The 144,179-nt window shown below is 41.5% G+C and overlaps 1 protein-coding gene and 1 pseudogene across 7 annotated transcripts; one reads left to right on the forward strand and one right to left on the reverse strand.

The window, feature by feature from the left end:
• Window positions 1-11,571: 11,571 nt before the first annotated feature.
• Window positions 11,572-118,577, reverse strand: ADRA1A (adrenoceptor alpha 1A). 7 transcript variants are annotated; one of them, XM_045852910.1, is made up of 3 exons: window positions 115,345-117,717; window positions 17,788-18,194; window positions 11,572-13,155 (listed from the first exon to the last, which is right to left on the reverse strand). In XM_045852910.1, the coding sequence occupies exons 1-3, from the start codon at window positions 116,225-116,227 to the stop codon at window positions 13,147-13,149; spliced, it is 1,299 nt and encodes a 432-aa protein (XP_045708866.1). In that variant the 5' UTR covers window positions 116,228-117,717; the 3' UTR covers window positions 11,572-13,146. The 7 variants fall into 7 exon arrangements, 5 of the variants coding, with proteins under 5 accessions (XP_045708866.1, XP_045708865.1, XP_045708868.1 ...); XM_045852909.1 differs by lacking the exon at window positions 11,572-13,155 and adding an exon at window positions 118,135-118,577 and having other exon boundaries at window positions 14,295-18,194; window positions 115,345-116,873; XR_006787448.1 differs by lacking the exons at window positions 11,572-13,155; window positions 17,788-18,194 and adding exons at window positions 76,367-76,444; window positions 110,104-110,242.
• On the forward strand, window positions 78,664-78,804 carry LOC123828627 (annotated as a pseudogene).
• Window positions 118,578-144,179: the final 25,602 nt, after the last annotated feature.

Here is a 144,179-nt window from a genome sequence, read left to right on the forward strand (position 1 = left end):
AGGGATTTTTCTGCCTTTGCAGGAACCAATGAGTGGTGACACTGACAAAGCTCTATTTCTGTCTCTTCCAGAGGCTATAATGTGAGGCAAAAAGTAAGTAAGATAAAGAGAGAATAAAAATAAAAAGAGAAGTCGTCAGATAAACCAGTGATGTAAGTCTAAAAAGCAGTCATGCCATGTCCATGCTCCATGAAAGCAAAGTCTGAACAATGGCTGACTTCTGTGTGTCTTAGGCTGCCCTCCCAGCCTCCGCTCACCCCACCCCCACCCTCTGTGGGGATCCCAGCAGTGAGGCTGCAGTCTTGCTCACTGAGCCTGGATTCTGACCAGCAGAACACCCACAGGACCTGACACCATCAGGCAAAAACCAAAGCAGTGCAGGTGCGATGGTATGGTTTGACTTAGAGGCTGAGGGCTTTGGGTGAAAAGTAAGGGCCCCTCCTCACCAGGAAGGTAATGTCTGTTTATCTCTGCAGATATCCAAAGCAACAGTCACAGCAAAACCAGCAAGGTCAATCAGAAAATTAACCTCCTGTCATTGCTGAATGCTAGCTAAACGGCAAGCATTTTCCTAAACGTCTTACAAGTGTTTTTTTATTTTATATCCCAACAACCCTCTCAGCGATGTATAGTAATTGTCCTCTTGTTGAGAAGAAGAACTGAGATTTAGAGATGTTGGATCTCTAGGTGGTGAATGTTTGAGGAAATTTGGAACCCATGACAATTTGACTATGGTAGTCTTATCCCCAGCAATGACACCACACTGCCAAGAAGCCCCACTGAGAGGTGGGGCCCAAGTGCTGCTGCTGGGGCTTCCAGGCTTGGAGACCTGGTCAGACAAGACTCTTCACAGAATGCTCCTTGCACTGGGTTGCCCATGACCTTCTCTGACCTCTAGCCCCTAACCTATTACTTTGACTTTGGGTCACTTAATACAGCCAACCTTGCACACAGTCCACATTTTTGTGTGTCTGAGTTCCACTATCGCCTCTCCCTGCCTCTAAACCTGGCAATGCACTTATATTTGGGTTCTTACCTGAGCACCGAGTGGTGCCAACCTGAATGTCTTGTGTACCGTCTACCCTATATAGCTGGCTGAAGACACCAACTGTCCTCTCTGAGCTGCCCACCCCACTCTCAACAGACCTGTGAACAACACATTGTGATTGAAGAACTGGGCACTGTGTGTTTAAAGAAATATTTCAAATATTTTATTAGAGGACATACATCAATGTTGCAGACTGCAAATATTATTGCATCCATGTTTAGAAGGACAATACAGATGTTTAGAATTTGAACAGTCACTTTATTAAACAAATAGAACAAATTCCTTTTTAATAGGGGGCTGCATGATCCATCAAGTATATTTTCCAATAATTCGTTTGACTTCTTAGTAATATATACATTTGTTTTCTTTAAAAAAACACAACCATAGTGATTGATGTTTCACCAAATCAAGCTATGAACACATGGGCCTGTAAAAATGGCATGTAGAAAATTCAGAAACACTTAAACAGCACAATTCAAGGACATGGAGTCCACACAAAGGAAATTGAAAGTTTTAGAAGCCATTGGCGTCAGGCAGCCTGAGTGTCAGTACAAAATGCTGCAGCAAATTCAAGTATAACAATTCGCATGCCTGAACATATTTACCTGACTTGGGAAAATATTCTTCTAGTAGCTCAGAGCACATACCAACTCGCAGCTCGATGCAGATGGGCTTGGTTTGTTTGCAGCACGGGGAAAAGGCAGTATGACCAACTCAACTGACCAAATACCAAAACCCGGTGGTTCACAAACACAATGTAGTTAGGATGGGTTCCTTGCCGGGATCTTATTGCCAGCAGTCCTCAGGGCTGCAGGAAAGTTGCAGCAGCTGAACTCGGCCGGCCAGCCTGCCTGCACTTGTCTGGCAGGGCGGAGATGCCCGCTTCACACTATGAACAGACCTAAGTCTAAGTGCGGAGCAGCAGGAAGGCCACCACGAGCCGGGAAGTGTCACAGGGTTCACGTTTAAGGGGCGTCAGCTTTGTTACTGGAATACAGTTTTAATTGCACAGACTAAGCGAACCTCCAAATTTGTTTTTATTAACCCCAGCAAGTCACGTCTTCCTCACCACCAGCTGCCTGTAATAAAAGAGCAGCGCGAGCCCTTCACCACTGCTTTGGCTTCGCCTCCCTGCCCCTGTGGCTTTCGGGTGGCAATACCCTCCCACCCCATGCCTTGGAAACGCCCCGACCCTCCTGCCCCTCGCCTGGAGAGTGCCCCGACCCTACCCGACTCGACGAAGCCACCCCACAGCCATGGCTGTGCAAAGCCAGTGCCTCGGGGTACTGTTGGGATCCAATTATTTTCTGGATTTTTGGGGGGCGGGGAAACTCTCTTAAAACTTGCTGCACCACATTTTTTTGCTGAAAACAATTTCTCAATTTTTGGAAAGTTTAAATGGCATAGGTAGTATTTGTTGGTTAAGACTTCCAAAACATGTGGTATCCTGACAGGGGAGCCACTTGATGTTTGGGCAAATGCTTTTTGCACAATGAGAAACGAAAAGACCTCTATCTGGTTAGCCAGCCCGTGGGAAGGCTGTGCTGAGCCTTGAGAATAGTGACTCAGATGACTGAGAAACCAAGACCTTTCAGCTCCAGCCAGACAAAGCTTCAAACATGAAACTTTGTTAGGAAAGCCCCTGGACTCATGAGGTACTGGCTCTTCCTTGTTTCTTTGTTGGCTTGAAAAAAATGTGAGGAGAAAAGCAGGCATGATTGGCCTGCAGGGGATGTGAGGGACAGGTTTTGCAGAGCCAACCACCCGGCACCATAGGCGAAGCTGACTTCCACAAGCCCTCCCAGACACCCCCAGCACCCACCTGAGGGCATGGACCGGGGCCTCTGCATAGGTTCCCTTCTTGCCTGATTGGAACAACTCCTTGTGTCCCACTCCACTCTGTCCTCCAGGACCCAAGAGAGGTCACCATTTTTGAGAAGCCCACCTCTGAGGCTGGGCTGGTACCCTCTACCAAACTGCCAGGGGTTGCATGAATGCCCAGTCACAGCGTTTACCACTCTCTGCTGTGATGACTGGTTTGCCTGTGCTCTTCAGGCCACAGGGACCTTGAGTCACGTGTCCACCCTTGGACCAGGCCTGCACCCCTCCTGACAACTCAGAGGGGTCACTGAGTGAAAGAGCTGGTGTGTGCAGTTGCAGTGGCCCTTGGAGGAAGAGGAGCTTATTTTGCAGCAGCACTTTTCCTACTCCTGTGGATGTGCTACATACAATTTGAGGGACACAAAAGTTACTTTCATGTTTAATGCAACAGGGGGAGCTGTGCTAAGCAGACTCTTAAAAAATTGAGCTATTTGTCTCCCAAGCCTGTTTTTCTTTCTCTTTATATTCATAGTCACACCTTAAGTCACTGTTGTCCCAGCATTGCCAATAAGTTCGTGTCTTAAATGCTTGATAAAGAGGTGCATCCACGTGCACATTTGGCTCTCAGCAGCGGGCAGCAAGATGGGGGCTGGGCTGGACATCCCCCTGCCACGGGGAGTAAGGACAGCACCCATGGACAGAAACATGGGCTTCATATAATGGGTGTCTGTCCCTTAAAAATTAAGGCAGATTGACCTTTAAAGAACTGCATGAATAGTTTTAATATACAAAGCATTATGCATCAACATGACCCAAATGTTACCCTTCTGTAGAGTAAGAATTCTTACTCCAAACACCATGTATCCATTTTCACAAATTCAGACACTGGTAGAGCTGATTCTTTGTAAATCAAGGCCCACATACTTCCCTGTCCACCAGCCCAGCCACATTCTGCTCCCCTGCAGGCAAGGCCCTGTCTCCCTTGCCCCCACACTGAGAGAAAAAGACAATTCTTCCCTTTAGCAGGGGGTCCACCCCAGCCAGGTCACCCTTGCCTCAACTCAGCTGTTGCTTCTCAAAACTGGGAAGACCAAAACAGACACAGACTAGGAACCTCACCCCTGAAAGTAACTTTCCCCCTCCATTTAAAACAAGTTTGATATTCTGAGTCAGGAGAGCACACAGGAGAAGGTGGCTATCAAACACAGCCTTTGAGTGGCTGCTGCCCGAGGCAGACTGGGTCATGTGTGTGGAGCCTGCGGTATGGACTTGGCTGTCAACCATCTGCCCAGAAGGGCCCAGGAGAGCCTTTAAGGGAGCCACAGAGATGATGCCGGGGCTCTCATGGACAGCACTTGTGATTAGAGCCAAGACTGGGAGCTGGTGCTCCCATGAAGAAGGTTTCAGTTCCAGCTAAAATTTAAACTGCCTGTGGGTCATGCCTAGGAATTTACTCTCTTGTCTTGTAAACACTTCTGACCCCAGGCCAAGCATTGCCCAGCCCCATTTCCTGAGATGACTTTAAACCCAAGCTTTGCTTCAAATGCTCTAGTGTCTCCCAGTGGTCATAAGTACTTCTCTTTCTTATAACATTGGTTCTACCAGCACCCACACACCTTTTATGTAATGACAGCATTCTGTACAGTGTCTTCCATAGAACAGCTATGATAACAAAATATTTCCTATGCCAAGCGAACAGTCAAGCAAGAGAGATTACAAGCACCGGCACTGGGCACCCTTGATCTGGGCTGTCCAAGAGCTCAGTGGAAAGCTTCAAAGTAATACGCTGAGTCTGATTTTAAAAATTAAAACAAATGTTCTGGCAGAGATGTTTCCAACCCAAAGAAAATAACAGTTGGGGGCACTGGGTGAAATAAATGAAACTTGAAATTTGGTTCCCAGCACCCTAAACTGAGGAATTACAGCATCCATGCAGCGGTACAACATCTGCTTAGTACTTCCTTTCTAATGAAAGGGTCATTTGTGCCTTGAACTGGTGATGACCAACTTCTGGAAACTTAATCTAAATAGAGAAAGAGCAAAGGAAACAGACTTATCCTGTTGTTCCTGCATGCGGAGGTTTGTGCTTTAAGATACCTCAAAGGTAACCTGATTTCTAATAATGTTTGATTTAGATTTACACAGCATTTGGGAGGGGAAATGCAGATGGACAGAGTGCTAGTATTTGCCGGGGTTTACTATGACTGCATATGGTTAACTCCATTACACTTGCCTACCACATTTCACAGATGAGAAAAGTGAGACCAAGAGAGGTCAAGGTCCGGATCCCTTACTTAGGCACAGAGATGGGGCCTGAAATTAGGCCCAGGTCTTGTGGCTTCTAGGCCACTGCTCCTCCTACAACACCACTTACAAGATCTCAGAAGTTCTCCTCCTTTGATTGGCTTCGGTGGAGCTGGCTAATGTCAGGCCAAGGATTCTGCAGGCCAGGTGAACAGTACAGGTGAACTCCAGGAAGAAGTACCCCAAAGGCTCAATTTTCCCCAGTCTTTCTCTTTTCCCTGAACTCCTTACAGACATTCCTGGGGTTTTTTGCACACTCATATCATTGGGTTCTCTGTGAAAATATTTCCTTCATGATGCTACTGTAAAATTTTACATTTTACTCTATCAAAATATGCAAAGGGCTTGGCACACAGTAGATGCTTCAAAATGTCTCCCCCCCCGCACCAAAGCTATATCTCATAGATCTAGAACAAATATTCCAAAAATTTATATGGAACCCCAAAAGACCCTGAGTCTTGCTTCAGAATCTTAAGAAAGATGAACGAAGTTGAAGGAACCACAATACCTATACTCTACTGCATCAAACTATACTACAAGGCCATTGTAATCAAAACAGCCTAGTACTGGTACAAACACTGACACATAGATCGATGGAACATTACAGGGAGCCCAGAAGTAAACCCACATCTTTATGGTCATCGATTAATATTTGATAAAGGAGGCAAGAACTTATAATGGGGTAAAGACAGTGTCTTCAATAAATGGTGTTGGGAACATTGGACAGATATATGCAAAAATACATAAAACTAGACCACCAATTTACACCATCCACAAGAATAAACTCAAAATGGATTAAAGACTTAAATGAAGCCACAAAACCATAAAAATCCTAGAAGAAAACATAAGTAAAATTTTAGACATTTCTTGTAGCAATATTTTTGCTGATGTATGTCCAGGGCAAGGTAAACAAAGGGAAAAGTAAACAAATTGAAGTATATCAAATTAAAAAACTTCTGCACACATAAAGAAACCATCATCGAAATGAAAAGGGAATCCACTGAATGCGAGAAAATATTACCCAATGACACATCTGATAAGCGGATAATTTCCAGAATATATAAAGAACTTACATAATTTGACACCAAGAAGGCAAACAACCCATTATTATAAAAATTGGCAAAGAAACTGAATAGATACTTCTCTGAATAGGTCATACAGACGGCCAAGGGCAAATGAAAAGATGTTCAATATCACTACTTATCAGAAGTGCATAGCAAAACCACAATGAGATATCACTTCACACCTGTCAGAAAGGCTATCATCAATAAATCAACAAACAATAAGTGCTGTTGAGAACATGGATAAATGGGAACTCTCATGCACTCTTGGTGGGTATGCAGGCTGGGGCAGCCATTGTGGATAACAGTATAGAGGTTTCTCAAAAAATTAAAAATGAATCTGCCTTATGACCCAGCAATCCCCCTTCTGGGAATATATCCAAAGAAACCCAAAACACTAATTTGAAAGCATATGCACCCAATGCCCACTGCAGCAATATTTACAATCTCCAAGATCTGGAAACAGTCCCAGTACCCATCCATAGATGAGAGGATAAAAAAAGCTGTGGTATGTTTACACAACAGAATACTTCTTGGCTGAATTTAAAAAAAAAGGAAATTTTACCTTTTGCAACAGCATGGATAGATCTGGAGAGTATTATACTAAGGGAAATAAGCCAGTCAGAGAAAGACAAATACAATACCATGTGGTCTCACTTATATGTGGAATCTAATGAACAAAATAAACTGGTGAACAAAATAGAAACGGGGACATGGATACATGGATTGGACTGACAGATATCAGAGGGGCAGGGGGTTGGAGGGCTGGATGAAAGGAGGTGAAGGGATTATAAAAATGTATGTATCACACATAGACACAGACTTCAGTGTGGTGATAGAGGGAAGGGGGGTAGTAGATGGAGGTGGGAAACGTGGGGAAAATGGGGATGGAAAGAGACTTTGCTGGGGTGATGGGTGCACAATGCAGTGTGCAAGCAATGATTTGTTGAGTTGTACTCTTGAAACCTGTATGGTTTTATGAACCAATGTCACCTCAATAAATTCAATTCAAAAGGTCATGTGTACTATTTGGACTTGATCTCTGCACACTTTGTCAGAGGGCATTCATTTTGTTGTCTGCTATTTTGGATAAGCAGGCGCTGCAATACTGAAGAGCAGACTGTGGAGCCTTGTCACACCCCAGAGACAGAAACGAGGTGTTCCCTCCCTCTACATCTGATGAAGAAGCTCATGCTTGGAGTCAGGCTTTAACAGCTGACACAACACTTCTGTGTCAGACTATCGCACCGTGTGTTAAAGTCCCTGTATCAGAGTCCTGTATGATGTTGGAAAGAGGGAGGCAGGGGTCTGGCGAGCTATGGGAGACAAAAGCAAGTGTGGGACCCTGCTTTTTTATTCAGTTGCTCCCTGATGAATGTTTACCATCCTTAAGAAAGTATGTAGAAAACTAGCAATTACTTGTTATTTAAATATTTGTCATACTTGCTTGTTTTGCTCTTTAAAGTACTTCATTGGCTTACTTTTTAACAGCCTTTCTACTTGTCAGAGTAAATTTGGGCATTTTTATTTTTGACTAAAGCTGCCTGTTTGCCTCCCCATTCATCAAGTCTCTGCCTTTCCTTGCCCTTCACAATGACAGCCACTCTGCTGTGACACAGTGCCTGGGTGGGGGACACACTGTGGACTGAGAAGTATTTGTCCTGACGCTCAGTTTTTGATTAATGGTCCAAGGGCCTTCCAACCCTGAGACTTTAATTAGCCACACTACAGGGCTGAAATCTTTTCATCATGAAAGGGAAGGCTGGGTTTAGCAAAAGGAATGGGGACTAGAGTGGGGAAGAAAGACACGGTTTTGTTTTTGTTTTTCCAGTAGATAAATCAATAAACTGTTGATCCACTCATTCAAACCTGTTTTTAGATGGCTTTGGCCTCAATACACTTAATACTTTTGGAGGCTCTGTCTTGTCACATGGTTTCTCCTCTTTCAGTTTCTCCATTGGACTGAAGCTGGTGTATCACACTATTCTAGACAATGCACCCATCGCTGAGACTGGGGACCCATGGTGAGCACAGCTCCCCACAAGCCCCTCAGCCACTCATCTCCCAGGACCAGGTTCTGACACTGGTTCTGAATCCCATCCTGTTGTTTCAACTTGCTTTCATGGTCTGAGATCCACCCCATTTGGTGATGGCATTCTGTGTTCCTGGGTGTAGGTGTGTCCTAGGCAGTGCTACGCCAATCTGGCTCCAGGTGGCATCAACCTGGGGTTCCCGACAGCTGTGCTCTGCACTCCTATAAGACTCTCACTGTGACTTTCTAGAAGTCCAGTGCTGTCAGCTAGTACCTGAGCCTTCCTGGTATGTTATCTCGTATTTCCAAGTCCCTATGGACCTGCCCTCACAAGTCCCTCCCTGTCACTAACACTCAGATCTGTCCCTCTTTGTCCTCTCTCCCTTTGCCTGCTCAATAGGGTCCTGGTCCTCAGATATGGCCACCCAGGGGCTGAGAACTGAAACAACCATATGGAATGATATGACAGTTTCCACCCTCCCAAGTTTTCATCCAGTTGAGAAGATGGAACCTATACAGGTACAGTGTAAAATATGTTTTAAAACAAGAAAATATAGATTTTAAAAAGCCACAGGAAGATCACAATAAAATGCATCACTAGTTGCCAGGTACATTTTACAGGCCATTGCTGTAGGAACTTGGAGAGGAAGCAAGTTCAGGAAAGGCTGCATTTGAACATTTGATCTGGGAACAGAATTATGGATACATTTTTATGCACTGAAAAGAGAGAATGGAGATAAAAACATTATGGGTTGAATTGTGTCCCCCCAAATTTCATGTCTAACCCTAATACTTAGTACCTCAGAATGTAACTGTATTCGGAGACAGAACCTTTAAAGAGGTGATTCAGGTTAAAATGAGCTTGTCAGGAAGGGCTCTGATCCAAATCTTTTTGGTGTCCTTGTAAGAAGAGGCAATCAGGACACACCAGGGCAGGCCAGGTGAGGGTGCAGGGAGAAGGTGGCCGTCTGCAGGCTTAGGAGAGAGGCCTTGGGAGGAACAGCCCTGAGATACCTGGACCCCAGACTTCCAGCTTCCAGACCCGTGAGAAGAAACATCTGTTGTCAAAGCTGCCACCATGGCACTTCGCCAAGACAGCCAAGCACATGAATATGGACAATTATAAGTCATGAGCTATGTCAGCAAAAGCAGAAGCATGTCTGGGAGCAGAATTCCCTTTGCTCAGAGTAGAAAGGCTCCTGCTAAGAGGAGAGAATAGAGGGAGTCTGTGAGCAAGTTCCAGGCACAAAAAGGGTGGCAGGACCGGGATGGGGATAGAGCAGAAGTGTCAGGGAAGGAGAAACCTTTCACCCAGTTCTGTGAACACACATCAGCACAGCCAAATGCTAACCCGAAACCAAGTTTACTTTATGAGACTAATCAGGGCTTTGAAGGACTAAGGGAAAGTGAAAGGGGGAAAAAACCACAAAGGCAACAGACAAAGGATGAAGAAGAGAAAGAGAAGGCGACCTTGTGGGGCTGGGTAAGTTGTTAGAGGGTTTTAAGTTGTCAGGGAGTGAGAAGTGGCAGCTGGGAGGAAGACCTGTACCTCTGGGGGAGGGGACAGATACCTCTCCTGACCACCAGATCTTCCTGATAGGTGGCTGCTCATGTGTTTGTACCTTTCATTTGGAATTAACAGTGTAAGAGCAGAAAGACAGCCACGTGGGCAGAAGGTGAAAGTCCTTGGGGAAGACCTTGATTGAACCTTTGCCCGGCAGGCCTGCCCGCTGCCCTGGGTCCCTGGGGGCTGCGGTGGGGAGGGTAGGGAGAACAACTTGCAGTATCAGCCCTGATGCCTGATGTGAAGAGGGGCTAAAGGGGCTGAGGCAATCCCACCTTGTCCCCTATGGTGATGCATGCAATACTTTATTCCACAAGAACTGGCACCCACAGGAGTAAGGGCACCCATGGCAATGCTGGTCACTGCTTGTAAGTTTGGCAAGAAGGGGAGGGTGGAGTTATGGAGAGAGATGAGATAAGGAAAGAAGAAAGGAAAGGAACAAGACAGACTGGGGGCAGGAGAAGGAAAGAGGAGCTGCCACACTGGGAGGGAGGTGGCCCAAGCCCTCCTTTCTGTGCCCAGCAAGACAGCAGTGCTATTATTGGCTTCCATCCTTCCAGGTCCTTCCATGCCAGTTCTGCACCCATTGCTGCTCCAGGCCCCATTCCAAGCCCCCCTGACAGACAGCTTCATCCTTTAATGCTGCAGACACCCTGCCCCAGGCCCAGGGAAGCGGGCACCTCACTTCCTCCCCATCACTGCCCATCAGAACTGGAGAGAGGGCAGGGAAGCAAGTCCTTCTAATGAAGTGCCAGCTCAGCCAACTGTGCCTTCATGCTGCCCTGGCACAGGGCTAAATCTGTTTTCCCATACCCCATTTCGAGTCAAGTTAAGCAATTTTTTTCAGACTTAAAAAGGAAAAATAGGAAAAGAAGAAGGAAAGGAGGAGGAGAAGAAACCTGCTAGAAACTAGCATTTGTCTTTGGGAGGACTCCCTGACCCCTCCTCCTGCCCCCCGCCCCTCCTTCTGTGTCCCATTTCATGGTGAGCTCCAGGGCACAGCCTCCAGACCCTGGTGCAGAGTGCTGTGGTCAGGAGGCCCTCCTGAGAAGCTACATGTGTCCCGAGGGCCTCTGGGGGCCACTCCAGCAGGGCCCCAGAGGGACTTCACATGGGCCCTGGCCAAATGGACCTACTCATTGTTACTCTCGGAGTTGGCCAGGTTGTGCTGGGGGATTTTGCTGATGAGGTGAAGAGTTGAGACACCTCCATGGACTCCATGGGCTTCTGTTACCAAACACAACAGTGGGTGGGTGGTGGGTTGTTTCACTCTCACCCTGAGGCCTGTGTAGAAAGTCACAATGATAAACTAAGTATATCTTTTTCGGGGACAGGTCATATGGAGCAGATCCCACTCTTGATTATGAACTTGTCACTTTATACCCAGCAACTCACACAGGATGGGAACATTAAGGTAGTCAGGTGGAGATATGTCAGTGGTACACTAGAAAAAGATGCTTGTATGTTGACCAAAATACACTGCTTAGCATTATTTTCACAACAGTGTAAGCTAGCAGTGGTATGGATCAGGGGTAGCAAACTGTGGACCATGGGCTAAATCTGGCCCATGCCTAAGAGCTACGACTGGTTTCTACATTTTTAGAAGATTGTTCTTCCCCTCAACCCCAATTAAACAAAGAGTGAGTGACAGAGACCATACGGCCCCACAATTCCCAAATGTCTAGCTATTTACAGAAAAAAAAAGTATTCCAGCCTCTGGTATACATCAAATAGAGCTTTATTCTTTTGTTCAGCTAGGAACATCCTTCCCCTCCCCCATTTCTAACAATATCTCTTGGAATAATGAATGCATTCTTGACTTGCAACAAATGAGCTTGCAACACACCCAGCTCATTAGCTAGGGACTGTCTGCCTCTCGGTGCCCAGTGCATCGGGCGCAGGAGAGGAAGTGAGCAGTTGCTAACGGTGAACAACAGGGTGTATGAGATGACTCTCAGGCTCCCCAGCAAAGGGGGTTCTGAAATCTCCTTATACCTCTGCATTCCTGAGGTCCTTAAGGTATCAGTAACTGGTGGCTTTGCCTTATGTGTCACCCTGTTGACGAGTCCCTGTCCTGCTTATTCCCTTAGCTCTGCTGCTGGCTATCTAGGGAGAGAGAGCAGAGTTACAGCAGCTTGTTGTTTAGTCAACGAGAGCAGCATAGACAAATATGCACTCAGCGCCTAGAACAATCTTGTACTGCCCAGCCGCTGAGCTGTACCTGGGGGGAAACGCAGATCAGGGATGAATCAGTGACATGAAAGCCAGGGTCTCAGGAAACACAGTGGACCTTGGGGATATTGAAGGCTCTTGGAAAAAGGAGTCAGAAGCTGGATTTGGGGCGATTCAAAGAAATCCTTAAACCTCTCCCTAGCTCCCTCCCCTTGTTTCTTTATATGCTAAGTACAAATATCTATATTATGAACTAATGCTCAGGAATGACTTGAGATAGGCAGAAGTGTTTTAAAAGGTATGAAGTATTGTATCAATGGGAGGAATTACCAAACTCATGCAGTGATTTTCTGTCTTCACTTTTTTAATATTGCATCTGAATGCACCTACTATTATTCAGGCTTTTTTATGTAGACCAGTGTCTATTTTTCCCTCCAGGTGCAGTATTAATTTTTTCTTAAATTTTTTTACTTAATTAAGTCTGTATTTTTCATAGTTTACCAATAATCATTTCCAGCTGATAATGTGGCAAAGTTGACTATGACTTGGAGGGAAAGTAATATAATAACTCCCCAGCCTCATGAAAAGGAAAGATAATTACTTTGTTTTTGGACATGAATAGGCATTGCTTTAGGGCAGCTCCTTGCTTATCAGCTGCAGCAGTGGATTCCTGAACTATCCATCCTGCTTTGAGCAATGTCCAGGGTCAGTCTTCTTTCTCCCTTTCAACAGCCCCCTCCTCAACTCCCGTAACCTTCCTTTCAGGCAGGACACTCAGTAATCTGTGCTGCAGAGCGAAGAAGAAATGCCATTCTCCTGCACAGAGCAGAGAGGTCCATCCTCTGCCCTGGTGACACGAGGGCCTGGGGAGCAGGACTGCGGATATGCTGATGGAGTGCCAGCCAGGGGCTGGGTGCCCTCTGCTGAAATCCTGACTTGCTTTGGCCAACCCAGCCCCCAGCAGTCATCTCCTGGCAGGGACCTTGCCAGAGGGGGGCCATGGCTGCTGTTGCTTTTTGAAGATGGTGGACCCCACAGCAACCTGAGCTTGGCCCTACTTCACAGCACACTCTGCTGACAAGGAGCAGATGCCGACAGTGTTCCAAGTGGGCTTGACCAGAGCTGTGTGCAGGTGGTTTCATGGTTAAAAGTCCTGGTAGTGCAAAAAGAAATCAGAGTAACAAGTGAGCACACCTCTATGGATGTCACCATAGTTACCACCTCTGCTGTCTTTTTCATCACCCTGTTTTTGCTTGTAGAGTTTGCCTTCCATGCACCCGCAATCCCTCATCTCTTTGCTGATGGGCAGAGCTCTTTCCTGAATTGAGTCAACAAACCCTTGTAGGTAGAGGCAGCATCTTTTTTGGCAAGAAGACCTGAGCAGAACCAGGCCCCAAAACAAATGACACTGCGTGTCAAGCTGTGATTAAATAGCTGTGATTCAAGGCTGATCGCCTTCCCAAGAAAATAGTTCCTAAAATGTCCCCCCAGCCCACATCCACGAAACCTACTGGGCCAGGAGGCCTGTGTGATGGCTCACTGTGGAGGGATGGGGGCCGACCCTCAGGACCTAAGCATTCCTTTGTGCAAAGAAAGCCAGGACCAAGGAGATGCCATCCAATAAACTACCACAGCTGCCAACCAATTCTCCACCTGCAAAGATTGTCTAGGTCTCTGGCTACCTGGAGCCCAGCACTCTGAAACCGTGTTTCCAAGATGACAGAAATGACAGTCACATGTTTGACACACTCTGAGCTCTGTGTGCTCCTGGTGATGCCTATGATTTCTTTTCTCTTTCTCCAACTCAAAAAAAAAAGGCTGGAATACAGCTGATAAGAATGATGTATTTGTTTTTATTTACTTTAAAAAGGGACAGACATACTTCCTGGAAGTATGCTATGAATGGTGGGTGGCAGTCGGTAACATCAGCCACTGGACAGTATGGTGTATTTTGTACCTGAAAGTGTGTCTTGCTGTTCTAGGCCTAAGCAGCCTCTTACGAATTCTCTCATCTGTACAGCTCCTCCCTCTTTGATATAATTTATCCTTCTTGCAAGGCCTGAATACCATTCTGGGCCATGCTCCCTGGAAGAGGGGTGCAATCTGAGAGTTAGAATTATAGACACCAGCCCTGGCTGGTGTGGCTCAGTGAATTAAGTGCTGGCCTGTGAACCAAAGGGTCATCAGTTAGATTCCCAGTCAGGGCACATGCCTGGGTTGTGGGCCAGGTCCCCAGTAGGGAGTGCATAAGCAGCAACCACACATTGATGCTTTTCTCCCTCTCTTTTTCCCTCCCTTCCCCTCTGTGTAAAAATAAATAAGATCTTTAAAAAAGAATTATAGATACCAAACCCTTTCATTTACAATGACCTGCTGTTGGGTTTGGCTGGAATGAAGATTTTGCAGCATATTTACTGAGGTTAATTGGCAGGCAAATCCCAAGGAAAGAAAACAGTAACAAGTTTGGGTATGGTCTAGTGTCCTTAGTATACTCAGTCCCAACTGGGGGACTTTTATCCCCACTATTTATGAGTCAGGGGCATTGTGAAAAAACAAACAAACAAAAAAAAAACAAGATATGCAGACATTAGTGTTAGGGAGGGCCAAGACTGAATAACGGTTCCTTCTTGGCCCTGGACCAGTCCTCAATCACTCTTAACTCTCAGGTCTCAGTCTCCAAACTATGAATAGTGGAGTTGCTATGAGGTTTAGAGACAATGGGTGCAAAATACCCTAGTAAGGCCTGGCCCACAGTAGCGCCTAACAAAAAAGCCTTAAGAAAATATTTATTTTCCCAAATATCACTGTCTACCATGGATGGACCAGTTCAGGTAGGTGGTGAGAGTTAGAAGCCTTAATATTTTGGAGAGTGTTGGCATACACTGAATGAATATAGGTAGGGGCAGTCTTGGATGCAACATGACAGAGGGAAAAGGAAGAAACCTTGACAAGTATAATGCTTTCCTGAAATCCTTGCAAAAGTTTGGGGACATTTTTTGAATAAAGAGATTCAAGTTCTCTCTTAATGCATGCAGTTTGAATTGCAAGAAAATCTCAGATTTTGCCTCTCCTATCATGTCAAGCTGACTTTTTGTGATTTTGAGACAATCCTGCAGCAACTGCTTTTATGACACATTAGAGAAGACATTCTGACTACTGTTGCCCTGGGTAAATTCTTCAAACTCCAAATAGAAGCAGTAAACATGTGAGTATAAATATGACAATCATCTGTTTAACTGTGACAATTTTAGATGATTTTTGGCATGCTCAAAGGTACAGAGATTTTTGTGGATGAGTAAAAAATAACTTGTATATTGTTATCCCATTCTGGCTAAGTCTTGGGTGACATTATTAATTTCTTGTAAAATTGGCAAATTTATACATAATACCATGTTATGGGAAAGGAAAGCAATGTTAAAGTTTGCCTCCCTGGAGGGAGAGGGTTTGGAGAAGAGCATAGCAGACAATTATTTATGGATAATTTTACATGAGTACAATTGTCATGGCTTTTATCTGATGACAGAAACATCCTGGGGTTGCTTATTTTGATGAGCAGTGGCACTAATACTAGCTTTCTGGTGACCTTAAACTTTCTAATATCTAATATTTAAATTTGTCTGTAAAGGTGTTTAAAGATCAGGTGTATTTTGCTGAAGAACTATTAACATTCTCTCATAGGGAAGCTCTTCTCGTAAGGGGGGTGTCTTGGCAAAAGGGGTTTTTTAAATTCAGACTCTGAGGGAAGTTCTCAGTGATGAGACTTCTCTTTCCCAGGAAGGCAGAGAGCAGTGAGGCTTGCGCACTCACCTCTTCCCCAGTGCCTACAGCCCTGACAGGACACCCGCCTCTGGTGGAGCTGTTATGGGACATGCAGACAGACCAGAAGAGTCTAAAAATCCAGCCGACATCTAACACCAGAGCCTAAGCATGAACATAAGTCAGGATGTCTGTCTGGTCAATGGGAAGACACTCTCCAGCAAGAGCTGAGAAAGTGACAATATTTTATATCCAAACACAACCAAAAACCAAACTCCAATCCACATGCAACCATACCCTCCATGGCAGTGTGTAAAGGTATGAGCCTTTCAGAAAGATTTAAGGAAATTATTATTTTTCTGCCAGGGAAGAAGAAAAAGATGATATGGGCCATATTTGTGCCATTAAGGTTAAATAATGGCTACAGCCTATTTCAAAATTCTTAGTGGAAATCACCTAAATGTGTGCAAAGAGACCACTGAAATGATCAGTAGTCTCAGGCCAGTGATTCCACTCAATTCTTTGAAAACCACAAATCTCACTTTAATTTCTTATTGTGGAATGTGAAAATTTTTTTAACATTTACATATAGTTACCATCTTCATCTTTAGTAAATATACCCAGTTATTAAGGTTTACCAAAATTTGGTATACATAAAACCAAAACCAGCATGCTCCCCAAGTACCTGTAGGAAGTGGAAATAGATGAAGTAATTGGGCTACTGGATCTTTCACCAGAATACATGGGCATCTGTCAAAAGTTCTTTGCAAACTCCAGCTTTTGATGGGTTTTTAGTCAGCATTCTCCCAAGCTAAGCAGGTGTACCTCTCGAATGACAGGAGCACGTACTTGGATCATAAGGCTCAGTCCTGCATGCTGCAGGTGCACTGGGGCCTCGACCCTCATTCCCTATGCAATAGTGAAGCAGCTGAAAAAAGGAAGTCAAGGGGTGCCTTTCAAAATATTATCAGCTGTGGATTTTCATAATGGAAAATTCTGAAAAAGTTAAGTGACTTGCACAGAAGGTTTTCTCTAGGCCATGTCAAAAAGGTTGTGGAGTAATTTTGCAGCCTCTAGTTTAATGTGGAATTAGCACTCGCCCTACCCTAACCTCTGGATCTTTGTGTTACACAAGAAGCCTTCCTACATTTGAGCCTGGAACTACTTAATGGAATTGTGTCCATGGTAGTTAGGCTGAAACAATGACCCTCATCTGTACTGCTTTCCATTAGGAAGAGCCACCCTTCCACTGACAGGTTCTTTCAGCTGATCTAGACCCAAGTCCCCTTTAGTTCAGAGACAATGAGTACCCCATCCCCATCCTTAAGGAATCAGAATCAGTATCCAGTCAAACTGCCCCAAAAGGTAAATCTCATGGTCAAGTTTCACCAAGTTGAGACACTGGATGTATCAGAAATGGTGAAGTTTAAAACTTGCTCTAAAAATAATGTGCCCGGGTATCAGCCATCATGGTAAGGTTCTTCCTCCCCAGGCCTGAAAATAAAATCCCCTCACTCTATCAAGAAATAGCTCCAAACTTAGAGTGTGCACTGAAAATATTCCTGATGAAATCATAACCCTATATTTATAGTCTTTTGGATTATGCCTGAACTTCTCTTTCCCATGGTGTTTTCCAATGAAGGGGCTGGCTGGGGAGAGCGGGCTCAGAGGATATGAGAGGGTATTAGCTTCAGGGAAGTGCTGCTTGTCCTCCTTTTGAATGGGATGGTTGTGCCACATCTTCCCTCCTCCCTGGGCCCTACCCACTGCCCAAGAGTTGGGTTTCCTCCCCCACCCCATTCTCAGATGGTCCAATTGGAGGGCCCTGTCTTGTCATCCAGGAAGAGTGAACTGGCCTTTCCCATAGAAAGGGGCAGGGTGCCTAAGATCATCCTGCCTTCCTTCTGACCTTTCCTGTCCTCTAAACTTTCTCCCCATTCTCACTGAGGGAGATGGTGTGGATCTTAATGGTTGGCACTTGGTGGTTCTCTCCCTGGTGTGGGGGTGAGGGCCCCACACAGCAGCAGACCTGCACAAAGCCTTTACTTCGCCCCTGGGCTATGCAGGCCCTCTGGTCCTTGGGCACTGTGATCCTGGTGGATCCTCGGGGCAGTGAAGAGAAAAACTTCCACTCAGAGACCCCATCTGTCTTCGAGATCTTGTAGAAGGTGTCTCCTGAGCCCACGGGGATGCGCACCAGGTCCTTGTGCTGCCCCTCCAGGGCGTGGCTGGGTGGGTGCAGGGTGTAGCCCAGAGCCCGCTTGGAAGACTGCTTTCTGTGGAGGCACTGGAGTCTCAAGACGTTCTGGAAGGCCTTTTTAAACTCTTGACTGGAACATGGGTATATAATGGGGTTGATGCAGCTGTTTAGGTATCCAAGCCAGAATGCTATTTTAAAAACTGTTTCAGAAGGCTTGAAATCAGGGAAGAAAGACCCTGGAAGAAAACACACAGATTCATACTTATTATTTGCAAGGCAACTGGCCAATGGTCTGGGAAAACAAGCAAACAAACCAACAAATTTCCTTTTACATTTTTTAAAGGTTTCAAATGATTCGAAGTGCATCTGAGTTTCTCACATTTCACTGATCAGCCCAGATGAATGTAACTCTTTGCAGTATCCTCAAGATGATTCTCACTTGTCCACATGTGCAAAGTCCATTACAGGGGCAGACCCAGTGCAGAGGGTCACACTGTCCTCCATGATAGAATGCCCCTCGATGTCCACTGTGAAGCTTTACATAATGAAAACTTGAAACCTAGGCTAAGTCTACATATGCAAACTGTTTTGCCTGAATTTAAAAATAAGTTGGAATTCATTCAAATAACCTGTATAAAAATGGGGTTATTTGAATATCTCCTTTGTTCTTTAAAGCAATATTTTATAGACACAGCCTAAATAGTTACAAATTCCTTCTCTCCTGAATGTTGGAATTGTATATTTTAATGAGAAACCAAAATTTACAGAATGCTGGCTTTACCAGCTTTTAGCCAGTGATTTTCAAATACACTGTAAGTCCAGTTGTCGACCTACTGTGTTTAGACTTAGTTTTTTGATGGTGTGAATTCAGTAGAAATGGCACTTTGAATTTTGATCTCCTGGACTAGTGATTTGTGGTACAATGCTCTCTCATGATGCTGGGCAGAGGCAGCAAGATGATTTTTATCCAACTGTAGGCTAGTGTAAATGTTCTGAACACATTTAAGGTAGGCTAGGCTAGGCTAAGCTATGATGTTTGGTAGGTGTGGTGTGTTAAATGCACTTTTGATTTATGATTTTTTTCAGCTTGTGGTAGGTTTATGTGGATGTAATTCAGTTGACAGTTGAGGAGCACTTGTATTTTCCTCCAATGTTACTATATGCTTCCCTGCTCAGCATACTCCAGTGGCTGCCCCCTGCCAAATTCTTACAGAATGCTTGCCAATTGCTTGACAGTCAAGATCCTCCACAGAACTCAACACAACCTAATCTAGCTTTTTAACCTCAAAACTTTTACTCGAACTAGATTCACTATACACTTGGAGACAAGTTGCTGATCGTTTTTTGTTGTTCTGTCGAGTTGGGTCCTGATGTGTAAAGTGACCTTTTCCACCCTCTTCTCCTACTCAAGTCTTTTTCATTGGTTCACAAAGCAGGAGTTCAGTTCCAGACCTCTTTAAATCTAGAGCAGTAGCTGGCACAGAGTTGTTGGCAGCAGAATAACAAACATGGAACCATAAAGAGGGAACAATGTTGGAAATTATCTTATTCAATTAATTGATTTCCAAATTACAAAATGATTAAAGAGGCTGTCCTCACCTGATAGCTGTAGCACTAAGACAGTGATACATAAGGGGACCCAGAACCCCCAGTCCAGTGGTCTTTATTCTCTGCACAGCTTTTGCTTTTGTTTCAGTTCAAGGCCTTGATTTTATGTCTTTCTTTTTCTGTCTGCTCTATGGACCCACTATTAGACATGACAAATTGATGTGTGTCCTTAAATCTAGCAAATAATGCTCTAAAATTTAGTAGAGGATCTCCTAAATGTAAGCAAAGAGTAAACTTAAATATTGCAAAGGTGACAAAAGGGTGCAGAAGTGACGGGAGTGTTCACTGTCCCTGACACAAAATCTCTGCTCGGTTCAGCCTGTCTCAGAGGAGCGAATGCGCACATGCACACACATGCACACATGTGTACATGCATAACAGTTGTGAAGTGAGAAAGTGTTGTTCTTTAGCTCCAAAGCTTTTAACATTTTCCTCTAATAGAATTTACTTATATTGAGTGCCTGGTGTGAGCCAGGCTCTATGCTAAACACTTTACCTACAATTTAACCATTATTAGTAACATCCTCATTTTACAAATGAGGAAACGGTGGGTTGAATAACTCAACTAAGGTCACTCAGGCAGCTGGTTGCTGGCATAGGTGGGATTTGAAATTAGACTGTCTGATTTTAGGGCCTGCTTCCTTTATGGAATCTCAAAACTGATTTGAATACTACATATCTTGGGAGGGAAGATGGTGAATAGAGTGATGAAGTGTACATTTGCCAGAAGCTAAATTAGAAAGGTGGTTTTCTTTTTCCTTTTAAAATTTGTATTGGTTTTAAGTGTATAGCATAGTGGTTAGACAATCATATACTTTACACAGAGATCCCCCGATATTGCCAGCACCCACCTGACCCCATGCATAGTTATTACACCATTACTGACTGCGTTCTCTGTGCTGCACTTTACATCCCAGTGAATTCTCTGTAACTACAAATCTGCACTTCTCAGTCCCTTCATCTCTTTCACCTCTTTCACCCATTCCCCCAAACCCCACCCCTCTGGCGCCCTCCAGTCTACTCTCTGTGTTTATGAATATGTTTCAGTTTTTTGGTTCATTTATGTTGGGGGAAAATGCTTTTTCAAACTTCATTTGAGATGTGGATAAAGGGATAAGGCCAATAGGACTGGTGGTTTTATGTGAGTATGATCCAGTTCCAGAAAAAAATTCTTCTTATATTCTGATGCCAATACATGGTCCAAAATTTCTTGCTAATGACACAACAGTGACATGACTGCAGGAGCCCTCATCACAAAGGTGTGCTTTGGCCTGGGCTTCATGGGGATAGACGAGCAGGGAGCACCAAAACCTGCCTTGTCTGAGAATTTTACTATTCTATAAATCAGCTAAAGAGGGGGTTGCATTTTTCTGATTTTAAGAATTTTAATTAAAAGAAAAGAAAAATAAATGAAGCATGAATGTGAATGGTAATAAAGTGATTTGGGATCCTTGGAATTTCCCCCAATTCTGTCAAGAACACTCTTTTGCTTACAGAGCCCAGATCTGTGTGCACAAATATAAACCTCCAGTTTCCTTTTAGTTCATCTCCCCAACTCTCTTCCCCTCCCTTGAGCCCTGCTTCATTCCAGGTCTGGCAGACTGAGAGCTGGGATCCCTCTGCTGTGGTCTTCCCTGTGTCCACAGCTTCTGAGGTCAATACTGGTCCCCCCTCCAGGTGCCCTGCTCAGAACACCTGCTTCCTTGCTGCCTCTGATCCAGGGGGAGAGAAAGGGAGAAGGTTAAAGTGAATTTATATTCAGATCTAAATGTCAGTCTCCAGCTTTAACCTCCCAGGGATGTTGTTTTGCTAATCCAAGCAAATCTCTTTTCAAACAGTAATTGAGAGATGCTTCTGGACCAGAGGCCTTCTCTTAAATGTCATCATTTGGTTTATCCTACTAAGTGGCACCTATATATGTCCAAACCCAGCATGATTTGCTGGTTCCCACTCTGATCATTCCACAGGGGCAGGTCATGAGATCCACTTCTCCTGCTTGTATTGTCCATCCCACCTTCCAGTGATTCTCTTTCAGCAGGTACTAGATGGGATTAGGAGAGGGACTCATGGCAGTATTTCCTTCAGGAACTTTCTAAAAGGTGTTTCCCTGTTTACTTGCACTCTTCACATCCTTAGATCTCTCTTTTGCCTCCATTCTCCCTCCTAGGAAGGGGAGACTAAGCTTGGACAAGGTTGTGGTTGCCTGGTCCCAATCAGGGTCCCCTATCCCCCTAGCTCCTCTGTCCAGATGTGTGTGATCAGGGGCTGCTCTGAACTCTTCACTGTTTCTACGCCAACTTAACTTTCTTCTCAGATCCCTCACTTCTCAATGATGATGATGATGATGCTTTGTGGTATGGGAAGGCAACTGAATCCCCCTCCTCCCTGTCCTTGCCCATGGTGGCACGGAGCACTGAGGTCAAGCTGTCCAGTTAGGGATTGATGGCCCAGTCACTCAGCTGTGAACTTGATCTGAGCAGGTACCATGTTAGTTTCTTGGGGAGCTCCAGAACCAGGCACAGTGCTAGCCTCTCCAGCATATCCTCTCTGTTTCTGCTCAATGCAGGCTGGTTCCTTAGCTGACTGACTGAATGAAGGCATGTGTTTTCCTGATGATTCAGGCCTCTGCTTCACAGTGGGGCCTGGCTTTCTCCTCTGCCTGGCAGCTGCAGGCCTGAACCCCTCCTCCCCTGCTCTCCTTCTGTTGTTTCTTTCCTTCTTTCCACCCAGTTTCTGTGTAGTCCTCTGGTTTTCTCTGTGATGGTATTTCACTTTTTTTTTTCTTGTTGCATTAACTGGTGTCTAGTGTTTCTCATCATGCTTCACAGAAAGAGCCATACTTCTGAACTGTCCATGTGAGCATAGGGACTTCTATGTCTCTTGTCCCCAGAGATATGTTGTATTCCTCAGCAACCTCTGCCCATACTCTGCTTCCAGATTGGGTTGGCCCTTTATGTGAATCAGCCTGATTTAATTCTTAAACTTTGGAAAATCCCCAAGCCCTCCAGGACTCTTCCCTTCATGGAGCTTCCTTCCTTTATCTTGTCTGCCACAGGATCTCTGACTCTTTTCTCTTTAAGACTCTCTGAATACCCTGGTCAACTAGAACTTGGCCAGATTGAGATAGGTGGAACACAAATTTATGCCTGAACACCATCCACATCATCACTGTTGGAAATTGCTACTTCCACTGTTGAGGCCTCCAGATTCCAAAGGGAAATTGAAAATTGTGATTTCAAATGATGCCACTTATGTATCATCACTCAATGTCCTCTCCCTTGGGAACATTTAACTTTTCATTTGTGATCCTAACTCATCTGTAGACTAATGATGGGGACACTGGTAGCCAGTCTAGTGAAAACTTGGCCACTATAGTCACATTTTAGCTACAAAGTTACAGTCAAGTTTGCTCTCAATGTCCCCAGTACAGGAGAAAAAACATTTTTTGGCCAACATGGGTCTCCTAAGTGAGTTGTTTTCACCAGTGAGGACAAGAGTGGAGTTCTCAAATTCCAGCTTGGTGCTGGTTATAAGAAGGTCCCTCTTCCATTCACCTCTTTCCAAGTCAGGGAGGTGTGGTATGGAAGCAGAAAACAGTGAGTCGCTCTTCCTGGTCCCAGCCTCCCAGCTTCTCTGCTTCATTTCACCTCCCTGAAAATATGTCATCTTCATGACAATTTTGAGAGACAGTGGGTTATAATAAACCCTAATTAGCCAGAGTCATGGAAAGCTAGAATGTGAAGACTAGACTAGAAACATAGAGACTAGCAAGCACTGTCCACCTTTCTTTTGTAGATGAAGGTGGTCAGGCTGAGGGAAGGAAGTGGTTCCCACAAAATTGCCTGCCTCACTTGTGGTCCAGTCAGGACTAGACCCTGACTCTGTTCTGCTTCCTCCCCTTCTGCTCCTGATTGTGTGTGCCATTCAGCAACTCCACAACAGCACAGCAAGCGTTCATGGCACTATGTCTAGCTATCAACATAGGATGACAAGTTTTGCAGAGATATTGAGAAAGAAGGGGGAGGATAGTAACATCATAAATAACCACCTCATTTACAAAGTCATAATGTACTGTTCAGACACTGGAAAAAAGGAACAGTGGGTGATGATCTTGAAGGGCTCATCTGTAGGGTGTCACATTGTGAAAACTGGAGTCTAATTGACTCCAATTAAAACAATGCAAATTCCTAAGGAGAAACTGATATTACACAACCATGGGAGAAAATAACCCTTAATTGTTTCTTCTTGTCCAACCCATGGTCTCTCTGTGTGTATGGTACCAGTCCAATATGACTGGTGTGCATCCAGTGAACAGAAGAGAGACTCAAGCAGTCACACAAATGGGTAGCCAGGTCCCCAGGCCAAGGAACTCCAGTTCCAAGTACCATTCAGGCCAAATCAGTTGGTATCTTCTTTCCAGGAAGAAACCACATTGAAGTAACCCCCAGAGAAAAGCTATAGGGTTCAGAGTGTAAGCGCAGACCCAAGTATCTTATTATCCTGGGGCCTAACTGATGCCTGCATGCTGGGCTGCTGGTTTGGCTGTCACAGTGACTCACCTGATCTCTCGCAAGATCCACCCAGGGACAAGACCTGGGCAGCTCAGCCAGACAGGAGTCTTTCATTGTCTACCTAGAGTAGTGGTCAGGAATCTCTAAGGATGCTGGCCAGATTAACTGGGGACTAGAGCCCTAGTCCCTCAACCCACTACTCAGGGAAAGACTTCCCATGAAATGAAAGTCTGTGTATGCACACAGATTCATTTTCCTGAGAAGAGGACTTCAGCTTCTATTGGCCTCTTGTGGTGGTCTTGGGAACACAAAAGATGGCTAAACCTGCCCCCCAGATCCCAAACACAAGCCTCTGGTTGACACACTTTACTTAGCCCCTATGTCCTAATGAGAGCATCAAGCTCAAAACTGGGCAAGGGGAGGTTAGCTCAACCCCTCTTTGAAGGACCTGCTCTGTTCTTCTATTACCCAGGGCTTGTGCCTCCCAGTGGGGAGATGTGGTTGGTCTCTTGTGAGAGGTAATGTGTTGAGTCTTTTCTGAACTTCCTGGCAGGAAGCTTGAGTAGTAGTCAAGCTGAGGAAGGATGGAGGCATGGGGGTGGGGGTGGTTCAGAGAGCAGGGGAAATGATGCATATAGTGTTCTGGGTACACAGCACTGGGCAGGACAAACCTGGAGCACTACTGGGACTGCCCAGTGTGGGGTGGGGGTGCTGTCCCTGTTCCCTGTACCCAGGACCTGGTGTGTATTGGCCTGCAGTTACTATGCTATGATTACTGTTATCAAGAACCACCGCGTGTTCCAACACAGGCAAGGAAAGAGGTCAGCTGGGGGAATTTCTCCCACCTCACGCTCCTGTAAGTGGGAGACTCTCATTATGGGATCCTTCTGTCTGGCTGAGGGCAGCTCTCTAGAATTAGGGGTTTCAACCTGGTTGAGTCCAAGTTGCTTGGAATAGAGTTCTTCAAAATGTCTCTCTCACCAGTTACAAAAGCCCCAAACTATTTCTTTTGGAAAAGAAGACCATGTCTCCCAGAACATGCATGTTCGACCCAAGTACCCACAGTAACTGGGAAGACTCACTGTGCACATTTCCTCAGGAGAGCTCCTGGTACCAAGTGCTCCATTTTGAAATGAATAAATAATGGAAACACTTTCAAAAGATAGCACAATTTTCCCCCTTTAGTTAACAAAAATTTGAGACTTGAGTCAGGAAAATGCTGACTAATGTCATTACGTTCATTCTTTTATGGGTTGTTGCCTCAAAAGTGATCTTCTTTCATAAACCAACTTATTTTCTAGACTTCGCTACTTTCATTAAAGTGTTTCATGAGTCTCACATTTGAAACATCTTCTCATTGCTGTACAAATGCTTTCTGCAGTCACCTAGTTTAAATAAGAGTAGTTTTCAAACATGCCAGTTAGCATGCTGTAGTTCTTGTATGGGTTGTAAGTTTTCTTCTTTCAAAAGAATTTTCCTCTTTCCTTCTTGTGATGAATACTTTTAAGATCTACTCTCTTAGCACCCTTCAGATATACAACACAGTATTGTTAACTATAGTCACCCTGTTGTACACGACATCCCCAGGACTTGCTACTTATTTTGTAACTGGAACTTTGTACCTTTCAACACCCTCACCCATTTCACCCACCCTCTGTAAACTTTCCTGTTTGGGTCTTTTCTTTGACAGTCTGTCTCAGCCTCCAGAGTGTGCAGGAGCTTCACAGCGGCAGGGGCTCAGCTCACCTCTCTCTGCGGTATAAACATGGGGTGGGCTCTGTTGCTGAGCAAAGAAGGTGTATTTGACCCCTCTGCCTCTTTGTCTCACATTTCCACCAGTCACCAGATCTCACTGATGTTTTCCTTGGACCCTCCTTCAGGCTTGGCCTTTCCTTCCACTCCCATTCATGGACCCTGCCCTGGGGCAGCAGGGCTCTCTTCTCACCTAGGCTGGCTCATCAATAAGCCAGCAGTGCCTGGCTCACTGCCTTGCAGTTTGGTCAGGGTGGTACTGCTCAGAAATTGAGGCAGGTCAGGACGAGGAGTCAGGGAGGCTTTGATTGCTTGTTCAAAGCTGGGCGAGTCACTTTCCCTCCCTGAGCCTCAGTTTCCTAGTCTGTAAAATGAAATGTGTTTTTTTAAATTACTTTATTGTTGTTCAATTACAGTTGTCCGTATTCCACCCCCTAAACTTTCTCCCCACCCCAGCCAAACCCACCTCCTTTCCTTGCTTCCACCTCCCCCTTGGTTTTGTCCATGTGTCCTTTATAGTAGTTCCTGAAAACTCTTCTCCCCACTGTCCCCTCCCCCTGGCTATTGTTAAATTGTTCTTAATTTCAATGTCTCTGGTTATATTTTGTTTGCTTTTTTCTTTTGTTGATTATGTTCCAATTAAAGGTGAGATCAAATGGTATTTGTTCCTCACCACCTGGCTAATTTCTAAAGTGAAATGTTTTGATCAGGCCTTCGTTACCACCTCTTCCCCCCTGTAAAAGCATATGTTTCTAGGTAAATAGGACCTGTCAAAAGGGAAAAGCATGCTCCTGTCAGGTAGGATGATTGAGGAATGCTGGGAGACAGCCAGGAGGGAAGAAGGCAGACTAGTGGGGGTGGGGGACACAAGGTTGTGGGTTGGGTTTGGGGAGGACATGTTGATGGCCGTTCTAGAGATTGGCCTCTGACCTGGAGGGACAAAAGGTCTCGGAGGACATGACCAGTGGCTGCTATCATGAGGCATGCCTGCACAGGGGCACATGCATGCTCGGAGGCCCACAGACAGTGTGGTACACTGAGGAAGAATGGCATTTACTCTTATTGTGCACAGGGCACAGCATGGCCCCGAGCTCCCAAACTCCCTGGTTATGTGGGGGCTGCACACATGCATGTCCACGACCTGAGAGGTGATGGCAGTGGTTGTCTTGTCATCTGCAAGGGGATGAGACACAAATGCATGTAAGTGATTGAAGCCACGAGGGAAAATTCCCAGAAATGACTAAAGGGAAGGGAAATCTTTCAAGGGACTCAGTAATATATTAAGGGAACCTCATAATAGTGAGATGTGTTCTCACTATTATGTGAGATGTGTGTTGTGTATTGTGCTTTATGTTTTTGTTGCTGATAAGATGAAGTTCAAGTTCATCACCTTGTGCTGATGTGTATTGTGCTTTATGTTTTTGTTGCTGATAAGATGAAGTTCAAGTTCATCACCTTGTCATTCAAGGCCCTCCATCATTTGGTTTCACCAGCCTTCCACAAACTTCTCTCCAATTATTCATTCACTTGGCAAGTAAGCTGCTTAGCAGCTTCCCTGGACAGATGCTGTTGGAAACACTGGAGATAGAATGGTCAGGAAAATGCACAAGGGTCTGGGCCTTGGAGTTAGGGCATCTGTGGGAAATTCTATGAATATTTCTAGGTGGGAAAATACTCAAAGAATTTCCCACAGATGCCTGCTAAATTGATTTGTGAAGGTTTTCTTCTTGACATGGTAGATTTTCCATTGTAACTTCGTTACTCCCCCCAGGTGACACTGGCCTCAGCTCATTCTCCTACTCCTTTCTCAGTGGCCTGTCCCTCTCTCTTGTATTGATTCAAACTTAAACCCATTCAAATGCTCTACTTCAAAGCTGTGTTCAAAATCCAACTCATCCAGGGTCCCTGCCTTCATTGTGTCTGTTTTTGTATCACTTCCCTTAAGTGTTTAACCTTAGTTACTTTCCTCTATAGCACCCTTCACTACCTTCTACATGTGTTTCTCTTTGTGGTCCTTTTTCTTGAACATAAACTCCTTGAAGCCAGAGGTTTCTGTATTTTTATTTCACTGCTGTATCCTCAACACCTATAACAATCTATAGAACACAGATGGCTCACAGGAATACTGTTGAATGAATAACACATTCAATCCTTACAATTTTAGTCTCTTCAAAGACACACATTACTTATTACCCTTCCTCTCTCTCTCCCTCAGTGCTGAATAATTCTCACTGAATGTTTATTGAGTCAATGGATGGCATTTGTTGATGAAAGAAAATGACATTTGACTAAAACTCCTGCTTCAACTACTTACAGCTGAAAATGCAGTTTCAAAGGAGAAAGAGAGCCTGTCTTGACTTACATTTCAACACTTTATCTTCTCAATCTTCAAGACATTCTTATGTATAAAAACAAAATGATTCTATGAATAATTTCATGTAGCTCAGTCATAGGCACTTCATAAAATGGTTCCTTCCAATACTTATAAAGATGTTTTACAGGGTTTTGCAGGAAAGGCTGCCATCTGTAACTAAGACACGGTAGGCATTGGCAGCCTCTCATGCTTGTGGGGTGTGAAGTCAAGGCCAAAGACCACAAATCTGAAGCAGTGACATAAACAACCAAAATCAGTCATCCCAGGAAGGGGCATGGGAGTTTTTCAGGGCAATGTTCTTTCACACTCGATGTAAGGGCTAAGGCAGATTCCATTACGGAGTGCTGCCTACGAGGACACGGGTGAGCTGTCTAGCGTTTATGTACTGAGAGGTGCACAGAGAAGAAGCAGATGAACTTTTGGTTCTGTACTTCCTGTAAAGATGCCAAATCTGAGTTCTCTGGACAATCCCTACCTAGCAATGACATACCAGCTCCTCTCACTGGCCATCAGGTCACCCAGAGTCATGTGTCTTGAAACTGTGGTCATCCTTCAGGAAATCATCTAGTTCTGTCTAAGGCAGAATACAAATAACTCTTTGTTCCACACCCTTGTGCATCCCCTCTCCTGTCTGGATTAAGCCAGGGAAAAGGATGGTCTATGGATCCCTCTTGCTTGTTCCCAGCCTTAGGCTTAAGCTGGACTGGCCCTGCAGAGCGCCTGGCCTCCATCAAGAGTGGCCAGTACTCAAAATGATGTAACATGTATGCACAGGCATTTTATAGCTTATGTTCAAAATAGAAGGTATCTTTTTGGAAGCTATAATATGGCTTCTAAATACAACTGGGCAAATCAACTTTAAAATATAGAAAGGGATTGGGGAACTTTACTCTATAATTTTAAAAGGCAAAAGAGTATGACACTGTTTTAATTAAATGCATCTTTTAAAAAGGGAATTGACCATGCCTCTGTCTTTCACAATAATGCAATATGGAGCAATCTCAATTTTACCTGCAGGGCACACCCTCATTCTTTTCAAACTTAACCAAGCCTCCTGCTGTCTCAGCTAAGAACTGTCTGAGACTCAAAGGTAGGTGTCCCTAACCCCCTGGGCCACATACTAGTACTGGTCCAGGCCTGTTAGGAACAGGGCCACACAGTAGGAGGTGAGCTTGAACATAATGTGCTTGAATCATCCTGAAACCACCCCACCCCCACTATAGTCTGTGGAAAAATTGTCTTCCTTGAAACCAGTCCTTGGTGCCAAAAATGTTGGGGACTGCTGCTCTAAGAAAGAAGACAGAGGTCAGAGAAGCACATCCATCTCCATGGCTTCAACTTCCTTTTTTGCCTTGATGACTCTCAAATTTCTGTCTAGATCGTATCTGGCTCCAGAGCTCCAGTTCTGCACACACAACTATTCCCAAACCATTTCCTCTGTCACATAACCAAACTGAACTCATCATCTCTCACAAAACCAACTCTTTCTTCTCTGCTTCACCCTCAGTAGATGAAGTCCCTTCTCCGGAGTTGCCCCAGCCAGAAACCCACTGCCATCCTCAAGCCTTTGCTCTTCCACCTCATCTACCACATCCAAGCACCCAGTCAAGACCACTGAATGGCATTCTTTGTCACCACTTGTCCTAGCTCTGGGTACTGTCATCTGTAACTAATATCCTGTATCAGCTTACTAACTCAGCTTCCTGCTTCTGGTCTTACCTCCTTGCAACCTACTGCCCACAATGTAGCCAGAGAAATTCTGAGAAAACAAACCCAATTATCACCTTTAATTAAGTCATTTCAATGACTCTTCACTGAATTCAAGATCAAGTACAAATTCTGTACTAGGACTTATTAGGTCCCCAGGTCAGGGAGAGTTACAATACATTTTGATAGTTAACTAGTCAGTAGACTATGGTGATCCAAGTGCCCATTCAAAGACTAGTATTATAGAAAAGTAGAAAATTATAACCCATAGGCTTTGAACATTTGTGTAATTGTTTAGCTGAGTGACACCATCTTTAGTTCATTAGGATGTCATTTAGGGTATTTGATGTGTCACAGTTTAATCTTAAAGAATAAACATATGGCATCCAGAAGGCAGCATGCCCACAAAAAAGCCTTCCCAAAGCCAAAGAATAGGAGCCATTCATGAGTTTCTAAATGCTCTAGTGGCAGTGGTGACAATGGCTCAGAAAATTTTACAAAACCTGAAACCCCCGAGTCAGGAAAAAAGACACCTAAAGGATAAACAGAGAAAGTGCCTAAGAAAAACCAAAGATGGAGACAAGTGCATTGGAAGCTGCTTGGGAAGAACTAATCCTGGTGCATGGTGGGACTTTGTTACTAGAAACAGTTATGATTCTAAGGAGAGGTTGTTCCTCACTGTTGTGACTTCCCTCTGAAATGCCCACCCACTATTTGCTCAAATTAGGTGAGTAATGCAGAACACAACAGATAATCACAAGCAGTGTTTCTGGATCTGCCTTCCACAGCAACCCCAGCTCCACTGTGCTCAGGCTGCAGGCACAGGAGGGGACAGCACTTCTTTCACCTGGCTGTGGTGGTCTATTTCTCTCTCTCTCTCTCTCTCTCTCTCTCTCTCTCTCTCTCTCTCTCTCTCTCCCTTTCTCTCTCATTCACAGAAAATTTTCATGGGGAGAGAAGAAAGCTATGATAGTTTATCAAAATGAATATAATGATACTTGTTTTTGTTTATTCCAACTTGATTCTGGTGTTAGAAGTTACCTCTGCTTCATGTCTTAAGATAGATATCAGTGTCAGTAAGCAGCTGGCATAGGAACATGTTCGAACCTGGGGACTCTGACAAGTTTCCATCCTAATGTTTTTCATAAGGCTATGTTTATCAAGAAAAACTGAAGAGGGAGGCTGCCAGGGCCAGGGAGAGCACCAAGAAGACAAGCACATGGGTCCAGCTTGGAATTCTGACCACTCGCCACCAGCAGTCAGAGACAGACTGGGGCTGCCCTGGAAGTCAGTCTTCCCATCAGTGCAAGTCTTCTAGGATAGGGTGGATCCACTCACTGAGGTGGCACACCGGTGACTCAAGCACCATAACATATCCTAGTAAAATACTGTTTAAGGTGCATTTAACTCTGAAGTTTTAACCCATAGGCTTTGAACATTTGTATAATTGTAATTAAGCATTAAGCACTATTGGTAGAGAAAGGGTTGGTTGTTCTGGATGTCTTTAATATTGCAATAAACAAACACATGTATGACAAAGCCTTCTGGGTCTAGTGATCAATTTCCAGGAAACACAAAGAGAAAGGGAACATATAAAATGACACCAACAATGAAGTCAGAAAAATCCAGGTTATGGAAAACTGTCCAAATGAAAGAAAACTGGGGGAGAGGAAGATGGCGGCCTTACTGTAGGCAGCGTTTTTCTCGGCTTCTGTGAAGAGGGGGGAAACTCGCGGATCGGTGGAGAGGCAGAGCAAGTGGGCTGGATTGCCGAATCACTTTTGAAAGCAGGACATCAGAAATTATTGCACTCACTGGAAAACCAGACGGTAAGGATACAGGACAAAAGGGGTCTGGGGTGCGCAGACCCCAGGCCCGCCCAGTGCTCCAGGCTCTGCCCCAGGGATCCTGGGAGAGGGAAGTTGCTGCTCCCTCCCTCCCCCGAATACGGGGGTGAGCAACTCCAGGGGAGAACGGGTTGCTAGAAGGAACAGATTGGCCAGTTGGACTGAGAAAAAAATCGCCCAGGGAATATAAAATCCCGCCCAGAGGCCGAGAAGTGAGAGCCTCTAGCCAACAGGACCAGGGGCATCTTTAGCCCGGTGGAAGTGCAGAGCGGTAGTGAGCACAAGCCGGCTGCGCTCGGCTCGCGCCCCATAGGGAGGCAGGAATCGCGCGCTGCAGTCCCAGGAGGGACGAGGGGCTTGGCGCGTTCCTTCAGTGGTGGCCCAGAGATTTCCAGCCAGCCCGACCGGAGAGCCGTTTGGCGGGGAACACGGAGCTGGAAACGGCTGGGCTCCCGCACCTTCATCGGGAAGACACTCTCTCGCACCAGTGTGTCTTGGAGCACCCTGGGTACCTGACAGACTTGCTGAGTTCTGGTTGTGAGAGAGAGAAGCATTTCAAAGGCCCCTCAGCCAGCTGAAGCTAGCAAGATCAGAAAAACTGGTCTGGCCAGTTAGAAACCAACAAGAGGTTTTTTGTTTGTTTGTTGTTTGTTTGTTTGTTAGTTTTTTTGGTTTTGTTTGGTTTTTATTGGTTTCTCTGGCTGGTGTTGGTTGACTGATTTTATCTTGTGTTTTATGTGACTTTTTTTTCAATTCTCATTATTTTTTATATCGCAATTCCTTATGTTTCTCTTCCATTCAACCTAATATTATTCTTTCCACTCCAAATTTAGCTCTCCTGCACCACATCTTCTGCTTTTCTTTCCTTTTGTTTTAATCTTGCAAGTTACTGTAAATTTGTATTATCTTTTTCTCACTTTTACGACATTTTTTATTTTAATAATATTTTGGTACTCTTTTTCTTTCTGTATAATCTTTGCTTGGCTGGTTATACTGTCATTTGATAGGTTCCCCCTGGTATCTCAGTCACAAGATGTTGATAAGTTACTATCCTTCATCTGCGTTCCATTAATACACTTCTCAAGGTTCTATACTCTTTATTCTTGTTATCTAGACCTCATCGATTCTGCCACAAGACTGTCACTTTACTATTACTGCTAGTAAGACCTAGTCTATACAATTGTAAATGCTTCTCAATATCCCTACCTGATCTCAGCCCACTTTGCAATTTTCTGAACTATACTATTGTGAGGGTTGCCTCTATTCTTTTACTCACTACTCCTATATACTAATCTTTAGTCCAACCCTACCTTAGAAGCTGACCTCCCACAGCCTCACAGCTTTCTAGATCCAACTAACAATCCTCTCGTCCCCAATAAGAGTCTTACCCTCTTTCCATCCTTTCTAAAACGTGGATAGGGGGGTGGAGGATCACAGCTACACTATAAGGAGCCAAAGGATAACCCATCTCTTCTCTACTGGCTGCTAAAGTAAATATCATAGTATACTATCTTGCTGTTTTAAACCATTTTGCCTTACTCCTCCAACTGATCCCAAAAAAGAGTAGGGGGAAGCTGTGACCACCAGGATACATGAAGGAGATTGCACCACTGAAACACACAAAAATTCTACCACAGAAGTTCACACCATAAATACAGGGAACCAGAACAGTTCAAATTAACAAACAAGAAGAACAAAGAAGAAACCCAGGAACAATGAGAAAACAAAGAAACAACCCCCAACTGAAGGGAAACGAGGAAGCCTCAGGAAAAATGCTAAATGAAATAGAGGCAACTCAACTATCAGATAGTGAGTTCAAAACAATGATTACCAGGAAGTTCAATGAACTCACAATGAGCTTTCAGAAATTAGAGGGAAACTACATCAATCTCACTGCAAACTATATAAACATGAAAAAGGAAATAGAAACTCTCAACAAAGGTCAAGAGGAAATGAAGAATACAAATTTCTGAACTGAAGAACACAGTAGAAGGAATGAAAAGCAGGATCGATGAAGCAGAAGATCGGATTAGCGAGCTGGAGGACAAAGTGGAAAACAGCATCCAGAAAGAGCAAGAAAAGGAAAAGAGGCTCAGAAAGAATGAGGAGGGATTAAGAGAAATGCAAGACAATATGAAACGTAATAATATCCGTATAATAGGGATACCAGAAGGTGAAGAAGAAGAGCAAGGGATCGAAAACCTAGTTGAACAAGTAATGAAGGAGAACTTCCCTAATTTGACGAGAGAAAAAGTCACACAAATCCAGGAAACACAGAGAGTCCCAATCAAGAGGAACCCAAAGAGACCCACCCCAAGGCACATCATAATTAAAATGACAAAATTTCAAGACAAAGAGAGAATCTTAAAGGCAGCAAGGGAGAAGAAGGAAATAACATACCAGGGAGCCCCAATAAGGCTAACAGCTGACTTCTCAATGGAAACACTTCAAGCCAGAAGAGAATGGCAGGAAATACTTCAGGTAATGAGAACCAGAGGTCTGCAACCAAGGCTACTATATCCAGCAAGGCTCTCGATCAAGATTGAAGGCCAAATAAGAAGCTTCCCAGACAAAAGAAGTCTAAAAGAATACACCTCGACCAAACCAGCTCTGCAAGAGATTCTAAAAGGACTGCTTTAAGGAGGAGAGAAGAAAGAGACAGAGAGAGAGAGAGAGAGGAACACACATACATAAAAGACAATGAATAAGTACCTATCAATAATAACCTTAAACGTAAATGGATTAAATGCTCCAATCAAAAGACATAGAATAGCTGATTGGATAAGAAAAAATGACCCACATATCTGCTGTCTACAAGAGACCCACCTCAGGATAAAAGACCTACACAGGCTGAAAGTGAAGGGCTGGAAACAAATCTTCCAAGCAAATGGTCAGGGAAAAAAAAAGCTGGGGGTAGCAATACTCATATCAGACAAAATAGACTTTCCAAAAAAGGGCCATAAAGAGAGACCCAGAAGGTCACTTCATAATACTCAAGGGAAGAATCCATCAAGAAGACATAAATATTGTAAATATATATGCACCCAACATAGGAGCACCGAAATACATAAAGAAAATCTTAGAGGACTTCAAGAAAGATATGGACAGCAACACAATTATAGTGGGAGATTTTAACACCCCACTATCAAAAAATGGACAGATCTTCTAAACCAAAATATCAACAAAGATATTGTGGCATTGAACAATACCCTTGATGAAATGGATTTTACTGATATCTACCGAGCCCTCCATCCAAAAGAAACTAAATATACATTCTTTTCAAATGTGCATGGAACATTCTCAAAGATAGACCACATGATAGGACACAAAACAAGCCTCAAGAATTTCAAGAAAATTGAAATCATACCAAGCATTTTCTCAGACCACAAGGGACTGAAGCTAGAAACCAACCCAAAGGAAAACAACAACAACAACAACAACAACAACAAAACAACAACACTCAAAATCATGGAGATTAAATAGCATGCTATTAAACAATGAATGGGTCAAGAATGATATTAGGGAAGAAATCAAAAGGTTTCTGGAAACAAATGAAAACGAACTCACTACAACCCAAAACTTATGGGACACAGCCAAGGCAGTCCTGAGAGGGAAGTTCATAGTGATACAGGCCCACCTAAAAAGGTTAGAAACTTTCCAAACAAACAACCTAACCCTAGGTCTACAAGAACTCGAGGAACAACAACAAAGACAGCCCAGAGCAAGCAGAAGGAAGGAAATAACCAAGATCAGAGCAGAATTAAATGATATAGAGACTAAAAGCACAATTCTAAGGATCAATGAATCCAAGAGCTGGTTCTTTGAAAAGATAAACAAAATAGACAAGCCTTTAAGCAGACTCATCAAGAAAAAAAAGAGAAGACCCAAATAAACACAATCAGAAATGAAAGAGGAGAGATTACAACAGATACCACAGAAATACAAAGGATTGTAAGAAATTACTATGAAGAACTGTATGCCAAAAAATTTGAAAACCTAGATGAAATGGACAACTTTCTAGAAAAATATAATCTTCCAAAACTCAATGAAAAAAGAAGCAGAAAGTCTGAACAGACCAATAACAACAAAAAGAAATTGAAGCAGTAATCAAAAAACTCCCAACACACAAAAGCCCGGGACCAGATGGTTTCACAGGAGAATTCTACAAAGCATTTAAGGAAGAGCTAACCCCTATCCTTCACAGACTATTCCAAAAAATCCAAAAAGATGGGAGTCTCCCAAACTCTTTTTATGAGGCCAACATCATCCTAATTCCAAAACCAAATAAAGACACAACAAAGAAAGAAAACTTCAGGCCAATATCACTGATGAACATTGACGCTAAAATCCTCAACAAAATACTGGCAAACCGCATCCAACAATACATTAAAAAGATTATACACCATGACCAAGTGGGATTCATTCCAGGGATGCAAGGATGGTTCAATATTCGCAAGTCAGTAAATGTAATACATCACATAAACAAAAGCAAAGACAAAAACCACATGATCATATCAATTGATGCAGAAAAAGCATTTGATAAGGTACAGCACCCATTCATGATAAAAACACTCGGCAAAGTGGGAATAGAGGGAGCATTCCTCAACATAATAAAGGCCATATATGAGAGACCTTCAGCCAACATCATTCTCAATGGGCAAAAAATTAAAACCTTTTCCATTAAGATCAGGAACAAGACAAGGCTGTCCACTTTCACCACTTCTATTCAATATAGTACTGGAAGTTTTAGCCACAGCAATCAGACAAGAAAAAAGAAATAAAAGGCATCCAAATCGGAAAGGAGGAAACAAAACTATCACTGTTTGCAGATGACATGATAGTATACATAGAAAATCCTATTGACTCTACCAAAAAACTGCTTGACCTAATAAATGAATTTGGCAAAACAGCGGGATACAAAGTCAATATCCAGAAATCAAAGGCATTTCTGTACACCAACAATGAAACTGCAGAAGCAGAGATCAAGGAAAAAAATCCCATTTGAAATAGCAAAAAGAAAAAATAAAATATCTAGGAATAAACCTAACCAAAGAGGTAAAAGACCTGTATTCAGAAAACTACACAACACTGAAGAAAGAAATCAAGGAAGACACAAACAAATGGAAACATATACCGTGTTCATGGATTGGAAGAATTAATATCATCAAAATGTCCATACTACCCAAAGCAATTTACACATTCAATGCAATTCCTATTAAAGTACCAATGGCATATTTCACAGACATAGAACAAACACTTCAAAAAATTTATATGGAATTATAAACGACCCCGAATAGCTGCTGCAATATTGAGAAAGAAGAGTAAAGTAGGAGGGATCACAATACCCAGACACTAAACTATATTACAAGGCTACTGTAATCAAAACAGCCTGGTACTGGCATAAAAAACAGGCACATAGACCAATGGAACAGAACAGAGAGCCCAGAAATAAGCCCAAGTCTCTATGGTCAATTAATATTTGACAAAGGAGGCAGCAACATAAAATGGAATAAAAATAGCCTCTTCAACAAATGGTGTTGGGAGAACTGGACAGCCACGTGCAAAAAAAATGAAACTTGAGCACCAACTTACACCATATACAAAAAATAAATTCAAGGTGGATAAAAGACTTAAATATAAAACATGACACCATTAAAGTCCTAGAGGAGAACGTAGGTAAGAAAATCTCAGATATTTCACGAAGAGACTTTTTTAATGACGTGTCCCCTAGAGCAAGGGACATAAAGGAAAGAATAAACAAATGGGACCTCATCAAAATTAAAAGCTTCTGCACAGCTAAAGAAAACAGTATGAAAATTAAAAGAGAACCAACTGTATGGGAAAACATATTTGCCAATGACACCTCAGACAAGGGTCTAATCTCCAAAATATATAGAGAACTTACACGACTGTACTCTAAGAAGACAAGGAATCCAATTAAAAAAATGGGCAAAGGACTTGAATAGACACTTCTCCAAGGAGGACATACAGAGGATCCAAAGACACATGAAACGATGTTCAATATCGCTAGCTATCAGAGAGATGCAAATTAAAACCACAATGAGATACCACTTCACACCCAGACAGAATGGCCATCATAAACAAAGCAACAAACAACAAGTGTTGGAGAGGTTGTGGAGAAAAGGGGACCCTAGTGCACTGTTGGTGGGACTGCAGACTGGTACAACCACTTTGGAAAGCAATATGGAACTTCCTCAGAAAACTAAAAATGGATCTGCCTTGTGACCCTGCAATTCCACTACTGGGACTCTATCCTAAGAATACTAAAACACCAATTCAAAAGAACCTATGCATCCCAATGTTCATAGCAGCACAATTTACAATAGCTAGATGCTGGAAGCAACCTAGATGCCCATCAGTAAATGAATGGATCAAAAAACTATGGTACATTTACACGATGGAATTCTATGCAGCAGAAAGAAAGAAGGAGCTCCTACCCTATGCAACAGCGTGGATGGAGCTGGAAAACATTATGCTAAGCGAAACAAGCCAGGCAGTGAAAGACAAATACCATATGATCTCACCTTTAACAGGAACCTAAATAACAAAACAAAGAAACAAGCAAAAATGTAACCAAAGACACTGAAATAGAGGACAGGCTGATGGTGACCGGAGGGGAGAGAAGAGGGAATTTAAGGGGACAGTGGGAAGGGTTCACAGGAACAAACTTAAAGGACACATGGTCATAGACTAAGGGGAGGGTGGTAATGGGAGGGAAGGGGGGCGGGTGGGAGGGGGAACTGGATTGAGAGTAAAAAGGAGAAAACTGTATATGAACAATGATTAATAAAAAATAAATAAATAAATAAATAAAAAATTAAAAAAAAGAAAGTTATCTTTACACTATACTGTAGCCTTTTAGGTGTACAATAACATTATGTCTGGAAAAACAATGTGCATACCTTAATTAAAAATATACTAGAATATGCTAACCATAAAAAAAAAAGAAAACTAAAAATTTCCAGGAAAAGGAAAAAAGAGATGAAGTAAAAGAAGAATTAAGAGACAAAATTAACCACAATACATGGACCTTATTTGGATCTCAGTTCCAACAAAAGGATTCTAAAGTATTATTTAAACAATTGGAGAAATGTAAGCCCTGGATATTTGATAGTAAGAAATTACTATTGATTTTTAAAAATTTATTTTAATTGTTGTTGCAGTACAATTTTTTATCTTTTACTCCCATCCCAACCCACCCACCCAGCCCTCCCCTCCTTCCTCCCATTTCCACCCACCCCTAGTTTTTATCCATGTGTCCTTTATACTTGTTCCTGTAAACCCTTCCCCTTTTCCCCTGAAATTCCCTCTCCTCTCCCTTCTGAACTCTGTCAGTCTGATCTTTATTTCAGTGTCTTTGGTTATATTTTGCTTGTTTCTTTGTTTTGTTGTTTAGGTTCCTGTTAAAGGTGAGATCATATGGTATTTGTCTTTCACTGCCTGGCTTAAGAAATTGCTATTGATTTTTGCCTTAGAGACGAATGGTGCTAAGGTTAGGATTCTCAAAAAAGAGTGTTATTTAGAGGCTCATAATGAAATATTAAGGGATGAAGTGATGTGTTCTCTAGCATAAGCTTCAAAAGACTGTATGGAATGGGGAGTTTGAATAAAAAAACTGCCTACCTATCTATTCATAATTGTTCAAATTGGGTGAACAGTTTGTGTTCAGAAGCCTTATTACACTTTACTCCACTTTGGTGTACATTTGATAATTTTCATAACAAAATTTTTGAAAAAAAATAATGAAAGCGTATAATTATAAAAACAATTCAGTTATTACCTGATTTACCTGTGCTATTATCTGCATTTCTAAGTTTCTTAAACCTCTCTTAAGTGAGCTGGCTCTCTAATTCATCTAACTGAAAGAACAAATACATTCAGACTGCAGGGGACCTGAAGCAGTGAGACTTTCTTCTGACCTCCCGGACCCACGTGAGCCAAACCTGTAGAGGACCAGTAGTTCACAGCACAGATTACCACTGAAACATCATAGGAGTGGTCATTGGGGAAAGAAGCCACAGAGGACAGACCACAGGGCAAACAGGTCCCTCACGTGGCCTCAGAGAATGGATAACATGTGGACATATAAGACAAAGGAGGGGCGGGTGTTGTGAGTGGAGGGAACCAGGCAAAGGAAGATCGCAATAAACCTGTGTGGAAACATGACTCAATGAGAAAGGGTGGCTGAGAGGGAAGAGGCCCTGGAAATCAGGCAAGGCTTTGAATCAAATGCATAATCTACAGCCTCTGCACTGTATGGTCACAGAAAATTATTGGGTACAGTCTTGTTTTTAAGGCAGATATGTTCAGGAAATATTAGAGAGTTTTATTCACTCACTGGGCAAATATTTATAAAACAAAAGTGAAACTAGAATCGAGTGTGAAACAGATTTGTATTGCAGCATCAGTCCTCAAAGCTCTCTTCCAAAGGGGCTGCTATGTGGAAAACATATCCATACTAATACCAAGACATTATTTGCCTTTTTACTCTCATTCTCTCGCGAGAGTACGGCGAGACGCTCCAGCGAGGACAGGAGACATTGTTAACTATGGTAGACTGAATGCAGAAGCAGCTATGAGGATCCAAATGTCTTTTACAGATAGGTATAAAAGTGATTTGCAAAAATGTAAATGATACTATTCTTTTCACTATTTTGTTTTAGTTTGGAAACTACAGTCTCTTTTACAAAAATATATTTATTTAGGTCAAAATGTAATGGGTTTATTTTATTTTAAAAGAATAAATATTTTGAAAATTCTTCAGTTTTAATTTCTAATATGGTAACATCAATAGATCTATTTCATGAAATAAAAACTCTTTAAGGGTATCAATAATCTTTAAGAGTGTAAGGGAGACCTGAGACCAACAAGTCTGAACACTGCTGTATTTGAGTGCTTATTAAGGATATGGAGAAAAAGAAGGGAGTCAAGAGGATTTTCAAGGGGAAAGTGGTCAAGACATGGAGATTACTTCAATAAATAATCATTTAGCATTCACTGTGTCCAAAGCAGCAAAAGAAAGCAGGAGGGACAAGAGATGCTTCCAGGCTGTCAAGCCAGTTGTGTCTGATTCCAAGTCAGACACAAACTGTTATCTGCATTGACAAGCAAATTGGTGTTGAATAACTTCTGGTAATGATCCGAATTATCTGCTCTTTCAGCTGAGTGAATGGGCAAAGTTTTGAACCTCTTACTCAGAAGAGCATAGTCTCAGTAACCCATTTAGTGAGAACATGTTTAAAAATGACTCCTAATATTTTACACAGATCCAAATACACTTATCCCTTTGCTTACGCAAGTGATAAACATTGTCAGCTCTCACCTACCTTCTGCTTATTCTCATTTACTTCTGATCTAAGGACATTTTTCATTCCCAAATTATTTCCCCAGATAGAGCTACTAATTCAGTTATCCTGACTTGTCATGTAATGCATGCATAGGGAAAGCTGACTCGTTTGACTATATCTAATGAAAATTAGTGCTAGGATGGTATCTGCCTGCAAAAAAAAAGACACAAACTTGTAAACTTCTTAAAGTTTACAAAAAACAGTATTTTTGGGTGGTGGTGGTTATGTGGGTTACCATTTCTTTAATACCCAAATGAAAGGTTGCTTTTTAAACAAACTTTTCCAAAATACTACTCACTCACCCCTACCCCCATGTCAACATTAAAACACTTCCTTTGTGCTCCTCTGAGCACTTTAGTTTTCACCTTAGAGTATTTGTAAACCCCTGGATGTCACAGTTTGTTATGCTGTCCCTCCCTGTCCAGGGAGATCCTTCAGAGAAGGTATTTTACTTTACTCATATTTGATTCCCAACAATGCCTTACATGGTGCCAAGTTTCAATAATGGAATTCAGTTTGTTAAAAAAAAATTCCTGAGAGTTATCTACAGTGCATTTGTTTATTTAATATGTATAGTTGTAGAAGTTTGTTACTGGGTTCCAACCAAACACAGTAATGGGCATAGACATAGTATCCTGGCATGAGAATGGTAGAATGGACATAATATATGGAGGCCCTATGCTTAGGCATTTAGGTTTTGACCCCTGAGAGAAGAAAATGCAGGTGATGTGTTCCACATGTACCTGGCTTTTTCCCTGAAGGCATTTTCTAAAGTGTGACACGGGAAAGTGGAGCTCAGACAGAAAGCATCTCTCTGAGTGGAGGAAGCAGAGGCTGCTGCTTGGGGATACTGAGATGGAAGAAACTTGCAAGGTGGGGTCCAGAAAGGAGAAAGCTGGGCAGGGAAGTCCCAGTGATCTGCAGGTGGGTGTTCTTAAATCATTGTCCACTATTTAGCTGTGCAAGCATGCGGTAGGCACCAGTGAGAACACCTGGCAGGTAGAACAATCTGATTCTGTTGAGGTTAGTTTTAGTCTTTGTCACTGCTTCTAGGAGTAGAGTGTCCCTGCCCTTAAGTCATACTTCTCTGTAGTCTTGGTGGAGCCCAGAATACAGTGCCAGGCCTCCACTCTGGCTGGTTTCACCTTGAATGTGTCTGCATATGTGAGGTCTCTGAATCTCTAATGAGCCTGGGGATATAAGTGAATATTTTGAACTTTATGGCAATAAAGACAACAACCTACACGAAAAGGATAAAGTCCTTGACATATACAAGTTTTTAAACCTGATGCATAAAGAAAGAGGACATTTCAGTATATCAGTTTATAGGGAAATATGAATGATCTAAAATTGCCAATACAACTTGGAAAAGAAGAACCAAATTGGATGAGTTATGTCACCTAACTTTATGGCTTAATGAAAAAGATACAGTAATGAAAAAGTATTGCATGAGTGTAGGGGCAGACTAATAGATGAGTGGAAGAGAACAGTGGCCCCAGAAATAGATCACACACAGGCAATCAACTGAGTTTTGACAAAGATAAAAAAGCAGTTATATGTGGGAAAAGACAGTCTTTTCAACAAAGGGTGCAGTGATAACTACATCTATATGGAAAAAACCACAAACCTTGAATTGCATCTTATACCATACACAAAAAATGATTTGATATGGATTGTGAACCTAAATATAAAAGCTAAAATCAGAAAGCTTTTAGAGGAAAATCTAGCAAAATACCTTTATGATCTTAGAGTATAGAAATATTTCATAGACAAGGCTTAGAAAGCAATAACCATAAAAACAGATAAACTTTATCAAAATTAAAGTTTCTGCTCATCAAAAGATAAAGTTAAGAAACTGAATAGGCAAGAAATAAGCAAAAAAGAGTCTAAAAATAATACAAAAGATCAATGAAACCAAGGGATGGTTGTTTGAAAAGATAAACAAGATTGACAAACCTTTAATCAAACTCATCAAGAAAAAAAGACAGAGGACCCAAATAAATAAAATCAGAAATGAAAGAGAAAAAACAACTAACACTAAAGAAATACAAAGGATCGTAACAAATATTACAAACAACTATATGCTAAGAAATTGTACAGTCTGGTGAAATGGAGAAATTCATAGAAACATACAATCTTATAAAACTGAATCAGGAAGAATCAGAGATTCTAGATTACGACTAGTGAAATTGAAGCAGCAATAAAAAAACTCCCAACAAACAAAAGTCTTAGACCAGAAGGCTTCACAGGTGAATTTTATTTTTTAAAGATTTTATTTATTTACTTTTAGAGAGAAGGGAAGGGAAGGAGAAAGGGGGGGGGGCATTGATGTGAAAGAAAAACATTGATTGGTTGTCTCTTACACACACACAACCAGGGATCAAGCTGCAACACAGGCATGTGCCCCAACTGGGAATTGAATTGGTAACCTTCCACTTTGTGGGGAAATGCCCAAACAATTGAACCACAACATTCAGGCCCACAGGTGAATTTTAAAAACATTCAAAGAAGAACTAACACTTATTCTCAAAAGATTCCAAAAAATTCTAGAGGAGGGAAGACTCTCAAGCTCATTCTATGAGGCCAGCATTACCCTACTTCAAAACCTAGATAAAGATACTACAAAGAAAGAAAGTTATAGGCCAATATCCCTGATGAACACAGATGCTAAAATCCTCAACAAAATATTGGCAAACTGGATCCAGCTATACATTACAAAGAGCATACACCATGATCAAGTAGGATTTATTCTGGGGATACAAGATTGGTACAATATTTTCAAGTCAATAAATGTGATATACCACATAAAACATAGAAGGATAAAAACCACATGATTGTAACAAGAGATGCAGAAAAAGCATTTGATAAAATCCATTGCCAATTTATGATAAAATTTTTCAGCCAAGTGGGAATAGAGGAAATATATCTCAATGTAATAAAGGCCATATATGACAAACCCACAGCCAACATCATACTCATTGGGCAAAAACTGTAAGTGTTTTTCTTAAGGCAGGGGTGTCAAACTCATTTTCACTGGGGCCACATCAGCTTTGTGTTCGCCTTCAAAGGGATGAATGTAATTTCAACTCCTCAATGGTTAAGGAGTAGTTACATTTATATAGTCCTAAAGTTATTTCAGCTCTTTGAAGGCAACCATGAGGCTGATGTGGCCCCAGTGAAAATGAGTTTGACACACATGCCTTAAGATCAGGAACAAGATGGGGATGTCTGCTTTCACCACTTTTATTCAACATAGTACTAAAAGTCCTAGCCACAGCAATCAAACAAGAAGAAGGAATAAATGGTATCCCAACTGGAAAGAAAGAGGTAAAAATGTCATTATTTGTGGGTAACATTATACTGTATATAGAGAACCTTAAAGATTCCACCTAGAAACTAATAGAACTGATAAATGGATTCAGTAAAGTAGCAGGATACAAAATCCAGAAATCAGCTGCATTTTCATATACTAATAATGAACAATCAGAAAGGCAAATTAAGAAAATAATCTCATTCACAATTGCTTCAAAAAGAATAAGATACCTGTGAATAAATTTAACCAAGGATGTAAAAAAACTTGTACTTGAAAAATTATAAGGCTCTAAAGAAAGCAATTGGCCCTGTCTGGTGTGGTTCAGTGGATTGGGCATTGTTCGCTAATCCAAAAGGTCACCAGTTCAATTCCCAGTCAAGGCACATGCCTGGGTTGTGGGCCAGGTCCCAAGTAGCGGGAGTGTGAGAGGCAACCACACACTGATGTTTCTCTCCCTCTCTTTCTCCCTCTGTTCCCCTCTGTCTAAAAATAAATAACATCTTTAAGAAATAAACATTAACTTCTAAAAAAAGAAATTGAAGAAGATACAAATAAGCAAAAGCATATACTGTGTGTATGGATAGGAAGAATTAACATCATTAAAATGTTCATGTTACCCAAAGTAATCTGTAGATTCAACCCAATTCTTATCAAGACACCAATGGTATATTGCACAGACCTGGAACAAATATTCCAAAAATGTGTATGGAATCACAAGAGAGCCAAATTGCCTAAGAAGTCTTGAGAAAGAAGGATATAGTTGGGAGAATCATGGTACCTCATATCAAACTATACTACAAGGCCATAATAATCAAAACAGCATGGTACTGACATTAAAGCAGAGCTATAGATCAATGGATCAGTATAGAGAGCCCAGAAATAAACCTGTGCCTTTATGGTCAATTAATATTTGGAAAAGGAGGCAAAAATATACAATGGGATAAAGTCATTCTATTCAATAAATGGTGTTGGGAACATTGGACAGATATGTACAAAGAAATGAAACTAGACCAGCAACTTACACCATATACAAGAATAAACTCAAAATGTATTAAAGACTTAAATGTGAGACTCAAAATCATACAAACCTTAGGGAAAAACATAGGTAGTAAAATCTCAGACATTTCTCATAGCAATATTTTTTCTGATATATGCCTTGGGCAAGGGAAACAAAGGAAAAAAGAAACAAATGGGACTAAATCCAACTAAAAAGTTTTTGCACAGCAAAAGAAACCATCAACAAAATGAAAAGACACCCCACTGAATGGGAGAACATATTCACCAATGATACATCTGATAAGGGCTTAATATCCAAACTTTATAAAGAACTTCTAACACTCAATAACACAAAAACAAACAATCCAATAACAAATGGGCAAATGACCTGAATAGAGACTTCTCCAAAGTGTCATACAGAGGACCAATAGACATATGAAAGATGCTCAGTATTACTGGTCATCAGAGAGATGCAAATTAAAACCACAGATATAATTTCACACCTGTCAGAATGGTTGTCATCAATAAATCAACAAACAACAAGTGCTGGTGAGGATGTGAAGAAAAGGGAACCCTAGTGCACTGTAAGTGGGAATGTAGATTGGTGCAGCCACTGTGCAAAACAATATGGAGTTTCCTCAAAAAATTAAAAATGGAACTACTTTATGACCCAGCAATTTCACTTCTGGGAATATATCCGAAGAAATCTGAAATGCTGATTTAAAAGAATATATGCACCTCTATGTTCATTGCAGCATTATTTACAATCACCAAGATTTGGAAACAGCCTAAGCGTCCATCAGTAGGTGAGTGGATAAAACAACTGTGGTACATTTATGCAATGGAATATTACTTGGTCATTAAAAAGAAGGCATTCTTACTCTTTGCAACAGCATGGATGGACCTGGAGAATATTATGTTAAGTGAAATAAATTAGCCAGAGAAAGACAAATATCATATGATTTCACTTATATGTGGAATCTAATGAACAAGATAAACTAATAAACAAAATAGAGACAGGCTCATAGATAGAGAGCAGGATGACAGCTATTGGGGGAGGGGGTTATGGAGCCTAGTGAAAAGGCGAAGGGATTAAGAAAAACCCCCACCATTTTAGACAATTGTATGGTGTTAACAGAAGGAAAAGCAGATGGGAGAAGGTAGAAGAAGGTGTGGAGGAAATAAATGGTGATGGAAGGAGACTTGGTTTGGGGTGGTGAACACATGATATAATATACAGATGATGTATTACAGAAATGTACAGCTGAAACCTATGTAATTTTATTAACCAATGTCACCCCAGCAAATTCAATTTAAAAATAATAAAAAAGAAAAACCACCAAAATGAATAGGCAAAATGTAGTCTGAGTATAATATATACAATATAAATGTCTGAGAGAATATTTGTATCTTGTATATGAAGAGATCCTACAAGTATAAGAAAAGAACAAAGAATGCAATAAGAAATAGATAAAAGACTTGAGTAGACACAACATATGAAGATATATAATGGCTACTTAAGTACATGAAATGATGCTCAGCATAATTAGTCATCAGTAACACACAATTTAAGAGCACAGTGAGATACTACCACACACACACTACAAGGACTATAATGAAGAAGGCTGACAATACCAAAATGTGATGAAACATCCAGAATTCTCATGCATTGCTAGTGGGAATGTAAAAACACTTTGTTTGGCAGTTTCTTATAATGTTAAATTTTATCTACCATATAACTTAGCAGTTCTACTCCTAGTTATTTTCTAAGACAAATTCAAATATATATCCATAAAATATTAGTACATGAATGTTCAAAGCAGTTGTATTCATAATAGACCCCAAACTGAAAATAATCCACCAAAAAGAAAGTAGATTAAATTATGATATATCCATACGAATGGAAAATACTTGGCTATAAAAAGGAGCAAACTCCTGATACTTGTAATGAAAGGGATGGATCTCAAAAGCAGTATGCTGAATCAAATAAGCCAAGTAGAAAATAGTATATACTGTATGACTACATTTATATGAACTTTGAGAATATGCAAAATTAATCTAGGAAGGTGTGGTTCTACTAGGAAGAGCAAGGATTCACTAAGAAAGGACAGAAGGTGATAAAATACTCTGTATTTCTTAAGGTATAGTTTACATGGGTGTAAAAATTCATCAAAATGTGGATTTAAAGATCTATTTTACTGTATATAAGTTATACTTCAAAACCAGAAGGTTACTAAAAAAAATGGGCAAAGCCTTTGAATAGACTTTCTTCCAAAGAAGATACACAAATGGCCAACATGCACATCGAAAGATGCTAATCACTGGTCATTAGAGAAACGTAAACCAAAATCATAATGAGATACCACTTCACACCCACTAGGATGGTTATAATAGAAAAATGGACAACAGCAAGTGTCAGTGAGGATGTGGGGAAACTGGAACCCTCACACATTGCCGGTAGGATTGTAAAATGTTGCAGCCATTTTGGAAAACAGTTTGGCAGTTCCTCAAAAAGTTCAACATAGAGTTACCATATTACTGAGTAACCAAAAACATGACCACACAAAAACTTGTACATGAATGCTCATAGCACCATTACTCATAATAGCCAAAAGTGTAAACAACTGATGAATGGATAAATAAAATGTAGTATATCCATACAATAGAATATTATTCAGTCATAGACAGGAGTAGTGCATGTTACAACATGGATAAACCTTGAGAACATTATGCTAAGCGGAAGAAGCCAGACACTGCTGGCTAAATATTGCATGATTCTATTTCTATGAATTATCTAGTTATAAGCAAATTTGTAGAGAGAAAACATAGATGACTAGTTATCAGAGGCTGGGGAAGAAGAGGATGGGGAGTTACTGCTTAATGGTTACAGAGTTTCTGTTTAGAGTAATAAAACATTTTGAAATAGATAATGATGGCTCTACAACATTGTGAATGTAATTGAAGCCAAGACCTGAAACCACAAAACTCTTAGAAAAAAACATAGGTAGTGAGTTATTGAACATCAGTCTCAGTAATATAATTTCAGATATGTTCTCTCAAGCATGGGAAACAAAAGTAAAAATAAATGGGACTTCATCAAACTAAAAGAAAACTATCAAAGATGGGGACATAGGTAGGCACACTGTGCCTCCTCACACAACCGAAAGAAGGACAACAACAATTTAAAAATAAAAAAACAACCAGAACTCACAGAAAATTGAACTGTATGGAAGTTTGACAACCAAGGAGTTAAAGAAGACACATTCCTCCAGACTGGTGGGAGGCCAGAGCAGAGAGGACTCACAGCAAAGCAGTGGCTGGCAGACCTGGCACCCAAGTCAGCGGCCGGCGGACCCAGAGAGTCAGCGGATTGTGGAACTGGGAGCAGTGTGCAAGGTGGCTGGTGGACCTGGTGTTCCCACATTCACATGCAGATAAACCAGGTGAAATTGGGTACCAGGATTGACCACACACCCCAGGGCCCCAGTAGGGGGAAATAAAGCCTCAAATCACTGACTGAAAACCTGTGGGGGTTGAGGTGCTGGGAGAAACTGCCAGCCTCACGAACTCTCTCAAGGAGAGTTCGTTGGAGAGACCCACAGAGTCCTAGAACATACACAAACCCACCCACATGGGAATCAGCATCAGAAGGGCTCAATTTACTTGGGGGAAGTGGAGGAAGTGACTGAAATCTGGCAGACAGCAAAGCAAGTGCCATTGTTCCCTCTCAGACCCCTTCCTTACCACATACAGCATCACAACCCAGCAATGTGGGTTACCCAACCCGGGTGAACACCTAAGGCCCTGCCCCTTACTACGTAACAGGTGCATCAAGACAAAATGGCCCAAATGAAAGACAGATCAAAGCTCCCCCCCCCCCAAAAAAAAATACAACTAAGCGACGAAGAGGTAGCCAACCTATCAGATGCACAGATACCAAAACACTGGTAATCAGGATGCTCACAGAATTGGTTGAATTTGGTCCCAAATTAGATGAAAAAATGAAGGCTATGCTAAGTGAAATACAGGAAAATGTACAGGGAACCAATAGTGATGGAAAGGAAACTAGGTTTCAAATGAATGGAGTGGACCAGAAGGAAAAAAGAAACAACCAAATAGAAAAGAATGAAGAAACAAGAATTCAAAAAAAATGAGGAGAGGCTTAGGAAACTCCAGGACATCTTTAAACATTCCAACATCCAAATTATAGGGGTGCCAGAAGGGGAAGAGGAAGAACAAGTGGAAAACTTATTTCAAAAAGTAATAAAGGAGAACTTCCCCAATCTGGCTAAGGAAATAGACTTCCAGGAAGTCGAGGAAGCTCAGAGAGTCCCAAACAAGTTGGACCCAAAAAGGAACACACCAAGGCACATCATAATTACATTAGCCAAGGTTAAAATTAAGGAGAGAACCCTAGAACCAGCAAGAGAAAAGGAGACAGTTACCTACAAAAGAGTTCCCATCAGACTGTCAGCTGATTTCTCAAAAGAAACCTTACAGGCAAGAAGGGGCTGGAAAGAAGTATTCCAAGTCATGAAAGGCAAGGACCTCCATCCAAGATTGCTCTATGCAGCAAAGCTTTCATTTAGAATGGAAGGGCAGATAAAGTGCTTCTCAGATAAGGTCAAGTGAAAGGAGTTCATCATCACCAAGCCCTTATCATATGAAATGTTAAAGGGACTTATCTAAGAAAAAGAAGATAAAAAACATGTCTAGTAAAATGACAGCAAACCCACAATTATTAACAACCATGCTTAAAACAAAAACAAAATAAACTAAGCAAACAACTAGAACAGGAACAGAAGCACAGAAATGGAGATCACATGGAGGGTTATCAACAGGGGAGTGGGAGGAGGAGAGAGGGGGGAAAAGGTACAGAAAATAAGTAGCATAGATGGTAGGTAGAAAATAGACTGAAGGAGGGTAAGAATAGTATGGGAAAAGTAGAAGGCAAAGAACTTACATGTATGACCCATGGACATGAATTAAAGTGGGGGAATGTGGGTGGGAGGGGATGTGTAGGGTGGAGGGGAGTGAAGGGGGGAAAATGGGACAACTGTAATAGCATAATTAATAAAATATATTTAAAAATAGATAAAAAAGAATTAGGAGAGCATTATGCTAAGTGAAATAAGCCAGGCAGTGAGGGACAAATAGCATATGATCTCACTTTTAACTGGAACATAATCAACAAAAGAAAAAAGCAAACAAAATATAACCAGAGACATTTAAATGAATAACAATCTAACACTAGCCAGAGGTGAGAGGGAAGGGGACAGTGGGGGAAAGGGTTGGACAAAACCAAGGGGGAGGGTGGAAGCAAGGGAGGGAAGTGGGATTGGCTGGGGTGGGGGGGAGCGGTGGAGGGAAAATGCAAACAACTGTAGTTGAACAACAATAAAGTAATTAAAAAAGAAAAAAACACTATCAACAAAACAAAGACTACCTATTGAATGGGAGAATATATTCACAAATGATATATCCAATAAGAGATTGATATCTAAAATATATAAGAAACACAAACAACATAATAATAGCAATAAAAAGGTCTGATCACAAAATGGGCAGGGGACATGAAGAGACATTCCTCACAAAAAGACATACAGATGGTGAATAGACAAATGAAAGGATGCTCAACATCACTAATGACAGGGAAATGCAAATGAAACCCACAAAAACAAACCACCTCAACACCAGTCAACAAATACCAGGTGATGGAGAAGATGTGGAAAAAAAGGGAACCCTCATGCACTGTTAGTGGGACTGCAGTACAGCCACTGTGGAAAACAGAATGGAGATTCCTCAAAAAATAAAAACAGATTTACCATACAACCCAGAAATCCTACTTCTGGGTATTTATCAAAAAACAAAAACAAAAACCACATTAAAAATATATATATGCATCCCTATGTTGATTGCAGCATTATTTACAATAGCCACAATATGAAAGCAACCTAGATGTCCATAGGTATGAATGGATAAAGAAGAATATTCAGCAATAAAAAGAATGAAATCTTGCCATTTGTGACAACATGGATGAACCTAGAGGGTATTATGCTATCTGAAATAAGTCAGACAGAGAAAAACAAATACATTATGGTTTCACTTATATGTAGAATCTACAAACAAAGCAAACAAACAAACAAAAAATAACCCAAATACCCAAAAACAGACTCCTAGAATCAGAGATCAAACTATTGGTTGTCAGAGATGAGCAGATGGAGTGGAAAAGGTGAAGGGAGATACAGTCAATAATACTGTGATGAGTTTGCATGGTGATAGAGGATTGATTACTATTATAGATTTAGTGAGGTAATGACATTGAAGGTACATAAATGTTGAGTCATCATATTGTACACCTGAAACTAATATAGTATTGTATACTAGCTATACTCAAATAAAAAAAAATGGAAGAGGAGGAAATACTTCTAAACTAATTTCAGCAAGTTGTTTGTTGAAATCAAACTATTTCTTAAATTTATATGGACATAAAAAGAATCTAGAATAAACAAAGCAATCTCTAAAATAAAAAGTCTGAAGACTCATCTTACCTGAATTCAGGACAGTAGAAAGAAGAATTAAGATAGTTTGGTACTGGCAAAACTTTAGTTATGTAGATCAGTGATATATAATAGTTCACAAAAAGACCTTCCTATGTGTCATCATTTGGCTTTTGATGAAGAGGCCAAGGCATTACATGGTGGGTAGAACATCAGTCCCCCAAGGATGTTCATATCCTATTTTCAGGAACTTGTGGACTATGTTACCTTGCGTGGCAAAAGAAACTTTGCAGATGTGATTAAGGATTTTGAGATGGGAAGAGGATTGTGGATTACTCAGGTGGACCCAAAAGAATCACAAGGGTCCTTATAAGTGCAAGAGGGAGGCAGGAGAGTCAGAGTCAGAGAAGGAGAGGTGATCATGGAAATAGATGTCCGAGTGATATGAGTGCTGACTCTGGAAGTGGAAGAGGGCTGCAGCAAGGCAGGTGAGCTGTCTGCACAGTCCTCTAAAAGGCAGAGAATGCTTTCATCTCTTGAACCTTCATAAGGTGCAAAGCCCTGCTGATACCTTTATGGCAGCTTTGTAAGGTCCACTTTGAACTCCTGATCTCCAGAACTGTAAGACCATAAGTCTGTGCTGTTTCACAATATTAAGTGTGTGGTAATTTGTTACAGTGGCAATAGGAAACTAATACACAGCAAGTGGTAAGGGAATGTTTCAACAATGTTTCTGGATCCTGGTTATCCATATGGAAAAAAAGTGCATTACCCCTTATCTCGTACCATACACAAAAATTAACTCAAAATAGATCATAGGCCTAAGTGTAAAACCTATACCTATGAAGTTTCTAGAAGAAAACAAAAAAATCTTTGTGATCTTGAAATAGACAATTACTTAGATGGAACACCAAAAGATGAGATATCATTTTAAACATGGATAAATTGGAGTTTATCGATATTTTAAAAATGTCTTTTTAGAAGACACTATGAAAAAATAAAAACAGCACAGACTAGAAGAAAGTGTCTGCAAACATATATGTATACCAGAAAAAAGTTATATGTCTAGAATATACAAAGAAGTCTTATTTATGTCACAATAAAAAATGTGCAAATGACTTGAAAATACACTTCACCACAAAAGAAATAAATGGCCAATAAGAACATGAAAAAATAATACACGTTATTAGTCATCAGAAAAACACCTAAGTAAAATCACAATGAGATACCATTGCACATCCATTACAATAGAATGCAAAAGAATATTTTGAGTTAAAAATTTAAAACATATACCTATTATGTGACCCAGTCATTTCTTTTCTAGATATTTGCTTGGGAGAAATAAAAATAGGTATCCACACAAAGGCTTAATATGAATGGCCAAAGCAACTTTAGCTGTAAGAGCCCCAAACTAGAAAGAGTCCAATTGCTAATCAGTAGGTGAAAGTATAAACAAGTTATAACATACATATTACTCAACAATTAAAAGGAACAAACTATTGATAAACACAACATAGTTGCATCTCAAATTCATGAATGGAAGGAAAGAAGCAAAAAGGAGTAAATACTGTATGATTCTCTTCATGCAAGATTCTAGAAATTGCAAGCTAATATATAGTGGTAGCAAACAGATTAGCATTTTCCTGGGGACAGAAGTCCATGGCTCCATAGGTGCCAGAGACAGGCTCTGAATAACTCTAACATGTATTACTACCAAACAGCAAGTGGGGTCTTGCTGCCTGCTGCCACCCTCTACGCAAAGTTCCAGAGGCAAAGGTTTGGTCATAAAGGAAAGGAATCTTTATTCAAAAGCTTCACAATTTTGGAATAACAACTTTCCACAGGAATTAGTCACTTAGGCCTATCAATTAAGGCTAAACTAGTTAGCTCTTTAGTTAGAGTTTTAATCACTTAAACCTATCAATCAAGGCTAAACTCTAACACCTGAGTTCTATCATTCCCAGTTAGTTTTAATTATTTTATTTCTATAGGGTTAGTTCATAAAGTAAAACAACATAGGATACAAAAGCTAAGCAATTTTGGAAGAATGGCAGGCTTCGACCTCAGAGCCCATCTGGTCTAGAACGCCCAAAAAGAGTAACCCTGCCTCACTCTGCCTGGCCAGCCCAGCCCTAGGCTGTATCTGGAGTTCCTTCCCATCCAAAGTACCACCCATTGGGAAGTTTAGGCAACTGCAGCATGATCATCCAGGTGTCCTTGAGGAAAAAAGAGCTGGCAAGTGAGCTTGAAAGCACGTCTTTTATTTTCCAATTTTCTCACCCATAATTCCATGTGGTCTAGTGGCGTTAGGCTTCTCAGACTATCCTACCCTACACTGTTTACCGTTGCCTCAGCAAACTCCTTCTATGGCCCCTCTCTCCTTCTTCCCAATGATCTGATCAGATCTCTCTGTATCAATATCGCTGTTTACTTCATGAACATATAATCATATAAAGTGGAAAAATCTCTAAACTAAAAGTTTGGGGTTTTGTTTCAGAATGACAATAAACAAGTCAATATCTGATGTTTTAGAGGTTGCCTGTTTTAAAGATCAAATCAGATGATGTGTGAAAAGTAATATCCATTATAAGGTCTGATAGAAATTTAATATTTTATTGTTTATTATTAGCATCTAGAGAGAAACCATGAAATTGGGATTTCAGAAATCATCAGTGAGCATCGGCCAGCCATGGGTGGGCTTTAAAATAAGCTTTGGAGTCTTCTCTCTCTCTCTTTCTCTCTCTCACACACACACATACACACACACACACACACACCACCTGGGTTTCACAGGTGTTGATTCAGAAGATCTGGGGCACAGCTCTGCAATATTTTTTTTAATGCTGCTGGTGACTAGGACACTCATTTTAGACTAGAGGTCAAATTTTCACTGTTGCCTACCTATCCCATTCTTTCAAGTTATCCAGAGCAAGTCATCCTGGTTTGCCCAGAGCAGTGTCAGTTCATGTCGGTTGTCTTGGAAAAATTATCCACAGTACTTTTGTTCTCTAAAGTATCATGGCCTAGACAACAAATGGACATTGAATTACTATTTGCTGGTCAGGGTGCACAGGATGGGTCTAAATCCACTTTAAAGATGAGACAAATTGCTTGCTGTAGAGAAGGAATGCCAAGACTCTAGGTCAGCCACGGTCTAACGCTTACTGCCTGCTCTCTGTGTGCCTGGGACTTTCTCAATGCTTTCTGGGTACTATCTCATTTAATTCTCCCAAGATCTTCCAGGAAAGTATTGTTACAGATGAGGAAACAGGCACAAGTGGTGAAGTAACTTGTCTGACACCAGATAAGGAGGAAATGGAAGAGCGGATTGGGTTCCTACAACTGAGTTCTGGTCCACGTGCTTCCTCTGCACCAGGGACCTTAACCAGGTGGCCCTGTTATTTCTGTTCAGAGAGGAGCTGGCAGGTTATCCTAGATGGTTTTCTTCCTCTGAAGTTAGAAAGAAAACCTCTACCATGCTTCCACTTCCCTTCCCCAACCTAAGCTCTCACCTCACCCTGAGTGTGGCCACAACCCACTGAGGGGACTTAATTAGTACTGTCCTATTTTTAACCCAGCGGTTGTTCATTGAACCTCCCGTGTTTGTAGAAAATAAATCCCCCAGGGCCTCCCTTCGGACACCACATGGGACAGCTGGCCCCAGAAGCTGCATGTTTACGCTAAAGAGTTTATTTTTAAATTGAAAACAGGCTTTGTTTTGCTCCCCCCTTATAGAGTGGTAGACAAGAGGGTATAAAAGCTCTTTGTCAAGTTCATGGAGGGGCCCTATGTGGGGAAAAAAGAGCACAATTCAAGTTTACTGCAGCTTCTGGCTCCATTTCAACCAAATGCAGGTGCAACGCAAGAGCCTGATAAAAATAGACAGTCCATGCACCCAGCTTCTCTCCCAGGGTGCCTGAAACCTAGGGGTCCCTCACCATGGGGAAAGGGTTCTGCTCATGCACAAGGCAGTGTCATGTTTCAGCAGAACCGTTGGCATTGCTCAAGGGGCCAGGGTCTCTGCTTTGGACCATCAGGGAGGCCAGCTATTACTTAAAATTGCCAAAGGCCTTGAAGGATGGAATAGATAGAGAGTGGGTATAGTTGGCTCTGGCCAGAAATGACCTGAGGGAAAGTTCTGGAAAAGGAGAATGACCAGTCATGGATCCACGGAAAGGAGGGTGACATTCTGGACTGTGCCTAGAAGTAAAGGCAGGCATCGCGGAGCCCACCAGCCCAGGTGACCAGAATGGATGGGAAGGGAGCAGATGAAGAGAGAGGAGGGCCTGCTCAGAGAGGGGACCAGCCATCTGCTTCTTCCGTGAGGGCACACAGAATGGGACTTTGGTCTTGTTCCTGATGTGAAACAGATGTAGGGAAAAATCCTTCAAAGTTAAATGTGTTCTTTGAATTAAAATTAAAATTCCAGGAACTCTTGTTTCTCAAGGTCCTCTAAACCAGGAGGAACCAATATAAGAAAGAGAACCTTGTAATAGTTCCCACAACAGTGATCATTTTCCTTCATACAGATCACTGACTAAACCCTCTACCAGGAAGTATAGCCTCCAAAGAAGAACTAGCTTTGGCCTAGGGCAAGGTGCTACCTCTCCAAGTCTCCCTTCTTTATCAGTATGAGGATGAAATGAATGTAGTTATTTTCACAGGGCTTCTTTTGGCAATTAAATAACAATGCATGTGCCATAATTAAGAAAGGTGACCAAGCTAATGGGTGGCTAAGAATATTAATTTAAGAAATGAAAGTAATACAGGGATCAGCACCATTAAGTTGGAATGAGCCATTTTACTCTGATTCTTTCTGATTTGATGGAAGGGAATCTCACCCCTGGTCAATTCTTACTAATTTTTACTATTTATAGTCAATGTCACCTACCCAAAAAGCTGTTCTGGAATTCCACCCTGTGTTATTAATCTTGGTGTCTGTCTGTCCTCATAGGCAGTGAGCCCCTTCAGGAGAGGGACCGTGCCTCCCTCGGACCTGCGGTCTGCCGCTGTGTCTAATGAGTGGAGGTGCCCAGACATTTGTCAAACAAAAAAATGAGTGAAGATTTGTGTTGGTGTGAAGCTTTGGGGAAGTGTTCATTATGGGGAATGTGGGGTGAGCAGATGTAGGAACATAGAATATTCAAGAAAAGACAGGAAGGCCGGTCTGGCTGGCAAACAGGTGTGGGGCAGTGCTGAGAAGGAAACCCCCACAGAGGCCAGCACCCACCAGCTTTGGCTGCTAACCTGTAAATTCTGTTCCCTCCTGCTTTTAAGGCCTCACATGTGGTTAGTTCTCTCCAACACCACCTCCTACTTCTCTCTGGAAACACAACCACTTCCTCAGCCCTTTAGGCAAGACACAGGCTATGCACTTTGCATTTCCTTATTTTTAAGTGCATTCCTACAATAGCTAATACATTTACTTGGTTCAAAGCTTATAACAATATCACAAGGTCTATACTGAGATGCCATACCCTCAACCCCACCTACTCCAACCCCCTTGTCCCTCCAGGTAACCAGCTTATTAGTTTCTTGTTTATTCTTCCAATGTTCTATTGCATACAAATATAAGAATGCCTATATAGACACATTTGCCTACATTTCCATAAAAGATAGCATACTAGTACATACTTCCATGTCTTGCTTTTTTTTTAAACTCAGTACATCCTAGTACTCACTTCCCTATCAATGTGTGTATATTGAATATCTTTTTATCCTTTCTTGTAGCTGGATAGTATTCCATTGTGTGTATTTAACATAGTCTATTAAACCAGTCTCCTACTGCCAAATACTTGGTACCTATTTTTCTACTCTAGTACACCATGAAAATGGACATCTTAGTAATTTTGAAGAGTTTTTGGATTTGGTCCTTTACTTGTTGTTGCTTTTTGTCCCTTGTTGATCTTGGCCATTGTCAGGGCTCCACAGGCAACTTCCACACTGCTGACAGCCTTCTCGCTGGTGCTTGTCCCTGTTCTGCCCTAGCTGCCTGTGTGACACACGATTTTGTTGCCTCACCAACATTCTCAGCTGCAGCTCTAAAACTGACCCCATTTTCTCCTCCCACCCTGGTTACTTAGGTTTTTCTGGTAAAAAAGTACACATTGAGTTGTCACACTTGCTCTCCTCATCACTAAGATGGGAAACATCTGTTGCTTGTGAGTTCTTCTCTTCCTTGACCTCTACTCCAGTAAGCAACAAATGCAGCCTTTTTTCTTATACAACACTTCAGGCATATGTCCTTTGTTTTCATTCTGATTGCTACTATCCATTTCAGGTCTTTGTGGACTCATACCTGGACATTTAAAAATAAAAATAATTAGTTTTCCCACTATAACTGTTGGGACTGCTTTGGGAGGCAAATCCCCACAATTTTGATGGGATTATTTCCTGCCATCAGGCATATCCCCCTGACTGGAGAAGAATGTTTCCATCACGGTTTTTAATCAGAAACTCAGATGTCTCTCTCTCTTGATCTGTGAGCTCTGTAAGAGTAAGGACCTGCCTGCCTATACACTATCTTATCCCTAGCATATCCCATGAGGTGGAATATATGGCATATACTAAATAAATAACTTGTATTTCTCTCTACAATATAATTTCAATGGGCATTTCCAATCTTACCTCCCACTAATTCCCCAAAAGAATTTTACACCAAAGTCACCTTGACTACTGTGAAATATGACTACTTGAAAGTCTAGGCTTTCAAGACTTGGATTATGGTATTCCCTCCAATTGAAATATTCTTCCCTCTTCTCTCATATGCCCCTTTGGCCACATACTGAAAGCCCATTGGTCTCCAAGGCCTAGTGTCTCTGAGAAGTACTATCTGATTACCCTAAAACTGCTAAGGCCCTGAAGAAAGCAATTTACTCATTAGAGAACATAGAATCAGAATTCTGGTGTCTTAGCTTCTGTGAGCCAAGAAACAGTAGGAACTCTAAGACTGGGGACTACTCACCTCTGTTTCCCAGTGAACCATGTCATCCTGTTCTAGAAGGCTAGACTAATACTTGCCTTGCAACTTTTATTGAAGAATAGGGAGAATCCCATGCAGTAATAGAGAGTAACCATTTGTAAAACACAAAATCTTTTCTCCCTTAGTGAAGTAATATAGTACACTCAAATTCAAATGAATAAACATGGTAACTTTCTACCTCTGTTGGCTAGCCTGGGCTAGTTGGCTCCTCTTACTGAAAGGGTGACTCACTTCCTCCCATCTCATTGATACTTTTACATCTGGAGATCTTCCTACTTCTCTAAGCCTTTGCATTTCTGTAGATACTTAACCCTGGGCTTTGCTTATAATCTAGCTCTTTGGGTTTTTTTTCTGACTGCTTCAACTCAACAACATGAGTTTGGATTTGTCTTGTCCCCAAAGCCTGCCCTGCCTCGAAGCATCCGATTCTAGGGAACCTTCACCAGTGTCTGAGATATATGAGCCTGAGTAGGACTTGGCATCCTGAGAATATTGTCTGCTCAGACACTCCAGGGACACTGTCTCTGCTCTTCCTTCCTCCATGGGTCTGTTTGTTCAGAACAGCCCTGATCCTTCACCAGTCCCAGAGTAACTCTGCCCACCTCTGTAGAGACAATACAGTGAAGAAGGAGAGGAAGGTCCAGGTCAGGTCAAGAAACAGATGATCACAACCATATTCTCACAGGCCCAGCTCTGGGTACTCAGAGAGATTTCAGAAACAGAAATATCTCAGCCTCCAGCAAAAGCTTCTCTGTTTGATGTAGTCCCATTTGTTTATTTTTTCTTTTGTTTTCCTTGCCCAAGGAAATATATTGGAAAAAATATTACTATGAGAAATGTCTGAGATTTTGCTGCCTATGTTTTCTTCTAGGATTTTTATGGTTTCAAGTCTAACATTTGTCTTTAATCCATTTAGTTTATTCTTGTGTGTGGTGTAAGAAGGTGGTCTACTTTCATTTTCTTTACACATATCTGTCCAATTTTCCCAACACGGTTTATTGAATAGACTATCTTTACCCCATTTTATGTTTTTCACCCTTTGTTAAATATTAATTGACTATAAAGTCATGGGTTTGATTTTGGGCTCTCTATTCTGTTCCATTAGTCTATATGTCTGTTTTTGTTTTTGCCACTACCATGCTGTTTTGATTACTATGGCCTTATAGTATAGTTTGATATCAGGTACCATGATTCCTCCAACTTTGTTATTCTTTCTTAAGATTGCTGTACCTGTTTGGAGTCTTTTGTGGTTCCACATAAATTTTAGCAATATTTGTTTTATTTCACTGGTATCTTGATAGGAGTTGCATAGAATTTATAGAATGCTTTGAGTTGTATGAACATTTTAATGATGTTAATTCTTCCTGTCCATGAACACAGTATATGCTTCCACTTACTTGTATCTTCATCAGTTTCTTTCTTCAGTATCTTATAATTTTCCAGTACAGGTTTTATATCCCTGGTTAAATTTATTCCTAGGTATTTTATTCTATTTAAAGCAATTGTGAATGGGATTGTTTTCTTAGTTTCCCTTTTTGATAGTTCATTATTGGTGTATACAAATGCAACTGATTTCTTGATATTTATTTTGTATTCTGCTACTTTACTGAATTGATTTATCAGTTCTTACAGTTTGGTGGAATATTTAGGGTTCTCTATGTACAATATCATATCAACTGCAAATAATGAGAGTTTTACTTTTTCCTTTCTAATTTGGATGCCTTTTACTTCTTCTTGTCTGATGGCTGTGGCCAGGACTTCTAGTATATGTTGATAAAAGTGGTGAAAGTGGACATCCCTGTCTTGTTCCTAATCTTAAGGGAAATGCTTGTAGTTGTCTGCCCATTGAGTATGATGTTAGCTGTGAGTTTTCCTATATGGCCTTTATTATATTGACGTGTGTTCTCTGTATTTTCACATGGCAGAGAGTTTTTATCATAAATAGGTGCTAGGTTTTATCAAACCTTTTTTCTGCATCTATTGATATGATCATGTGGCTTTAACCCTCATTTTGTTTATGTAGTGAGTCATGTTTATTGACTTGCAAATATTGTAGCAACCTTGCATCCCCAGTATAAATCCTACTTGATCATGGTATATGATCTTTTTGATGTATTGATGAATCTGATCAGCTAATATTTTGTTGAGAATTTTAGCATCTGTGTTCATCAGCAATATTGCCCTGTAATTTTCTTTCTTTGTAGTGTGTTTATTTAGTTTTAGAATTAGGATAATGCTGGGCTTGTAAAATGAGCTTGAGAATCTTCCCTCTTCTAGAATTTTTCAAATACTTTGAGAAGGAGTGGTATTAATTCTTTTTTGAATGTTTGGTAAAAATTCACCTGTGAAGCTAGCTGATCCAGAACTTTTATTTGTGAGTTTTTTGATTACTGCTTCAATTATACTAGTTGATCTGTCTATTCAGATTCTCTGATTCTTCCTGATTTAGTTTTGGAAGATTGTATGTTTCTAGGAGTTTATCCATTTCTTTCATATTGTCCAATTTGTTGGCCTATAGTTGTTCATAATATTTTCTTACAATGCTTTGTATTTATTTGGTGTCACTTTTACTTCTCCTCTTTCATTTCTGATTTTATTTATTTTCATACTCTCTTTTTTTCTTGATGAGTCTAGTTAAAGGTTAAAGAGAAATTCTTTAAATCCTCATAGGACATTCTATATCAAGTATCAAGTTCGTGCACTCTGAGTGCATTTTCTTGTTCATCAGCATTTTGTGTGTGAGGTCCTTGAGGGAGAAAGAAATACATAAGGGTGGATTCTTCCTGGATTGGGCTCCCCATCTAGCTATCTAAAGATGGGGACTGGTTCTTACAACAATCTCTCTTCAGTCATTGCCCCTAAACTCCAGTCCACTCAGAGCCCACTCATAAACTTTTTATCAACCCCTGGGAGCAAGTAAGTGGGGTCTGACTCTCAACTTCCCTAAATTAAAAAAAAATTGAGATATAACTAAAAGTTGTAAAGTGTCCAAATCTGCATGCTCTAGCTCAATGTTTTTGTGCATATGTATAAATACAGGAAATTGCTACGCAGATACAGATGCAGAAACTTCTAAGCACCATGCCCATTCCCAGTCAATACCTCCCATAAAGGTAACAACTATTCCAACTTCTAACACTGTGGATTAGTTTTACCTACCTTTGAACTTCATAGAAATGGAAGTATGCAGTTTGTATTCTTTTGTGTCTGACTTTGTTCACTCAACAAAATATCTGTGTGACTCATGCATATTGTTTTGTGTATCTATGGATTTTAAAATTGCTGTATAGTGTTCCACTGTAGGACTCTAACACAATATATTCACCTATTTAATAGTTGACAGAAATTTGGATTTTTTCTTATTTTTGGGCTATTACAAATTAAACAGCTACAAGCATTCTTATAAATATATTTGGCAGGTGCAAGACTTTAAGAGAAAATCTAATTTGGTAAATTACATATATTTTCTGTATTTCCTCTTTAGAAGAAAAAGACAATGTGGTCTGTCGAGCTTGGAAGCTAGGAAACTGAGCTCTGATCAGTTGATTTGCTTTGACACTCCCACTCCTGTCTCCTCCTCCCTTTCTGTCTCCTCCCCCCTTTCTGCCTCCTCCTCCCTTTCTGCTTCTATTCTTAGTAATGGCAACTCTGACTGACCCATTTTTATTCTTTGGGAATGTCTGCATACTTTCTCCATACTCCTTCAACCTATATCTACTGAGACAAATTATAATCAAGTAACTAATACTTAGGTTTAAATAATAATGACACCACTTTCCTGATGATACATGCACATTAACAGGAATTGTCTAACTACATTTAAACATTAGTTCCAACCATACTTTTATTACATATTGCTGGCCAAGGAATGGGTAATGAAAGATTATACTTGCTTTGACAGTAAAACATACTAAAGGAAGGTTTTCCGGTTGGAGTTTCAGAGTACTGAAAGATGTTCAGTTGCTCTAAAAGAGAAAGGAGTGTTGCTTCCTCCTTTCATATGCATGGTAGGCAGTGTAGTCCAGGCCACCAGAGGAGCAGGTAAAATGATTTTGAGTGACATGACTAAGTCAAAGCCTTTTTTGGCAAGATTGGAAAAAAGTAAAACAAATATTTGGCTTCCTTTTGTCTTTACTTTTCCAAAGCTACCCTCCCAAACTTTTTGTCTCACTGATCTTACTGTTTACTAGAAGGGAACTTTTGACTGAAAGGTATTTTAAATATCCTTGCATTCATGTATTCATCCATCCATCCAGTTCATTCCATTCGATGCTTGGATCCCAGACCAGTATGTCACACTATGGGTATTCAGTCTATGTTTAAGTCTTTTCAGTGATATGGGATTCACACAAGCTAAGAAGTCAGCTCATTCCTGACAAAGTAGAAGGTCAACAAGTAGCTTTGATGTGTTAACATTCCTTTACTTTCCTCATTTTATTTCCTGTTACTATAACAGTTGTTTCATCCAATGGGCAATAGGGCATTCAAAACAAAAGGCAAATTATATATAAGGAATCTAAATGTATGACCAAGGCTGCATTACAGATTAGTGGGGAAAAGACAGATGCTTCAACAAATGGCCTGGCACAATTGGTTATCCACACGGAGAAAAAAGTTACTTTGGATTCTAATCTCATATCATACATAAAAATCAATTCCAGGTGGATTAAAGACCTTGTTTTATATTCACATGCAATAAAATGAATGAGTCTTAAATGTATTATGCTAAGTGAAAGAAGCCATATTCAAAAACTACATACTGTATGATTCAATTTAGATGACATTATTGCAATGGCAAAACTACAGAGACAAAAAATAGATCAGTGGTGGCCAGGGGCTGGGGGTGGCAAGAGAAGTTTGGCTGCCAAAGAGCATGAAGAAAATCTGGGGGACGATGGAACTTCTCAATACCTTGATTGTGCTAGTATGTGTTAGTTAAAACTCATAGAAGTGTATAGCCAAAAAGAACGAATTTACTGTATACAAATTATACCTCAATATAATACCTGCAGGGACCTTTTCCATTAAAAATAATAACTATTATTAATCTTTTTGTATGTGCCAGGCACTGTGATTAGCATTTCTACGTGAATCCTATAATTTAAATTTTCTACATTGTATGAAGTAGATACCACAATTATTCAAGTGGAAAAGATTAGGAGAGATGGAATCACTTAGGAATTACTTTCATTGTGCAAAGTTGGTTAAATTCTTTGCACAAAGATTCTTTAAATCTCCTAAGAGTCTCTTAATAAATATCCAGAAATCAGTTGCATTTTTATATACCAATTATGAACTACCAGAAAGGGAAATGAAGAAAACAATCCCACTTACAATTGCTTTAAAAAGAATAAAATACCTAGAAATAAATTTTACCAAGGATATAAAAACCTGTACTTGGAAAATTATAAGACATTGAAGAAAGAAATTGAAGAAGATACAAATAAATGTGAGCATATACTGTGTTCATGGATAGGATGAATTAAATCATTAAAATGTTTATACTACAAAACAATCTATAGATTCACATAGTTCTGTCTCTTTTTTTTTTTGCTATTCAACATACGGCTTTATTTGCAAGTCTGTGACTGTTCCTTCAGTGTCTTGCATGTCTGACACCTCACTTGACACATGATTTATTATAGCCTTTTTTAAAAATATACTTTATTGATTATGCTATTACAGTTGTCCCATTTCCCCCTTCATTCCCCTCCACCCTGCACACCCTCTCCCACCCACATTCCCCCCTTTAGTTCATGTCCATGTGTCATAAGTTCTTTAGCTTCTACATTTCCCATACTTTTCTTACCCTCCCCCTGTCTATTTTCTACCTACCATCTATGCTATTTATTCTCTGTACCTTTTCCCCCTCTCTCCGCCTCCCACTCCCCTGTTGCTAACCCTCCATGTGATCTCCATTTCTGTGCTTCTGTTCCTGTTCTAGTTGTTTGCTTAGTTTGTTTGTTTTTGTTTTAGGTCTGGTTGTTAATAATTGTGAGTTTGCTGTCATTTTACTATACATGTTTTTTATCTTCTTTTTCTTAGATAAGTCCCTTTAACATTTCATATGATAAGGGCTTGGTGATGATGAACTCCTTTAACTTGACCTTATCTGAGAAGCACTTTATCTGCCTTTCCATTCTAAATGAAAGCTTTGCTGCATAGAGCAATCTTGGATGTAGGTCCTTGCCTTTCATGACTTGGAATACTTCTTTCCAGCCCCTTCTTGCCTGTAAGGTTTCTTTTGAGAAATCAGCTGACAGTCTGATGGGAACTCCTTTGTAGATTACTGTCTCCTTTTCTCTTGCTGGTTCTAGGGTTCTCTCCTTCATTTTTACCTTGGCTAATGTAATTATGATGTGCCTTGGTGTGTTCCTTTTTGGGTCCAACTTGTTTGGGACTCTCTGAGCTTTCTGGACTTCCTGGCAGTCTATTTCCTTTGCCAGAATGGGGAAGTTCTTTATTATTTGTTCAAATAACTTTTCCACTTGTTGCTCTTCCTCTTCTACTTTTGGTACCCCTGTAATTCAGATGTTGGAATGTTTAAAGATGTCCTGGAGGTTCCTAAGCCTCTCCTCAATTTTTTGAATTCTTATTTCTTCATTATTTTCTGATTGTATGTTTTCCTTCCTTCTGGTCCACTCCATTGATTGAGACTCAGCTTTCATTCCATCACTGTTGGTTCCCTGTGCATTTTTCTTCATTTCACTTATTGTAGCCTTCATTTTTTCATCTAATTTGCAACCAAAACCAACCAATTCTGTGAGCAGCCTGATCACCAGTGCTTTGAATTGTGCGTCTGATAGGTTGGCTATCTCTTGGTTGCTTAAAAGTACTGGTTGTGGGGATTTCATTTCTGTTTGAGCCATCTTTTTTTTTCCTTTGGTCTGGTGGTGCCTGTTACATATGAGGGGTGGAGCCTTAGGTGTTCACCAGGGTGGGGCAACCCAGTGGCTGGATTGTGATGTTGTATGTGGGGGCGTGGTCCAAGAGGGAACAATGACGCTTGTTCCACTCTCCGTCAGACCTCAGTCCCTTCCACCGCTTCCCCTGAGCAAACTGGGATGCTCTGGTGCTGACTCCCATGTTGGTGGGCTTGTGCACACCATGGGACTTTCCAACAACCTCTCCTGTGAGGCTGGGAGTCTCTCTGTGCCTCAGCCTCCACAGGTGTTTTCAATCAGTGTCCCAAGGCTCTATTTCCCAGTGCTGGGATCCTGGGCTGTGCACAGTGCCTTGCTTTACAATTCCTGCCTCGCTGGGTCTGCCAGTTGCCACCTCTTGGCCAGGGTCTGCCAGCTGCTGCTTGTGTGCGCAGGGTCCACCTGCTGTGGTCTTGTGTGCCCCAGATACCTTACACGTCCAGTCCCATGCTCTCTGCTCTCCACACTGCGACCCACATCTGGCTGCCTGACTCCACAGGAGGTATGGAGATACTGCCTACTGGTCTGGAGGCACGGGTCTATTTTAACTTCTTGGTTGTCCGACTTCCATACAGTTTAATTTTCTGTCAGTTCTGGTTGTTATTCTGTTTCTGAATTGTTGTCCCTATCTTGGTTGTGCAAGGAGGCACAGTGTATCTACCTATGCCTCCATCTTGGCCAGAAGTCCACGCAGTTCTTATTAAGATACTAATGACACATATTTCACAGAATTAGAACAAATATTCCTAAAATTTATATGGAATGATGAAAGACCCCCAAATAGTCATGGCAATCTTGAGAAAGAAGGACAAAGTTGGAGAATCATGCTACCTGAAATCAAACTATACCACAAGCCCATGGTAATCAAAACAGCATGTTACTGGCATAAAAACAGACAAGTAGATCAGTGAAACAGAATAGAGAGCCCAGAAATAAACCCACCCCTATTATGGTCAATTAATATTTAACATAAAATAGGGTACAGCCAGTCTATTCAATAAATGGTGTTGGGAAAATTGGACAGGCACAGGCAAAAAGATGAAACTAGACCACCAATTTACACCATTCACAAAAATAAACTCAAAAGAGATTAAAGACTTAAATGTAGGTTGCAAAGCCATAAAAATCATAGAATAAAACATAGTAAAATCTCAGACATCCCTTGTCACAATATTTTCCCTGATATATATAGATATATATCCTAGGGCAAAGGAAACAAGGGAAAAAATAAACAAATGGGACTATAGCAGACTAATAAGCTTTTGCACAGCAAAAACAAAACAAAACAAAACAAAATGAAAAGAGAATCCATTGCATGAGAGAACATATTTGCCAATAATACATCTGATAAGGGGTTAATTTCCAAAATATATAAAGAACTTATACAACTTAACATCAGGAAGACAAACAATCCAATTAAAATATGGGCAAAGGACCTGAAATAGACACTTTTCCAAAGAGAATATACAGATGGCCAATAGGCATGAAAAGATGCTCAATGTCACTAATCATCAGAAAGATGCAAATTAAAACCACAATGAGATATTACCTCACACCTGTCAGAATAGCTATCATCAATTAATCAACAAACAAGTACTGGCAAGGATGTGGAGAAAAGGGAAACCTCATACACTGTTGGTGGGAATGCAAATTGGTGCAGCCACTATGGAAAGTAGTATGGAGATACCTCAAAAATTAAACATGAAACTGCCTTATGATCTAGCAATTCCACTTCTGGGAATACATCTACAGATACCCAAAACACTAATTTGAAAAAAAATACGTGTGTATGCACTCTTGTGTTCATTGCAGTGTTATTTCCAACAGCCAATATTTAGAAGTAGCCCAAGTGCCCATCAGTAGATGAGTGGATAAAGAAGCTGTGGTACATTCATACAATACTACTTGGCCATAAAAAAAATAAAAAGAAAAGGAAATTTTACCACTTGTGAAAGCATGGTAAGTATTATGCTAAGCAAAATAAGCCTGTCAGAGAAAGACAAATATCATATGATTTCCTGCATATGTGGAATCTAATGAACACAATAAACTAACAAACAAAATAGAAACAGACTCATAGATACAGAGAACAGACTGATAGCTGTAAGAGGGGAAGGGTGGGTGAAAGTGGTAAAGGAATTAAGTAAAAACCAAACAAACAAATAAACCCAAACCTCATAGACAAAGTATGGTGATTTCAAGAGGGAAAGGGTTATGGGGGAGGTGGAAGAGGGTAAATGGAGGTTAAATGTTGACAGAAGGAGACCTGACTTAGGGTGATGAACACACAATACAATACACAGGTGATATATTATAGAATTTTATACCTGAAACCTATATAATTTCATTAACCAATGTCACCCCAACATATTTAATAAAAAAGAAAAAATAGATTTGCTTTTTAGGAACTTTCAAATATACAATAAAACAGAGTGACTTCTTGATTAAACATCCTTGATCTCCTTTGGCCTACAACTTTATACCCACTCAACTGGTCAGTACAAACTTCTCTGTCTCTGTTAGACTTTTCAGCATCTTACCTAATGTGTATACTAACCATTCTGCTTCTCTGCTACCACCTAGCACTTAATAAATCATGCCCATGCCAGTGCGCACATGCACACTACAATGAACAGTGTAACTAGCTTCATTACATTGAGCTTCTGAAAAGATGCAGCTTCTAAAAGTAATGGGTGTATTAAAAAGCAACAAGTCAACAAACAAAACAAACCAAAAACATACTTATGGATACAGAGACAGCAGAATGATAGTAACCAGAGGGGAAAGGAAGTGGCGGGAGGATTAAGAGGGTAAAAGAGGTCAAATACATGATGATGGATGGAGACGAGACTTCAGGTAGTGAGCACACAACAGAGTACACAGATATCATATCATAAAATTCTAATTTATATAATAAAAGTTATATAATGTTATTAACCAATGTTATCCCAATAAATCCAATAAAAACTAAAAAACAAAACAGACAGAAAAAATACTAAGGAAATTAAAAACATTACAATTTATTTTGAGGCAATTGTAAATTCGAATACATTTGTAAGAAATCATAGAGAGAGATTTTATTATCAGGCCTTCTCCAATGGTAACATCTTGTAAAACTGCAGTACAATATTACAGACAGAACACTGACATTGACAGAGTCAACACACAGGACACTTCCATCAGGCAAGCACATCACCTCGACTTCCCTCCCTACCATCTCCTCCCCAACCTCCAGCTGCCACCAATCTGTTCTCCATTTCTATAAAATTGTTATTTCAAAAATGTATGTAAATGGAGTCATAAAGTATGTAATTATTTGGGGGTTAGTTTTTTTCACTCAGCATAATTCTCTGGAGATTCATCCAAAAATTTTTGCATGTGTCAATAGTTCCTTCCTTTTTGTTGCTGAGTAGGAATGTGTCACAGCTTGTTTAACCATTCACTTGCTGAACAACATCTGGTTATTTCTGGTTGGGGTTTATTACAAATAGAGCTGCTGTGGTATTCCTGGACAGATTTTTATGTGAGCATAAATTTTCTTTTCTCTGGGCTAAATGCCCAGAAATGCAATTATTGGGTTGTAAGGTTGTTGCATGTTTATATTTTTATGAAATTGTCAAACTTCCCCAAAGCATCTGCATCACTTAATGTTGCCACCAGCAGTTTATGAGAGATCCAGTATCTTTGCACTGTTGCCAGCATTTGCTGTGACCACTGTTTTTGAAACTCAGTCTTTCTGATCATTGTGCAATGACATGTCGTTGTGGTTTAATTTGTATTTCTCTAACGGCCAATAATGCTAAGCATCTTTCCATGTACTTGTTTGTCATCTGTGTCCTTTTCAGTGAAATATCTGTTCATGTCTTCTGCCCATGTTCTACTTGAATTGTTTTTGTATTGTTTTGTTTTTATTGATGAACTTTGAGAATTCCTTATATATTCTAGACACCAGTCTTTTATTGGGTGTGTGTTTTCAAATAATTACTATTAATTCTTTCTATTACAAATAATTTCACCCTCTTAACAGGGTCTTTTGCAAAGCAAAATTTTAAAATTTTGATAAAGCCCAATGTATTACTTTTTTCTATTATGAATAGAACTTTTGGTGTACAGCCTTGTCTAGACGTAGGTGCCAAAGATTTTCTTCTTTGTTTTTTTAAAAAGTTATGTAGTTTTAGATTTTACATTTAAGTCCATGATCCATTTTGAGTCAATTTTTGTATAAGATGTGAAGTTTAGGTCAAGGTTCAAATTTTGCCTGTGGATTTCTAATTGCTCTTGTATTATTTGTTGAGCAGGCTTCCTTTCTTCTATTGAATTTCTTTTGCATCTTTGTAAAAAAAATTAGTTAGATATATTTGTGTGGATTTGTTTTGGGTTTCTCCATTTTGTTCCATTGATCTGTGTGTCTTCCCCTCTGCCATTCTACATAGTCTTGATTACTGTTGCTATATAGTATGTTTTGAAATTGGATAGAGTGATTCATTTTAAACTTCTCTTGAAATGGTTTTTAGCTATTTTAATTCCTTTGTTTTTCCATATGAATTTTTTAAAGATTTTATTTATTTATTTTTAGAGAGGGGAAGGAAGGGAGAAAGAGAAGAAGTATCAATGTGTGGTTGTGTCTCTCATGCCCCTCATTGGGGACCTGGCCCTCAACCTACACATGTGCCCTAGACTGTGAATTGAACTGGTGACCCTTTGGTTTGAAGGCCAGCACTCAGTTCACTGAGCCACACCACCCAGGGCCCCATATAAATTTTAAAACACTCTTGTGTATAACTACAAGAAAATCTTGCTAGGATTTTGACAGTGATTGTGTTAAACTTGTATGTCAATTTGGGGAGAATTATATCTTTACTATGTTGAGTCTATGAACATAATAAGTCTCTCATTTATTTAGATCTTCTTTTATTGCTTTTATCAGCATTTTGTTGCTGTATATACATTTTTAGATTTAAACTTAAATTTTTCATTTTTATGAGTAATTGTAAGTAGTATTACATTTAAAATTTTGGTGCCCAAGTGCTTATTATTAGATTAAAAAATATATATTTTGTTTATCTTGTACCCTGAGATCTTGCTGAACTTGTTTATTAGTTCTAGAAGTATTTTTTCAAAATAAATTCTTTGGAATTTTCAATATAGATATTAACACATCATCTATAAATAATGACAGTTTTATTTCTTTCTATCTAATTTGTATGTCTTTCCTTTTCTTGCCTCATTGCATGGGCTAGAGCCTCCATGTTGAATAAGAGCAGTGGAGTAGACATCCTTGCCTTTGTTCCTGCTCTTAGGGGAAAGTATTCAGTCTCATGTTTAATTACCTGTAGGTTTGCTGTCACCTGTATTTGATTGTATAACAATCAAATTGAGGAAGTTCCCACATCTGTTCCTAATTTTCTGAGAGTTTTATCATAGTTGTCTTTTGGGTTTTGTCAAGTGCTTTTTTTGCATCAGTTAATTGATAAGTGATTTTATTCTTTAGCGTGTTAATGTGATGAATTACATTTATTGATTTTCAAATATTAAACTAACTTGCATCCTTGAAATAAATCCCTTTAGTAATGATATGTTCATTCTTTTTATATTTTACTGAATTCTATCTGCAATTATTTTGTTAAAGATTTTTGAATTATAGTTATAAAAGATATTAGACTATAATTTTATTTCTCAACTCCCTCGTTTCTTCCCTCTTTTCTTCCTTTCTTCCTTCCTCTCTCTCTCTCTTTCCTTCCATCCTTCCTTCCTTCCTTCCTTCCTTCCTTCCTTCCTTCCTTCCTTCCTTCCTTCCTTCCTTTCTTTCTTTCTTTCTTTCTTTCTTTCTTTCTTTCTTTCTTTCTTTCTTTCTTTCTTTCCTTTCTTTCTGTCTTCCTCTTTTATACTAGCTCCAAAGTAAGTTGGGAAATATTCCATCCTCTTCTAGTTTCTGAAGAGATTATGTAAATTGGTATTAATTCTTCTTTTGATAGAATTCTTCACTAAAACTATGAGGGTGTGACAATTTCTTTCTGACAATTTTTAAGTTGTGAATTCAATTTCCTTAATAGTAACAGGACTGTTTAAATGATCTATTTTGTATTGAGTGGTGTAGTTCACACTTTTCATAAAATTAGTCCATTTCATCTAAGTTGTCAAATTGATGTGTATACAGCTGTTCATAGTATTTCCTGTACTCCAGGGTCTTTAGTAATATTCTGCTTCACTCCTGATATTGGTAATTTAGGTCTTTGCTGTATTTTTTTTTGTTGGTCACCATTGCTAGATATTTGTCAATTTTATTGAGCTTTTCAAAGGTTCAGTTCTTATGTTATTGATTTTCTCTATAGTTTTTTTATTTTTAATTTTATTAATTTCTGCTCTTATCTTTTTTACTTCTTTCATTCTTCTTGCCTTGGGTTTATTTTGCTTTCCTTTTTCTTATTTCTTGAAGTGGGAACTGAGATGATTTAATTGAAACGTTTCCTTTTTTACAATGTGTTTATAATGGATTTCCACCTCAGCACTACATTAGCTGTATTCCTCACATTTTGATATATTTTATTTTCATTTTAATTCCATTAAATTTTTAAAAAATAATTTTCATTGAGGCTTCCTCTTTGGCTTATGGATTATTTAGAACTGTGTTGTTTAGTTGTCAAGTGTCTAAAATCTTTCCTCTTCTCTTTGTGTTATTGATTTATTTGATTCATTGTAGTCAGAGACCTCATGGACATGTATGATTTAATTTTACATTTATGATGTGTGTATTATGGTCTAGAATATGGTCTATCATGATATATATTCTGTGGATGCTTGAAAAGACTGCGTATTCTGCTGTTGTTGGGTGACATATTCTACAAATGTCTTTCAAGACCCACTTGGTTGATAGTGTGTTGAGTTCTAACTCCTTGCTGATTTTTTGACTGGCTGTTCTACCAATTGTTGAGAGAGGGGTGTTGAAATTTTCAAGTATAACTGTGGACTTGTCCATTTCTCCTTTCAGACCTATCAGTTTTACTTCACATATATTGCAGCTATGTTGTTTAATGCCTACACACTTAGAACTCCTACATCTTCTTGGTGGATTGACCTTTTGGTCATAGTAATTTCCATGCTCTGAAATATACTTTATCTGATATTAATATAGTAACTCTTCCTTTTGATTAATGTCTGTATGGTCAGTCTTTTCCCATTATTTTGCTTTCAACTAATGTATGTCATTATATTGATGCTTCTTATAGATAGCATGTGGTGAGGTCACATTTTTTTTTTAATTCACTCTGCCAAGTTTGTGACATAGGCAAAAAAGAAAACTCAGGAAACTTATCTCTGGGCTGTCCCTTGGGTCTGACAATGTAGCTGGTCTGACTTCTTTTCATCTTTCAGAATCTTCTGTTTGTTTTATATGTAATGTCCAGACTTCTTAGTTATAATTATTGGAATGAATGGGTAAAATTATATCTACTCCATATTCCAGGAAGTAAAAGTCACTTATGTAAGCACTGTGGTTGTTATTGCTATTTCTTCATCAGGAGTGCAATACAGTATGTTGATTTAGAGAGGAGATGTTGGGGTTAAACCAGCCAATATCCACCATTCTGCTACCCCCCAAAACCTGGAGTTTATTTATAAAAAGTTGTGTATTTATTCTTACATGTTTAATGTTCAGTCACCTTCAAAGAACTCTCCATTTGAGGCAATACACCTATTGAAACTTTTTCCCACCACTCAAAACAGGTTTTGAACACATCATCTTGATGACTTTTACTACTTCTGCCATTTTTTAAAATTTTAATCATTGTTCAAGTACAGTTTTCTCCCTTTTACTCCCATTCCAGCCTGCCCACCCATCCCTCCCCACTTCCCTCCCATTACCACCCTCCCCCTAGTTTTTGTCCATACTTCTGCTGTTTTTTGTTTCACCTCTTCCACATCAGCAAAACATTTCCCTTTGAGGACTTTTTCAATCAGGGAAACACACAAAAAAGTTGCTTCAGGTGAGATCAGGTGAATAGGGAGGATGGGGCACTGGTGTCATGCCATTTTTTTTTTGGTCAGAAACTGCTGAACATTCAGTGTGGTGTTGTCAGGCACACTCATAAATCACCCAACATGAAATGGGCAAATGTGTTGAATGAATCTTAAAAAAAAATTCACTGAAGCTGAACACAGCCTCTCACAACAATTCCAGCTGCTACACTGACACAGATGGGCTCCTAGAAAACTCACCTAGTGGGGAAGCCTGTATTACAAGAGGCTTGCCCTCCAGAAGATAATTCCAGGTTTTTCAGGGGGGTCCCCCTCATATAATCTTGGCAAGTAAGCAAATATCTCTAAGACTTAACATTATTTGTCTGTAAAACTGTACTTACACATTGTTTTGAGGGCTAAACAAGATTACACATACAAGTGCTTAGTTTGTGGCTATTGAGAACTTGAAATATGGCTAGTAAGATTGAGAAAGTGCTGCTTTTAATTTACTCAATTGTAAGTCACTCAAGCTTAAATAGTAACATGTGCCTTGTGGCTATTATATTATACAATAGAGACTTACATTGTTATAAACAAGGATAACAATAATCCTAAACTGAATAAATGAAATTATGGAGAACTACTTTAAAGACCCTGTAGTATAAAACCTAAAATGTTATTTGTATTTAATACAATAACTCAAAGACCTGAGTACAGACCAAGAAAATGTCTTCTTCCCCTTCCAAAAGAGAACTGACATTTTTTTGTTATGGGGGTGAATAGGACAGTAAATACCACAAGAAAGGAACGATTGAGGGAGAATGGCAACAGGAAGCAGAAGGTGTGCCTGGCCTCTCTTTACTGTGTGCTCCTCTCTGTGACTCCATACAGCCACTTGGTGCAGCATCCACCTTCCACACTGTCACCTGCTGAGCAGTACCCTCCCTGGCAGTGCTGTGCTGTGCTGTGCTGGGCCTGGGCCTGGGCCTTGGTAGTGACTTTTCTGCTTCGTCTCGGAACGTTGCTTTGTAGAACTCATCATGGCAATAGGTTGTCAATGAGTATGTGCTCTGGTGTGAAAAACTGTCCCCACTGAGAACTATCTTTGATTCCCATCAAAACACTATTCAACTGAAGAAGATGAGGTTTGGTGACAACTCATTGCCCCCCCCGTGATAGGCGTGAATCCCATGAACCAAAAGAACCTATCTTCCTGAAATGAGGACAAGGGACCCACAGGGTGTTATCAAGCGGCCAGGGTTCTCAGCATATTTGTGCTAACAGCTGTCTATATGACACTAGTAAACCCAGCTCTCTCTCTTCCTGTGTGAAATGGAAGATCCGAACTCAGTGGCCCAAGACCCTCACCAAGACAATCATTTCATTATTTATGACTGAATCAGAGGTGCAACAAGACCATGATTTGGTTAAAGCCCCTCAGGAACACGGTGGCAGAACTGGAAATAAAACCCTCAAACTCCGAGCCCTTGGGTCTTCGCCCCATAACCTGGCTTGGAGCTCATCTAGAAGAAGGTGTTGTTCAGGGCTGGATGACAGAGCATCTACTGAGCAGACCTGCTGCTCCCTCCTCCCATGGCCCCTCCTTTCTCAACCTCTCACCCATTAGCACCAGCCCTGTTTTGGATGTGTGGGAAAGAGAAGAAAAACAGAACAAAAGAGATAGGGAGAATTTTTTTAAAAGGAGAGAAAAGTAGAATGAATGTTTAATTTGAATAGTAAGAAAGCACTTAGAAGAGCCAGCATCTCCACAGAACCACTACTGTTAAAGAAAGTGGGGACGGAGAGGTGAAGTGACTTGTTACAGATGACACAGGTCTGCTTAGTGAGTAGGTACTAAGAGTGGTCAGGAGGGCCTGGGAATTAAGGCCAATTACAGTTCTAATCCCAGATCTGCTGCTTTCCAGGGGAACGTTGATGAGGGCAGCCTCTCTGAGCTTTGGTGTTCTCATCTCTGTAAAAGGGGTCATGTCATCAACTCCACAAGGTTATAGTCTGATTAAGTGAGATAATGTATGCAACACAGCTGTCCAAGATAAAAACACAATAGAAGGGGAAATGTGTTGGTTCAGACTAGAACCAAGACACTCTGTTTCAATCAAGTGACCTTCCTGGTATAGCATGCTGCCCCTCCTCCCTCCTCTCCCTCCATCTCAAAGCCAACTCATTCCCTTAAGCCCTGTAATTAGCTAAATAAAGAGTGCAGACAGGGTCTATGTAAAAAAAATGCTCTCAGAGCCAAGTGAAATCCCCAGGGAAGTGCTGAAGCCCACATAGCCAATTACCATGGCATCATTTCATTTCATTGGAGTGACTAATACCCAGAGACAGTCACTTAAACACTAATTGCAGAGAACAGGTAGAAATCATGTTAAATGAGCCCATCTTTATTTCTGTGGGAAAAATAAGGCTCTCTGATCCAGGAGTAGCTTTCTTCTTCATCTTCCATGGAGAGGGTGGCTTCCATTTCCAATTGGACACTGGATTTCAGTTGTATGGGTAGCATTCTTGAGCTGGCTGCAGATTTACAGCATGGAACTGAAGTAGCAGCCTGATGATGTGCCAGCTCCATTCTGTCGGCATTTGATTTTTCTGAATTCAAGCACTGGATAGAACAGTGACACCTGAATGCTGCAAAGAAACCAGAGGCACCGAATGTCTCACCTTGAACTTGTTAGACCTCCGAGGGCCTCAGTCCCCACTTCTGTGCTGAGGGGGTGGAGGAGAGAGCCCCTTCTGGAGGGTTTCATGAGATCTCCTTGCCAAGGGCTATGTGAATCATCACTCTCAGCCCCTTGCCTGTTTTCCACTTTCCAACTGTATCTCCTTTTCCTTCCTTCTCTCTTCTCCTTCCTGCCTTTAACCATACTTCCGCTCAACACCAAAGTGAGAGAGGTTGGTTGTTTTACAAAAGGTTGAAGGCAAAGAGGAAGATTGATTTTCTTCACTTCCTACTTCTTCACTTCCTTACCTGCACAGTGACAGTGAGCCCTTTGCATTGGTCATGTGAAGATCTCTTGTCCCCCAACACTATGCTCACCCCACCTGCAAGCTGTCAGCCACTCTTGTCAAAATTCCCTAATCCCTCCTACTTAAATCCTACTGATTCACCAAATCCAAGGTGAAGTGCCACCTTCTCAAAAGGTCTTCCTTAACTACATCAGCCTTTGCACAACTCCCATCACTTCTTTAAAAAAACCCAAAGTTTAGTTCATAATTATATGCAAGTTTTAGTATTGTCATGTCATTTAGATGCCCACCCTGATTTCATTGTCCTTAAGGGAAGGGACCAACTCTCCCATCTCTCTGTACCCTCCACAGGTGTCCCATTTAAGGTGATGCCCAGAGCTGGTTGCTTGTTCAGACAAATACCCCACTTCTGAGTTCCCCACACTGGTGTCTGCAGGAGGGCACACACTCAGGAAGCCACACAGATAGTTTTCTGTGGTGCAGAATGGTCTAGTTCAATGCAGAATACCTTCTGAATTCCTTCAGTGTTCCAGGTACTGAGTTGGCCCCTGGCCATATCAGAAACACGTCTATCTCTACCTCCTCTTCGTAAGGAGATGGCCAACCCACCTACAAGCTGGCCTTGTTCTCGTCATGGAGATGACAAACACAGCAGTTATTTCAGCTGTGCCAGTATTTCAGCTGACAAGCTCTGCTGAAGTTCAAGTGCCCTCTGGGACCTTCCTCAGGCTGTGTAACCATAAGAGTGTGTAACCTCAGACTGTATTTCCTAAGAAAGGAAAATGAGGCATGCTGGAGTAGTTGAGTGAGGTGATCCTCTCATGGGATGATCTTTTGAATCCATTTCCAGTGGCTAGCTGGGAGTTTCCAGTTGGCAGGAGGCTCTCCTACAGCCACCATAGCTAGGGACCGGGCTCCTTCCCTCTGTGGCTCCACAACCACCTAAGGCTGGGGAGAGACCCGCATTTAGGAGGCAGAGGCAGGTCTACCTTGGGACTTCCATGGCTCTAGGTACTTAAGAAAATTTTTTTAATCCTTGACCAAGGATATGTTTATTGATTTTAGAGAGAGAGGAATGGAGGGGGTGGGGTGGGGGGAGACAGAGAGACAGAAATATCAATGTGAGTGAGAAACATCGAATAGTTGCCTACTGTGTGTGCCCTGACTGGGGATCAAACCTGAAACCTTTTTATGTACTGGAGGATCAGACTAACAAAGCCACCAAGCCAGTGCAGCTCGAGCTGCTTTCACCTTCATGGGCCCCTTCTTTCATACAAAATATAAAAAACTACATTTATGATCTTGTTGGTATAAAGATAACTATATTGTGTATTAATATATTTTCTTTGCACTAAAAGTTTATTTTTAAATGTGGTTTTAAAGAAATTAACACATGTACATGAGCCCTGAAACATATCATGGTCTCTAGCAACTGGGCTCCTCTGGTCTGTGCTCATGTCTTCCCAGTTTGGACCTCTGCAGTGCCATCCTGCCCTTGGCTTTGGTACCAGCTCACTCTGCCTCCTTTGTCCACTTGCTATGCTCCCACCAGCCCCACCAGATAGGCAGCAGGGTCCTGAGCCTTTTGGAGCTCTGTAGCACCATACATAGTGCTTGGCTGAGGTTAAGACCTAGAAGTATCAATTGCACAGCTGTGCACAATTGGGCAATTTCCTTAATGCACTCAACCTCATTCTCCTCATCAGTAACTTGGAGGACAAAATCTGAATCTCCCTCATGGTATTGCTGTGAGGATGAATGACATGATGCATGCTTAATACAGCATTTGGCACATTGTAAGCACTAAATAAATGTTAACATTTTTATCATTATGATTTAATATGACAATAGAATACTTGATTTTTCAAATAACTGGCATGATCACTTCTCGGCCTTTTGGCTAAGATCAAGTGTAGTATCTGTTTACCAGTTCAAATATCTGGCACAAGATGATGCCATAACTATAGTTTTCATGGCTCATTGCAGCCGTGATGCAATAAGCTCAAGGATGCTCACTCTCTTCCCCGTCCCTATTGTTGTTCAAGTGCAAACACTGTGCCTGGAAAGGGTAAGCCTGGGTCCTTCATCAGCTAGTGTCCCCTTAATGTAAATGTGCTTCTTGTCAGCCTATGGAAGAGAGGATTTAAAGATTGGGGGCAGCTGGGATGCCAAGGACTTTCTTTCTCTCCTTTTCCTTCTTCCCTCCCTCCCTTCCTTTCCCTCCCTCCCTGCCTTCCCGCCTTCCCGCCTTCTTGCCTTCTCACCTTCCCACCTTCCCACCTTCATGCCTTCCTTCCTTCCACTTGTGTGATGCTGGCATTGCCACACTGTGATGAAGTCCTCTGGTTTTAGACTGACTACACTCCCTTCAGGACTCTCCTCCACTAACTGAAGCTGTAGGCTGTGAATTCAGTCCTGCAAGTCTTTGTGGTAGGTGGCCCAATAGTCACTTGACCTAAACACTGGAAATGGCAATCATGCCTGTCACCTAGCAAACACTTCCATTTTGTAACCATGTCATAATCATGGACACAGGACAGCCTGAGTAGGAGCTCAGGACCTAGTCTCAGGCGTGCCTTTGCCACACAGCAGATCTGAGGGTGACATCATGTAACCTTGGGAGTCCTCCATTTCTGTTTCATTTTTTTGAACTCAAATAATAGCAGTAACTCCCTTCCGGGGCTGTATGCATGAGGAGGTACATGTGAAGTTTATGGTGTCTGGCACAACATAATTTTGCAAAAGAATCACACTCAGTACAGCAGAGCCAGGTATGGTAGTGCCTCCAGCTGTTACCTGAGCTGGGGACTGAACCACCACCCACCTGACCTGCAGAGCCACCAGCAGCCTGCCTGCCTGCCTCAGGCACTGCCAAAGCCAGAGTCTGGATAGCCTTGCTGCACTCAAGATCATATGATCAACAGGAGGAAATATCTGTCTGACAATAAAATAACCACAAAATGAGGCAGATTCTCATGGCTACTACTAGTATTCATAAAACAGAGCTGCACTGGCAAAGGACAACAGAAAAATCAGGCAGTTCCTGAAGAATATTCTAAAAATGAGAAAATGAAGAGAGGTGCATGTCCCTGAAAGATAGAACAATATCACAAAAATTCCAATTTACCTCATATTTTCAACAAATATAATTCTAATGAGATTTTCCTTAGCACTTAAAACTATGTTATAATCTACACACATAAAAGAAATGACAGGAAAAGATGGATGATTCAATAAATGGAGAAATAAAACAACAATGACAGCAAATAAACAACAGGCACTATGATAAAATGCTGAGTCACGTGTCAGAGAGAGGCCACTGGAACCCGCTTCAGAGCACAAGAGCCTGTGTTCAGAGTTTATTACAAACATGGGCAATGAGGCAGCAACAGGACAAATAAGAACAGCCTAACAGAAAATTAATTAAAGGTTAAAAAAAGATATGTAATTCCGTAACACAGCATGCCTCTGGTAGATAGCCCTACATATGAGGAGGGACACAGAAAACCTGGGATTTATTTATAAAAATTGTTTCTTTATTCTTACATGTTTAAATTTCAGTCACCTTCAAAGTACTTTCCATTTGATGCAATACACCTATCAAGATGTTTGTTCCACTGTGCAAAACAGTTTTTGAACTTGTTGATTTTGATGCTAAAATTTAGTGCTTCTGCTGTTTTTTGTTTCATCTCTTCTACATTGTCAAAACATTTCCTTTTCAGGACTTTTTTCATCGGGGAAACAAAAAAATATTTGGATCTCAGGCTGAGATTGGGTGAACAGGGAGAGTGGGACATGAAGGTCATGCCATTTTTGGCCAAAAACTGCTGAAAACTGAGTTCCATGTTGTCAGGTGTGCTTGTAAATTACCCATCATGAAATGGGCAAATATGTTGAAAGAGTCTTCAAAAACAACTCACTGAGGCTGAAAGCAGCCTCTCACAACAATACCAGCTGGTTCACTGATGTGGTTGGGTTTCTAGAACACTCCTTTAGTGTGGGAAGCCTGTATTATAAGGGGCCTGCCCTCCAGAAGATAATTCTGTTTTTTTGTCCCCCACCTCATACTCTGGTGTCTTCAGAGGAAATAGTGAATACCCTGACACTTTAAGGCTCAGGCAAGCTGAGCAGAGGCTGACTCCTTCAGGAAATAGTAGCTCCACCTCCTACACACCAAGGGTGTGGAGGGAGGGCTGGGTTGTGGTACCGCAGGGAGAAGGAATGCCAGATACTTGAACAGAACATCAGCATGTGTAATGTTCTAACAGCCTCAACTCAATACTCTGTGTCAGAACTAAAGGACTTACCCCAGCCCACATGAGGCAGAATTTCTGGGGGCAGGGTTGGGAATTTGTCATATTTAATAAGCTTTTAGGTCATTCTTATGGTCACTACAGTTTGAAAACCACCACTTTAACACCCACCCCCCAGAGCTGTTCCCCCGACACTGTGGGATGCTCTTAGGCAGCGCCTGTTAGTCCCCTGTGAGGATGGAAGGCTGACTGGACCCTCAAGACCACTATTAGCAAGACATGCTTCATGGCTTATTCCCTCTGTGCCTGCCCTTGAGCCTTGGAGGTGGCCATGGATGCCCTGCTTTCAATGAAAGGGTAGGATCTGGAGTCACTGAAGTATGAAATTGTGATGCTCCTTACAGTATTATTCCTGTCACCCTGAGCCTTGCATTCTTCTGCCATCTCCAGACCCCCAGCCTTGGTCACCAGATAGCCCTTATTCTTGACCATGAGGATAACAGGCATCCAGACTATCAGGAAGTGGCCATGAAGGGCTGAAGCTCTGAGTCAGACAGTATTCCTTTAACACATAAGGGGGAGAGTTAACAGAAGGTGAAACTGAAGATGTTTTGGCAGAGGGACAGCATGGCCGAACCCTCCTCAGTGTAGCTATGGCAAGAGTCTGCAGAGATGAAGGTTTACTTAGAGAATTAAGTGAGAAATAAGCTCTTCTGCCAACAGTTACCTCAGCTGCCAAAACCCCAATTATTTTCCTACTCTGAGATGATGCTAGAAAAAGAGTGGTCCAGATTCTACCACAGTGCCAACTGCTCCCTCTGGGCTTTGGGTCAGTGACTCAAGAACACTGAAACATGACTCTGCAGCCTCTCATTGCTGACTTGACCTGGGTCACTGCAACAGCCTCCCCATGCAGTCAGGTGGGTTCTCTCTCTCTCTCACACACTTTCTTCCCTCTTTCTTTACTTATTTTCACAAGATTAAATGGCTCAACAAAAGCCTGAGATACTGTTCTCACTGAAGACCATAACTTCATAACTTTGGCTGAGTTCTCTTCTAATGCTTTGGAGGCAGCCTGGGACCTGGGGTCGGTGGAAGGCTGCAAAGCATGGGTCCTTGGCAACTAAGGCAAAATCCCCTGCTGATTTGTCAAACTCTCACATGGACGATAAGAAGATTAAAATCATAGCATGCCTATAAAAGATTTAAGAAAGATTTAAAACAATCAGTAAAAATAGATTGAGTTGTGAAATGCTTATTAGGGATAATGATTCTGTGCCACAGTAATAGAATCTAGGGTCAGCTTAATTTCACACCATGAAGGGGTGAGGAGATGTGGAGATGCTGAGGCAGGGACAGCCTATCTGCGCCATTTTGTGCCCAGTACCCGGCCAGGCAGGACAGATGCATCTCCGGCAGCCAGCTCCCCACCATCCCCATCACTGGTCCTGGCAAGTTTGGAAAGGGTGTAGAGGTCACAGGATTGCCAGTTCACATACAATTTCTTGTTGGACATTGGAAGGGATGCATCTGAATGCCCAAATACCCTTGATAGATTTTCCTCATTTTGGAAAGATTGGAAGAAACCACCCCAATCTTCCCTTTTTCCAGCCTGGGACATCAGGGACATGCCGGTTCTCTTCTTGTTTGTTTTCAGGGACAAGAAGAGCATAATTACACCTGCAAGGAACTAGCTAAAGACCTGTGGATGCTGGGGGAACACTCTGCATGAGGCTTCTGCCCTGCTATCCTTACCCCACCTTTGCCCCACAGAGCTCCTCATGCCCTGGGACCCCTGAGGCTTCGGTTCACACCCACCCTAGCCATGGGCCTCAGGCTACAGGCTGGAGCAGGAGAAGAGGCCCTGCTGGTCTCCATATTTCTCATGCATTTGGAGGAAGGAGCTTTCTGGAGGTTGAGGGGCTTTCAAGCCCCTAGAAAGCCCCTCAGCCTTGGCTTCCTCTCACCAAACTCTCCTGCTTTTCAACAGAGAAGGTACAAGGTGGGTCTGTGGTGAGAAGTGACTGAGGCCTGAACAGAGACCTGATCAGGGATCATCACTTTCATCTTAAGGTGGGAACATGAGGAGCAGGGAACTCTCCTCATTGCTGGTGACATGGGGAGACAGAGTCTTAAAAAGGTCATTGGGCAACATCTGTTAAAATTGAAAACATGCAACCCATTTAAACCAGCAAGCACCCGAGGGGTCTTATCCCACAGAAGCACCTGCGCTCATAAGCACCTCTGTAACAAATGTGCACCATTATTTGGAGGTAGAGCTGGGAAACCTAGAGAGTTCCCATTGACAGAGAGAGCTACGAGTGTCCTGGACTACAGGGGGCTTTTGTAGAGGATTTAACGAATAAAGGAAGATGCAGGCAAATAGAGAACAGGTTGTGAACATGTGTTTTCTTGGGAGAGGTCCATCAGTGGGGCTCATGTTAGGATATAGGACAAAGGACAAGGAGGAACTAGCAAGAAAAAAAAGCAAAATGATGCCACTAAAATTGGTAGCAGATTGTAACAGATTGTGTTGGTCCAGGAAGTGAACTGAACTATAGACTCTGGAAGTGTTGACTCCAGGGGGAGGTGTACCTGCAGGAGGTTTGTGGGCGGTGCCTTCAGAATCATACCTGTGGGTTGTGAAGCAGGCTGGCTTTGGCCAGTCCCAGTGGAGTGGGGAGTGCTCTGGACTGTTGTCCCAATTAGGACAAACACCTGGCATAGGACCTGGGCTGCTGCTCCCAGTAGGGAGGCAGGTCCCATAAGGAGAGGGTGATCACTGGGTGGTGAGACTGTGCTGTGAGCTGTGAGCTGTGAGCCATCAGCACTCCCAGCTCTGGGCGATGAGCATTTCAGTCCTAGGGGAAGGCTCCTACACAAGGTGGCAAGATCACATTCATGCACAGCTGTGAAATTACAGCTCTAGTGGGTGTACAGGTGTATAAAGAAAAAGAGTAAGCAGAGGAAAAGAGTGGCCTCTTTGATTCTCAGATCTTAAATTCATTTCCCATGCTAACAATTCTAAGTCTAACCAGACTCCATTCTAGGGGGAACCCAAGGCAGTTCCAGCCTGGGCAATTTCAAGTGCTTATGCTGTCTAATGAGGTCCCCTGACTTTGTCACAATGAAAACCAGGTGCCCAGCCTCCCAGCCTCCCAGCCTCCCAGCTGAGTGGACACTCCAGAGAACTCTGACCGCCTTCTATTTTTGAATGGGTTGGAAATAGAGCCAAGGGATATATTTTGTCTCCCTTTGCTTGTTAGGGCTGCTAACTTGAAGACGGGTTCTAATTGAAATCAAGCATAAAACACAAAGATCTCAGAAGGACATCCCTCTGTCTCCCTGGGAGGCAGAGAGATATAAGGTGGTGTTAAATTGAGGCAACTGCACTGAGCCAGCCCTACCCAGAAAGCCCAGTGGTGACTCAGGTATCCTTGGGAGACCAATTAAGATGCTATAAAAAGTAGGAACCTCACAATTAAACATATAATCCATCCTTCAATCCCACACTTTCTTTCTTGTACCATATTACTAAAGCAAAGCACAGACAAATCTTTCAACTTGCATATTTCTTCCAAGGTTGGCTTTCACCATCACCTGAAGGAGATTTTACTTCTCTCAGCAAGTGTTTGAGAAATAATGGTGGGGAGGAGGAGGAGGAGGAGGGGGACAGAGCTTTGAGTTCTATGTTTCTATTCATGTGGAAGATCCAGCAGCTTGTCACGTTTTAACAGGATATCTTCATTTACTTAACAATCTTCTGGAAATAATAGCTAATGCAATTCGCCAAGAAAAAGGTTATACGCATTGAAAGGAGGACCAGAGTTAGTAAATGTAGATGAATAATTTTTATACCTGGATAATCCTCCAAAATTAGAACTGTAATAAGAGAGTGGGAAGGTGGCTGGTTAAAGATGAAATATATTCAAATCCATAGCTTTCTTATACAATGATCAGAAAGTAATGGGGGATAAGATTCCACTCACAGTGACAATAAAAATCTAAAATATCTGGGGATAGATACATTTAATAAGAAATGTATAGAATGAACAAGGAGAAGCCTATAAAAATTAACTCACTGATGAAATGATTCATTCATGGATGTGGACTTTTTGTACTGTGATGGTAACAATTTTATTCATTTAATATATAAGTTAATAGAAGTCCAACCAAGTTTTTTAGAACTAGACAATTCTAAATTTCATCTGGAGGAATACCTAAGGATGAACAGCCTAAATGAATGTGCCCTAATTGATATTAAAATATATATAAAAACATTGACTTACAGATATCAATACCAAAATAGAAATCAGGCTGTCTGCTGATCATTCAGCCCCCTCTGATGTGCCCAGACACGGAGATTAGCATTCTCTCCTTCCCCAGATGACCATGGGCCTCTTGTGGATGGTATTTCATCTTATGGTTCCCTCCATCCAGGCTCCATCAGCCCAGAAAAAGAGCCATGAGTCCTGTTGTCCTCAGTCCTGTCCTAGGAAAGTGCTGTAGCCCTCTGGTTTGGGCTTATATTCCTTTTGATAGTCCTGGGTGGGTCTCCAAGGTCATCAGAGATTGCCCTCTGCATCTACAGGTCACCAAATATTGGGGAGAGGAGAGACCCAGTTGGAAGGGACTCACGTTTCCCACTTCTGGTCGGACTTTCTCTGGGTGGGTAAAACCTAGACTTTTAATTTTCCAACTGTCTCCTGGACTTTTGATCTCCCATACCACAGCTTCTCGAGTCATGTGTGTGAAGGGCTGGCTTTTCCGAGTTTGTTGTGTACCAGTACTTTTTTTAAATGTAAGAAAGATAAATGACTAAAAATAAAATAAAAATACCAAGAAAATTACAAAGCCCAATTTTTACTATTATGTTCAACAGACATAAAACTACCCTGTCACACCGCCATAAATGTCTCTGACACTCACTCTTGTCACAGCCCAGTGACAAGCAGCCAGCGTTGGGCACCTGTCTACTGGCTGCGCTGTTCCAACCACATGGCTGGCAGACTGGCTCCCACTTTAGCAGACAATTCTTCATGCCCTGTCATCTACATAATAAGACAATCTTACATTTTTATAACAGTTAACTTTTTATAGCACTCAAATCTTTCCCCTCACATGACTCTCCAATAATATTCTGAGTAACTGGAGAAGCTCTTAAACAAGCCCCATTTGTTGGGCAAGAAATGCAAATCCCCATGGAGATCTCCAGTGATGTGCCCAAAGGGTTGGGTGACAGAGCTGGAAGTCACCTGAAGTGTCTGTTCAGGAGCCCACTCCTTAAAGGAGCCACACAAGGAACAAGGAACTAGATACTGATCTACTCAGTGGGAAACTTCATGGCCCCAGGAACCAAAGCATCTTAAGCACACAAGTGCCTTTCCACCTTTCTTGACTCATATTCTTAAAGGGAAAAGAAAGTCCTCAAATTACCCAGAGTCCTTGGGCTAATGATACTGTTAGACTGTATCACTGTGTTAAGAGAAGAATTTCAAATAATCCACAGTTCTCAAAAACAGTATAAATATCAGACTTTTGCACGGTTACTATATTAGTGAGCAAGTTATTTAGGCTCCATGGCCCTAACCAACACGGCATTGCTCACATCATTGCCACGGTCCAAAACAGCAGGCATGTTATGTAAGAGCAGACAAGTAGCCTCTCATATACCAAGTTTGCAATTTAAACTAAAGAGATCTTAGAAATCTCAAAAAAATCTCTGCTCATTATTCACAAGGGAGTGCTTTGCTCTGTCTTCTGCAGGAGGGGCCAGCAGGGGCCAGCAGGGACATTTGGGATGAGCGGTAGCAATGATAGGTGCTCAGGTCATGTCAGGCTTCCTGCAGGTGAACACAGTGCCAGGGCACTACTGGGAAGCATGTGACCAGTCCAGGAAGGTAGCATGGTGCAGGGGAAAGGCCTGCTTCCAGAGTCAGAAGGTCTGGGTTTGAATCCCAGCCCTTCCCTTCCCTAACTGGGCGATGGGCCTTGACTTCCCTCTTCTTACCAGACCTGTGACTGTTAAACAAAGGTGGATGCAACCTGTCTCAGCACTTAAGGGCTGGAAAATACTTGCCTTTGTGAATAGAAAGAAAGTAGATGGACTTCACCTCCCTCTATCAGGCATCTGTCTGCATTTTTGCATCCCCACCAAAAATGTTTTAATTTACTTTTGTTCCACATAGATTGTTTAGAATTAAAATAGTTTCAGGTGGGGTGTGGATCTACATGAAAAAACAATGACAAGAAATAGTATAAGAGTCACATTAAAGTCTATACTAGTCCTTGGGCAGTTGATTAGCCTCCATGGCTCTGACTGGCATGGCATTGCCTGAGGGCTGACTGACATGCATGGTGGAGATGTCTTCCATGACAGGGGAAAGGGGTTTGCTTTCTGAAACTTGCCATGGCTATTCCTCGGCCTACCCGATGAGCTAACATGCATGGAGAAGATGTGTCTAGGGATCAGAGTGATACCATCTTTGCCGGATTTAATTCCTATCCTAATGTATTCCTTTATTCTCTTTAAAGGCAACTCAAAGAACAGGGAAATATAAGCATCTCTAAGTTGTGGAAGCACCACAACCTAGAATTAGGGCAATTCAAATTTTTTGTTTTTTGGCTTGAGCTGCTCAGTTGGCTGTCACAAGACTTCTGCTTCCTAGGCTGTGCACAGTGAAGCCAGTAACTGAGCACAAACCAGGGCAGGTGTTCAATCATGCAGATGTTTCATACCATGCTTTATTTTCTGGCAGCAAAAGAAATGTGGAAACTTTCTTTGGTTTATAAGACCACAGTTATCAATTTTGGATAATTTAATTTTTCCCCTTTTGTATTTAAATATTTAACACCAGGAGGCCCAGGCCACCACATCTAAAGAAGCCATGCTGAGTCAGCCTGAGGATCCAAGTTTCCTTCCCAGTCTTGATGAGAGGTGGGAACCCCAGCCCCTGGTTCTGCTGGTCATACAAGCATGGCACAGCTGGCTGGGGTCTCTGTGCTCTTCACAACCAGTCTCGTCATCTCACATGTACACGTGGACTTTGAGTCTCTTTAATTTAATACAACAAATGTTTATTTAGTGCTTACTACTGTGTTTGGGCCCTGGCATTCAAAGCCAATTTAGACTGATTTAGGCTAAGCCTGTAGAATACAATTTAGACCTTAAGAGCCGATGACCTAAGCCAACCCTGTTGTTCTGCTAATGAGAAATTGAGGCATGGAGGAAAAGAAGTTTCCTGCAGCACACAGTAAGCAATTGTGAAGTTTCTGATCAGGGTAATTCAGAAGATTGAAATCTTGCTTAACATGTAGGCACCATTTGTAGCGAAGAAATGGTAGAAAATGAAAGGACTGGATGTGAATCCCCCCCTTCCTCAGCTTTTGGGCTCAGTTGTCAATCTGCTTCTCCACCTGGAGGCAGCACACAGAGCTGTCCATGCCCTGTCTGCCCAGGGCCTCTGCTCACAGAAAATGCCTGCAAAGCCTCCCATCTGTCCTCTCATTCCGGAAGACTGAGTCAAGGCTATATGGTCCCTCCTTATGTTCGCCACTCTCTTCTAAATCAGCTCTTCAACCCAGAAAACAAAGACCAGGTTTTCACACTCAAGATTTTTGTAACAGAAGCAGAGAAAAGACAGACTTGCATGCAGAAGTAAGTAAAGCCTATGCTAATTATATTAGAAGGCTATGGATCATGCCAGTCAAGCCATTTTTTTTATGAAGACTTTTTTGATAGATTGTCCCCCAAATGGGATGGCAACCTCTTTCAACCACAGCTCTGTAATTATCACGGGCCTTTACTGGATTCAAGTAAGTGTCGGCCTCCTCCTTGAGTTGGGGTCGGCTTGTAAATGCCACTCAGGAGGCTCTGAATATGTTTCTGCACAAAGTAAACAAAAGATATTTTGGGATCCTAGGCCACTCTGGGGTGGCTTCCCAGAAGAGGAAAGCTGGGATTTATTTTAAGAACTGGAAATGGTTTGGTGCAAGGAGACATGTTTCTTCCTTAATTCCTCCACTATGTCTAGAAAACAGGAGCAGGGCTTGGGGTGCAGGTGGCGAGAAGGGCGTGGGGGAGAGGAGAGGCGTATGTTCCTATGACAGTCCCGAGTTGGAGAGAAGTTCTCAGGGTCAGGCTCACTTTGCCAAGGTCAAGGGTGAGAAGAGGAACGGAAGTCCCTGGCCCTCAGTACAGCTTCTCTGGTGCCTTCACGCCGTATGTTCTCCATATGAGACACCTTTGTACTGAGCTTTGCAGTGACCTCGGGAAATGACTTCCATCTGGAAGCCTGGGTGAGTCACAGGAAGGGAAGATGGAATTGCTCCAGTTTGCCTTTGGTCTGGACTGTCAAATCTACATTCTGATGTTTATGAAACACTGTTACCCAAGACACTCTGATGGATGCAACATTAGTAAATCAAAAGCCACAACACCAATTACCTTCCAGTGCACACGGTTCGACAGAGGGAGAAGTCACAGTTGGAGGCAGATGATGGTTTGACTTTGAGAGGATGGCCTACTCTGATGTCCTTAGCACTTGGTCAGCACAGTAGCAAAGTGCAAAGTTCTGGGAAGGTAGAGTTTGGGTGGGAGAGGGTATTACATGCAATGTTTTTCTTTCTGGTATGTGTCCCAGGAGATCCATTTGATAGTGACACCTGAACTTTGTGACATAGCTGAGTCCTGCTCCCCTGGCTTCTATACAGAAAAACATGATGCAAACCAGCTGGGGTAAAAGCAGTTACCATGGAAACCCCAGACTTAGGTTTGGAAAGTAAGAAGTGATATTTATGATGCCCGCATATATCCACAGTTTGCACCAATGCACTTCCTGGGAAGTTTCTTTTTATTTTGAACTTTAGCATTCCTTTTTTTTCTTGTCCTGTGGAATTTGGCAAAAGAAAAAATTTAAATCGAATTGGAAATATTACCTTCCCAGTTAAATAGCTAAAACAGGAGGTCTTGATTTATTCAAACCATATTTATTCAAGACAAATTTAACTCTAAATGGAGAAACTGCTTAAAGGTCAAGTTTTGTCTTGGATACTTTGAAAGAGTTGCTAAGCATTTTTGTCCCCCGTCGAGGCTGGGTTGACACCAGGAGGTGTTATTTGTGTTACTTCTCCTGAACCATTTTCCACCTCTCAGTAACGAGAGGAGATTTATGGCTGCAGAGAGAAAACACATCCTTATGTGGGCATGATCACCACTGTGGCCAACACAGTTGTGACAGCAGGAATAGACAGGTCCCTTCAGCACACTTCTGAGAACACAGAGGATGTGAAGGGCATGAGATTGGGTGCCAGGGAGAACCAGGTTCCAATCTCACTCTGCCACTAGTACTTGCTGCAGGACCCTGGGCAAATTCCTAAAGCAGCCTCTGCCACTATCCCCTCACCTCTGAAATGAGAATCAGAACACCTATCACTCCAAATGCCTACAAGGACTAAAAAAATCATGCACAAAAAGCATTTAGTATCAGCCCACAATAGACTAAAATAAAAAATTAATCAATCTCTAAAAATTTTTTACCCTAACGGCAAGGAGGATGGATTATCTTCCCTCAGTGGAGTTGGCAAGACACACACACAGGCACCCCCACATATTCAACTGTGTACATCTATTTTTAAAAGCAGCTTTTCAAATACAAGTGTAATTATGGACCTTCACAAGTGAATAGTATTGAATTAATTGCCCATCTGTTCATAGTGGTATGATGAGCCCCATTAAATAGACTCTGTCCTTGTCCTTACAATCTAAAACAGATGACACTGACATGGACACATAATCAGTGCACGTGTATATCTGTAACAGTTTTGGAGAAATCTAGAAAGCTAGGTAGTAACACTGCACAGATGTTAAGGTCTAATGCATTAGAAAAACAAACCAAAATTTAATCAGTCCAAAGGAAGAATCTTGTGGGTGGGAAATGGGGGACAAGAGCACAAAGTGAGCAAACCAAGCTAGAACAGCCTCTGGCTTTGAGCTGCTGTTCCAGACCCAGAGGCCAATGCTGCCAGTCAGTACAGCCCCCCTACCCCCACTCTGCAAAGTATGCCCCTCCTCATGCCCCCTTTCTCCATCCCATCCCAACTGCTAAGGCTTTCACAGCACCCTCTCCTAATCTTCTCCTTCTCCTCCTTCTTTCTTCTTTTTCTTCTTCTTTTTACCCCTCCTCCTCCCCCTCCTCCTCTCCTCCTCTTTTCCTTCCTTCTTTTCCTTCTCCTCCTCCTTCTCCCTCTTCTCCTTCTCCTCCTCCTTCTTCCTCCTCCTTCTTCTTCCTCCTCCTCCTCCCCCTCATCCTTCTTCTTCTTCTTCCTTCTTCTTCCCCTTCCTTCCTTCCTTCCTTCCTTCCTTCCTTCCTTCCTTCCTTCCTTCCTTCCTTCCTTCCTTCCTTCCTTCCTTCCTTCCCTTTTAACACACCTTGCTTTTCTTGGGAAAAAAATAGTAACAATTGACTGTGAAGTTCTTGCTGGTGAAAGTTATGCTTCATTGCTATTCCTTCTTCTCCCAGCAGCTGGCTGTGCTCCTCACCTCTATTCCCCACCCACTATCCTCCTTAGTAAGAACCCCATGCCCGCACTCCCCCTCCCACCCACCCCTCCACTGAACCATTCCTAGGCCCAGAACTCCCACCCTGGTCTCAGCAGGAGCAATCCTTTGTAAGTACATATCTCTCTCATGTCTTCCTGAGTTTGCCAGGTTGCAAATGGCCTCAGATTACCAAACCCTGAGTTCTTCCTGGTTCTCTTTGTCCTTGACCTCCCTGCATGCAGCATCTGACACTGGCACCACTCCTTCCTCACTGACAGTTTCTCCTCCATTTGTTGCCAGGATTATGCTAGTTCAGTCTCCCACTTTTCCAAGCCCCAGGCAATTTTTGTTTGTTTTTCTGTGTTTTTCTCCCAACTTCATACATGTCTTTAAGTTCCGCCCCATGCCCTCCTCCTTGAGAAATGGCCCACTAACTTAGTGTTGCTCTCTTCCCAATCCTCACCTCAACAGCTCCCTCCTCACCCCAACACTAGCATTTCATGCCAATCTCCAGACCAGTCCTGTGTGACAGAATCTTCTGAGACCATGAACCTTGTTCTCTGCCTGCCCCATCCAGTACAGCAGCCAGGAGCCATAAATAGCTCCTGCACACTTGCAATGTGGTTAGCTTGAATGAGGAACTGAAGTTGGGACTATACCTAATTTCAGTGGATTTTAATTAGGATTTAATTCTCCACATATGGCTACAGGCTCAGTCCTGAACAGCACAGCTCTTGATAGTTTCACTGATAGGTGCATCATGATTTCAGGCTGAATATGGTAAAGCAAATGGTCTCACAGACATGTCCCCTTCTGCATCTCTGTCCATGGCTCTACAGCCCTGTACCCCGCACTTGGAGCTCAAATGTTCCACTTTGTTTTTCCTACGCTGCTTCCTGCAAGCCACTTCTGAGGGTCCCCAGCTCTGCCTGTACTGACCCAGCTCTCTGCATGCCTTGGATCTCCTAGTCCTCTCTTGAACCTAACACTCAGCCTGAGTGTCTTACTCCAATGTACCCTGCCACCATGGATGATCTGACCTCATCTCAACCCTGCTCCACCAAGTTGCTTACCGCCTTCCAGTTCCTGGCAGCTCCCCATGTTCTTTATCTCTCTTTTTTTTTAAACAGGGGATATCCATTAAGTATTTTTTATTTTTATTTTTTAAATTATTTTATTGTTCAAGTACAGTTGTCTGCATTTACCCCAACCACTCCCCCTGACCTCACTCAGCCATTTCCACCGCCCTCCCTTGTTTCCCCCTCCCCTTGGTTTTGTCCATCTGTCCTTTATAGTTGTTCTTGAAAGCCCTTCCCCTACCATGTTCTCTTACTAAAAGGCTCCTCTCCCCCAAACTGCTGTCCCACCAACCCTGATCTGTGTGTTCTGTGGCCCTCCTGCATGAATGTTCACATTCACACACTCACTCTGCCACCCTCTCCTGGGTATTAGCTCATGAGTTCATAAATGGGCCATGCTCACCCCTGCGTTGGAACTTGGCTTTTCAAATCCTGCCTTTTAAGAGGTTTTCATGAGAGCATTTATAAGGATGTTATCTTATCCTGATAACTGTTTTTTCATGGGGGTTATCCTTTTCTCCCCATTTAGATTTAAAGACAGTAGGTCTTTTTGAGCATCCTCCAGAAGACTTAGCTTAGGCCCTAAGCTAAGTAGTAGAGCACATAGTAGATGCTGAGCATTCATAAATACTTCTTGTCTAATCAACATGTTCAGGATAAGAATTGTACACATCTGAGACCCCCCTATGAACATTGGACTCTCACTGTTAATAAGTAACTCCCTGATCCTCTGATTCTCTGCTCACACCTCTGTTTGTCTTGGCTTCTTTCTGGCTTGAAGTTCTCTCATGTCTGTCTCCCCTTCATCCAGGAAATTATATGAGCCAATCATGACAGGTCAGTGTGGAGAGCGTAGGATTTTCTCTTCTCTCCTAGAGGTGGTGGCAGGACTAATGCTTGTTTGCCATTTGATCAACATAGTTCTATCAAAGAAGTTAATACACCAAAGAGGAACACTCATGGTGAACCTTCTGTTACTGGCTGGGAGGCACTGGACAAATGAGCCTCCAGGAGCCTCATTTCTTAGGCAGGTAAAACAAGGATAAAAAGTGCCTCCTCATAACTTTATAGGGGACCTATGGAATTAAATAAAATAGCACTTGAAAAATAGATTAAGAATGTAGGATTGGATGAACCAGGGGCTAAATGTATGCACCTCAGTGATAGATAGCCTGGGCATTTTCATTTTAAAGAATGATCCAGAAGGATAATGTTTAACCAAAGAAACCAAGGAAAATGCAAAATTCTAGACTGTGTAAACTAATTTGCCAGAGGAGAATTATCTGGAAATCCCAAATATCCCAATGGCCGCAGAGGGCTGCAGTTGGGTAAGAGGAGACTGGGCTGGTCTGCTTCTGCTCAGGAGGGACAGGGCAGAACACAGCTGTGAAAGGCGATGATGCATGCAGTCCTCACACACACACCAGACCAGCTGCCAGCTGCCCAGTAGCAGCAGGAGAACTTCCTTTGGTTTCCTATCCACAGGAGCTAAGCAAAACTTTGACTTCAGGGCAGAGCTTTCCTTTATAGTTCTGTCTGATTTATAAAAGAGTCAGGAAAAACACTCTCAACTTTTCACTGCCAAGGGCCACTGTATTAGTTTTCCTATAGAATCTGTGTTTTGAAAGATTTAAGAGGAGATAAAGTGCCTAATACATTGCCTACACACTGTGATGATTTGCTTCTCCTCCTGTTTTTCTAGTCAAAAGGAGAAAATCCACAGAATGTTTCACATCATGAAAAAGCCAGCATTGCCCTAATAGAATGATACAGGTTTACCATTCCTTTTCCAAAATCTTTAGGGTCAGGTGTGCTTTGGAATTTAGCATTTTTCAGATTTTACAAAGGTAACATAGTCACATATGGCACACTGTAGATGACCACCAGTGGGTGTGTGGGGCAGCACCTCACAATCAAACATATAACTCTTTCTGCAACTTGATGTAGTATATAAAATACAGATTTTGTATTCTGTACTCTATGTTCTCTATATTCTGAAATCTATATTATCAAATGTCTTATAGAATGTTTAGATTGATGTGTGTTTAGATTGGGTTTGGTGTCAAATTAGTTCTGGTCAGGTCAAGTTTTGGCCCCAAATTAGAAATGTAGAACTTTCCATCTTCAGGGCTTTTGAACTTAGGAATTCCAATGGAAATGTGTACATATAGTTTTCTAAAACAGAGATAGCTTTTCTGAAAGTTTCCATTAAGCTTCTGAAAATGTAAAAGAAAATAGTGAGTAGCAATATCAAAACTTATTACAGCACTGACCAGTGTGGCTCAGTTGTTGGGCATCATCCTGCAAACCAAAAGGTTGCTGGTTTGATTCCTGGTCAGGACACATACCTGGGTTTCACATTCAGTCCCAGTCAGAGGTATGTACAAGAAGCAACTGATCAATGTTTCTTTCTCATATCAATGCTTCTCTCACCGTGTTTCTCTCTCCTTTCCCTCATGCTAAAAATAAATAAAGTCTTTAAAAAAACATTACAAAAGTTCAATAACAAAAAGTAATGTGGGACTTCCAGTCAAGATGGAGATGTGGGTATACATGGCTCACCTCTCAGAACCACACTGAAAGTGCAACTAAACTATAGAACAACCATCACTCAGAACCATCTGATATTGAGTTGAAGAGAAGTCCAACAACTATGGAATTAAAGAAACCACATCTATTGAAACTGGTAGGAGGGGTGGAGATACTGAGACATAGATGGGCTGCTCTCTTACCCATGTGTGGTGCATAAAAATTTGGGAAGATAGCTCAGGAGTGAGGGGTCATAGACCCACACCAAGCCTCCCAGCCTAGGGATTCAGTGCCAAGAAGATAAGTCCCCATAACTTCTGGCTGTAAAAACAAGTGGGGATTGAGTCAGTGGAAGAAACTTCTGGACTCCCAAAAGACCTCTTAAAAGACCTACACACGGACTTACTCAGACTCACTCCCTTTAAGCTCCAGCACTGGGGTAGCAACTCAAAAGGCACCAGTGGCATACAGGGAGGAACCGAAGTGTCTGGCATCAGGGCAAGAGCTGGGAGACAGCTTTCTCCCAGACAGAATGGTAGACAGAGGCCATTTTTTCTTTTCTGAACCCTCCTTTTCTGAGCCATATTTAAGACTCCATCAACCTGGCTCACATTGTTTCCCATGCCCTGGTGTTTCCTTGAGGCTTTGCCCCACCTAACACATGGGCCCACCCAAGCTGTAAAAAGTGACTTTTCCATATAAATGGCTGGTCTTGGCTCATCCTTCACATCTTCCCAAATCTTCTCAAAGAAGCAACAGTTGGCCTCAATAAGCCTCCAGCCCCCATACTCCTTGCTAAGTGGCCCAAGACCCAGCACTAGCAGCAGATAGCCTAGGTTCATAGCTTTGCTTCTCCTGGGACTTCCAAGCTCAGAACAAGTAGCAGCCATCTCAGATTGCCTGGTAGCTCATGATGCATGGCCTCAGACTGACTTTGCCCTGCATCTACCAGGAAACCGCATAGCCTGTGTGCCCAGTGGACAGCTACCCATCATGTCAAACACCACAACCCTGTCTCTGCAAAGCTGAGCCTCCATGAAGGGTGGGGGTTGGTAATCAGTGGCCACAGATAATCCTTGCAGCTAACTGGCCTGGGTAAATCTCTCCCATTGATCTGCCCACAGCAACCAAAGCTCAGCTGCAAGACGAGGGTGTACTCAGCCCACACAAAGGGAATACCTCAAGTATCCAGCTTGGGTGATGGGGAAACTGCCACTGCACCCTACAGGGCACACCTACTATATTAGACCATACTACCAAGACAGGGAATCATAACAGCTCTACCTAATACATAGAAATGAACACGGGAAGGCTGCCAAAATGAGGAAACAAAAACTCGTGGCCCAAATGAAAGAATAGATCAAAACTCCAGAAAAAGAACTAATCAAAATGGTGATAAGCAATCTATCAGATGCAGAATTCAAAACACTGGTTATAAGGATGCTCAAGGAATTTAGTGAGAACCTCAACAGTATAAAAAAGATTTAGTCTGAAAGATTAGTATATCTTTCATTTCTGAAAGATATACTAATTTAAATAAAGAAAAATTTACAGGGAATCAATGGAGTGGATAAAGCTGAGAATAAAGTGAATGATTTGGAACATAAGGAAGCTAAAAACAACCAATCAGAACAAGAAGAAGAAGAATCCAAAACATCGAGGATAGTATAAGGAGCCTCTGGGACAATTTCAACATTTGCATCATAGGGGTGCTAGAAGGAGAAGAAAAAGAGCAAGAAATTGAAAATTTATTTGAAAAAATAATGAAAGAAAGCTTCCCTAATTTGGTGAAGGAAATAGACATGCAAGTCTAGGAAGCACAGAGAGTTCTAAATAAGATGGTTACATAGAGGCCCACTCCCAGACACATCATAATTAAAATACCAAAAGTTAAAGATTAAGAGAGAATCTTAAAAGCAGCAAGAGAAAAATAGTTACTTACAGGGGAGTTCCCATAAGACTGTCAACTGATTTCTCAAAAGAAAGTTTGTAGGCAAGAAGGGATTGGTAAGAAATAATCAAAGTCAGGAAAAGCAGGAACCAAAGCTATCATTTAGAATCAAAGGGAAAATAAAGAGCTCCCCAGCCAAGGAAAAACTAAAAGAGTTCATCATCACCAAACCATTATTTTATGAAATGTTAAAGGGACTTATTTAAGAAAAAGGTGGTCAAAACTATGAACAATAAAATGGCACTAAATACATATCTATCAACAATTGAATCTAAAAAACAAACTAAGCAAACAGGGAGAACAGAGACAGCATCATGGATAAGGAGAGTGTTTTGATGGTTGTCAGATGGGAGGGAGGTGCAGGGGAATGGGTGAAGAGGTGAGGGGATTAAAAAGTACAAATAGGTAGTTACAGAATAGCCATTGGGATGTAAAGTACAGTATAGGAATTGGAGTAGTCAATTTTTGGTACCGAATGTTACCAAAAAATAGTAGGTTGAAGGCATCTGGAAATGTCAGTTTATTTGTAATCACTAGCTAAGATGTTGGAAACACAGTAAAAATATGAATAATTATCAAAATTGGTGTTCTGCTTTAAATGTGGTGTTTCTAAAGACTTTGATAGATTTTATGAATTCTGATAAGCCAGAGTTTATTGATCTTGGTGCTACTGTCATGTTGGGCTGAATAATTCTTTGTGCTAGGCTCTGTCTTTGCATAGTAGCATGTTTAGCAGCACCCCTGGCCTCTGCCTGATAGATGCCAGTGCATTTCTTGACCCCATTGTGCCATTGTGACAACCAAAAAGGTCTCCACACATGCCAAATGTCCCCTGGGGGGCACACTCACCCCTGGAGGAGAACTACTGCTATGATTTCCTTAGGAATAGCTTTTTCTCCTGGGATTTCATTTTCTCCTAGAATTTCCTTTAAAAAACCAATTTCTAAGATTGTCTTTTCATTATTTCCTAATGGCAGCAAAATCATTTTAAGAAACACGTGACAGATTGCAGGTAAATTTCAAAAACATTTTTCATTATAATGGATCAAACTATAAGATCAACTTGTAAGCAGCAGATTTCTCACTAGCAACAAGGTAAATGTGGATAGCTCAGGGGGAAAAACAAGAAGGTAAGAGTGCAATGCTCCCATCTCAAATCCTTTTTGGGCAAAAACAACCACTGTTCAAGCATTCCAGAAAAAAACGACAGCTGGTGGGCCCTTTGTCAGCTTCCCCCTCATTTGAAAATGCACACCCTAACCCTTCCTGAGCTTCTCCAGATACCTCAATCAGACACTGTCAGTTCCAAGAGTTCCAAGTGAGCGGTGTTCCAGAGGCCCCCAGTGGCATTGCCGTGCTGCCAGCAGGGAGGAGTGACGACTGAGTGTTCTGGACCCAGGGTCCCCCAGCTGCTTCAACTGGTGCAGTGCTGCTGTTATCTGTCTTATATCTTGGGCTTCTGAGTAGAATTTTATGTGAACAAGGAGTTTTGAAGCTAAGAAGTTTGAAAGCCACTGGTCTCATGCAAGCCCTGTTTTCTACAGATGAGGAGTCAGAAGCCAGGGTTTTTAACTTGTAGCCAGATCCCTCTCTTCTGTTCCAGGAAAGGCAGCCAAGTAGCTCCAGCATGATGTGACTTCATCCCTGTTGTGCCCCACTCTCTGCTTTTCTGCATGAGCACTGCAATTGCTACCTTATAGGCCTGTTCTGGGAATTCAATTCAATGCAATAAAGGGCGTGCACACAGCACTGCTCTGCACAAAGTGCTCCCCCAAAATACAGATGATGAAGCCCTGACACCCCATATGATGGTCTTTGGAGGTGGGACTTTGGGTGATAATTAGGGTTAGATGAGGTCGTGAGGGTGCAGTCTCCATAATGGGATTGGTGCCCTTATAAGGAGACGAAGGACCAGAATTTGCTCTCTCTCCACCATGTGAAGATACAGAAAGAAGCTGGTTATCGGTGAACCAGGAGGATGCCCTAACTAAAAGGCAACCACGCTACACCCTGATCTCACACTCTGAGATCCCCAGTCTATGGTGTCCTGTTACAACACCTTCAACTGGTCCAACACCTATCACATCAGATATGTGAACCAATTCACTTCTTTTTCCTGGAAAGAGACTTATTAAATGCTTGACAAGATTCATCTAATCTTGTGCTCAGGGCCACAAGAGGAGGCTCGGCTGACAGAACAGTGTGTGCAGGGCCTCTGGCAGTGTCCAGCCCCACAGGGATCTTCCTTTCACTGCTTTGTCTTGAACCACAAACTGCCAAGGTACCAATGGAGGTGATCATGCTCAGGTTACTCTCATTTCTGTTTCAAACCTTGGTATCAATGAGAAAAGGTGCGCAAGCTGAGGCAGCGACTTCTAGATCAAGGTGAACTTCCCCATCCCCTTTCTAAATTCTTAATAAATCTAAAAGAATACAGAGATAGATAAAATTTTATATAGTGGCTAAAACACCAGGGAAGGGCAGTATTCATAAGCCAGAACCTGGGGAATTTCTGGAATTTGGACATGACCATCCTGAATGAAGGACAGAGAAGTCCTTAGTTTACCTCAAGAACAGGGGCCAAAGGTAAGATGGATGCCCATTGTTGCTCAGTGACACCTCCAGGGTTTGAAGTAACAGACCCTGAGGACACAGGCAGACTCAAGCGGTAGCTTTTCAAGACAAATCTCAGCTCTATTCAAAGGTCTGAGAAGAGTAACAGTGCTGAGGTCCCCCCGGAGTGGGAAGCCCCTTGGTTTTTCCAGGCAAGGTCAGTCGATGAGTGAAAGGAAGCTCTTTGAGACAGGGGTCCCAGGGGTCCAGTCATACCCAGAGGAGAGGCCACTGTATCCTCCGTGCCAAGCAAACAGAACAGACTCTACCCCATGATAGTGAAACCTTCCCTTCCATCTCCTTGTTTGCTACTTATGAATATCTCCATCTGCACTCTGGCAAACTTAAATACAGTGATAATTATTTTCTTCTTTCCTTAATCTGAGTCTGAAAGATTTGGACAGGGACCCACCCAGTTCCAAACAGAGCCCATTTAACATTTTATAGCTAGGTTGTCCTCTATGCAGTTGAACAAAAAGAGAATTATTGTTCATGTGAAAAGATTCAGCTATTCAGTAGAGAATATCAATCTGAGGAATTACAGCAAAGGCCATATTTAAAAGACTGATATGAAAGAAAATCTCTAAGTTGTATAGAAATGAGACTTAAGGAGCAACTGGGTTTATAAAATAAGCATTGGCAATAATGAAGACAGAACAATGTGCTGAAGAAATGCAATGGATGGATAGAATGTGGAGGATATTGCATATTATTAAATCTAACTACAACACAAATACAACAGGTAAAATACAACACAAATGAGAAAGTCAAATGAAAGTCAGAAGGAAATAGGAGAAAGATAACTAATATAAGGAAAAAGCAAGCAAACAAATGGGGGCAGATATGGAGATCCAAAAGACAGGTAGTGTGATGTCCAGGAGAACACAAAGCAGAGAAGTGATTGTGCAGAAGGACTACCTGTAGACTGGGTGTTAAAAATTCACACAGGTTCCAGGGAATAACTATGAAAACTTAATTCTCCAAATCAGAAACTTCCAGGGGGCATTTTTTTAAAAAGATTTTATTTATTTAGTTTTAGAGAGGGGAAGGGATGGAGAAAGTGAGGGAGAGAAACATCAATGTGTGGTTGCCTCTCATGAGCCCTGCTACTGGGGACCTGGCCCACAACCCAGGCATGTGCCCTAGACTGGGAATCGAACTGGTGACCCTTTGGTTTGCAGGCCAGTGCTCAATCCATTGAGCCACAGCAGCCAAAGCCAGGAGGCATTTTTCAAAATCCTACGTGAAGATATGTTTAGGCAGAGAGAGAGAGAATCTTTGATCAGTTGCCTCCCATACCCATCTCAACTGGGGATGGAACCTGAAATCTAGGTATGTGCCCTGACTGGGAATCAAAACCGCAACTTTTTGGTGTATGGGAAGATACTCCAAACAACTGAGCCACATTGACCAGGACTCTAGGAGACATTTTAAAATTTTGATTGGAAAAACAAGTCTATAAGCATCTTGGCTAGAAAATAAACACACAAATTAAAAAAATGCTTGACAAAAAACCCCCAATAGCGAAGTTGACCTCAAGTCATTTATAAAGTGTGAAATACCAAGAGGCAAAAGAGTAACAATAACAGTACTACAAAATTAAAAAAAATAAACTAACAAGACTTCTATGCTCAGAGAAGTTATCTTTGATTTGTTTATGTTCATGCATGTAATGGCTTAGAAAATGTGTTTTGTTTGTGTCTTTATTGGTAAAATTTTATTTGATGGTATATAGTGACTTCTTTAATAGTAAATATGTCAAACTTTGTGGGCCACTCAGTCTCTGTAGCAACTACTCAACTCTGCCACTGCAGTGTGGAAGCCACCTGGGTGATCTGTAAGAAAATAGGCATGGCTGTGTGCCAATGAAACTTCATTTACAAAAGCAGGGCCCAGTTTGCTGGCTCCAGTTCCACATAGGAGATACAATGAAATCCAGAGCTCAGGAGTGAGTAAATCACAGTAAGTAATAAGAAGGCAACTAGTATTACACTAAACTAAATCATAGAAAGATACAAAAGATAGAATAGGTAATAAAAACATTAAATAGAATGATCTAGATTTAAAATGCAAAATGTTGTTAATCAAAAGCTCTAAGTTTCAGGGAGGAGAGAAAATAGAAGTGTGCTGGACTTCTATTGTGAACACTGAACTAGCGTGCCAAGGTGGGTGGGTGGTAGGTAGGCTAGTGGTAAGAGAGAAATTAAGGTTAAAAAAATGCTTTTGAAAAGTTTGAAGGAAACTTCCAGTAGAATTGAAAACAGAAGACAAAATATCCTCACTGGTGTGGCTTGGCGGACTGAGTGCCGACCAAAGGGTTGTCAGTTTGTTTCCCAGTCAGGGCACATGCCTGGGTTTCCGGCCAGTCCCCAGTAGGGGGCACGTGAGGGGCAACCACACACTGATGTTTCTCTCCCTCTCTTCCTCCCTTACACTCTCTCTAAAAATAAATAAATAAAATCTTTAAAAAAAAGAAGGCAATGTTTCCAAAACATTGTAGAATTAAAAAGCAAAGAAAAAATGGTCCATTTTGCAAGACAAAAAAAATTTTAAAAAGCATAAATCAGAAAACATAAAACAAGAAGAAAAAAATCAAACCAAATCTGTTACAATCAGTAGAAATTAGTTAAATTCTTATTAATAGACAACTAACCAATTTAGATGCACAGACTGAGAAAAGTCCATTTGGTGTGACAGCTAAAAGCTGATACATAAAAAAATATGGGCAAAGGTATGTTGGCAAATACAAACAAAATACATTAGCAATTACAATGTTACATTTTTAAAATGTATTATAAAGGAAAAAAACAAAAAAGCCTGAGTGAAGATATTGTTGACTCATAATTTTAAGTATCAAGAAACAGCATCAACATATATAAAGCAAAACCTGTTAAAATGGTAAGAAATAATTGGAAGAGTTATTTCCAGTAGCAGTGGGAGGATTTACCATACCTCCCTCAATATCTGACAGATAAAGTAGATAATGGATGAAGGTAAAGATAAAGAATAATGGAAAAAGAAGATCTTAAAAATGGCACTATTAAAGTGTAATTAACATATATCAATTAAACATTATCTGTATTAAATATGTTAATTATTGATCATATATTAAATCATAAAGAAAAGCCTCAATAAATTCCACATTCTCTGACCACAGTGCAGTAAATTTGAAATTAATTTTTTAAAGGGAGGGCAAAAATACCAATTATTTTCAAATTAACAAACACCAAAATAGTAAATTCTCTTCTGTCCCACCACCAATCAAAGGAGATAGTGAGAGCAAGTACTACCTAGGAAAACAGGAAGGGAAGGAAGCAGGTTTGCTAAGAAAGGTGTGGACAGCTGCGATTGTTAGTAGTCTTAGACAAGGAAGAATCAGAATACGTAAATCAAATACTGTGCTCAAGCTAATATAAAAGAACGAAATACATCCCCCTTTACCACACACACAAAAATTCTAGAGATTAAGTTAGTGCACTAGAAACCAGATGAAAATGAATAATAAATCCAGGACATGAGTTCTTTGAAAAAACTAATAAAATAGACACCCTTCCAGGACATCTTAGTGAAGCCAAAAAGAAAGAAAACACAAATACATGATTTAGAAAATGAGAGAGACAGAGAGAGAGAAGAAAGAAAATATTACAGAATTTCATGTAGAATTCTATGATAAAATGTTAAACCTCAATGAAAAGGAAAATGGAAAATCAGAGAGCAAAGATTATCAGATCAGACAATCAGAATAGCCCACTATCCATGGAAGAAATAGAAACCGGTCTCCAAAAATTACATCCATAAAAGGAGCTGTGCCCAAATGTTTTATGGGCAAGTTCTTTCAAACCTTCAAGGAACACATAATTCTTATGCTATTTAAACTGTTCCAGATTGTAGAAAAAAATTAAAAGTGTCACAGTTCATTTTATGAAATTAAAATAAACTTGATACCAAAAAGTGATAAAGAAAGTACAATACAATAAAATGTAGTAATTTCACATATAAGTGTAGATGCAAACCAGAAATAACATATCTGGTATAATGCAGTAACATGAAAAGGAATAATGCCATTCATCAGATAGAATTTTATTCAATAACATATATATAGCATAATATTATAAAATCACACTTATCAAATCTACGCAAACAAAAAACTTAATATTGATATAAAAAGCAGCATTTGATAAAACAAAATTTATTTTAAATTAATTTTTCCTATAAACTATAGAAAGATACTTTCTTGATATGAGGAAATGTATTGATTTAAAAGCAACAGTGTCACATCTAATGTCCAAATACTAAAGAGCACTTCCCAGTTTCATTATCATAATTAGTTTCTAGCACACATTAGGAAGTGTGATTAAAAGTATAAACAATACTTCAAAAGTAGTTTGAAAAGCAAAGAGACTTGTCATATTTCATAACAGGAGGTCTCAGCATGATAGAGATGTCACTTTTCAAATTAATCTATACATTCTAAAACATGGTGATTGACACATGACAGGGGGTGTATGTGTGTGTGGTGTTGGTGGGGGCCGAGGTACAACTTAACAAGAGGAGTTCAGAATTTTCCTGGGAGAATGAATGTGCAACAACTGGCAAGAAAATTTCAAAGAAGAATATTCATCCAGGGGATTTAAACCAGAAAATGTTCAAATGCATTATGAAACTACAGTAATTTAAATAATGTGGCACCCATGCTAGAGTAGAGAGACAGATAAATGGGACCGAAGTGGGAATCCTCAAGCAGAGTTAAGATTCTAATATAATCGATTCTTCCCAAATAAGATGGAAAGAATAGATTATCCAATTTCAAAATAAATGTAAGTAGATGTCATCTACTGATACACAAAAATAAATCTGAGGTAGACTACAAATGATGCTCTAAAGGCACTAGGAGAAAACAGAGATTGTCTAGCTTACATCATGGAAGGTCTCTCCAAGAATCCCCGAGAGCCATGCTCCATGAAAAAGTATTAAAATGTGTGACAATGTAAAACTTTTAAAAGTACATATATTGGTAAAAGCCACAGAAACAATACAATGCAAGAAACCCAATGGGAAAAATAGTTGATAAAAACGTATAAGGACTATAATATTGTTAAATACTCCTCATCTTTGTTAACTTTTTAGTGAGTCTGTCATTCTGCCTAAAATCCATTTGACATTTTGATTCAATAAAGGTAGAATGAGAAGGAGAAGGAGGAGGAAGACATGATCCAGAGGAAAGTGCCAGTGAGCCACAAAAAGGGACATCTATCCCGCACAGGTGGACTGTGGGGAAAATGGGCAGGAGCTCCCCTCTTGACAAGGACCTGAGAGCATTTAAGATCAAGATGGGCATGAAGTCGCTTTTCCAACTGTCTGTCCTGGGAGATGGCACAGAAGGGCCCTGCGTCTATTACAGTGGCAGCCAGTGTGAGTAGGCAGAAAGCAGGCCTGGGTGGCATGTCTGTGGGTTGTGGTGTGGCGTAGTGTGGAAGGTGCCTCAGGACTCTTCGTGCCTTGAGGCAGAGATGGACTGTTGCTGAGGATTTGGCTCAGGAGCTTGTGACAGGTGATCATGGGGGATGGAGAGACAAAGTGATTCCCTGGCCGACTGCTACAGAGCAGGAGGCAGCCTGCCAGGAAACAAACAAACAAACAAACAAACAAACAAATGGAGTTGCAGACAAACCTGACTCAGTATGGACTATCGCCTAGTACCAGTCACTAGACTGAACCAAACTCCCCAGCGCAGGGCACTAAAAACCACAATGAAGGGTCAGCTGAGGGACCCAATTTCCTGACCCATCCCCACCACCGCCTTCCCCCACCACCATGAGGCAGTGTGAGCCCCTGGGCTGGGTCAGCAACTTAGCAGGCAAGTCTGAAAGACTGAGTTACTCAAGAGAGGCTTAAATGACAGGATCTGATTGAACTTCTTGGATTTAAGTAAAATGTGTATGGGTGCATGTGTGTGTATGTTTTTGTGGAATTTCATGGAAGAGATCACATTGTTTTTTGGAAAATATAAAAGCTGCATTTTTCTTAGCACATCTGAATATAGCATGAGAAAACTGGTAACCAGTGTATACAACAAATAATGATTAATATCTTCAATGTATAAAACAAGCTTACAATAGAAAAGAAATTAAAAAACCTTTATAAAATGTGGTCAAAAAGTACATACAAGCAATTTCATATCCCCAAAGTTGAAATATAAGTGACTAATAAAACATTGAAGGGGATTATGTAAACCAAATAGTGGTGCTAAAGGACAGTTAACTACTAGATGAGGAAAAGACCTAAGAAAAATGTCCTCACATCTGAACCTGAGACCATGAAGTAACAAAACACAGCAATGACTCCTTGTTTCCTTCAAAGTAATGGCCTGTCTGCTGCTGGATGGGAAGGAGTTGGCTGTTGTTGAGAGGCTGTTAGGCCTCATTGTAGATGTCTTCTGAGTCTGCAGCACATTCCTTCAGATGTGCTAGTAAATCTTCATTGACAGATTTGTCTTGTGGAAAGAGACACAATTAATTTAAAGTCAAGTCTGGTTATACTATTTGTGATCAGCAAAAGGTTTTCTTGTCAATGTGTTCTGGAGACAATGACAAAACAGGCATTGCAGAGTTCTGCAGCAGGTCATGGAACACATATTTTTAACCACATGCGAGAGGGATTATCTTTACAGAGTCTCCCTCCCCTGTCCCGTGTAAAGGGCTCCCAGCTGGTCTAGCCACAGTCCTCCTTTATGTCATCCCTGTTCCTGGTCATCTCCGGATAAATACAAAAACTCCTCAAATGGCTCTGAAGGCCTATTCGGTCTGGACCCTCTCTCCAGCTTCAGTTGACACCAGTTATCTCTTAGCCTTTTGGCTCTGGCCACACCAGTCTTCTGGAAAAGCCTCCTGAATACCAGGCCCTCCAGGTCAGAGTCCTTGTCTGTCTGCTCCTTCCTGCCCCCTTTCAGTCTCTGAACTCTTCTTCACTCTACAGATCTTAGCTCAGAGGCCAAGCCCTCCCCCTGTGCAAGCCTTTTCTGCATCCCTGCCGAGGGCTGGGCTCATCCACAGGAGATGTTTTCAAGGTTCCACCTGCATCCCTTCTCTGTATGCAGCTTGGGATTTCTCATGTGCTTATCTAAGTAATGTCTGCCTCCCCATGGAGATTAGAAGCCTGTAGGAAGGCAAGGACTTCAACTAATTTTACAATGTGCATTATTACATAAACCCCAGCACATGGTACATTCTCAGTAGATAATAACAGGTGGATGAAAGAAAACTGTTGTTTGATAGATTTGGGAGGCAGATGGGGAGCAAGATGAGTACAGCAACCCTCCCACCCCCACCCCCACACCTCTATGCACCTCCCTGTTGCCTACCCATTAGCAGATGAGTCTATTTCCTTGAACCTACTGGTGTGCTGGCCTTGTGACTTGCTTTCACTGCAGAAGTAACACTGGGCCTGGCTCTTCAGAAGCCTGGCAGCATCTATCCTGACTCTCTTTGAGAGAACCGCCACCTTGTAAGAAAGCTAGTCTAGACCACTGGAGCAGGAGAAGCTGCCAGTTCTGACAGCTAGCCCAGCTCCTGGATCAGCCACTGTTTTGGGATAGTTTGTGGTACAGCAAGAATGAGTGAAAAATCTGGTTTCTTATCTTAAAATCAAAATGGCTCATAGATTCTCTCCACACCATTGTCTCTAAGAGATCAATCCTTTCCATAAGAATCAGGGACCTGGTCTGTTTGCACCTGCAGCCAAGTAATATATCTCAACATCTACACAAGCCAAGAGTCCTTCAATGCCATTTATGTGCTCTTGCCCATTTTCCTTGCTGTTTTTTACTTGTCACCATCTGGAATGTTTCTGTGTTTCATTGAGCATATTTTCAGCATCATTCAGGCAGGGATTTTCTGGTCTTTATCTCCAGTGATTCTCCAGCTGCCTGGCACATAGTAGATGCTCAGTAAAATTTGCTAAATAAAGGAGTCATTGGCTGTCTCACTGCCTCCACCTGATCAGCCCCTTGCCAGCTCTGCCTTCCACAAAATGCCCCATTTTAAAACATATTCTCCCCACTCACCACTGCTGCCCACTCCTCTTTTTTATTTTCACATAATTCTCTAATTTTCTAGGTCCATATGAGCTATAGCTTGGCCTAGCACTGCCTCTGTTGACTTCAGACATAATAGCAATGGCCAGGTCTAATCATGGTGTCTATTTTGTATTTAAATCAGGAAATGTGTCCAGAGTTCAGTCACATAGCTCTACATTCAGTGATGATCACTCCCTTCACCTCTTCCCCTCTGCCTTCCTCTCTTTCTCTGACCTCCAGGGTGTCATGCTCATGGTGACACCCTTATGTCAGCCTGTGTCAGTCACAGTGGACCACACAAACTACCAGCCACCCTAAATAATGCCACCTATTTTATGAAAAAGAAAGCCTCAGCTTCGGTTTCCATCTCTGGCCAGCACTTTCTCCACTTGGCAGTGGCCTCTGGGACAGTGGTCTCCAGACAAAAGGTGACATGAACAAAAGTGAGACACATGCTTTTGGTGCCTGGCTTCCCATGTGAGGCACACTGTCCACCCTTTCTTTTTCCACAGGTTGAAGCCTAACACTGTCATATTCTTTCTGTTCATCTCCATGATCAAGCTTGTTTGTTTGTTTTTAAAACATTCCCTCCAAGCAATAAATGACTGATAGTAACCTCAAACATGATTCCCCTCCGGTGAAAGGTTTCTGGATTTCAGCCAAACATATAGGATGCAAAACGAAAATAAGATTAGCAACACTAAGATTTCAGAGCAGGCAAGTCAGATTGCTACCCATAATCACACTATTCAGTTAGGCAACCAAGCCAGCCCTGTCGGGGTGGAGCTGTGGTGGGGGAAGATATGTGGGGTCAGTGAGGAGACAGAGCCTTTCACAGTGTACAGGAGTAAACTCTGGTGAGGAAATGGAGGGTAACCATCCCCCCGCCCCCAACTATCTCGGGCTAGGTTTCACACATGGGGGTGCTTCACTTTTCAGCTTTCTGTATCACATTAATCTGTGCCCTGGTTTTAGTTTCTAATATCACTGTTGTCTGGCAGCCTAGCACAGACTGATAACTTCTTCCCAAGACAGTACTTGTATTAAGACCCCATGTTCCTTGTGTATGATAATATAATGACATATTTATTCTTCTGTTCACATTTTGTATGAAAAACGTACTAAAAACCAGTAACATCTCATTGGTGGCCCAGCAGAGGTAGTCAGTCTTCAAATTCTTGCTTAGTCTACAGTGATAGTTCTAGAAGCTTCCACAGTGACCTTAAGACGTGGTTAGCTGTTCTGTTTCTCAGCCCTGGTAATATCACTTTGAGGACCAATGTCACAGACTTGTGATAATTGTTCCTAATTTGTCTCCTTAACTAGATTGTGAGGCCCTTGGGTGCTTTATCGATCTTTTTATTCTGTTTAACTCAGTGCCTGTTACTTATTACACAGTCAGTAAATCCTGGGAGATATAGTCTCCTACTCATTAGGTATCAGGAAGAAATTGCACCACAGAGTGGATAGGCTTAGGCTCTTGCACCCACTGTACAGCCTGGTCGAATACTCCCAATTATAAATTTCCAGATTCCTTCCTGTCACACTGTATCATTGGGGTTTGAAGAAGCCCAGTGATTCCAGGTGCTCCTCCCCAGCTACAATCCCTTCCACCACAGCCTCCTCATCCCAACATTACTAACCCCCAAGATAGCAGATTGGAGAGGGAGGCTTTGATTGGACCAGCACCCCCCTTCCCCTCAAGGATCTCTGGTGGCAGCTTGGCTGACACCACAAGTCCCTTCACTTGAAGGGACCCCCCTCTTCCTGTGGCCCCTTTATATAGTTAGTCATTAGCAACAGTGCATATAATCCCCAGCCTCTTAGCTGTTACAGAGCAACATACAACCTTCTTGTAAATTTATGACCCCAGGTCTCAAATGAGACTCCTCAAGAATTTTGGTGACTCCACTAAATCCCCATAATCTAATCACTCTCTCACCTCAAAGATTAATATTTCATGTCCTCTTTGGTTCTTCAAATGACCATCATTTCCTATTCCTTCTTTACTTCTAGCTGATAATCTTTCTACTTATTTCACTGAGAACATATATTCCAAAGAGATCTCCCCACCCCACTGTGTTTTGTCATCCCTTCCCAACCCTACTCTGGGCACTGAATCTCTCTATTTCATCATTCCCAAACATGATATCCTGCCTCTCACCTTTAAAAATTCTCTCTAGATCCTTCCAGCTATACTGTATTTCCCAGCTCCATTGTCTAATAAAACCTTTCTGAAGAACTGTTTCATTGTTCCCATTTCTTCTTTTCCCATCCTCACCTGAAAGCACAGCCAGGCTCTTTGCCTCCATCACTCCACTGAAGCTATCACCCTCCAAGGTCCTCTTCATATCTGTATGGACCTCCACTTGGCCAAGTTCACTGTTGATTCCCAGTCTTCCTTTGACTTGACTTGGCAGCTGCATGGGACACAGCTGATTACTCTTGTCTTTTTGAAACATTTCCATTCAGCTTTGGGGACATCATAATTTCCTCCTTGGCTGCTCCTGCTCACTGTTTTTTGCTGATTGGTTCTTCTCCTTTACCCAGCCCTCAACTATCAGAATGCCCCAAGGCTCACGCTTATGTCTCTTTTCTCTCCATATGTTCTCTCTTATAGATCCTTCCATTCTGTGCCTTTAAATATATCAATGTGTCCTAAGTTTAGACAACTTCCCGTCTTATTCAATTCGTACATCTAACTACCTACTGGGCATCTCTACTGACATGTCTGATGGACCCATCTCAGCACTTACCCTTCACTCCCCTGCTGGCCCTGCACAACCCTGTCATTCTCTAGTTTTCTTACATTCAGTAAAATGTATGATTTGCCCAGTTATTTAGGCCCCAGACATAGAAGTTATCTTTAATTCCTCTCTTTTTCACATGTCCCTATGTCCAAACTTGTCAGCTCTACCTTTGAAATGAGGGCTGAATGCAATCATTTCTCACCACCTCCACCTGAGTGGAACCAAGACGTTTTTCCCCTGACTTCTCCAACAGCCTCCTCACTAGTCTCCCCGCTTTCACTCACCCCAAACAACCCAGTCTCCACCCAGCAACCCCAACTGATCCTTTCAAAGCATAAGACCAGTCACTCATCTGCTAAAAGCTGTCCAATGGCCTCCCATCACAATTAGAATGATATGCATTTTCTACTTTGGCCTCACCAATCCACATTACTTTGACCTTGTCTATCTCCCCAGACTCTTTTTGAACTTGTCTTCCCCCACATTCTCTATAGTTCAGCCATACTGGTCTTTCTGCCCTGCCTTAAATGAGACAGGTTCTTTCCTATTTCCACACTGGCTGTTTCCTCTGCCCAGAAAGCTTTCTGCCCCAGACTTTGTAAGGCCTGCTTTTCACTTCAGCCAATGCATGTGCTCAGACATTACCTCTTCACAGAGCACTTTCCTGAACCCTCTCCCCATTGTCCTGCTACTCTCTAGCCTCGTATTCTGTTTTTAAATAGTGCTAATTAATACTGAAATTTTAAATATATAATGATTTTTTATTTTTATTTTAGAATACTAAAAATTATAGTGCTATATCTATTTGAATAAGAGGATGTATATCATCAGTTAAATAACAATAGCTAAACAAAAAAGAGATCAGTCAAAATTACTTTAAAGAGAAAACAATACAGATGTTCTCAGTGATTGTGGGTATTCAGGACTCAGCTGCTGGGGGAACTGAGTCAAACTTGCAGATGACTCTGGATTCTTGAGCTCTTACTTCATGGCCCTTATCCTTTCTGGGGCACTAATGACCCATGGCATTCCCAGTGGGCTGTGGGTGGAACAAAATGGCCACTCGGGGAAGGCTGGAACTTGGACTTGACCTTGGCTATCATTTTGCCTGTTGTGATCATTTTCTTTCCTTACCTCCTAGGGCTTTTTCTCCATCCACGGGTCTGTGTTCCAGCTTCCTTGAGCCCTTTCACATAGAAAACAGTCCCCATTCCACAGCAGGAAGTGCTTTTCTCCAGTTCCTTGCCCAGGTCTTTGGCCATCTTCCTGTAGAGGCTGCAAATCTAATGTGCAGAGTTCATGTTGCTACACATGCTGACAAGTGTCTGCTCCATTTCTAAGCAGATCGTTTCCACCTCAGTTTCTTCTGAAGTTGCATTAAGTGATCTTCATGTGATTCAGACAGAATGTGAAGCTTTGGCTTCAGCTGCTGAATGACACTTTCCAGGTTTGAATTTTCACATAGCAAAGATGCTTCCTTGAATTTGAGACTGGTTACCTGTCCTGTGAGCTCTTCGTGCATTTGCTTTTATTCCCACGATTGTCTGGCTATTTCCTGGTGTTCCTCTTCAGGACTTCAAAAGGACACATTGAAGTCGCATCATCAGGGACACCCTCCAGATGCACTTGTGACCAAAGAAGGGGGTGGTCACCAATTTCCACTTCCCTGTTCTGTTTGATCTGCCACATCACATGACCTAAGTGATCCCAAAGAGATTCAAGAACAGGTATGGTCTGCAGCTGTCTTTCAGTCACTGACATTAATTGGCTGATTTCATCTTTCAGGACCAGCTCCTTCATGTGTAGACTGCTCCAACCTATCTTTCTCCTGTTCCTTTTCCTGGACTCCCTGACTTTATCCCATAATTTCTTGGTGGAATAGTTGTGGAATTTCTGAAAAATGAATATTTTTCTTGAAATCATTTGTTATTTTCTTCTGAAGTTGCTCTCCATCGATCTCTGATGCTCTAAGATGGGCCTTCATCAGTCAGCTGGAAAGTCTAGGGACCTGCTCTCTTGGTACCATTCACAGAGAGGCCTGCTGAGTTTATATTCAGTGCCAACAAGCACCAGGTCTGCAGTGGGGAGGCCCAGCTCCAGGCAGCTGGAGGGAGTCATCAGTGTGTGTCCCTGATTCAATGATAATATATTCTGATTCAATATTCTCTCTACATCTTCCAAAGACTTCATTGCCAGCAGAACACCTTTTTGTTAGCACCTTCCTAGTCTTAAAGTTGTGTCGTCTCTTTACTATCAAAGATTCCATCATGCACATACCCGGACCTCCCAGAGAAATGCATGGAGTCCTGGGGTGTGTCTCAGGCTTTCAGAAACACCAGCAGAGCCCCGCCCAGATGCTGGAAGGTGGACATAGGGGCAGGCAGCAGGCCCTCCATGGCTGGTCTGGCTCAACAGCTCTGTCTTTGAGTGCCAGTGTCCTGTGCACCACACCCGACCCCTTGGAACCCTCAGAGTGTTCGTTCTTTGAGGTAAACATATACCCGGCAACCAGGGCAGATCCACTGGGCTGGGGGAAGGGGGCCAGCAGGTTCTAAGACAGTTTTCCCCAATTGCTCAGAAATAGAAAGTGATCTCATGCATCCAGGCACAGGGCCGGGTGGAGAGACTGCAGTCCAGAGTACAGACAGTCCAGAGTACAGAGAGTTCATACATGCCTTTGCCCTCCCCCTGCCCCATTAAGTGTCCCTTACTATGAACACTTTGCATTAGTGTGCTGCATTTGTTAAACTGATGAACCAATGTTACCTTGTTATCATCTGAAGCCCATAGTTTATATCAGCTGAAGCCCATCTTTGTGTTGTGTAGTTCTGGGAGCTTTGACAAATGCATGAGTTGCATATCCACAATCACATTATCACACAGACTAGTGTCACAGCCCCCAAAATCCCCTGTGCACACCTGCACTTTCCTCTCTCTCTCCTTTTGAGCCTCTGGAAGCCACTGATGGCTTTCCTGCTGCTTTGTCTGATATTACTGCATCTACTCTTGCTCTCTCTTTTTTTTAACCTTTCAATTACTGTTGACAGTCAATAGTATTTTATGTTAGTTTCAGGTGTATGATCCTGAATTCCTGGCATGTATTTGTTCATGTCTATCTGCAGAAAGAATGCAGACATCTCACTGGAAGGACTTTTCCACTTTGTTTCTTCACAGTGTATAGAACAAGTGCTCAATAAATACTTGCTGAGTTAATGGACACATGAATCTCTTACTTCCTCTTTTCTTACTTCCTCCTGGGAGAAAGTAAGAGATGGGATGCAGAAAGGTCAGTAAGCAGGTAGTGGCTCAGGTAAAGAGTTTCACTTAAATAAATTTATAGCTGTGAAGTACTTCCAGGAGCAGAGTAAGCCATAATGATGGACAGACACCACAGCAAGGTGAGTCAGAGGGCTCAAAAGAGCATCTGTTGGAAGGAAATTTCTACAGTGACAAAATGTTCTCTATTTCTCTGTCCAGAACAGTAGCCATTTGCCACCTGTGCCTACTGAGCACTTAAAAATGTGGTTAATGAGACTGAGGAATTGAACACTAATTTTCATTAATTTAACTCACATTAAATAGCCACATATGGCTGGTGGACATGGCATTAGACAGTGAAGTTCTAGAACCTGAGGATAACAATGTGTACCTCACACCGTGAGTTCCTGAGTGGACTAATGCAATAAACCTTGTCAAACGTCTGAAACAGAGATGGCCCTCAAACAAAAATCATAGCTGCTGTTATCACAGGGTTGCAAATTAAAGTACTTTGAAGTACATATCATTTCCATTTGGCTCTACAGTGCTGGAAACAGACTTTTATTAATTTTATCATAATTTTTTGTTTCATAGAATTAGTGGATAACCAATGTGTGTGTCTACATTTGAGCTCACAAACTAAGAATAGCAAACATCCATTTGGGAATCTTGTGAGGGCCTTTCGGGGTAAATGACCATTCCAAGTGGGTTGGCTTGCTGATACTTCTAATGAGCTAATTAGTTTTTTACAACAGCTCATTTAGCATTTGCAAAATCTAGATTTGTAACATTACTGTATTATATTCAAACTATGTCATCTGCATCTTCCCAAATGCTTTTGGATAAGAGGAATGCTAACTTTAATACTATTAAAATAAAAGGAAAAGTATTTTCTTACTGGAAACATTATGTTGAATTCTTTAAAGCTTAAATTGATTTAGACATAAAATCATTTATTTTCTTGTCAGAGGCTTGCCATACTTTCTTCCATACTGAATCCAGAATATAAAATTGACACAGGTATAGAACATAAGCAGACCATTATAACTCCCCCTTAGGAATAATCTAATCTAATAATAAAATTACACATTTGTACAGAATAAGCATAGTGCTTATTTTTAGGCCAAGGGAATTTGCAGTCCTTAGCCACTGAGGTGGAAGTGGCATTCCGCAGCCCTGTGGAGGTGCTGGTGGAGAGTCCCACTGAAAGAGGTGGGTTGTGTTTAGATTAGCACATGCTTATAGGCATTGAGAAGTCGACGTTCGTATTAAAGAGATCAACTAATCTGCATCCCTTGGAAGCCACTTTACAGTAGTTGCAAAATGCCCTAGGACATAATATAAATGAGATTGGATTAGAAAGGGCATGGAAATTCCCCTTTCTAACATGGGAGCCTTTCCAGGCTGCCCTCCAGGCTTTGCTGTTTGAAATGCAAATCTTTTCTGGCCCACCCCGACTGTGAATTGGGGGTAGCAGACCCTAAAAGCTAAGATGGGGTGTGGTGAAGACTTACCAATGGGCATCACTAAGAAGAAAGGCAGCCAGCAGAGGACGAAGCAGCCGACCACGATGCCCAGTGTTTTGGCAGCTTTCTTCTCCCTGGAAAACTTGAGGAGTCTCACAGAGAAGTGCGTTTTGTTCCTGGAGGTGGGCACCCTGCCGCCTTCTACGGGGGCATTTTTCCGATGGATGCGGAGCGTCACCTGCTCCGAGTCAGACTTGTCGGTCTTGAGGCCGGACTCGAGGCCCCGGCTCTCCCTCTTGGCCACCACGTAGACCCGGCAGTACATGACCAGAATGATGGCCAGTGGCATATAGAAGGACCCCAGCGCGGAGAAGAGCACGTAGCCCGGCTCCTCCGTGATCTGGCAGATGGTCTCGTCCTCCGGGGCCGGTTGCCTCCAGCCGAACAGGGGCCCGATGGAGATGACAAGGGAGAGCGCCCAGACGCAGAGCAGAGCCATAAGTCCCCTCTTCTGGGTGACGATGGTGGGGTAGCGCAGCGGGTAGCTCACGCCAATGCAGCGGTCGATGGAGATGATGCAGAGCCCCATGATGGACGCGGTGCAGCACAGGACGTCCACCGCCGCCCAGATGGTGCAAAAGACCCTGCCGAAGGCCCAGTAGCCCAGTATCTCGAAGATAGCGGAGAAGGGCAGCACAGTGGAAGTGAGCAACAGGTCGGCCACCGCCAGGTTGACGATGTAGTAGTGAGTGACCGAGTGCAGATGCCTATGGCAGGCCACGGAGAGGATCACTAGGATGTTCCCCAGTACCCCGAATATGATGAGGCTCCCCAAGATCACCCCGAGCAGAATGGCCTTGGAAATGTTCACCGGTACCGGCGGGTGCGTGCAGTTGGAGCTGTCGGAGGCATTTCCAGAGAGAAACACCATGGTCCCAGCCGGCAGGTTGAGGTCCGGCTCTCCAGGGCCTCCCCCGGGAGGGGTCGGAGGCGGGGAGCCAGGGAGCCGGGAGTCAAAAAGTCTGGGCTTGGGGGAGCCTTACCCGCTGGGGTTGGCTGGGAGTGACAGAGAGCCCGAGGGTGAGAAGCAACCCTGGCCAGCCCTGGAAACCCTCAGAAGGCCACACAAAGAGGCAGGGCACTAAAGGCGACATGGCCAGGGGCGCGCGGGTTTGCCCGCGGACGCCCTCCACCCGCTGAGCTGGCCCGAAGACCCAAGGCTTGGCGCCCAGCTTTAGGAGACAAGTTGCAAAATGTAATCCCAGAATTACGAGAGTCCTATTTTCTGCGCTGTCCTGATCAGAAGATTTAGCATTCTTCATACCATTTGGAATTCAAAGATCCAGCGCCAGTCTCTCCCCCTCCCCAAACCACAAGCAAGTACCAGTCTGCCGTCCACTCGAAGGCAGGGACCGTCGACATCTGGGCACTGCTCCCCGCCCGCAGTACCCACAGTGTGGCTGGTCCGCCGTGGAGTCCTGCTAGATCCAAGTTCTAGGTGCGCGGGCGGGGGGACGTGGATGTGAACTGTTTGCCAAGGCCAAGACGGTCAAGGAGCGTTGTTGGCGGGCGTCTTCCTGAGAGAACGCAAAAAGAAAGGCGGGATATCAACCAGGCGCTCCCGGATCAAGGTCTTGCAGGGCTCAACCGGCAGGACCCGGCTGGGAGCCAGGCTGACTCTGCGGTCCAGGAGCCGCTGGCCTTGCGGCAGCAGAGGGCCTGTGGAGGGGCCCTCTGTTCGCAATGTCCCTGCGGCTGAAAACCTGCCCTGGAGCACTCAGCCGTGCGACCGCTGGCGGGGTTCAAATCCGAAGCAAATAAAAGTCCAAACCGCAGCTCCTGCTGACCGGATGGCGTAAGGGGGAATTAACATCCCCGAAGCATGCGAGGAGCTACTGCAGCTGGCGAGCGTGTCGCACGGAGCTGAGCCAGTGGAAACCGGAGGATCTAGCCGGCTGCCATTTGAACAGGTTGCTTTCGCAGTCCCTTGGAGGGCCCGGCGTGGGAGAGGGAAGCGCTGCGTCCTGAGGACTGCAGGGCCAGTGACACGCGCACGCTCGCGCTGGAGGAATTCAAACTTGGGTCTGCAGAGCGGGTAGGTTTGTCGACTGGACAAGTCGGCCTGAGGGTCAGGTCCCGAACAAAGCCCAATGGATCCCTAGGGCTAAACACGACCTAGGTCGGTCCAGGATTCCCTACCAATCCATAGGGTCGGAGGTCCCAGAGAACTCGAGCCTGGAGCCACACCCAGGTGGGCTGCTGGGGTACAGAGGGAAGATTTGAGGGCGTAGGGGAAGCTTCACTCTGCAGAATGGGCTTTGCAAGTGGCAGTTACCATGAATTTCGTAGGTGTAAAAATCAAGTTCGCGCGCCAGCGGACAGGGGGTGTCCCGCATATTCTGGGCTGGGGGTACAGTCGGAGTAGGAAACCCGGGTTTCCTCAGCTGCAAGCCGACCACAGGGACTAGGGCAGGAGTTCGAGGAGTGGGGACCCATCTTGGCTTCTAAGGACTCTGGGGTTGGATGCTGAGACGGGCCCCCGAAGCAAAGGCTGCTGCAGACATCACAAGTTCAAAAGCTCACAGGTGGTAATAAAAGCAAGCAAGAGCAGAAACCCTTTCCCTTACCTCGGAGTGATAAACACAGGTTTAAAAACACATTGTTAACTTGGAGGTCACTTCCCAGAATATGTAAGGGAAAAGGGGTGAAGTGGGGATACTGGTGTCAGAACAGGTGAAAAGGTTGGAGGTGGTTCAAGGGAAAGTGGGGGTTCCGCTCATCCCGGAACCCGAGGGCGATTTGCTTCCACCTACCCGGTCCTGCTGGACCCACACTCACCTGGAGCCCCCATGCAGAGCCCCGCACTGGAGCAGACGGGATTTCTGACCCAGGAGCAATCCTGCCGCCTCCTCTCGGCCTGCTCCCCGCAGGGAAAGGGGACCGTCTCTCCCAGGAACCAGTTCCTGGTCCTTTGGCACCCGCTGACGCACCCCTCCACCACTAATGTCTTTAAGCTCCTGGCTCGCTATCCTTTACCTAGAGGTTTTAAAATAAAGAGTGAGACTAGGAAAGCAAAAAATAATAATACAACAACAGCGGATCAGTAACTCTACATTTCCCCTTTTAATACCCAACTCCCCGAAACCAGCAAAGAACTGACAAGGAACTTTGCAGCTCTCACTGACGTAAGACAGGCAGCAGCCCCAGCTAGCAGGGCATCTGCAGTTACTCTTACTCTGCAGCACAAGCACATGCGCAAAGCTATCATTTTTTTTTTCTTGATTTGAGCGACTTGGGTTCTTGCTTTGGATGATGAGCACACAGATGATATAGTATAATATTGTACACTTGGAACTGATACGATCTTTTTTACCAATTCACCCCAACAAATTTAGTAAAAATAAATTTTAAAAAGGTGTGTGGGGCTGGATATCTTTTATTTGTAGTAAGTAACTTATTTAAATGATCTTATTTTAAAAATAAAGAAAAATGGACACTCACCAGACATATTAATTACTGTGTGTTCAAAGAAATACCCAGATTGATTTGATTGACATTAGGACTAAGTTCAGTTAAAATTAGAAAGAAGCATATTGTTATGCCAAATATGCAGGTAAATTATATTATCTGCAGATGTTTTAAGACTCAAGTAAAATCACATAAAATTCAATAAATCTGAGTGTAATAAAATTATACTTCCAGAAAGATAAAGTGAGTATATCTAAACCTTATTAAGTATGATCCACCTCTCATTTCTTTAGATAGGTTTAAAAAGCATTAGAGCTTCACTGTAGTTTCTTACACGGTTTTGTGTTTTTGGAGTGCAACATGTTGTTTTCCAGTTTTCATAAGAAAATACATTCTTTTAAAAAAATTTTGTTACTGCCTTTTAAAAATATTTTATTTATTTAGTTTTAGAGAGAGGGGAAGGGAGGGGGTAAAAGGGGAGAGAAACATCGATGTGTAGTTGCCTCTAGTGCACCCCCTACTGGGGACCTGGCCTACAACTCAGGCATGTGCCCTGACTGGGAATCAAACCGGCAGTACTTTGGTTCACAGGCCTGTGCTGAATTCACTGAGCTACGTTAGCCGGGGCAGAAAATACATTCTTTAAAGGAGAATTACTTCCTTTTAATTCTCATGGATTTATTAACACTTGGAGTATGAAAAGCTGACATCACTAGTTTTGTTTACTTTTTTTCTGGTAAATTCCATGTTCTGCTTACATTACATCTGAATAAAGCCATATGTGTTCTTAGATATTGGAAAAACACTAAAATATTCTGCATTCTGATTCCCACCTCCTAAGTCATCTTCTTTTATTTTCATCATTCAGACAAAACAGACCCAGTAACAAAGAGATAACTTTGTTATGCACTTGAATTCCTTCCCTTGAACAGAAGTTTATTAATAGTATTACCTTTTCCAGTGGAGAGAGTTGGAAGGCTTTTTTGTAGCAATGTACTTCAAAATGCTTGGGAGGCAAGCTCCTGGGAATCGGGGCTTCTGCTTCACTGGGAGCTAATATTTAATTTCTTTTTAGACTTTAATATTATTATTGTTTTGTTTGTTTTATCCTCACCCAAGGCCTTTTTTTTCATTACTTTTAGAGAAAGAAGAAAGGAGAGAGAAAAATATTTATGCAAGAAAGAAGCACCGATTGGTTGCCTTCCATTGGAAGCTCCATTGGTTGCACTGGGTCCCAGACCTGGAATCGTAGACGTAGAGACTGGGATTGAACTCAAAACCTAGGTACACACCCTGACCAGGACCCCAACCTGCAACCCTTTGGTTACAGAATGATGCTCCAACCAACTGAGCCACACTGGCCAGGGCTGATTTTAATATTGTTTTAAAAATATATACACAAATGGCTTGCTCATCTACAAACTGAATTTAATATTGAACAAGAAACATTCTGGGTTAGGAGACAGTAAACCCAGGTCCACTCTCATTCCTAAGGTACTCCCCATCTCTCCAGAATTCAGTTCCCTGTGGTGAAGAAGGCTGGACTACAATGCCTGTGGACTCTCACATTTTATCATCAAATATGTATATAATGTGTGTTCTTCAGAAACCTTATCCACCAGAGGGATATATGATTGTTTAGTTTCATACTCATTAACCTTGTACCATGAATGCAAGTGCTCTATTAAGATCTGTTCTGTAGTAGATAAGGGAAATAGTGTTATCAGCAAGAAAAGCAACTGAAAATTGCTCAGCTCTGCAAGGTCAAGGAGTACAAAAGTCTTTGGAATTCCCAGTGCCCCATCCCCTAATGAATAAGCCTAATAAAAACACCCTTCCCCAATGCCACTAGGTAGGTCTTCCAAATTACTTCTTAGTCTGTAAACATCAGTCTTTGAGAACTAACTCTCAGAACCAGTTTTTTCCTCAATAATCATAGACCCACAAACAGGAAACTATCCATTTGTTAGTGACTCTTTAGAAAATAGCTATGTAAAAAAAAAATCAGTAAGCAAAAACCACATCTATAATGAAGTTAGTAGGCCAGAGGGGAGAGCACTCCTGCCTTCCCTTCATTGCCAAGCACAGCTGCCAGAACTGTGCTTGGTCCTCCCATAGATGTTCCCTCTCTTTTGTTTCAGCAGATATCCACATGGCCTGCCATGCTTGCCAGTTCTGAACTGCAATCCATGGTTGTTCCAGAATTCATCCACTTGCTGGAAAAATACCTGGCTGAAGAAATGGCTGACTTTCTGTTTTAGGTCAATAGTTGATGCGGATGTCCTGGAAAATGTTGAGTCAGACGCATGCGGAGGTAGGGTGAAGAAAGTGTGTCCTGTGGAGTCATAATGATGCTGTCTCTGCCCTCCTTTGAGACTAGGGCAAAACTCAGCTACTCTGAGCCTTGGTTTCTTAATTTTTAAAGGGAGACAGTAAAACCCCAAGGGGGTTATTAGCACTGAGTGAGATTATATCTCATGAGGCTTATCAATGCTCTTGCTATTAATATTATTAGACCTTTCCTATTCTACTCATTTTGTGTGCTGCTTTGAAGTAAAACACACTTCTCATCCAGAGTGGTCCAAATTCCACACCTTACATGAGCACAATGTAATCAGCCAGAGAAATGTGCAAAATGACCTGAGACTTACACCTGGTCAATCAGAGTGACCCTGTATAGTGCTGTTGGTGAGCTGGTCCCTGGCCACTGGCTACTCCTCCTCTTGTGCCCACTCCCCCTTGTCCCACATCTTGAGGGGCCATTCACAGGTGTGTGAAGACTGCAGTCTGTACATCCAGACAGCTGCCTTTTGGCCTTTGGCCTCTGGGTGCACACACCTGTGATATGGTCTGTGCTAAGAGGGTGAGCCACAGAGAAAGGTCTAAAGGCCCCAAAAGTGTTTGTGTGGACATCTGGAGGAGGGGATTCTGGATCCCAGAGCATGACCTAGAAGGCAGAGCATGGCCTCTAGGCAGGGATATTGTCTCAATCCTCTGGCCCAGTGTACTCCGTGCCCCATGGGAAGGGCCATGGCCAGGGCAAGTCAGAGCTGGGCTCTCCAAAGCCCAAAATTCCAGACAGGGGTCCTCTTGCCTTGACCTAAGGGCGGAACTTAGTAGACATCAGGTGTAGTGGAATTTGAGAAATCCACTGTAGGGGAGGTTCTGGAAAGGCTTGTGAGATGATATGGTTTGATTTAGGGCTTGCAGGATACGTAGGATTCAGGTTGCCAGACCAAAGTGAAGAAGGCAGATCAGCAACAGCTGTAAAGTAGAGCGATGTGAATGTGTGTGAGTGTGTGCATGTGTGTGCATGCATAGACACTGGAGCAACCAGTTGAATTGGAGAAGAAAGGCTTGTAGTAATCACACACCCAGTGCCTTTGATTGGCAAGACTGATTAGTGAGAAAGTCAGCTAGTATGAGAGGCTTTGAGGCAAAAAACACTCAGAATCTGTTAATTATCTCAGAAGAGAGCATACAATGGATTGGGAACTATTTTCTGGGACTTACGATTCCAAGTGACAGAGTAGAGATCTTAATATTAGTATCTACCAAAAGACCTGGCTTTTCAACTTTAATTCTCCTTAAAAAGTTAAGAGGGAAGAAAATGAAAAACATGCCTCAGAATGATATTGCTGCAGTTTCAAGTCACAATTCTCCAAACCAGCACTGTGTTCTAATTCCTTTATTGAACTCAGAAAACTGCTCAGTGCCCAGAAGCTGCTGAAGGAAGCTTTGGATGAATCATTCTGTCTTTGGCATTGTTCTTGCATCTCATTCCCACCTTCCCCAAAAAATGACTTCCTTCAAGTCTCATGACTTGTGGCATCCCACTCCTACACTGTATATTATGGTGAAAATGTGGGGTCAAGTTGGCCTGTATTATTCTTGTAAAACAATAGAACTTTGCATCTTGAGTTGCAAATGTCATCTGAGGCCTAGCAATCAAATTTCTTCAAAACCTTTGTCAAAGATCAAACATAGGGATTCTGTATCTCATTTCCCCACCTGCTAATGTGCTGTTATAGGCACATTAAAATGCGTGCTGATCTGTATTACAGTATAAAATACATGGTCACAATAGAACATTTTGAAAAGTTAGAAATATATAAAAATAAAGCTAATTTGTAATTCTACTGCTGGAGAAAGAGCCATTGCTAAATATTTGGCATATTTTCCCATTTCTTAAATCCATGTGTGTAAATAATATACATAGAAATATATATATGCAATCTATTATATGCGTATTTATTATGTGTGTATATATATTTGTATTATATACAATACTGTGATCATACTGTCTCTACTACAGTTACATATCTTGCTTTTTCATTTAATATCATTTATAGATACATCCCATATAATTAAATTTCTGTCAAAACATGATTTATATCAGCTGCACAGTAACTATATTATGTGTATATATAATGATAAACCTAAATACTTAGATGATTAATATTTAGGTGTTCAGATTTTTAAAAAACATCTGCTTTATAACTTATATTGTGATAAAGAGTCATACAAATGTAGTCCATTTTTTTTCTTAAATTAACTTTAAAATTATGGATATTTAAAAGGTTGTAATACATATATCACCTTCTATGAAGGTTTTATAAATGTAAATGGAAAATATGAACTCATAACTATAGTGTATTATAGAACCTGTTTTGGTTTTGTTGTATTTTGGTTTTTGCCTTTTATCACCTTAAGTATCTATAATAAAATAAACAAGTACATGAATATATATAAATGAAATGAACCTTAGCCAATTTTATAACTGAAAATATCTCATGAAATCTTTATTCTTTAATTATAAATGCATTCTTGTACATTTATTTGACGTTTCCATTTATTCTTTTGTAATTTGCTTGTCCATGTTTCTAACAGTCAGGATTTAGTCAGAAACTGCTAAAGGTATTCCAAGCAGGAAGTGATTTCATACAAGGAATTAGAGGCCTATAAGACAGTTAAGAAAGATGGGGACACAGATCAAGGAAGGGTGCCACTTGCTTTCAGGAAATCTGGCAGTACAGGAATATCACAAAAACACAAATAGCCCTGGCCAGATTGCACAGTTGGTTGGAGTGTCATTCTGTACACCAAAAGGTTGTGGGTTCAATTCCCAGTAAGGGCACATACCTAGATTGCAGGTTTGATCCCTGGTCGAGGCACAAATGGGAGGCAACTGATTGATGTTTCTCTTTCACATGATGTCTCTCTCTCTCTCTCTCTCTCTCTCTCTACCTCCCTCCCTTCCTCTCCCTGTAAAAATCAATAAACATATCCTTAGGTGAGGATTTAAAAAATAAAACAAAGCACACATAATGAGTTTGGCTTCATGAAGCATCCATAACATGCAGCAGAGCAGCTACTCCCAGTAAAACCTCATGTGCTGCTGCTGGCTGAAGACTTCACTCATGCAGAGCATTGTTGAAGGTGAACAGTGGCTTCTGCTTCTCTTTCACATTTGAAAACTGCACAGCAATTCCTTTCACTGGTGGATTGTAACCAGAGATTCTTCTAGCCACTGCAATGCAGAGATAAACATAGGAGGGGAAAAATGGCTGAGTGGTCAACAGGTAATTTGATATAATGTCCATTGCACATTTTTATATTGGTGTCTCCCCCTTTTATCTTACTGGTTTAGAACACTTTACATATGATGGCGGCCACAACAATGTGCGCTTCAAATTTCCTGCTGCATAACTGAGCCTACCTGACTGGCAGTTCCTGATCTTGTCCTACTGATCCATCTCTGTGCTCATGCACACTTCCCACAGGGTACTCCCAATGAATGGTGCTGCAGGGCAGAGATTCAGGGCGGGCTGGTCAGGACCAGACTCAGGATTTCTGGGATGGGGGGCTTTCTCTCAAAGACTGCCCATCAGTTGGCAAAACTTTCTTATAACTGCAAAAGCCAGACACCTTCTCAGTTCTCCTTCCCTTCCACTCTGCCTCAGGAGGTTCTGACTTGGAACCTGGTCTGAAGGCTCTCCTACAACTCCTTTTCCTTCACAAAAATTCCCTCAGTAAATCTTTTATATGATTAATCATGTCTTGGTGTCTCTTCTTGGAGGACCAAAATTAACACATATATTAAAGATGTCAATCCTTTGTGATATTTGTCATTTCTCCCCATCACAGATCTTTAAAGAAAAAACCCTTTGTGAATTTATATAAAGAGAGAGGCTCTCCACATAAGTTCTCTCTAATCAACAGAAAGTGATGTATCTATTTGTACTTTGGCAACCTGTGAATCCAATCTGTCCATGTTTTTTGCAGATTTTTAAAGAGTTTACTGGTCTATGATTTCTCTCTATGGTTGGAGTAGTTGACCTCTTGAGAGAACTGAGAGGAGGTTCCTTATTTCTCTTTATTTAGGGAGTTTTCCTTCCACACTTAGGGTTTCTGATGGGACTAAATTTAACTTACATGAAGCAGATGAGAGTCTGCACTAATTCTCAAATTATTCTAAAATGAACATCTAAGTATTGCAAAGGTCACTTAAGTTCTTTTGTCTGCATTTCAGCAGAAAATATGTGACTTGAAAGGAAAACATCTCTCTTATTGAAGAATAATCTTACATCCTGCATCAATATTCAGAGTTTCTATTGAGTCTTGTTAATTTAACTTCTGTTAATGCAGTTTTGTTGCCTTGTACAAGACATGGAATATAAATTGATAAAATAATCTTATTCCTCTGTCCAGCATCAGTAAAAGCAAAACAAAACCATTTTTACTGTTTTTTTTCATTTTCTGAAACCACCTTAATTATATGTGTTAATTCTCTTATAGTAATCCAATGAGTCCAGTCAAGAATCTGATGGCAAGCCCATGAGAAAAAGAAAACAAAAGAAGTCATGCCAATCTGATTTTATCAGAAGTACCAATTTGTTATTGGGAAATTCTTGGAAAGAAGAGTTAAATTATCAACAGCAAAATTTTTTCTTTAAAAAACTGGCATGCTGAGGATCCTGAGCATCTATTTGATATTTTCAGTTACAAGTGAGTTTCCAACTATGTGAAAGCGAGTAAATTTCTAATGAATCAAACAAAATATCAAATAGAGTAATGTAAAGAGTTTAATCACCATTAGCTTTCTTTCCATGGCTTCCCCCAAAACATGAAATCTAAGTTTAAAAATATACTTGCTATGCAAACTTGACTTCAAGGCAAGAACACCAGCCTTCCTCTCCAAACAGATTTACATTTCCCAGTCTTATTTACAGAAATGATCCAACTACCATCTATGACAGAAAAAACAAAATGAATAATCAAGGCAATTTATAATGAGAACATTTGGGAAATTAAATTGTTCAAAATTACTATTGATCTTGATTAAATTTTTTGGTGAGGTACTTCCTGTGTTGGTCAGGTTCTAAGTAAGAAAAATATTGCACAATGAAAAGGGTTTAACAAAAAAAGTTTAATGGAATTCTGAATGGTAGTGATTGGACATACAGTTTTTGTATGGAAAAAGTAAAACAAAGGGCTCTGTCTCACTCTACACAAAAATAAATAAAGCTCAATTAAAAATCTAGTGTAAAAATAAAAATTTAAACAAATAAAAAGAAGTTTATGACAACATATTTTCATACTGGATTCAGAAAATGCTTTTTAAATAAGACGTAAAAAATAGAGAAAATTGATACATTTAACTATATCAATATTCAATGATTTTCAATATGATAAAAGGACCAAAAGGCAAGGTTAAACTACAATTTTTATTGGGAGAAAATATTGTAAAATGTATAATAGACCAAGATCATTTTCTTGAGTATGTATGTTCTGTTGTTTTCCAACCTCTATTGTTTCTCAGAATTTTGTCAAATTGATATCATTCTTCACTGTAGATAAAGTATAATTTTTCTCTAGCTGATTTTATGACTTTTTCTTTTTGGATTTCAGCAGCTTGACTTTCATGTGTCTAGGTATGGCTTTGTTTCTATTTATCTTGCTGAGTTTCTTGGATCTGTAAATTTAGATTTCTCTCTACCTTTGGGAAAATTTCTTTAAAGATATTTTTTATGGGTCATTCTCTTTCTCTTCCTTTCTAGGCTTCCAATTGCATGTATGTTAGACCAATTTACTTGGTTCATTTCACTAGTCTCGAAGGCTACATTTATTTTCTTCAATATTTTTCTCTTTGTTAACTGACTGTTCTTTTCTGTAATCTTCAATATGCTGTTAGACCACCCACTAATTTAAATTTGTTAGTGTACTTTTTTATTTCCAGAATTCCCTCTTGTATATTTTATATAGCATTTTTTATTTAAAGATTTTATTCATTTACTTTTAGAGAGAAAGGAAAGGATGGAGAAAGAAAGGGAGAGAAACATCAATGTGTGGTTGTGGCTGTTTTGGTTGTGGCTTCTCGCATCCCCTACTGGGGACCTGGCCTGCAACCCAGGCATAAGTCCCTACTGGGAATCAACCCAGCAATACTTTGGCTCATAGGCTGGCACTCAATCCACTGAGGCATACCAGCCAGGGCTATTTTTGTGCAGTCTTAATTTCTTTGTTAAGATTTCTTACCTATTCATTCACTGTGACTATATTTTCTTTTAAGTGTCAATACTTGAATATATTTATAATAGTTGTCTTAAAACTTTTCTACTAATTTCAACACTTGAGCAATTATATAATTAGATTTTGTTCACTGTTTTATTTTCCCTTTGAGTACAGATCACATTTTTATATTTCTTCGGATGTCTGGTAATTTTTATTATATGTTGGACATTGTGTTGGCACATTTTAAGGACTCTCCTGAAGAGTGTTGATTTTTATTTCAGCAGACAATTAACTTGCTAAGATCCTAACTCTAAGGTCTGCTTACATTGTTGTGGGAAGCAGCTGAAAATTTCTCTCAGCTATTTTAGGTTTCATCTTCATTTTCACAGAGTTCCCTGGAATCTTCCCTGTATAAAATAATTAAACATTCAGGCAAGGATATGTGCAGATTTTATGTGCAGATTTTTGATGCTCATGCCCTTTGTAAGTACTTCCTTTTGGGAATTTCCCCACCTAATGTTTTAACAGCTCTGTCAGTTTTGAATTCTGTTCTCTGACACCTCAAACAAGTAAAACAAGAGATTTCTGTCTTCCTATATCAAGGCCTGGGAAGTGCCCTAGGCAAATAGCAAAGATGCACAGTATCACCTGGTGAAATTTTCTTCTTCAAAGCTGCACTTCCTAACAGTTTCAGCCTTTACTGATCCTTCTATAGTACCTTCAAACAGACTATGTGTGTGTGTATAGTCAATCTTTATGATATGCAGACATCCACTTGTTAAAATTTATTTATAACCCTTAAATGGATATTGACTGTGCTTTTGCAGTTATTCACTGACTTTCACAGAACATCAAAAATTTGAGTTGCTCTATGTGTATGTTCTCAGTTGGAGCCTGCCTGTTTTTTTCAGCTCTCATATTGTAAATGTCTCCTTTTGGTGGTCTATATAGTGTCATATTTTTCACATATTTGTGTTCTTTTTTGTTGATTTTTATTGCTTAAAATGACCCCAGTACATAGTATTAAAGTGCTATGTAAATATACATAGTAAATCATATTTACTATGATTTTTATATATGTTTTGGTAATAATCTTAGTTAAATGGGTTTATATATATTTCCAGCTTGCTAAGAGGTTTTTTTTTTATTCTTGAGAGCCCTTCAGATGATTATTAATATTGTAAATGACATGGATTGATTTTCTTATGTTGAATAATTTTTCCATTCTTGATATAAATACTGCTTGTATTAATATAGCATTTTATTTTACATACTTTTTGTGTCATTTTTGCATTTATTTAGAATTTTTTCCTACTGAGATTTACTAGTAAGATTAGACTATTACTTTTTTTTCTTATATTGTCTTTGTTCTACTCTAAAATTATACTTGTGGTAGCTGAAAAACATTATATCTAGCTCTTTTTCTATTCTCTGGGTGGGACAGTTTAAACAATAGAATGTCTTATTTGGAAGTTGTACAAACTCAAGTGTAAAACATTTAATTTAATGTCATTTTAGAAGGGAAAAATTTGTCCATCAGTTCTATTTCTTTAGTAGTTGATAGTTTACTCTGGTTTTAATTTTTTCAGTTATATTTTAAACTAACTTTTTATAGTTATTGGCATACAGATTTTCATGTCATTGTCTTATAACTTTAAAAAATATTTACTCTTGACTTCCGGCCAAGATGGAGACATAGGTGGACACACTGTGCATCCTCACAACCAAAATAAGGATAACAAAAATTTAGAAACAAAAAAACAACCAGTACTTCCAGAAAATTGAATTGTATGGAAGTTCAACAACCAAGGAACTAAAATAGACACATTCATCCAGATCAATAGGAGGGGCAGAGTTGGGTGGCTTGGCAGAGAGGGGTCATGACAAAAAAAGCAGTGGCTGGAGGACCCTGGGCATGCAAGACATCAGCTAGTGGACCCCGGGTGTGCAGGGTGGTCATGGGCAGACTCAGCGAGGCAGCAGATTATGGAGGGGCAAGGTGCGCAAGGCAGCTGGCAGACCAGGCAGTCCCACATTCTTGTGCAGATAAACCAGATGAAACTGGGGAGCAAGACAGACAGCACAACCCAGGGTCCCAGCATGGGGAAATAAAGCCTCAAAACACCGACTGAAAACACCTGTGGGGTTTGAGGTGTCAGGAGAGATTCCCAGCCTCACAGGAGAGTTTGTTGGAGAGACCCACAGGGTCATAGGATGTACACAAACCCACCCACGTGGGAATCTGTTGGAAACCACCCTGCCTGATATCAGAAGCTGTAACCCCTGCCTAGGCTAAGGCTAAGGGAACGCCCTTGGAACTGTGAGCCAGCAAGGAGACAAAAGCTTATCTCCCTGGCAGGAGCACTGCTTCTGCTGCTTCATTCATAACTGAACCCCAAAGCTTGGTTGGTTAGCCAAAGACAGGTAAGATTCCCCAAGGGGGGTGCGACTTAAGACAGGCACGATCACATGGGAGGCCCCCAAAAGAAGGACTTTGGGGACTACAGCAAAAGGGCGTGATGGACCCTCACTCCTCGGCTTTGACAGAGCCTCAGCCCTCATCATCTGGCAGAAAATTTCCTTATCTCTTGGCTGCCTTAGTTCCCTTGCTTCACCTAAGCCTGAAACAATGACAGGGTGGTGCAGCTCTGTGCTGAAAAGGGCGATTCCCAGGTGATCAGGCCTAAGAAAGAACATGTAAATTCCTGTGAAACCTTCTTCGTTTAGAATGCTCTCAGTTGAATGAGAAGGGTCCAAGGAGGAAGTTAGTTTGTTCCTTAAAGTTTTACAGTTGCTTGACCCTGACTCAAAATAGGCCCTCAGACTTCTTGTTATCTATTGTTTGATCCTTACTTCCTAGCAATGAGTAATGAGCTTTTACTTGAATTCTTATGCAAATGAAAACAATAAAAAGCCTCTCCAGAGGGGAAACAGCTTGCTCTCCCCACCAGGGAGGGTGCCCAAGCAGCGCCCTCCAGGAGGAGGGTGGCCAAGGTGCTCCCCATGTGAGGAGTGGCCCTATTCCCCCACAGGACCTGGTTGTCTCTGTGTATGTTTTTTCTCACATTTCGATGAGCCATCCGCAGTGTTCCATGATCACTGCTGGCCGGTGACCCACGCATCAGGAATCAGCACCAGGAGAACCCAGTTGGCTTGGGGGAAGCAGCGGAAGGGACTGAAATCTGGCAGAGAGTGGAGCAAGTGCCATTGTTCCCTCTCAGACCCTGCCCCCACATACAGCATCACAACCCAGCCACTGGGTTGCCCCACCCTGATGAATACCTAAGGCTCCACCCCTCACTACATAACAGGCGTGACAAAACAAACAAACAAAAAATGGCCCCAACAGAAGAACAGATCAAAGCTCCAGAGCAAATACAACTAAGTGACAAAGAGATAGCCAACCTATCAGATGCACAGTTCAAAGCACTGGTGATCAGGATGCTCACAGAATTGGTTGATTTGAGTCACAAATTAGATGAAAAAATGAAGGCTATGCTAAGCAAAATGAAGGAAAATACACAGGGAACCAATAGTGATGGGAAGAAAACTGGGACTCAAATCAATGGAGTGGACCAGAAGGAAGAAAGAAACAAACAATCAAACAGAAAAGAATGAAGAAATAAGAATTCAAAAAAAATGGGGAGAGGCTTAGGAACCTCCAGGACATCTTTCAATGTTCCAACATCCAAATTATAGGGATACCAGAAGGGGAAGAGGAAGAGCAACAAGTGGAAAAGTTATTTGAACAAATAATAAAGGAGAACTTCCCCAATCTGGCAAAGGAAATAGACTGCCAGGAAGTCCAGAAAGCTCAGAGAGTCTCAAAGAAGTTGGATGCAAGGAGGAACACACCAAAGCACATCATAATTACATTAGCCAAGATTAAAATGGAGGAGAGAATCCTAGAATCAGCAAGAGAAAAGGAGACAATAATCTACAAAGGAGTTCCCATCAGACTGTCAGCTGATTTCTCAAAAGAGACCTTGCAGGCAAGAAAGGGCTGGAAAAAAGTATTCCAAGTCATGAAAGTCAAGGACCTACATCCAAGATTACCCTATCCAACAAAGCTTTCATTTAGAATGGAAGGGCAGATAAAGTGCTTCTCAGATAAGGTCAAGTTAAAGGAGTTCATCATCACCAAGCCCTTATTATATGAAATGTTAAGGGGACTTATCTAAGAAAAAGAAGATAAAAAAACATGTACAGTAAAATGACAGCAAACTCACAATTATTAACAACCAGACCTACAACAAAAACAAAACAAAAACAAACTAAGCAAACAACTAGGACAGGAACAGAAGCACAGAAATGGAAATCACATGGAGGCTTAGCAACAGGGGAGTGGGAGGAGGAGAAAAGGGGAAAAGGTACAGAGAATAAGTAGCATAGATGGTAGGTAGAAAATAGACAGGGGGAGGGTAAGAAAGGTATGGGAAATGTAGAAGCTAAAGAACTTATGACACATGGACATGAACTAAAGGGGGGGAATGTGGGTGGGAGATGGTGTGCAGGATTGAGGGGAATGAAGGGGGAAATAGGACAACTGTAATAGCATAATCAATAAAATATATTTTTTAAAAAATGAGGAGAGGCTTAGGAAACTCCAGGACAACTTTAAACATTCCAACATCTGAATCATAGGGGTACCCAAAGGAGAAAAGAAAGAGCAAGAAATGGAAAACTTATTTGAAAACATAATGAAGGAGAACTTCTCCAATGTGGAAAAAGAAACAGACTTCCAGGAAGTCCCGGAAGCTCAAAGAGTCCTAAAGAAGTGGGACCCAAGGAAGCACACACCAAAGCACACCAAAATTACATTACCCAAGATTAAAGATAAGGGGAGAATCTTAAAAGCAGTAAGAGGAAAGGAGAGAGTTACCTACAAAGAAGTTCCCCAGAGACTATCAAATGACTTTTCAAAAGAAACTTTACAGGCAAGAAAGGGCTGGAAAGAAGTATTCGAATCATGAAAGTCAAGGACCTACATCCAAGATTATTCTATCCAGCAAAGCTATCATTTAGAATGGAAGGGTAGATAAAGCACTTCCCAGATAAGGTCAAGTTAAAGGAGTTCATCATCAGTTCTTTATTATATGAAATATTAAAGGTACTTATTTAGGAAAAGAAGATACAAAATATGAACAGTAAAATGACAATAAACTCACAACTATCAACAACTGAACCTACAAAAAACAAAAACAAAAAAAACCTAAGCAAACAACTAGAACAGAAACAGAATCACAGAAATGGAGATGACGTGGAGGGTTATCAGTGGGGAGGGGGAGGAGGAATATGGGAAAAGGCACAGGGACTAAGAAGCATAAATTGTAGGAACAAAATAGATAGAGGGAGGTTAAAAATAGCATAAGAAATGGAGAAGCCAAAGAACTTACATAGACCCATAGACATGAACTAAGTGGGGAGAATGCAGGTGGGAGGGGGAGTGCAGGGCAGAGGGGAATAAAGGGGGGGGTGTGGGACAACTATAATAGCATAATCAATGAAATATTTTTTTTTTAAAAGAAAGAAGTTCGTGTTTAAGCCTGGACTGCTGATGTGAGGGTACTAGAAGGAGGGCCTTTGGGAGGGGATTAGATTTAGAGGAGCTCAGGAAAGTGAAGCCCCAGAATGAGATTAGTGCTCCTAAAAGGAGAGAAAGACCAAAGCTCCCCTCTCTATCATGTGGGGGACCAGCACGTGAGAGGAGACTATCTGCAAACCAAGAGGAGGGTTCTTACCATAGACCAGACCTGCTGGCACCTTAATTTTGGACTTTGCAACATCCAGAATTGTGAGAAATAAATGCCTGTTGCTTAATCCACCTAGTCTGTGATATTTTGTTATAGTAGCCAGAGCAGACTAAGATACATGTATTAACTTATTTAATCCTCACAATGACCAGTGGAGATGTGTTGTTAGTGTCTCTATTTCACCATTGAGGAAAATAAGGACAGAAAGGTTAAATAGCTTGTCCAAGATCATGTAGCTGGTAAGTGGCAAAGTTTGTATTCAAACCACAGAGCCAGGGCTCTCGGCCACTGCATTCCCCTGAGTGGGCAGCAGAGTGGGCCCCCTGAGTGGGCACTAGGCCCCCTCTTTGAATGTGGAAGCCCTGGGGTCTTGGAAAATTCAGAGTGGGGAATAAAGAAAAAGTTATCTGATTTCCTTCTAATTTGGCAACTGGGGGCTTGAGCAAGTGTTAACAGGAAAAATACAAATGGCTGCATCTTTGCCTGGAAAGGCAAAGTGTAAGGAAGTGACTTGTTTAAGTTCAGAAGCTGCCTCTGGTGTGTTTATCTTCTCTGCATTGACCTTCAGATCCCTCTGCTGTTGGCTGTTGTGGTTTACCTCAGGAAGCAAAGGTTTTGAAAACTCTAGGGAAGGCAGCGATGGACCACAAAGATTAGCCCAAAGAAAGTCCTCAGAAGACAGCCCACTTTCCTCCACAGCTTTTGGGGTTCAGTTCTTCCCTTTCCCATGATCGCTCTGAGAGAATCATTGAATAGATGAACCTCACCTCATGTTAAAAACTGCCACAAAAAGGAGTTAGATCAAAGTGATTTGAACAACATATAATCTAAAAGCAAAGGAGATTTTTCACTCAGTACCTCCAAATTTCACCCCCTTCAAAGAACATTCCCTTCCAGACACTTTGCCTCCAAACCCATGGTCCATCTGTTGCCCAACACTGTCACAGAACAAGCCATGACAACTCAGCATGGGGTAAGTGTTCTCACAATCTGGGCCTTTGCATTTCTTCCTACAAAAGGGAAAATTCCAACATGTCATGGATTAGTTTGCCTTTACCTTGGAAATTCAATCTGTTTACTTTTACCACTTCCTTACTTCCCCATGGTGTTTCTTGCAGTGGAGGAGATTCTTGGTGGGTGCATGCTGCACCCAGGGTTTGCATCCAGTGACTGCTTGTTGGGTGATACGGTGAGGGAAGCCTTCCCCTGAATGCTTGGCATAAACCGAAGTTTTCATTGGCCTAAAAGGAGAATGACTGTTTCCATTTGAACTTGGCCTGGCACCCACACTTTTTGCTTCTCTGGTTTTCATACCACCACTCAGTCTGCCAGTTTCTCATAACTCCTCTGGAAGCCTGCAACAACTCAAAATGCCCTGATAGCTGAAGTAACTCTGGAGCGTGAGAGAGTGATTCCTTGAGCACCAATCAACATCGCTGGGGACGCCAGTTTGGATTCAGGCAAAGGCTCCTTTTTGAAGCACTGAGTACAGAGGAAAACAAATCACCACAGGTAGATTCACTTTTGGTGCCGATCATTAATTTTCTCCATTATAAAGTAGAAGGTGTGACATCTAAAAGTGAATGAATGGGCAAAACTGGCAAGTGAGAAAGTGGAGCCAGTCAATGTAACAGGAGATAGAGTTTCCATTTGGATAGGATTCAAAACACTAAGGACTGAGCCACCCCAAGCAGCTGTCAGGTGACAATGTATCCATGTGCCAATGCCCCAGGGACTGGCCCAGACTTTCCTCTGCCAGACCCTCAACTTTCCCACACTCATGTTGATTGCTAGATGTGGGCTGTCACCAGGATTCTTGTGACTTTCTCAGGTTGATGCAGCAAGCAGATTTGATGGCTGCCGGCACCCGAAATGCTATTGGGCAGTGGTGGGGTTATTCATTCAGCACTTAACTGGAGTTGCCTCAGTGGTTCTCTGTGTTGGTGAGGCATGCCATCTTATCTGTAGCACTTTCTTAGGTAGGAGGGAACAGGCCTTGCTCATATACATTATGTTGGTAGCAAATGTTGGTAGAATTTTCTGGAATTCCATTGACTAGTCATTGATAAAAGGCTACTTATAAAATTCATTTTAGCAGTGAAAAGCTATAGCTGTTGTTAAGGCCTGGACATATTTTTGATGCCAAAAATGCTTTTACATGTTTCCATCAAATTTCTCTTTAAAACGTTAACATGTCTGCTTCCCTGGCCAGTCCATGCAGTCCTGAGAGCAGGTCTAGTGTCATTCATTTCATATTCCTGGCTTTACCACAGTGTCTCTCACATAGTCAGTCAGATGCTGTGGAGAGGCCATGTTTAGCCACTCTGTCTCTGTCATAGTCCTATATGAAGTCTTTTACATGACAGATATAGTGGGCTTGGTAAATATTTCAAATAGAAGGAAATTCACTCAACTCCTGAGCTCTGCTACATGTTCTCACACCATTGCTCTAAATGAGAATGTGAAAACCACCCTGTTTTTGTGCTTAGTATTGGAAAATACTCCTTAGACTACCAATTTGATATAGAGTCCTAAGCCAGACATTCCAAACTTCATTGGGGAAAGTTTGAAATATAGAATGACTGCAGACATGCTCACATAAGCACAGGACCAAAGGCACACAGCTGACCTGCCTTCAGTGGCAGAAGCCCAGGGGTAGCTGGGACTGAACAAGTTTCCCCTTTCCACTGGGGCCTTGCCTTGTTTCCTGGTGTCAGAGACTACGTGGGTCAATGCTTAGAGACCTCCTGGGAGGCATGAGCCACAGGTGCCCTGCAAACAGCAAGGGTAATTCTCTTCCTAACTCTTCATCCTGTGGCAGCATCTGCCAGCAAAGCCAGTCCCTCTAGACATGCCATAATATAGGGGTCAGCAAAATGTGTCTGTAAAGGAGCAAATTTTACGAAGTTTTAGGCTTTGCAAGTCACATATATGTCAGTTGCACATTTTCTTTGTTTTTTGTTTGTGTTTACAAACATTAAATATAAAAACAAAATTCTTAGCTGGAGGCCACGTATAAGAAATCCTGCAGGGTTGGTTGGATCTGGACCACCACAGGGAACAGTTGACCCACCCTATAAAAGATCAGATTGGTGTGATGGACATTAGCATGATTCTTTCTTCCAGCTCAACCATATTTCATCTTATTTCAGACAATTTCTTACTGAAAATCAGAGTGAAGGATTTGGACTCAGAAAACAGGCTTCCATCTCTAAGTCACTGTGTGATTTGGGCCAGCTCATGAGATTCCTCTAAGCTTCTGTTGCCTCATCTTTAAAAGGTGAGAGAGAAGTGAATATCTTATAGAGTGTTCAAATACTCCAGTGAGAGAACATATGTGGAGGTTCTTTGTAAACCGTAAACTCTATTTAAGTATCGGCTATTATTAATCTTAATGTTACTTAACTTTAGGAACTAGAGTTACTCTGATAACATTACGGTTTACTCTGTACATACACAGTTCCAATGACAGACTGTGGGAAAATCCCAGAGAACTATTTGGTTTGAATCATAAATTTTTAGAAAGCTTCAAACTTTTCTTAGAAGCTATTTTGTTTGTATGGGAAATCACTGGTAAGAAAAAGAAATTGTGGTTTTTCTGACTTTCCTCATTCAAAGAAGAAAAACTATAGAAAAAAAATATTTTTGTGAAGAGACCCATTTTAAAATGTGAGAGATTTTGTCCTCTTGAAGTTAAAACAAGTGCTGATTTATTCACTCCTTTAGAAAAAAAAGAAATTGAGATTTTTTAATGAAAATTAATGTAATCTACTTTGGTAAGGAAAAAAAAAGTCATAGTCAATTAAATGCTATTGGCTGGTTGTAACCACACTGCTACCTTATCCAATACATTTAGGAATTGAATAGCTATTATATATCACCAAATTTTGGTAACAAATGTCACAAAATGAATTTATGAACCCTGAAACACCAATCCATAAGACCCTATGCACCCCAATGTTCATAGCAGCACAATTTACAATAGCCAAGTGCTGGAAGCAACCTAAGTGCCCATCAGTAAATCAGTGGATCAAAAACAGTGTACATTTACACAATGGAGTACTACACAGCAGAGAGAAAGAAGGAGCTCCTACTCTTTGGGACAGCATTGATGAATCTGGAGAGCATCATGCTAAGTGAAATAAGCCAGGCAGTGAGGGATAAATACTATATGATCTCACTTTTAACTGAAATATAATCAACAAAAGAAAAAAGCAAGCAAAATATAACCACAGACATTTAAATTAAGAGCAATGTGACAGCAACCAGAGGGAAGGTGGGAAGGGATAATGGGGGGAAGGGTTTTCAGGAACACATATAAAGGACACATGGACAAAACCAAGGTTGGGGGTAGAAACAAGGGAGAAAGGTGGGTTTGACTGGGGTCAGGGGGAGAGGTGGGGAAAAATGCAAAGAATTGTAATTGAACAATAATAAAATAATTTTTTTAAAGAATAAACTGTTTCACATACTTACAACTGTAAACCTACTTTTGCCACCCTCTGTATATAAAGTCCAAAAGCAGGCAAAAGTTATCTATACTGCAAAAAGTCAGTATAAAAAAAACAATAAATTAAGCCATGATTTGTAACACTAAAAATTTGGGGGTTATAAATTCTCCCAAAATTGCCAGTTTCAAGCTATTGCATTGGCACTACTAAATACAAAGTTAAAAAAATATATACACATTACATAGTGTTCACACCATACAAATCAAAGCCATAAATAAGCCCAAGATAGGAAGTTTAATAAAATATAATAAAATGATAAAAAATGAATTTATATTTTTCCTATGAGATTCTTTTTTAAAAAATATTTTATTTAATTTTTAGAGAGAGGGGAAGGGAAGGAAAAAGGGAGAGAAGCATAAATGTGTGAAACATTGGTTGGTTGCCTCCCCCCCACCCGCCACTTTGGGTTCCTGGCCCGCAATCCAGGCATGTGCCCTGACCAGGAATCAAACCACCAAAGTCTCAGCTTGTGTGACAACATCCAATCCACTGAGCCACACCAGCTAGGGCTCCCATGAGACTCTTAAGATATTTCTCCACAAAAAAGATTACTTAAGAATGTCAACAGCTGTGGTAAATGGTGATAGCCAAATAGTGTCCACTTCCAAAATGTGTAAAACAAATTATCTCTAATTCCTCAATCTTTCTATTTTAATTCTTAGCATTTGACATTAGCCAATAACTTCTTTTAAAAAGCTTTGAAATTTTTGACATTCCACTCTCAATTCTTGACTCTCTGGCTCCTCTTCCTCGAAAATGAGCATCTCCTCACATTTTTTTGATCAACCTCAACTCTCTTCTCAGCCCCATCCCTCAGACAACAAAATCATTCCTACTTATAAATAAAGTTGTCTAATGTACTTATTCCCATTAGATTATAAGCTCCGTGAGAGCAGGGCTTTTGTCTTGCTTCCTGTTAAATCCCCACATAAGGAGTATAGAACCCAGCTCACAGTACCAGCTCCCAGTGTTTTAATCTCTAACACCCTATGTATAACTCTGCTTTCTGCCACATGTCACATTAACAACCTTGAACCCAGCATATCCAAGACACACTTACATACTTCTAAGCCACCTCACAAATCTCCTCCTCCTGACTCCCTTCTATTAATAGCACCAATGATTTTCTTAGTCACTTGAATGTATCAGTCCATCAAACATCAATTTAATTGCTGAGTAATTGTCAATCCTGTCTTTTAAGCAATATGAAGATTAAAAAGGTATAAATACACATAGAGTAAATACTTTTAATTTTTTTATCCTCACCTGAGAACATTTTATCATTGCTTTGGGTGGGAGGGGAGGGGGGAGGGTGGGGAGACAGGTGGGGGTGAGGGGTGGAGAGAGAAAATGACAGAGAGAGAAAGAGAGAGAGATTGATGTGAGAGAGAAACATGGTTGCATTCTTCTACACACCCCGACTAGGGATGGAATCCACAATCTGATTAGAAATCAAACCCATGACCTTTTCATCTACAGGATGACCCTCCAACACTGACCACACCATCCAGAACTAGAGTAATTTTTTGTGACTTTTTAAAATATATTTTATTGATTATGCTATTACAGTTGTCCCATTTTCCCCCCTTCACTCCCCTCCACCCTGCACACCATCTCCCACCCACATTCCCCCCCTTTAGTTCATGTCCATGTGTCATACTTATAAGTTCTTTAGCTCCTACATTTCCCATACTTTTCTTTCCCTCCCCCTGTCTATTTTCTACCTACCATCTATGCTACTTATTCTCTGTACCTTTTCCCCTTTTCTCCTCCTCCCACTCCCCTGTTGCTAAGCCTCCATGTGATTTCCATTTCTGTGCTTCTGTTCCTGTCCTAGTTGTTTGCTTAGTTTGTTTTTTGTTTTTTGTTTTTTGTTGTAGGTCTGGTTGTTAATAATTGTGAGTTTGCTGTCATTTTACTGTACATGTTTTTTTATCTTCTTTTTCTTAGATAAGTCCCCTTAACATTTCGTATAATAAAGGCTTGGTGATGATGAACTCCTTTAACTTGACCTTATCTGAGAAGCACTTTATCTGCCCTTCCATTCTAAATGAAAGCTTTGTTGGATAGGGTAATCTTGGATGTAGGTCCTTGACTTTCATGACTTGGAATACTTTTTTCCAGCCCTTTCTTGCCTGCAAGGTCTCTTTTGAGAAATCAGCTGACAGTCTGATGGGAACTCCTTTGTAGATTATTGTCTCCTTTTTCTCTTGCTGATTCTAGGATTCTCTCCTCCATTTTAATCTTGGCTAATGTAATTATGATGTGCTTTGGTGTGTTCCTCCTTGCATCCAACTTCTTTGAGACTCTCTGAGCTTTCTGGACTTCCTGGCAGTCTATTTCCTTTGCCAGATTGGGGAAGTTCTCCTTTATTATTTGTTCAAATAACTTTTCCACTTGTTGCTCTTCCTCTTCCCCTTCTGGTATCCCTATAATTTGGATGTTGGAACATTGAAAGATGTCCTGGAGGTTCCTAAGCCTCTCCCCATTTTTTTGAATTCTTATTTCTTCATTCTTTTCTGTTTGATTGTTTGTTTCTTTCTTCCTTCTGGTCCACTCCATTGATTTGAGTCCCAGTTTTCTTCCCATCACTATTGGTTCCCTGTGTATTTTCCTTCATTTTGCTTAGCATAGCCTTCATTTTTTTCATCTAATTTGTGACTCAAATCAACCAATTCTGTGAGCATCCTGATCACCAGTGCTTTGAACTGTGCATCTGATAGGTTGGCTATCTCTTTGTCACTTAGTTGTATTTGCTCTGGAGCTTTGATCTGTTCTTCTGTTGGGGCCATTTTTTGTTTGTTTGTTTTGTCACGCCTGTTATGTAGTGAGGGGTGGAGCCTTAGGTATTCATCAGGGTGGGGCAACCCAGTGGCTGGGTTGTGATGCTGTATGTGGGGGCAGGGTCTGAGAGGGAACAATGGCACTTGCTCCACTCTCTGCCAGATTTCAGTCCCTTCCGCTGCTTCCCCCAAGCCAACTGGGTTCTCCTGGTGCTGATTCCCATGTTGTTGGGCTTGTGTACATTCTAGAACCCTGTGGGTCTCTCCAACGAACTCTCCTGTGAGGCTGGGAGTCTCTCCTGGTACCTCACCCCCCACAGGTGTTTTCAGTCAGTGATTTGAGGCTATATATCCCAGAGCTGGGACCCTTGGTTGAGCAGTCTGTCTCGCTCCCTAGTTTTGCCTGGTTTATCTGTGCACGAATGTGGGACCACCTGGTCAGCCAGCTGCCTTGTGAGCAGTGTCTCACTTCACAGTCGCTGCCTTTCTGGGTCCTTCTGTTGCCACCCCGAAGCTGGGGTCTGCCAGCTGTCACCTGGGCACCCAGCATCTGCCTGCTGCCATGTTGTGTGGCAGGGGTTACTTGTGCGCCTGGTGCCACAGCTTTTTGTGCTGTGACCCCTCTCCCCCCAGCCATCCGACTCTGCCCTGCCTACCAGTCTGGATGAATGTCTATTTTTACTTCTTGGTTGTTGGACTTCCATACAGTTCGATTTTCTGTCAGTTCTGATTGTTTTTTTTGTTTCTAAATTGTTGTTGTCCTTATTTTGGTTGTGCAAAGCGGCACAGTGTGTCTACCTACACCTCAATCTTGGCCGGAAGTCCTCTCCTCATTTTGTTTTTGAAATCTTGTTTCTTTGTTCTGTTCTGGTTGAATGTTTATTTTTTCCCTTTGCCCCAAGTCATTCATTTGAGTCTCAGTTTCCTTGCCTTCACTGTTGGTTCCCTGTGCATTTTCCTTTATTTCACTTTTCATAGCCTTCACTTTTTCCTCCATTTTGTGACCATACTCAACTGTTTCTGTGAGCATCCTGAATACTAGTGTTTTGAACTCTGCATCTGATAGGTTGGCTGTCTCTTCATCACTTAGTTCTACTTTTGGAGATTTGACCTCTTCATTCATTAGGGCCATATATTTTTTTTTGTCTTGATGCAGCTGTTACATTTTAAGGGGCAGAGCCATAGGTTTTCACCAGGGTGAGGTAACCCATGTCGCTGTGTTGTGGCACTTTATGTGGGGGAGGAGTCAGAGAGGGAACAATGCCACTTGCTGGGCACTCTGCTAGCTTTCAGTTACTTTCCCCACTACCTACAAGCAAATTAGGCCCTTCTGGTGCTTATTCCTGGGTAGGTGGTTTTGTGTATGTTCTAGGACCCTGTGCGTCTCTCCAGTGAACTCTCCTGGGAGGCTGGGAGTTTTTCCTGCTTCCACAACCCCCACAGGTTTTTACTGCCAGAGGTTTTGAGGCTTTATTTCCCTGCACTGGAACCCTGGGTTGCATGGTCTGTGTCCCTACCCAGTTGTTCTTCCTGGTTATCTGCACACCAGTGTGGAACCATCTGGTCCACCAGCTGCCACCTTGCCCTCCCCAGTCCTCCAGCTGCTACCTTGCCATGGTCCTCTCTGCCCATCTGCACCCCTCCTACTAGTCTGGTGAATTTTCTTCTTTAACTCCTTGGTTGTCAGATTTCCCTACAGTTTGATTGTCTGGTAGTTCTGGTTATTTTTTTTTTTGATTTGTTGTTGTCCTTCTTTTGGTTGTTCAAGGAGGCAAAGTGTATCTACCTACACCTCCATCTTGGCCAGAAGTCTTAAACATGAATTTCTAAGGAGGCATACAAATATCCAGCTCCTAACTTGTAAATTAGTTAGATTAATGTTTGCTTAGAGTAAATGTTCAATATATATTGATTCTTATCATTACCATCTTCTTTGCTTCTTTTGGCCACTCAGGGTCATGGTGTCACATAGTGCCACTGTTTGAAGTCTGTTCTGTACAGTCAGAGGCTGCTGACCTCTCCATACTTAGCATTTATTGGTCCAGCTCTGTGGTGAGAAGCCCGTAAGAGGTTCATCATGATTCCTGCTTCCTGGTGTCTGTGCTCTGGTAAAATCTGTCCACTTGAGTGTGGGATGGACCTAGTGACTCCCTTCTAATGACTGAAACATGGTAAGTGAGAGCATGGCCTCTCTGAGATTAAATTGTAAAATGACTGTGGCTTCTATCATGGGATGCCATGTTTTAGAGCAGCCCATGGAGCGAGAAACTGAGCCAGGCCTTTGGTCAACAGACAGCAAGGAAGTGAGGGCCACTAATGTCCAAGTGTATAAGTGTGGCAGCAGTTCCCTCTACGTTCGGGGATCCTTTAGATGAGACCAAAGCCTGCTGGCATCTCCACTGCAACCTCAAAAGGGACCTGGGCCAGAGATGCCAGCTGAGCTGCTCCTGGATCTCTGACCCAGAGATACCAAGAGAAAATACTGTTTGCTGTTTTCAGTCATTTAATTTCAGAGTGATTAGTTAAACAGTAAATAATACGTAGGTTGTCCAAGTCCTCTGAGGGCTCCTGAGTGCCAGGCTTATCCTGGGATATGTGCCCTTGGCCTTTTGTGTAGCTGATGTTTTCATGCCCAGGTGTTTTCCAAGGATTCAAGCACTATGAAAGGGGTTTGGTCTGGAGCAGCTTCCATTATGAGCCTCACTAAAGAAACCAATCTTTTGATATGCAAACAGGTCCTTATCCTGTATCCTCTTAGTGTGGACTCCCGCTTTTCTCAATGAACTTGTATTTCAGAGACCTCACTGCCCTTCCTATCACTGGGATGTGGTTTAGGCCACCTTGGTCTAATACATCAGGGCTCCCTAAATTCAAATCTTGAGAAACCTCAGTGGTTTTGGTTCTTTCCCTCTCATGAGGCTCCTTAATAATCTCAGTCTCAGAGAATGGCAGCCTGAAGTGAGTCATGAAATGTTATCTTATACTGAAATTCCAGAGCTAGATCAGGCCACTCTGGTTGGTAATCCTTCAAATGGAAGTCTAGAACTTTAGCATGTATGCTTGGTTTTGTCAAAGTCTGATTCAATAAAAAGAACTTTGAACAATTTGATTTATTCTTATTCTCTCGAGTTTTATGTTATTGTTCCCATTTACTTTAGTTAGATATGAATCCAAACAAGGTATTATTATTGTTTTGTTGTACCATCAATACTTATTTAAGTTTACCCTTATATTTATTCTTTTTCTTGTTCCTTTATTTCTGCATCTCCAACCTTCTGTCCAAGGTTATTTCTGTATGAAGACCCACCTTTAGGATGTCTTTTAGTATAATCTCCTGGGAGCAAATAGTCTCGCTTTTGTTTATCTGAAAGTGTCATTAGTGTAACTTTGTCCTTGAAGGACTTTCTAGTTGTTACAAAATTTTTGGTTGGCCATTATTTTCTTCCAGTATTTTGAAGGTGTTCTGTTCTATTGTGTCCTGATTTCTGATATTACCACTGAGAGGTAGACTATATTCTGTAACTCCTCTGAAGGTAGTCTGTCTTTTTACCTCTGGCTAACCTTTAGTTTTCTGTAATTTTACTATGATACATCTAGGTTTGGGTTTATTTTTTATTTATTTCTAGCTGAACTACACCCAGATTCCTGATCCATAGATACTAAGAAGAAACAAATGTTTGTTGTTACTGGGCTTAAATTTGTAGATTGATCTCTTTCATTAGTTTTGAAAAATTATCAGTCATTATCTTTTCAATTATTGTGTCTGCATAACTTTCTCTCTCTCATTCTGGGATTTTAATCAACTATATATTAGATCTTGGTACTAAATTTTGAGCATCTCTAATCCACTCTTC

This window comes from Phyllostomus hastatus, unplaced genomic scaffold (genome assembly GCF_019186645.2).
Source record: "Phyllostomus hastatus isolate PE091 unplaced genomic scaffold, TTU_PhHast_1.1 phas_contig_98, whole genome shotgun sequence".
In the NCBI taxonomy this organism is placed as follows: domain Eukaryota; kingdom Metazoa; phylum Chordata; class Mammalia; order Chiroptera; family Phyllostomidae; genus Phyllostomus; species Phyllostomus hastatus.

Coding starts and splice junctions, on each gene's coding strand:
- ADRA1A (XM_045852909.1), bottom strand. CDS start 116,227: ATGGTGTTTCTCTCTGGAAATGCCTCCGACAGCTCCAACTGCACGCAC. Junction 18,195..115,344: donor CTTCTTAGTGATGCCCATTG/GTAAGTCTTCAC, acceptor GTTTTCTTCCAG/GGTCTTTCTTCCCTGATTTC.